This window comes from Oryza brachyantha, chromosome 7, assembly GCF_000231095.2.
Source record: "Oryza brachyantha chromosome 7, ObraRS2, whole genome shotgun sequence".
NCBI classification, from domain to species: domain Eukaryota; kingdom Viridiplantae; phylum Streptophyta; class Magnoliopsida; order Poales; family Poaceae; genus Oryza; species Oryza brachyantha.
Window position 1 is genome coordinate 10,486,521 of NC_023169.2, and position 144,179 is coordinate 10,630,699.

General features: G+C 38.1%; 10 protein-coding genes across 18 annotated transcripts; 8 read left to right on the forward strand and 2 right to left on the reverse strand.

The window, feature by feature from the left end:
• The first annotated feature begins 8,179 nt into the window (after nt 1-8,179).
• LOC102706113 (DNA-directed RNA polymerase III subunit RPC8) lies at nt 8,180-13,007 on the forward strand. Of its 3 annotated transcripts, XM_006657625.3 has the most exons (9): nt 8,180-8,480; nt 9,632-9,859; nt 9,965-10,060; nt 10,505-10,592; nt 11,268-11,331; nt 11,934-12,003; nt 12,085-12,174; nt 12,259-12,381; nt 12,604-13,007. In XM_006657625.3, the coding sequence occupies exons 2-8, from the start codon at nt 9,749-9,751 to the stop codon at nt 12,340-12,342; spliced, it is 603 nt and encodes a 200-aa protein (XP_006657688.1). In that variant the 5' UTR covers nt 8,180-8,480; nt 9,632-9,748; the 3' UTR covers nt 12,343-12,381; nt 12,604-13,007. The 3 variants fall into 3 exon arrangements, with proteins under 3 accessions (XP_006657688.1, XP_015694913.1, XP_015694914.1); XM_015839427.2 differs by lacking the exon at nt 12,604-13,007 and having other exon boundaries at nt 12,259-12,387; XM_015839428.2 differs by lacking the exon at nt 12,604-13,007 and having other exon boundaries at nt 9,739-9,859; nt 12,259-12,387.
• Nucleotides 13,008-14,590: 1,583 nt separating this feature from the next.
• Nucleotides 14,591-16,023, forward strand: LOC102706394 (thioredoxin-like protein CDSP32, chloroplastic). Its single transcript, XM_040526488.1, has one exon. The coding sequence runs from the start codon at nt 14,788-14,790 to the stop codon at nt 15,682-15,684; it is 897 nt and encodes a 298-aa protein (XP_040382422.1). The 5' UTR covers nt 14,591-14,787; the 3' UTR covers nt 15,685-16,023.
• Nucleotides 16,024-21,389: 5,366 nt separating this feature from the next.
• Nucleotides 21,390-26,961, forward strand: LOC102706669 (eukaryotic translation initiation factor 3 subunit A). Of its 2 annotated transcripts, none has more exons than XM_006657627.3 (12): nt 21,390-21,520; nt 22,725-24,093; nt 24,228-24,235; nt 24,591-24,766; nt 25,163-25,223; nt 25,297-25,395; nt 25,494-25,588; nt 25,749-25,862; nt 26,005-26,072; nt 26,253-26,363; nt 26,465-26,714; nt 26,809-26,961. In XM_006657627.3, the coding sequence occupies exons 2-12, from the start codon at nt 22,790-22,792 to the stop codon at nt 26,917-26,919; spliced, it is 2,397 nt and encodes a 798-aa protein (XP_006657690.1). In that variant the 5' UTR covers nt 21,390-21,520; nt 22,725-22,789; the 3' UTR covers nt 26,920-26,961. The 2 variants fall into 2 exon arrangements, with proteins under 2 accessions (XP_006657690.1, XP_006657691.1); XM_006657628.3 differs by having other exon boundaries at nt 26,474-26,714.
• A 44,921-nt stretch (nt 26,962-71,882) lies between these two features.
• LOC102707135 (NEP1-interacting protein 2-like) lies at nt 71,883-75,077 on the forward strand. The gene is made up of 5 exons (XM_006657629.3): nt 71,883-72,321; nt 72,923-73,101; nt 73,441-73,524; nt 74,419-74,583; nt 74,674-75,077. Exons 1-5 carry the CDS (start codon nt 72,153-72,155, stop codon nt 74,815-74,817), a joined length of 741 nt encoding a protein of 246 aa, XP_006657692.1. The 5' UTR covers nt 71,883-72,152; the 3' UTR covers nt 74,818-75,077.
• Nucleotides 75,078-79,150: 4,073 nt separating this feature from the next.
• Nucleotides 79,151-84,480, forward strand: LOC102707414 (mannose-P-dolichol utilization defect 1 protein homolog 2). The gene is made up of 8 exons (XM_006657630.3): nt 79,151-79,433; nt 82,268-82,421; nt 82,532-82,604; nt 82,755-82,821; nt 82,910-82,969; nt 83,229-83,289; nt 83,556-83,597; nt 83,952-84,480. Exons 1-8 carry the CDS (start codon nt 79,281-79,283, stop codon nt 84,053-84,055), a joined length of 714 nt encoding a protein of 237 aa, XP_006657693.1. The 5' UTR covers nt 79,151-79,280; the 3' UTR covers nt 84,056-84,480.
• Nucleotides 84,481-85,998: 1,518 nt separating this feature from the next.
• LOC102707694 (serine carboxypeptidase-like) lies at nt 85,999-89,833 on the reverse strand. Its single transcript, XM_006657631.3, has 9 exons — nt 89,428-89,833; nt 89,175-89,346; nt 88,920-89,039; nt 88,408-88,551; nt 88,165-88,315; nt 87,726-87,814; nt 87,387-87,645; nt 86,631-86,764; nt 85,999-86,373 (listed from the first exon to the last, which is right to left on the reverse strand). The coding sequence occupies exons 1-9, from the start codon at nt 89,799-89,801 to the stop codon at nt 86,245-86,247; spliced, it is 1,572 nt and encodes a 523-aa protein (XP_006657694.1). The 5' UTR covers nt 89,802-89,833; the 3' UTR covers nt 85,999-86,244.
• Nucleotides 89,834-91,851: 2,018 nt separating this feature from the next.
• On the reverse strand, nt 91,852-98,428 carry LOC102717359 (vacuolar protein sorting-associated protein 24 homolog 1-like). Its single transcript, XM_040526457.1, has 6 exons — nt 98,317-98,428; nt 98,013-98,089; nt 93,640-93,742; nt 92,855-92,976; nt 92,483-92,674; nt 91,852-92,205 (listed from the first exon to the last, which is right to left on the reverse strand). The coding sequence occupies exons 1-6, from the start codon at nt 98,426-98,428 to the stop codon at nt 92,125-92,127; spliced, it is 687 nt and encodes a 228-aa protein (XP_040382391.1). The 3' UTR covers nt 91,852-92,124.
• Nucleotides 98,429-100,202: 1,774 nt separating this feature from the next.
• LOC102707980 (probable potassium transporter 9) lies at nt 100,203-103,346 on the forward strand. 4 transcript variants are annotated; one of them, XR_005812183.1, is made up of 6 exons: nt 100,203-101,289; nt 101,379-101,453; nt 101,537-101,593; nt 101,684-101,801; nt 101,925-102,181; nt 102,821-103,346. XR_005812183.1 is itself a non-coding variant. In XM_006657632.3 (4 exons), the coding sequence occupies exons 1-3, from the start codon at nt 101,519-101,521 to the stop codon at nt 102,137-102,139; spliced, it is 408 nt and encodes a 135-aa protein (XP_006657695.1). In that variant the 5' UTR covers nt 100,203-101,518; the 3' UTR covers nt 102,140-102,181; nt 102,821-103,346. The 4 variants fall into 4 exon arrangements, 1 of the variants encoding a protein (XP_006657695.1); XR_001550667.2 differs by having other exon boundaries at nt 100,203-100,866; nt 101,172-101,289; nt 101,379-101,593; XR_005812182.1 differs by having other exon boundaries at nt 101,379-101,593.
• Nucleotides 103,347-106,867: 3,521 nt separating this feature from the next.
• LOC102708262 lies at nt 106,868-109,905 on the forward strand. Of its 3 annotated transcripts, none has more exons than XM_040525672.1 (6): nt 106,868-107,007; nt 108,200-108,315; nt 108,493-108,733; nt 108,833-108,920; nt 109,460-109,526; nt 109,601-109,905. In XM_040525672.1, exons 2-6 carry the CDS (start codon nt 108,250-108,252, stop codon nt 109,652-109,654), a joined length of 516 nt encoding a protein of 171 aa, XP_040381606.1. In that variant the 5' UTR covers nt 106,868-107,007; nt 108,200-108,249; the 3' UTR covers nt 109,655-109,905. The 3 variants fall into 3 exon arrangements, with proteins under 3 accessions (XP_040381606.1, XP_006657696.1, XP_015694492.1); XM_006657633.2 differs by having other exon boundaries at nt 106,868-107,004; XM_015839006.1 differs by lacking the exon at nt 106,868-107,007 and having other exon boundaries at nt 108,198-108,315; nt 108,498-108,733.
• Nucleotides 109,906-138,237: 28,332 nt separating this feature from the next.
• On the forward strand, nt 138,238-140,641 carry LOC102717634 (probable xyloglucan endotransglucosylase/hydrolase protein 32). The gene is made up of 4 exons (XM_006658493.3): nt 138,238-138,582; nt 139,096-139,196; nt 139,282-139,499; nt 139,667-140,641. The coding sequence occupies exons 1-4, from the start codon at nt 138,357-138,359 to the stop codon at nt 140,022-140,024; spliced, it is 903 nt and encodes a 300-aa protein (XP_006658556.2). The 5' UTR covers nt 138,238-138,356; the 3' UTR covers nt 140,025-140,641.
• The last annotated feature ends 3,538 nt before the right edge of the window (nt 140,642-144,179 follow it).

Here is a 144,179-nt window from a genome sequence, read left to right on the forward strand (position 1 = left end):
TCACCGCCGCTAGAGTCTTTTTAGTATGGTATAGATAAAAACCATAAGGTCAGCTTAACTAAGTTTGAAGATCAATCCAAATAAATCCAATCCTAATTAAAGAGAGGGCCTAAAGACCACAGTTCTCTTATATAAACCAACATAATTAATACGAGTTAATTCTAGATATAAAAGAGTGCACTTGAGTTGCTTTTTCCCTCCGAATGGCAATTTCTTTTATGTCATCACTTCTCTCATTGTAAGTCAGAACACAGCCTGTATAATCAAGGTAATCTTATGGAGAATAATCTAAGACCAAGTAATACATACTGACCTTGACCGCTAGATCGACCATTAATTAATTAATCAACTCAATTAACCATTATACTACTACTCGATCATACTGCTCAAAGATTGTGCTAGCTGTGGATCAGTACTGGATAAGATTATGGACATTATAGTATATAGTAACATATGATCTTGCAACGTAATATTAATTAAATAGTAGTGCTCAGTAATCACAACCCGGTCCCTAGCTAATATCATAATTTAGCCAACCAACATTGATGACCCGGAAAGAACAAGTACAGAAAGGAACAAATGAGAGGAGCATATGACAAAAGGACAATTAATTAACATGTACTACTATTAGTACTAACCAGAGTACTGTACTACTCCCTGCATCTGAGTTTATCTAGATTCATCTGTGTATGAATGTATATTTTTATATATGTGTCTAGATCTATTAGCACATGTATAAATCTAGACAAGACCAGAAAGTCTTATAACGTGGAACGGAGAGAATACATGTACTAATAGAGAATCTTGTAGGAGATCAAGCATTGCTAAAGCTGGGAGAGCAGTAGATAGTTACGGATTGATTAGTTAAGTAGGATTAATCAATCAAGAGGGCAGTAGTGATAGGTGGGTGAGGGGATAAGCTTGTTTAGAGGGCGTACTCACTAGTAGTATCGCAGATCACGGCGGTTTAGAAAACTAATTACTTTATTATTATTTGAAGCGTGCCGGCATGGAAGCAAGAATATGCCATGGGATGGTACCGGGTGGTCCGAGGGAGATAATGGAAATGTTAGTTCAGGGCATCAGGGGTCATCTCTTCATGGCATATTTGCATATACTAGAACGGCTATAGATAGATCATGGATATTTCGTCTTTATGTTTAACGCCGTTGATTATTTACATTTGATCGTCTGTTTTATATAACATATATAACTATTATCTAATTTATGGTGAGCTTGCTAGTACAATAACTTGATATATGGGTGCAATTTATTTTCTTAACATACTTGCATACTTTTGTGTAAGCATACTTATTTTTTTATCATTCTAGTAATTATAAATCAATTAAATTTTGTATGCAGAAAAAATTTTGAGTTTCAGTTGACATTTGAGAAGGTGAGGGAAAAAAGTCAAAACCAGCGGTAAAAATTGAATCGGCAATTGAATACAAGTATCCATATGATTGCTATTTAAACATATACTTAGAAGTCAACTATGTCAAAAATGAAAAAAAAAATGAAGGGAGTACTTTTTTAGATATTAGTTCGATCTTTCAAATACAAATTTATGTTGTAAACGTATCTATTGATATTATAAAATTATGAAAGTGGTTGGCATATTGACATAAATTTAAACCTTAGTTTTATCCTTGGAATCTAAATATTTAAGATGACATGTTGATGTTTAAAGGTTTTACAAGCTTGACTTGATGATTTGCAAAAGTATCTCTAGAAAGGCAATAGTTTGTGCATTCTGATGAACTAATCTACGGTTCACAAAATCGTCCATTTGAATAACATTATTTGTTAAGTTCGGTGAATATTAATTGGCTTATTGTATTTTTCCAATGCTTGCGTCGTCACTTTGACCTTAGTAATTATACTTATTTTCCTCGATCCGTACTAACCAGACATATTTGGTGGAAACAAAGTCAATTGATTCGATCCAAAATAACACTTTAATTCTTCTGGAATAGTATAGACATAAGAAAATTGAGTTGAGTAGATCCATAAGTTATTTACCCAAGAGAGGTAGGTCTATGTAAATGAAAGGAATATTACATCGATCGTCAACCCTTGATCCCTAAATCAATTTTGCGAGTGGTTTTGAGTGCGGCATCTGCCATGGCATCAACCATCTTATGTTTTGCCTCCGACCAGTTCTTTCCGAGAGGAAATAGTGGATAGAAAATAGGGGCGAATGACTTGTGTACAGCTCAGCTACTATCTAATACTCCATCCGTTTCATAATTTAAGATGTTTGACTTTGTTATTTGTAATATTTGATTATTTGTCTTATTTAAAAAATTATAGAAATATCATTTATTTATTTTGCTTGTGACTTACTAAGAACTTTAAGCACGACTTATTATTTTTTGTATTTGTACTAAATTTTTGAATAAGACGAATGGTCAAACGTTGCAACCTAAAAGTCAAACATCTTATATTATGAAACGGAGATAGTATTATCTTTCGACTTGGTTCACCGTTTGTCACTAGCACTGGTGAGGTGAAAAATTTGCAGCCCCATCTTCCTATGCTTATAACTCAAAATTTAATTTATTTTTTCAACCTTAAATTTGAAATAGATTTTAGGGTTTTTTCCATCGTATTATATTTTTCAGCCTTGCCATTCTGATCACCAAGAACACGTATATATGTAATTTTTTTATTGACAATTTTGTTAATAAAAAAATCAAGTCACGCCAATATAAACAATAATTATATACAAGCTGAATAATCAAACATATATTTCAAAACTATCATAATTTAAAATGGGAGAGAGTAATTCCGATGCTGCTCCTACCGAGTGAACGTCCGAGCAAAGCTCGTTTGGGCACAAGCCGAACAAAACCACAAGCACGCAGGCTTTTAGGCCCACAGAGCCCATCTTGGCCCAAATGAGCTGCCAGCCCACCAAACGAAACCCAGTCTCTTCCTCGCCGTTGCCACCCACCCGGGTAATACTCCATTCTACTGCCCATCTTATTATTGATTTGGAAATAAATTTGACCTTGCAGTGTGAAAAGCACGCATTATTATGATGTGGAAATTCGAGCTAATTTGGTTTCGTAGTAAGTTAGTGCACCCGTCCCAAAATATAATCTTTTTAGCTTGTTTAAGCATAATTAAAAGATGTCAAAAGGATGGAGCTTTTAGTCACTTCAGCTGTAAATTTTTGAATTTTGAATCGGTTATAATCCATTTCGAAGCATCTGATTGACTCTGTAATCATTGGAATGATTGAAATCATGGGAATAGATGTAGAAATGTTTATCCTGTGATATAAAATTTGAATCCTAAAAGTGCTTACATTTTGGGATAAAGAGAGTTCAAAATATTGTTACATTATAGTGTGGAATCATATGGTGTTTTCTGCTTTGTTTACTAGTTGTTCTAGGATAATGCGGAGTTATGCCGGTGAACGTCAAAAATTGAATGCATATCTTTGTGATTTGTAGGATGAGATGAAATTGAATCAAGCCATTTCTTTAGCAATGCACCTTGGACTTTATTTGAATTATACTTTTTGTACTTTTAGACTTCCAATTATATTTGTGTGCATGAAGTGTTTGATCTGCCTAAACCCTGTTGCACAACCGGGATAAAATTTAGGTCTGCCACTGGTGGACATGATAAAGGTATAGATTCAACCAATAGGGGAAATTTACTTAGCTTTTAGCATAGTTAGCAAAAAAAAGTTCAAAGAATCCAAGGTATGAGTCGTTGGTTTACAAAATAATAGAATATCTTGTTACTATTAATATTAATAAAATTATTTTGATGTCTCTATTTAATTTAATACTTTAATTCTAATGAATTAGATATTAAAATTAATATCATATATTTTTATTGTTATTTATTTTTTCGTTTCATATTATAAGTTAATATCAAATTAGTTTCATTAAATCCATGATAAAATATGTTTCGATGACTTCACCAACAGGACTGCCATTTTTCTTCATGGGCGGTGTCACCATTGAATCTTAGCAAGTAGTACGCTTTCTTGAAACCTAATAATATAAATGAAAAACACAAAAAAGAACGTCAACAGTAAGCCTCAAAGTTAAGGAGACCAACCAAGAACCGTGTATTAATCCAGACATGGGACACCTAGTTTTTTTAACAGGAAATCCTGCCATCTAGTTATTAAGCAATATACAGATAATAATACAACTATTATTCATAACCTCGAAAGCATCTTTGCACCGGCCGGTGCTTACCTTCAAAGACGCATTTTACGTTTACCATCTTCTAAAAGTGATCCATGATAACATTTACACCCATCTTTTCATTTTCATTTATGCTTACAAGCCAAAATTTAAATTTCAACCTTAAATTTAGGGTTTTTTTCACCATAGTATATTTTTAGCCTTAGCTTTATATAAGTTTTACTTAAAAATTATTTTTGTTTGCAAATATATCGTTGAGCTTTTTACATGACAAAGCCAAACAATCACCCCCATTGTTTGGGATTGTAGCTAGAAAAAGGCTATCACAACAAAGGAAATTAACAATGTGTGAAATTAAAATACATTTATGATCTCCCATATTTAAAGAATCCTTCCATCATATTCATACTACATGTCCAATTCATGAAATTAAAATATTAAGTGGTAAACTAAAATTACTGGATAGTGGATAGAAGATGATTTCAAAGTACTACTTTTTTGTTAGTGTCACGATATGCCCTCTGCTGGCTGCTGTTGGGGGCATGGGGCTAAGCAAAAGAACAAACGGCTGAGTACTGGTGTCAAAGCATAAAGCCCAGTCACCCATGGTAGAATAGAAGGAGGCCACATGACACCATTCCTATAACCGTAGATCCGTCCCTGCCCCTGTCACTCTGGTAGATTCTATATAGTGCCTCCTTTAAACTTATGTTATAAGTTTTAGTCATTTAAATTTCTACATGACTCATTCTTGAAGATTAAGATTTCTCATTGATATATTTAGAAACAACCAGCTAGCACAATGGTAGAAACAACTAGCTATCACAATGGCACAATATGTTATAAGTTTTAATCATATCTAAATACTTCAAACCTCCTGGAAATTGCCTTAGTCGCAGCAATTTCACCTTGACGTAGCCGCACGCGGGAACGACGCATCACCGTCACTGGAAGCAGTGGGTTCTCACGAGCGCTCGTATATTTTTAGAGTTAAAAGAAAATAGCACAATACAGAATTCACACCTAATAAGAGCACTTGCTTATCAACCTAAGTTATTCATGCGACGAGCGATGGTCTTATTTTGTAGACTCTTGTGGTATTGTTGCTAAATCAGAGACATGAAAGCCATGTCTATTGTCATAATTCTCTCTTCTTCTGACATCCTATTCAGTTGTAATTCATCTAGCTCCTTTTCAACCCTCGTCTGCTCAGTTCAAGCCCTAACAAGTTCACTTGTGACATTTTTTTTCCTCTAACTAAAACCTCGCCGCATCTAGTGCATAAGATTGTTTATATGACTCATCTTCTTCTTCTCCTCACAATGTCTTTGTGCATGCATCACCTCTATCAAGCTTCATTTGCTTTTTTGCCCTTCCCTACCTATTGGTATCTTGGGTACTTCATTTACAGTCATTTTGTTATTTATGACATCAACATTGGTAGGTTCATCCTTTGCAGGAGTAGCAGTATTTGGACATGCCTCAATGTTTGATTTCCGTTTTTTTGTTGGAACCTGCCTTATGGGATGCTATTTTGTTTATCTTATCATACCACTTGGATTGTGTCCATAACAGATTGCAACAATCTGTGAATTAGAAAGTCCTCTTCTCTTGGCTTTTAAACAAGCCATCGCCTACAGAAGCTGTAGAGGTGAGGCTAGATAAATGTAATAGCAAACTGTAGAAGATAAGTAAAAGATACTAAAGATATTGAATTATCATGTGCAAAAGAACGTTTATTTTATCGAGTCAAATCACAAGCCCTTCTGCCCTTGTCCCAAAAAAGTTGTCTAAGTTGATTGCATTTGCATAACCTTTTAGAGCATATCTAAGATGTGTATAAAATTAATCATTAAAACTAAATTTTAGGAATTAGAATAAAAACTTATCTCGAACAGGGTTACTAAGTCAACTCCTATTTATGCATGCCTAAAATCAGCAGTCTATATCCTAAATTCAGTATTAAAAAATGTATTCTCAATACAAGTTCAGCTTTGAGTTTTATTGGATGAGGGTGTAATTATTATACCCAATATTTTTTGAATAAACCCAATACAAGATTTTAGAAAGTAAATTATTAGTATTCTCTTGGAGATCATACAAGTCCCAAAGGGTGCTTTTACGGTACATTCCACTTGGCTTGCTAGTAGTGTAGTAGGATCAAATCTAACCATTGATTTGGATGACCATTTTAATCATTTAATTAACTCATATGGAAGGACAATTTAGTAATCATAATTCCATCGATGAAATGGGCTGTGCAGGCCCAATCATTTCACCGTGAGTTGAGTTCCTTCCTACCTTAATCTAGGTTCTGCAACCAATGTCACTGCCGGCTGCCTTATTCGCTGTACCGGCTAATCTTGGAGCATAGTACCCGAGGTCATTGAAATTTACTGTAAAATTATAACTACTGTAAAGTTCTAACTTTAATTTTATTTTAACTTATAATATAATGAATAATTCATTTAAAAAAATTATTTAAAAAAATTGAAAGTACCTGTTAAAAATCAATTGAATAATTATTCTTTTGTAAAATACATAATTCATGGCCATCACAGTAAAGCCTAGGTAGGGTCTTATGGTGTTGGTGGGCCCTCTACGTTATACGGCCCATGATATATATATACACGCTAAATGTGGATCCGCTAATCACACAACGTTGCCGCTGATAATCACGTTACTCTGCCGCTAATCGAATAACCTTTGTTAATTAATTATTTACAACAATAACATGTATTTTTTTCAATAATAACATTCTACTGCACTACTACTGCCCGATCTACCAGCCACAACATTAACTCACATAAACCATTGAATGAACTGTGTTGGACAGCTAACCTACACCTTAAGGTACACTGAAAAAATCTATGACGTTCAAGACTAAAATGTTCCTCGCATGCTTGGCTAAAACAACTTTCAATCTTTTCAGCATTTCCAAACCCAGATATTCTTTGAGCCCGATTTTGATCTTCTAGTCTTATAGCGGGTTTCCAATCTTATTGCTCGCGCCAATCTTTGCACCTGCGCTAATTTTCTTTTTCTTCACGTCCATTCCCACCAGCTCTACAGCCGCCGCCCCCTTCATCCATAGATGCTTACCCATCCACCGCCGTCGCCTCCTCCCTCGCGCCTCCTCCCGGTCGGCCGCTGCCTCCCTCGGTACCCTCCCAGCCACGGGCACCCTTGGCTCCCTCCTTGCTGGCCGCTGCCCTTGGCAACCTCCCGGCCGGTCGCCCTTTGTTCTCACTGAAGTTCTATCTGAGCCTGAATCGACCTAATTGTTGCGGCAAAAGATCTGTATAGGCGAGTTCGAAGCATTCCCCATCGAAATTTGTGAAGTCATCACTTTTTATGTAACCTGCCTATCTCCGATTTGAACATTCCTCTGGTTCATGAACCAATTTTAGGTTTTCTATTTTTTTTCTATATTGCCTGCTCCATCAAGTTTTTAATAAATATCTAATAACTATGTAATGATTTTCTCCACTATATTGAAATTTTACATATCATATGTTGTTTAGTGCTCAATTCTTAGATGTCATGTATTGACAAACTGATAGGCAACCCTAGTTCACACCCTTTCAGAAACCTAATGCCCACGTAATTGACAAGAGTATGAAATAAACTCTATGCACTGGTATCTGCACCTTACATCTGTTAGCCTATCAAATACCACCTGTGCTAACTTTTGTGGTTTGTCATATTTCTATGGAAAGCAAGGACATAGCCATAAGATTTCAGGTGGGCTTGGGCCTGTGATTAACCCGAAATCGGCCCAGGAAGAGAATCCCTGTAGCCTATTCTAGTAAAGTCACATTCGACGTTAACGGTGATAAGGTAAGTTAGCCGACGTAAAAAACGTAGTAATAAATTAGTATATAATTAATTAATTATAAATTATAAAAAATAAAATATATTAATATGATTTTTTAAAACAACTTTTTTTATAGAAATTTTTTATAAAAAATAGACCGACCTTTAGCTGGAAGAGATTGAGGCTAGGGCTTGCACCTTTGCTTGCTGTGCCTGTTGGCTTCCTCTGCTGCTCTCCGGCGGCGCACACACGAAGGAGGCCGCCGCTCGCACCCGCGCCCCTCCGGCCGTCGCCCGCGCCCCGCCACCCCCACCGCTCGCGCCCAGCGTCCAGCGGCCCCGACCGGCAGGCCAGCCGCCCGCGACTGCACCCAGCGACCAGCCGGCAGCCACCAGCCGCCTCGCATGTGCCCCGCTGGGCCGCCGGCCGACGCCCGTTGCCCCACCCAGGCGCCCAGCCTGCTCCGCACCTCTGCTGCTCGCCCAACACCGGTGAGTGACTGAATGATGTGTCATTGTCTCTCACTCTCTTTGAGTCTACCGCTCTCTCTTAATCTCTGTCTCATCTACTCATGTAGTAAAGATTTACTGTAAACGAATTTTATCCCCATCTGATTTCCTGTAATCTATATACTGACTACACTAATTAAATTTCGATCGGTTGCTACTTGCTAGATTATTTACTGATTTACTGTAAATTATTTACTTTTTATAAATTTACAAGTTATAACATCTCATTATTTACTTGTTATTATAGGATTGATATTGGGCTATTTTTATTTGGGTAAAACATGAATAGAAAAGGAGATATTGCACCGCTCTTCCAGAATCATGATTTAGTGTGTGATGATTTGTTGAATCATTGTTTAGTCACATATATTGAGCAAGACATTTTCTCTAAAATTAGTGAGGAAGAGATAATTAACTCTTCATGGCTAAGGGCAAGCGTAGACTAAAGTCTAAATAGTTGCACCGTAATTTCCTACTTGCGACGTTGGAGTTTGGACAGGACTACCCACCGAAAAATTCCTGGCTACGTCACTGTAATTAGGTGCCATGTATTGATAAATTGATAGGCCACCCTAGTTCACACCCTTTCAGAAATCTAATGTCCACGGAATTGACAAGAGTTTGAAATAAACTCTGTGCACTGGTATCTGGACCTTGCATCTGTTAGCCTATCAAGTACCACCTGTGCTAACTTTTGTGGTTTGTCATATTCCTGTGGAAAGTCACAATTTTTCTGTTAAAATTTGGCAGATTTCTTATCTGTTACTACAGTATTGGTATTGATATATAAGAACAGATGATGATGTAGTCACTCCAGTACTTTTACCAAACTTTCACCTCTATTTTTCTTTCCAATAAACTTACAAGGAGTAAATATTTAAATAGTATCATTAACTGTATGCTACGTGAAAAATCTAAGATGTGAATATATTCTTTCTAACTGTTTGTCAAATCTGAGATGGAAGTCTATTCATTCTTAGTTCTAAACAATGCTCCAAAATTTGCTGACCATATCTGGGGGAAAGCTTAATTGTATTTTTCTTCAATTATTTGTTAATTTGTTCATTGTACTCTAAAATTGCTGTCAATTTTTTGTATTTAATATGAAACAAATTTTTATTTCCAATACCCAGTTGCAAAATCCTCAGCCAGCGGCCTCTCCTCCTCCATCCTCCTAACCAGGGTCTAAGTACTACCAGTGACTCACCACTGGGCTGTGCTCCTCTGCTCTTGTGTCCAGGCGTAACAAGATGTTTGTCCTCAGCCAAATTGAGCACAACCTGCCAATGCCGCCACACGTGCTGAGCCGGCCCCTTGTTGATGCCATCAAGGCTGAGCTTGAGAGGCTCTTCCTGGACAAGGTAATGCCATGAGCTCAACCATGTTGATACCACAGCCGCCGGTTTTATATGTACAGTGTGAACAGAAACGATGTGTTTGCTGCCCTTTTCCCACCTGCCCTGTAGATCGTCGCGAACCTTGGGCTCTGCGTCTCCGTCTACGACATCCGCTCTGTTGAAGGTGGCTTCATCTTTCCAGGAGAGGGCTGCTCCACTTATAAAGTAATGTGTGTTGCCATTGTTTTTACCCATTCCTTTTTACGAAGCAATGTTATGCATGATACATTTCTGCTTATATACTTGTGTTATAAGATACTGTAGGAGTTGAATGCATGATAAATATAAAATATTGCAATAAGGTTGCAAGATTGTTAAGTTCTAGCTGGGTAATTCTGTTAGTCAACTGGTAGTGTATTTTGATCCTGACTACTAGTTGTGATTGACTTGATGACAGCAGAACATGTTGTAAATGACTTTTTTTTTAACACAAGAATGTCAATGACTCTTTATATCTATTAGTACCCCATTGATGCCCTTTTTTTTTTCTTCCAATAGTGCTATTATTATGGAACAGGCCATCTCAGCGAAATTGTGCATTTAGGTTTGAAAATTCATACAATTTGCAGGTCACTCTTAGATCTTTTTTTTTTTCCTCGTGTTGTATAGGTTTCCTTTAGGCTGCTGATGTTCAGGCCCTTCGTTGGGGAGGTTCTTGTTGGGAAGATCAGTGGATATGATGAAAAAGGTCTGCATGGTGAGTCAGTTATTTTCTCATTGACATTTAAAGAGCTGGTTGGTTGGCAATCTCTTATCTTCCCTGTCGGATTATTCAGTTATTTTTTAGCATTTGTCATTAAGTTCTGATAATATTTTGTAGTGCATGGAATTTTTTTGTTTATATATTCATGTCATACTACGTGTATTATAACTTTTTTCTGAGCATGAGACACAAAATTTGTATGCGATGTCTAATGTTGTACCCCTTGCACGAGGTTATGCTGTTTGAAACAGTGCACGAATTTACTTTGTCATGTAACATTTTATTTGAATGAAATATAAATGCTGATTAATATCCTGGGATGTTTCTTTGCCACTTTAGACCTGATTAATACACCCGGAATCCTCAATTTCTTAGGAGTGATTAGCATGATAAATCTTTGGAGTACATAAATAATGGCTAGCTAAATATCTGGAGGGTAGTGCTGAAGTATAGTTCTTTACTTTCAACCTAGTATTCTACTACTGAAAACATAAACTTTATCTCTGACGAGTCTGTACACTTAACTGATTCCTGTTCTTTAGTGTTGGATTATTGGTACTTCACATGTGTAAAAGTTACAAATGGTCCCTTCCAATACTGTTAGTTGTTAGAAAATCTGCATTAACAACCTATTAGTTTTAGCTGATATAGCTACATTTTCTTTGTCAGTTTCACTTGATTTCTTCAGTGATATATGCATTCCCGGACACTTGATGCAGTATGGCACAGCTAGGTAAAGTTTTATTTGTTTTTTGTTTTGTTGTTCCTGTACAGCAATCCCTAGAATAGTTTGAAAAAACTGGCGTGCTTACTTTTCCCTGGAGTTATATCATACGTTATGATTTTTATTCCTCTTAAAGTAACCGATGCCGAAACACAGTAACAAATTAATATATGGTTAACTAATTATTAGCTATAAAAAACGTAAAAAATGGATTGATATAATTTTTGAAATCAACTTTCCTGTATAAATTTTCTGCAAAAACTGCAGCTTTTAGTAATTTGGTAAGTGTGCGCACGAAAAACGAGGGAATATGGTTTAGTTATTTGGATGAATGAACATGGTCATACCTCTGTTTAATATACGTGCTTCAGCTAGCTTGGTTACTACTTGCCATGAGAACTCTTGAAATTTAGTTCAGTCAGCAATTAAAGCAAATGCAGTTGCAGAAATCTGCAATGGGATATATACATTCTAGATTACACTATCTTTGTTTGAAAACAGACTCTAAAACTGTCTAGGAAGCACTGTATGTCACCTTATTCTGCTTGCCTTGAGGAACTATTTTCTTCATAAGATTCTGTTGCTTTATTTTCTTTGCTCATTTCTCACAGGGCATCAGATGGTAGGTGGATGCTGAAGACTGAAGATGGTGATGAGCTCTATCTTGATACAGATGATGAGGTATGTACAGTCCTTTTTGTAAAAAAAATCAAAGCAATTACAACTCCCTTTATGCTCCTAATCAACTTGATTGCCACGCAGATACGATTCTTGGTATCTAGCATAAAATACCCACCTATCCCAGTTGAACAAAAGGAGACTGACAGTCCATTTGCTCCAATGCAAATAATTGTATACCTTGATACTTATGCTCTAATTTCGAAATCTGGCTTCATGTACTTTGCTGAGTAAATAGGCTGACTAATGATTTTGCAGGGAAGCATTAAAGGAGACGGCCTTGGTCTTCTTGCTTGGTGGACTGCAGACGAAGAGGAAGGAGAGGGTGAAGCGGAGGAATAGTTGCTAGCTACTTCTTTGTCCGGGTTGCTGTTTTGTGCAGTAAGAGAAATAGCGTATTAGCTAGAATATCAGTAATTTACATGTGGTATTTGCAACTTGGTTATCTTATGTTATGAGCTGTTCTGTTGCTATTACATAACTAATGCGGACAGCTGCTAATTTTATGCTATAACAATAGGAAAGAACAAAAAAAAAAAAAAGAAGGTTAGGGCAATGCACTAACTGAGCTGTTTCTGAACCCTTGTGTGTCAACCATGCAAGTCTGGTGAAGTGGTGATCTGGAGAGCTTTTGTGATGACTTCCCTGGAGCAGCAGTCAGCAGACCAACAACGGAAGGCAATTTTGTCTAGTGTGTGACCTGCAAGCAAGTGCAAAAGATCTGGAAGTGAAAGCAACTTGCTGTGAGGTGTGAACGGTGAACCTGTGGCCAAATTGCCATCTGCCATTGCTGTTTGATCTTTTGTTACGGCGTTGGCTACTTCCCTAGACTACTTCCCTGTTCTTTTGGTCTGAAAATGGAAGCCTGTAATATCTTGAGATTCAGCTTTTGGCGAACCTGGCTTCTTGGTAAACAGATCTTTTTGTTAGTTTGTGGCTTTCATTGCTCTTGTGCCATTTGTAACGATGAGAGATCTTTACTATTACCTCGACTTCAAGTTATAACTTTTTTGCATATTTGTAGATTTATATTGATACTAATAAATTTAGATACATATAAAACACATTCCTTAATCCATGAAAGAATCTAGATAGGATTAAAATGTCCTGTACTTCATGTCAAAAATACTTTATTTTTAGTCTACTTTACATATACTAATATAAAGCTACATAGATTAAAATATCCTTCATTTTTTCAAACTTCAATGCAATTGTTACTATCTTTTTAATTCATAACATATCTGTTCCCTACTTTATCAAACTCTAATGCAATAGTTACTTTAGAAAATGAAGTGACAAAGTCTTTGTGGAACAAACGATAGGTTAAAAAATGAAGGCGTTTAGGAAGTGATGGAGTGTATGTTTTGGAAGGTGGAAGCACAAATATTGAGGTTGTACAAAGAGGCAGTGGTGTGAACGAATTTGGGATCACAACGGTGCTGGCAGCTAACAGGCCAAACTAGAGAAACAAATTATCATAAATATGTGGCCTCTCTCGCTTGTATACTCGTAGGGTACATACTATAATATAAATATATAATTGAACCAAATTTCTAGAATATATGACTTGTCAACATTTAAAAGAGACATTGAGCATTGGGAACTGTATATATTTTAATTTACAAATAAATTTGCACTTTTTTTTGAAGTATTACTACTTGGCAACGCCTCACTATAGTTGTGTGATTGTGTACTTGTATCGGTGCGATGAAGCTTTGTTATGAATTAAGGAAAAATAAAATCCTAGCAACTACAGGTTATATATGGTAGTGATAATAGACATTTTCTGAACCGTCTGTACAAGCCGCTACCACACATATAATCTCAAATAAGATCTGGACTCCATTTGCTGTTCTTGATCACAAAAAACCAAAATATCCAAGTTTACATGTATGCATGAACTCAATAAAACCCCCTAATTCCAAAAACTGAAAACAAATTCTGACCATGGCTAACTGTGTACTGCTCCCTCCATTCCAAATTAAAGAGAGCCATAATTTTAGGAAAGATCAACACCTATAATCATTGACTAATATTCCAACCAATAATAATTAATATATGTGTTTAATTAAAAATACATGTGATGCCTTTAGATTCATATTTAAAAGGGATTTCATATGATATTGATTTTGTAGCCCACTGATCATATATTAGAAAATAATGAATGGTTAAAATTTCATATTGGAGGCTGTAAAAACATACATGCCCTATAATTTGGAACAGAGGGAGTATTTGTCGTGTTCTTTTTCAGCTGAAGATAAAAGATTATTTGATTCTTGTGATTATGTAAACAATATAAATAGCAACTAGAAAGTTAAAATGTACTTTAGTAAGGCAAAACGATGAACTTCTATAAGGAACCATTTTACAAAAAATACGTCGTTTAGTAGTTTAGGAAGAGCGTATGTAAGAACTGAAAAAAAATATGAGAATAATCATAGGAAAAATAAAACAGCAATTATCTACGAACAAGACAGGAATATTGACAAGCCAAGAAACCAACAAAAGTGCATGGGCAAAATAATCAGTGATCCCCCACATGAAAAATCTCAGCTGCATGAAACCTCAGCCACAAACCAATCCTGAATAGTGGTTGAGTGGATGAACTTTGATTGGATTCCAAGAGGAGGAGGAGTACTTGGCATTCATATCTATGAAATGTAGACTCTTCTTCTCTCTCTCTCTCTCTCTCTCTCTCTCTCTTTCTCCAGAATTGAAGGAGCAAAGCAGCATAGCATAGCATCGATCACTGGGCCGGCGCCACTAGCAAGTATACGTCATCCATCCATGGCCTCCACCGCCGCCTTCCTGTCCACCACGTATACCGGCCTGGGCGCCACGCCGACGCCGGCCAGCAAGAGCAAGAAGGCGAGGTTGTTCTTGGCTCCCGCGGGGCGGCGCGGCGCGGTGAGGGCGGCGGTGTCCGGGACCGAGCAGGCGGGGCCGGCGCCGGCGTCCGGGGAGAAGGCGAAGAAGAAGGGTAGCGACGAGCGCGTGGTGCAGGTGCACAGCGCGGAGGAGTTCGACGGCGCGCTGCGGGCGGCGAAGAACCGGCTGGTGGTGGTGGAGTTCGCGGCGAGCCACAGCGTGAACAGCAGCCGCATCTACCCGTGCATGGTGGAGCTGAGCCGCACCTGCGGCGACGTCGACTTCCTGCTGGTGATGGGCGACGAGTCGGAGGCCACCAGGGAGCTGTGCCGCCGGGAAGGGATCACCGCCGTCCCGCACTTCTCCTTCTACAAGGGCGCCGAGAAGGTGCACGAGGAGGAAGGCATCGGCCCCGACCAGCTCGCCGGCGACGTGCTCTACTACGGCGACCACCACTCCGCCGTGGTGCAGCTCCACTCCCGCGGCGACGTCGAGGCGCTCATCTCCGAGCACCGTGGCGAGGGCGGCAAGCTGGTGGTGCTCGACGTGGGCCTCAAGCGCTGCGGCCCCTGCGTGAAGGTGTACCCCACCGTCGTCAAGCTGTCCCGCACCATGGCCGACACCACCGTCTTCGCGCGCATGAACGGCGACGAGAACGACAGCTGCATGGAGTTCCTCCGCGACATGGACGTCGTCGAGGTGCCCACCTTCCTCTTCATCAAGGACGGCGACATCGTCGGCCGCTACGTCGGCTCCGGCAGAGGGGAGCTCGTCGGCGAGATCCTCAGATACAACGGCGTCAGGGTCACCTACTGATCGATCGATTCCCATAATTAATCACTTAAATTACTCTCTTGATTCTACGTAATTTGCACGGCGCCAAGGGTGCGTACGCATGATCGATCATCGCTGCCTGCCTGCCATGATGTACGACGACGACATCCATCGATGTTAGATCGATCGATGATCACATTTTGTTTTGTTTCCTGGGGACAAATTGATCATGCACACAGCTAGCTAGCCGGCCTGTACGTTTGGTTTGGTTCATTTTGTCCTGTGTAATACTAGAATTTTGGAGCGCCAATTGCAGGTTCAACACACTTGGCCTGTCTAAATTTTTATATATGAGAATATATATTCACAAATTTCAGCCGACCCAGCTGGTTCCAGGATAGTATCATCTTGAATTTCACTGGCACCTTCTTCTTCAAAGATTTGCATCCTTTTGTAGACTTTCTCTTTAGACCATATAAATGGATAGTATAAGGTACTATGATGCAACCGGTTCACATTTACCTTGTCACCTTCAGTATTCAAAACCATATAAATTGCTCTTACATGCCATGTCTCCACTAGACTTTGTGGGAGGAACTTGTTATAATATTTTAGACAAGGTGATATCCAATCCATGGGCATCTTTTCAGCATACCACCGAAAATGCATTCAATTGTGATGCCCATTTGCTTGCTTTGAGCAGCTAGAGACAATGGTGTTATTCCTTCAACTCTGGTGTGTTAGTAATTGAACAACAACCCCCAAAAATCAGCATATGCATGCTAGCCCCAAGAATAATGATTCAGTGTCACAAGAATTCAGGTTGCTTTTTTTTTTACTAACAAGTATTGTTAAAAGTGGCATTTCATCACCTGGATTCCCATGTCCTTGCATTTTTTGTTCAGTAATTTGCTCTAGCATGCTGTGAAGTTCACCCCTAGTACATAATACATGTTTCATTATTTTGATCAACCATTCCTGATGAGAAAAGGTCCATATTATACTGAATGTTGGTTGGAACATCCTTGGATGCACCTGTCCTGGTCTAGAATGCAGCCACGGGTTGGTCAGTGCCACGCCTGACACTAAGACCCAACATCAAACACTTGGTGTGCGTGACCTTGGGATGGCCAAAGGGGTGTCGATGCAGGAGGCTTCGATTGCATTCGCAGCAGCTACCAGCTCCATGCAGGTCGTGTTGGCTACAATGAGACAGGGCGAGGTGCTGGGACAGGAGCATTTCGTCGAACACTTCGTGGGTGTGACCTCTGGGAGATCCTTGGTGACGATGCAGGATGCATGATCCTTGTCCTCACCGGCGTCAGGCTCTAGGATGACCATCGGAGCAGCAGTCTCCTCATCGAAATAACTTGATCTTGCCATCACGTACGGGCCGCTACCATTCGGGCATTTGGTCGAACAAGTGGTGTGTGTCGCCTTGGACTGCATGCCTTGGACCTTCTTCACAACTCCGAGGCTCGATGATCTTACCACCATCCTAAGAGACAACAAATCAATCCTCCTCCTCTCATTTGACTCCGCTCAAACTCCTCCACTCGCCTCAAAAGTATATCCAACTTATCATCGGTTACTATGGCAGCTTACTTGGTGAGCTTAGTAGGAATACAAATGAGTACAATGTTCAAGCACATGAAGGTGGAAGAGGGTATCCTTTCACCACAGTAGAAGGGTTGGAGGTAGGAGACGGAAGTACTAGAAGATTCTAGAACAAGTAGAGGAAGGGGAGAGATAGGGGAGAAGATCGATAAGGAGCCAATACCAGTTTTGTCTAAATAATTTGTTTCATTCTTTCCAAATTGTTGATTGTACTTTTTTTTGAGGAATAAATTCATCTGGTTCTTTAGTTTTTGGTATTGCGGTTAAGCGACGAAAAATAAACTCGTCTTCAAGTTGAGAGACCTCAGATAAACTTATTTATTTTTTAGACGATAGACTGATTCAGCCCATGGTACATCCCAATAGAATCCTAACATAGTCTTTGCCATTCCCCTTTCCCTCTATTCTCTTCATACCTCTCCTAATCTAGATTTCGAAGACGACTGAAACTTCTTATAATTTTAATCGCATTCTATTTGGTTTTCTTACTTACCCTTGCTGCAAGAATGCAGCCATATGTTTCCTGCAAACTTCTCACAATTTTAGCCACATAAAAGAGTGCTAGGTCTCAAAGTGGTGGAGCCGGTGATCAATCACATCTCATCAGCACGCAACACATTTAACACCTCATCTTCTTTCTATTTTAACATGAAATAGTTTTAAGGCTTATTTACAAAAGCCCGTATTGAGTAAATTGTTACTTAACCCCATAAGTTGTACATAGCTCTATTACTGGTCTAACATCAGGATAACGTTTCCCATAGTTTACGTTGTTAATCCATGTTGTAACCAGCTTCATGTAAGGTTTTTTAAAACATGAATTTTTTTAATAACGGTAGATTCGACTATTCGGGCACCATAAGTTTTTAAAACTGCATATATAGACAAATTGGCCAAATTGGGCGTAGAGATTCAACAACTTAATCTCTCAAGTTTCATATCAATAAGCTCATTTAGTTGAATATTACATGGGAAATTTGCAATTGGGACGGATTATCTTCTCTCTTTTTTTTTCTTTCTGTTAAGTGTCTTGGAACACGACAACACAGTCTAAATATTTGCCAAGACATCAGTTACACAAAACCCATACTGATGATTTTGTAATTGTTGAAATCTTTCTACTATATTACTCCATTTGATAAAAAATATTTATTGTTTAGGACAAAATTTGATCAAACTTTTAAAATTTCGATCAACAATTTTTGCGAAAAAATAAATTTACAAAATATAATAAGTTTATGGTATTAAAATATTACTTTTCGAGGATTGTTTGTTTCGTGTTTAAACTAAACATTTAAGAAATTATCGATGATCGGAACGATAGAAGTTGGACTGAATGTTGTCCTAAGCGATAATTTTTTTGACCGGAGGAGTAATTAAAAAGCATATCATCGCTAAAGTAGACATTGTCTTTTTTGCTTCCTCGACCCTACGATGTCCATTCTCAGGGCCTAGGTCTGACCATATTAATAGAAAAAAAATATATAAGACATTTACTAGTATGGCCCCAATTATAAAAATATAAATTTATCAATAAGTTAATATAAACATACAAATAAAATATATAAAATTATGATTAAAATAAAGACTACTGAAAATACGAAATATGAACCCTTACATTATTGGACCGTAAAGTAGTGTAAAAGATAGTAGGTAGAGAATAAAATAGGATAAAAGTTAATAGGTAGGGAATAAAGTATTGTCTTGGTATCACATAACCCCTTGTCTTAGTAAAATTCCGTATATTATGAGATTAACCCCTTGTCTTAGTAAAATTCCGTATATTATGAGATTGAGGGAGTATATTAACACTGTTAATTTTGATACACATTTAACTATTTACTTTATTCAAAAAGTTATGCAACTATTTATTAGTTATGCAACTATCTACTTCGTCTGTCCAAAAAAAATAAGTTTATCTGAACTTATTTTGAAATGGATTGAGCAATTTTAGTGTCTTGGTTTACCATTAAATAAACTTTTAATATGACAGGTGAGGTTGTCGGTGGCTTGCGGCGGCCGCAGTGGCCGCGGGAGAAAAAATGGGGGCGGCGCGGCGTGCACTGGAAAGATACAACAGCAGCAGTGGCGCCGGCAAACCGGTGGCCGGCGGTGGCGGCGGCGGCTGGGCCGACTGGGCCAGAGGGAGGAAAAAACAAAGAGGGCCAAAATAGTAAGTCCTCAGCCCGAATGAATTGGGATTGTGTAATTTTCTAAGGCCCTTTGATTCAAAGAAAATTTATAGAAATTTTAGGGGATTTCATTCCCTATAAATCCCTTTGAATCAAAGGAACGAGCCCTATGAAATCCTATGAAATTCCTATGGAATGCCTCTTTCTATGCAAGTTTTTGAGAAAATTTACCAAGAGGTTGAGGGCACCCTTTAAATCACATGAATAAAAAAAACAGAGGAACAGGAAAAACATAGGATTCTGACAGGAACATAAGTGTAAAATAGAGGATTACAAAACATAGGAAAAACGTAGGAATGACCGTTTGATTGGACCACAGGAAAAACACAGGAATTTGAGGAGAGAAAGACTCAAAGGAATTTTTTCCTCCAAAACTTGCATAGAAAGATGCATTCCATAGGAATTTCATAGGGTTCATTCCTTTGATTCAAAGGGATTTGTAGGAAAAAATCCTATAGGAATGAAACCCCCTAAAATTCCTATAAATTTCCTTTGAATCAAATGAGGCCTGAACCTCTTGGGAAAAAAATCCTTTGAGTTTTTCTCTCTCCTTAAATTCCTGTGTTTTTCCTATGGTCCAATCAAACGGTCATTCCTACGTTTTTCCTATGTTTTGTAATCCTCTATTTTACACTTATGTTTCTGTCAGAATCCTATGTTTTTCTTGTTACTCTGTTTTTTCATTCCTGTGATTCAAAGGGGCCCTAAAGATTGATTGTTGTAATAAAAAAAGTTGAAGTGGGAAAGAACTAAAAGAATTTGAATAAGGGTGTTATTGGTGGACTTCACAAGAATTTAAATATTTTTGCAGACTTTTAAAAATGGGAAAACATTTATAAAATATACAAAAACTTAAAGTGCTATTAGATTAAATTTTTGAAGGGAAGGTAAAAACCAAATTTGAATTCGGAATAATAGTTCATAGAAAAATTCAAAGAAATTGGTAAGGATCAAAAGGGAGCATCCATAAAATTTTTCACAAAAAAATTGTTCGGAAATTTGGAATTTTTTGAGTTGTTATAGTATGTGAGTGACACAAGGGGTAATAAATGTGGTTTTCTAAAATTTAAAAATAGTTAAACTTTATGTTATTAATTTTCTTGCACTTTATGTTCTATATATTTATACTGTAAATTTTAAATTTTTTTAGTATCACAACTACATCTAAAATGGTTTATTTTGATTTCGAAGAAAGAAATAGTAGTTTAAACTTAAGATATAAGTAAAAAAATAATTAATCAAGAAGAAGAATAAGAGGAGAAGTCTATGTGTGGCTAGAAACTTATCGATGTAGGACTGCCGTTAGGTATCAATTACCCATTCCAATATCCATGCCCACCTTGTTTGGGTAAGGTATGGGTAAAGGATATTTACTCATGTGAATTTTGGATATCGAGAGAGCATTACTTATTTACCCACCTTATCCATACTCATTTACTTTATATAAACTATATAAACTCAGATCTAAAATTTTTAAATCTAAGTTCACGTTATATAAATTTATCAAAATTTGACTAAATTTAGCATATCCTTTTAGTTTAGGTATGTGTAATATTATTGATAAAAATATAGGTAAAAGAAAATTGCTATGCGTATAACTCAATCATATGATTTATATATAACCCAATTGATCAATGACTTAGTAGCAATTAAATTTGAAAATAAAGAACTGTGATGCCCTTTATTAAACAAGGAATGAACGATGATGCGAAAGTATGTTAGGATAAAATAAAATAAATTTTGAATGAAAAGTGATTAATAAGACAAACAGTACTCCGAATATTGTTAAAAATGCTTATATTTTAAACTAGATCAAATTCAAAGATAGAGTATTATAATCACACAAACAACTTTCCGGTTACCTGAAAAAGACCAAAATGCCCCTCAGGTAGCCTTTTGTATTGAACGTAACGAGAGATCAATCTCCAGTACTGCAGTATCATTCTTTTCTCGGTCGTCTCTCCCCCTCACGGCCGGCCGGCGAGCTCCCCTCCTCCTCGCTCTCCCCTGCGGCGGCCCAGGGCGGGGTCTCCTCCTCCGCACCGCTTGCGCCAGTCTCCCGCGACCAGGTGAGCGTCTGTTCTCTCATCTCTCTCTATCCACGCGCTCCCTTTGTTTTCCTCTTTCTCTTCTCTTCTGGCATCATGAACCCTAGATAGGCTCTCTTCTGGATCTTGCTTAATTTGCCTTGATAATAGCCTTAAGGGAGACTAATAAAAGGTTTCCCTTTTTGTTCCCAAAAGAGTTTTGGGGTTCAACGGAACCCCCATTTTCGCACAGTAGATCTGCCCCCTGCTCTCTCCACCCGTGCCTTTTGTCTCTAAAACCTAGCTTCTCTTCTGGATCTCGAAGATTTTCTCTCTGCCTTAACAAGTAGGAGTATTTACTAATGGCGGTTTGCTTCCAGAGGAAAGAATCGCGTTAGGTCAGCCCCCTTGAATTGTTTAGGGATACGTCGGCGACGGCTCATTTTTTTGATTTAGGTCATGCATGTTAGTTCGTTTAAACTAGGCGAAGCTGTATCATTCTCTTGATAAAATGAGGTAAAGAGATGATTTTTACTGTTATTCCACCCTGGCCATGAAAATTGAAATTGTTGATAATACACTCAGCTCCGTTTTTTTTATGATGAGTTCTCTTTCTGTAGAGTTGAACATTTACAAACCTGAAAACTTCCCCTCATTCGGATGTAGTGTGCTAGCTTAGTTCATAGTGGGGAGATTGGTGCAATGGACAGCTGAATTTTGCTTGGTGAACTAGCCAACTATAGAAACAGGGTACTGATGTTAGGTTTGATTCTTGTGCTAATGTCAATATATGGAATTCTTTGCATGGATTACTCCAACTGTGCCTCCAGCTCTTAAAACCTTTGCAAATACTGATGATAAATTCTGGAAAAATAATAGTAAGATAGAGCATATGGGACTCTTCCACTCCACATGATTTCATATCCAAACTTTATCCATATGTCAAGAAAGAAAGGAGATTCTTTTTCAGCAGAATACCTTTCTTTTTGTTTCTTGTTGTATGCGGGTTGAATTTAGATTAAGATTATGTGGAGTGTTATATGCCAACATGCTCTATGCATGACCTACAGGTGAGGTTCTATAGGGTTGGCAAGCACCCTATCAATGCCCATGAGCACCTCAAATGTCCTCTCTGTTGGTGAAATACCTTATACACCCATAGCTTACTCTAAATTAAACAATCTGGGTATGTGGAATAAAAGAAAGTGACTGATGTGTTCTGACCTAATCTTTTTCCTTCTGGCAGTGCATTGTGTTTGTATTTGTGTTCTTTGATTCACATTGGAGGGCTGTTTACATATATGAGCAAAAATGAGTGGTGTACCCAAGAGGTCGCATGAAGAGGCTAGTCACTCCACACCTGGAAAACGGCCTTTGGATGACAGCAGCTTGTATTCAAGCCCTTCTGGGAAACTTGTTCAACCAGGTGGCAGTGATTTCCATGGTTCGTTTGAACATGATGGAAGATTTCCCAAAGTTCCACGCATTGAGTCCCGGGATGATAAGAGGCCGTCTCTGGCTCATAGGATGCCTATTGGCTCCTCCAACTTTGTGGATCACTCAAGCTCATCTGATGGCAGATTAGAATCAAAACAAAATAAAGATCCACGGGACACTAAGGTAGATGTTCGGGAGGCAAAGGCTGACACTCGGGATGTCTATAGTGATTCCAGGGTTGAATTTCCAGGTAATAAAGTTGAGACTGATGTAAAGACGGACAATAGGACAGATGAGAATGAAATAAGAGCCGACAGACGGACACATGGTGACTACAAAGGTGATGCCAAATTGGACAAAGATGGTCATCCTACAGCAATTTCAAACATAGCCTGGAAAGATAACAAAGAACATAGGGGCAAAAGAAATATTGATCCTTCTGATAATTCAGAATGGCGCTTTCCCCGCCCTAGCTTGCAAGGAACAGATGAATCTGCCAAAGTTCCAGCTCATGCAGATGAGCGGTCCAAGGATGCTCATGAATCTACTGGTGAGAATAAAACTGAACCTAGAACTGAAGATAAGTTTAGAGACAAGGACAGGAAAAAGAAGGATGAAAAGCATAGGGAATTTGGCACAAGAGACAATGATAGAAATGATCGCCGAATTGGTATTCAGCTTGGAGGCAATAGTGTTGAACGAAAAGAAAACCAGAGGGAAGATAGGGATGCTGAAAAGTGGGACAGGGAAAGGAAAGATTCGCAGAAGGACAAGGAAGGGAATGATAGGGAGAAGGATCCTGCAAAGGAGTCATCAGTAGCAACTGAAAAGGATAATGCAATACTGGAAAAAACTGCATCTGATGGAGCTGTTAAAAGTGCTGAGCATGAGAATAAAACAATAGAACAGAAGACACTTAAAGATGACACATGGAAATCACATGATAGAGATCCTAAGGACAAGAAAAGAGAAAAGGATATGGATGCAGGCGAAAGGCATGACCAGAGGAGTAAATATAATGACAAGGAATCAGATGATACTTTCACTGAAGGAGATATAGAGAAGGATAAGGAAGCCCTTGGAAGTGTCCAACGCAGGAGGATGGTGCGACCAAGGGGTGGTAGTCAAGCATCCCAACGAGACCATCGATTTCGGTCTAGGGTGCGTGATGGCGAAGGGTAAGTTTAACACTGCTTCTTGCTATGGCTTTCCATCATTTATTCAAATAGTGGAATGGGTGCTTCCTGACCTTGATTTACCTGGTACGAGCATTATTTATTTGATATGTTTTTTACATTTTTTTTTCTTGCAGATCTCAAGGTCAGTCAAATATCTTGGAATAGGGATAGTGCCACTTCCTTCAAAATTGTCACTGAAAGTTTTCCAGCAGACTTATAAGTTTGCATTTCCTTCTCAGAATTTTTGAATGCTATAACCAATCCATTTGTATATTTGAAATCCTTCACATATTTTATACACTGCATGTGTTAGTTTGCTTTTTTTTATTTTATGGTATAATTCAGCCAGAGAGGATAAAATGGGTAACCAGGGGAAACTATTTATGAAGATTTAGTTGCAACTTGCAAATTGAGCATAATAATGATTTATCTAAGATAAAGGTACACAAAGGTGCTGTTTTTGTATTTTTGTTATCTTAGTACCATTTCCATTGCAGATAAGTCTGAGGTATCAGCAATTGTTTATAAAGCTGGTGAGTGCATGCAAGAGCTTCTGAAATCATGGAAAGAGTTTGAAGCAACCCCAGAAGCTAAAAATGCTGAAAGTGTGCAAAATGGTCCTACTCTTGAAATTCGTATACCTGCGGAATTTGTTACGTCCACTAACCGTCAAGTAAGCGCGATGACTTTATTATAGGTGGTCTATGTTGATTATTTCATCTATATTTGAGTTTCTCTTGCCAGAATGATAATAAATTAATACACCCTTTCTCTTTTGTCCAAGAAGCATGAGTAGAGCACTAAATCCTTTTGTAATTCACTTGCAAGTGTGCATTTGTCTGGTCTTCTTGCATTTGCAGATTTATACCCTTACAGGGATTCTTCTATTGTGATTTTTTTGAACCAGACTTGTGTCTCCTATTTATCTTACTCCTTACTCCTCTTGAAACCATATATGCCTATTGCTATATATTCAGTGCCCATGTAGTTGACGATTCCTTTATAAATAAATGAAGCAAATTTCTTTCTTTGTGTATTTTATTCTCTTCTTAAAATCACTCTTGTGCAGGTAAAAGGTGCTCAACTTTGGGGAACGGATGTTTACACGAACGATTCAGATCTTGTTGCTGGTACATTTCTGATTATTTTCAAAGATTGAAACATACCTCTGAAAGCTGATGTTCTAAATGATTTTTCTTTTAGTGCTAATGCATACTGGTTACTGCTCCCCTACATCATCACCTCCACCATCTGCAATCCAAGAGCTACGGGCAACTGTTCGAGTTCTACCCCCACAAGACAGTGAGCCTTCATTTTTCTTTTTAGTCCAGTTCTTAGACTTACAAAGATCAGAGCCATGGCTAAACTAATGCTTATATAAAACTTGGTCTACCTTCCAGGCTATACTTCAACTTTAAGGAACAATGTACGTTCACGTGCTTGGGGTGCTGGTATTGGTTGTAGCTTTCGCATAGAACGCTGCTGCATTGTTAAGGTACCAAGACTGTAACATAGCATACAAGATTACAAAGTTCACCTTTTGTTTTGTGGAAAATTTGGATGCTTTTTATTTGTTTTATCTGCTGATGTAAATACCTTTCTATTGACCACTTATCCATAGATTGTTTGCTTAGCTTGTTTTACATGATTTGCAGAAAGGTGGTGGTACTATTGATCTTGAGCCTCGCCTTAGCCATACATCAGCCGTAGAGCCTACACTTGCCCCGGTTGCAGTGGAGCGTACAATGACAACAAGAGCGGCAGCTTCTGTAGCTTTCTGCTATCCTCTTTCTGTTAACATTTTTTTCATTCAAAGAATTTTCACTTTCACATCGCAATATTTAGTTTTGCTGTCACAAGCGCTCTTTGTTTATATCCTGTACTAATGTTTTCTCAATATGCTGTATGCAGAATGCCTTACGTCAACAAAGATTTGTTCGGGAAGTCACTATACAGTACAATCTCTGCAATGAACCATGGTACTTTCTTGACCTACCTTCTGTTGGTACTCATTTGTAGTTCACGAAAGCTCCATCCAGCACCTCTACCGCAACCTTTTTCTGTTGCATGATTGCTTGTTTATTTGAGTCTTTGGTCTTTTTTTGAGATAAGGTTGCTCCTACTAATCTTGTTTGTACTTCTTGATTACTTCCCTTTAGGTTGAAATATAGCATAAGCATTGTGGCTGACAAGGGATTGAAGAAGTCTCTATATACTTCTGCAAGGCTAAAGAAGGGTGAAGTTATATACTTGGAAACACATTATAATAGGTAAGAGCCAAAGTTCTATTTGACCGTCACCCAAAATTCTACTTGTAACTTCTGTGAAGCTCACGGTTGGTTCATTTTTCTCCCGTCTTGTTAACTGCAAGTTTTCACAGGTATGAGCTGTGCTTCAGTGGAGAAAAGACTCGCTCTATTGGGTCAAGCTCGAACGCATCGGATGCAGAACCGGAGAAACACCAGAATAGTGGCCACCACCACCACCATTCACAAAATGGGGAAAGGGCCTCTATGGAACATGAACTCCGTGACTTGTTCCGGTGGTCTCGTTGTAAGAAGGCCATGCCTGAGACTGCCATGCGCTCCACTGGTATCCCGTTGCCACCCGATCAACTTGAGGTAACACCCTGCTTGCTACATCAGAATGTTGCATTATTCTCCATTCAAAAACTGCAATTCTCACACATGTTTCTGTTGCCTCGGCGTGACGCAGGTGCTGCAAGACAATTTGGAATGGGAGGATGTGCAGTGGTCACAGACCGGTGTCTGGGTTGCTGGGAAGGAGTATCCTCTTGCCCGGGTGCATTTCCTCTCGGCAAACTAAAGCCTTCCAGCCCCTGAAGTGGGTGGTAGCGGCAGGTCCATGAACTAATTTCTCTCAGGAATGAAGGCAGGAGCTTCTCTTTCGTCCATGTACCGGTTTTATTGTACAATGTACATTGCAACCGTGCCATGTCTGTGTATAAACAAAGAATGCTGAGCTGCTGTAGGCTGTGTTGTGTGTAGTACATTTTTTCTTCTTCATTATCTATTTGAGTCCTAGCTGGGCTGGGCTACATCTGCCCATGTCTCTGAGATGTAGTTGTTGCTTCACAGTTTAGCTAACCTGATTATTATTGAATGATTGCTGTGCTGTAACTTAATGCAGTGCTGTTTACCTGGTATGTGCTGTGATCTAGTATTCAGCCGTGGGATGCTATCCGGCGATTTGTGGAAATTTCATGTGAGACACGCAGATGAGGAATTCAAGGAATTTTTTTGTATCCCAAGCACAAGTTTGTTAGCACATTGGTGTTAGTTCTTCTGAAAAAAAAAATGTCTTGCACTTGCAGCTAGAGAATTGAAGTGTTTTTGACAAGATATAGATGATTAATCATTAATGGCATATATTATTATTACAACAGGGCACGCTCAACTGAAGAAGCAAGAGACGTGCAGGAACTCTGACGTCTTAGGGATTGTTTAGTTTGCAAAATATTTTTGCAAAAACATTACATCGGATATATGGACACATATTTGAAGTATTAAATGAGTCTAATTACAAAACAAATTACAGATTTCGTCAAGAAACCACGAGATGAATCTTTTTAAGCCTACTTAATCCATCATTAGCACATATGGGTTACTGTAGTACGTATAACTAATTACGTACTAATTAGGTTTAAAAGATTCGTCTCACGATTTCCTCCATGCTGTATAATTAGTTTTAATATTTATGTATATTTAATGCTCTATTTAGGTATCAAAAAATTCGATGTAATATTTTTGGCAAAACTTTTTTGGAAACTGAAAATGGCCTTAGCACTGTAATGAGAGTAGTACTATCGTGTAGGAATATATATAGGTGCAGTGCACATGCTTGGAGGAATTAGGCTCCGTCCGGTAGCCGGTTTGTCGTCTGGCGTGAAAAACACAATAACATAGCAGTATATAATTAATTAATTATTAAATATAAAAAATAAAAATAGATTAATTTGTATTTTAAATTATGTACCATGCAAGTAGTAGATCATAAATAGTTACCACACAACACACTGCGCAGTGGAAGAAGGTATTAAATAGCCGAAGTAGTGACGGCAATCTGATGCATGCAAGTGTAGAGGAAGTAGTTGATTTTCTCTTCCACACGCATGCACTCAAGACATGTTTGTCGATTAACACTGTGATCTGGTGATGCCTCTACTGGTATCTATATGTATAGGGAAGGAACACCGTGCTTGGATGTTCTAGCAATCTGCGAGCAACTAAGACTTTTGGGTCGGGAGGAGAACTGGAGAATGACTAGGGTTTTTCACACATCAACAACTAGCCTTCTCGCCCTTGTATATATAAGACCCGAAACGAGACCTCCAAGGCCCGTACGAGTTCTATTTAGATCCCTATCTGAACTAAGCCTGTATTGGATCAGTATCCAACTCCCATATTCTAGCCTGTTAAACATGCGACCCATAGGTTCGTAAATACTCGGATGTAATCGGACAACTCCTTTTCAGTTTACGTGCCAATAGCGACCCCTAGCAGAACATATTGACCTGTCGAGTATTCATAAAGATCATATTGGCTGAAACTATAATGTATCTCAAGCTCAATGCTAGATATGTATCATCCTTTCAATAGCTTAATCTTTCTCTTGATCCAGTAATAGATTATTAATGTATGATTGCCTTCTCAATCACTTTTGGCATGACTATGCACTTTCATAATCTATCACATCAAGAGCCCAGAGATATCGCTCCAATAGAGGGCCAAATTCTATATTGATTATTCACACCTCACAACATACTTCATGATAAGCCCGAAGACTATCTTTATAACTACCTAGTCACGATGTGCGTTTAGTAGTCCCTAAACAAACCATTAGACATGTTGAGAAGCATGATAATCTTAACTCAAAGGATTATACATCAATACTTCATGAGCACACTAATGACATATCATATATAGCTCTAGCGGTGTCTCAAGTTAGATCTATCCAACATCATGTTCTTCAACACGTGTCCACATGATTGATTTGATATCTCCATACCATGATCCATGAAACATGATAATCAATCAATACATATGATGATCTCTAATCACATTTGTTCCATATGTGATATATAATCAAGGAATGTTTAATAAAATAGTAACTTACAATATAAAGAGTCAAACGAATTAAACATTCATGCATTAATCAACAACGAGTCATCTTTCTCAAAAACAATGCATGATAAATATGTAAACATAGTATATGATACAACCATTTCTATGATTACGCATATCACTAAAAAAATTAGGGTGAAAGAGACTGACATTAGTAGCTACTATATCACCAACTACAACTATATTAAAAGTATATCCAAACAAGTAATATTCGTGGACATAAAAATCAGAACCATGGTAGTATGTTCCCAGCTATCTACCTTATCACCATCCGTGCTTCTCCTATTCGTAGGCTATTTGTGTGAATTTCTGAAATTCCAACGTGATTATTTAAACAAGTAGTTTAGGGACATTCTGTATTGAAACTGGAAATTTCTTACATTTTTGTTGATTGTTATGAAAATTAACTATCTCATGCGTTTGTTCCCCAGGGTTAGTAAGCCAAATTACCTATTTTTCCATAGGCACGCTTTCCAAACCGTTAAACGGTGTATTTTTTGCGAAAATTTCTTTTATAGGAAAGTTGTTTTAAAAAATCATATTAATATATTTTTTAAATTTTTGATACCTAAAAATTAATTAATCATATATCAATATATTACTACGTTTTTCGTGCCAGCTAACTATATAACTGCCGAACACATCCTTAACCTATTATCAAGTTTCGACTGTGAAAAAGAGTTCTGCACACACTGAATCTGTCACGAGTATCCAGCCAAATGACATTTATGAACAGAAAATGATTTGTAAATAAAATTTTTATAGACATATTTTTAATGATCTAGAAGCAAAGGCTAGAAAAGAAACTTAGGTGAAAAAAATCCAAAATTAACTCTAAATTTAAGGATAAAAATTTAAAATTTGGCTTATAAGCATAAGCAGAAGCGAAAAGTTAGAGTGTCGGCCAAGGGTTTAGCTGGTCAGAAAAAAACCCATGTTCCAGTGATATGCAACAACAAAACAAAATAAAATATATTATAGCAAAAATACTCACAGCCCTAAAGAGTCAAGCTTTATATTAAGGTCGTGTTGGTTTCTTCCCGTTTGTAACATAATCTCCTACGCATGCCACGTGTATGATTAGATATAAATAACTTGGAAAATATATTAATATAATTTAGTATGGTTTAATATAATCTTCAAACCAACTTTTCTATTATAATATTATTTAAAAATAAAAATGTTAAATGGTTTAAAGAAAGCGTGCGCGAAAAAAACAAGCCTTCCAAACACAGCCTGCCGAGGAAAGACGTGCTATACGTTCTGGGCCAATGCCGATATATATTGGGTATTCGCTAGTTATTTTGGCGGACTATCCGTACATGCTAATCCAGGATACGTAGGATATAATTGCCATGGCGCATATAAAGGTTGTCAGGAATTTTTCCTCAACTTTGCCGCGCTACACTAATTAGGTTAAACTCATCATTTTATCCGCATTCGGCATTAAGGAAACTTATCACTTTACTCCGATTAGCCCGATCTAGATTTATTCATCGGTCAATATATTATGTTTTGTATATGTGTATAAATTAATAAATATCTATACATATAAATTTGAGGTATACAAAAATATCTTACATTATAGTATGGAGGGAGTATTTCACACGTTCGGAAGACCTTTAATTATGTAGTCTTTACATTTTATATTATATAAGTCACGTCAAAAACATATTGAATTTTGATCAAATTTAAAATATATATACCAACATCCACATCATCGAATTAATTTCATTAAATCAAACATTAAATATATTTTTATAAATATATTTATTTTGTGTTGAATGCTATGGAATACTCGGATAATGGTATAACAGTGTACTGAACATATTTGTATAGAAAATGGGTTTCGAATAGTCAAATAAGTCATAAAAATAGATACCAGGTCGTATATTACTAAGCATATGATTCTATATGTGGGTTTCCATAATCAGTAGGGTACGAATTGGTTGACTTAGTTGTATCTGATTATGTTTTTATCTTTTGTAAACTTGTTCGTTGGTACTTAGTTTTATCTGATTATATCTGTGTCTCGTAAACTTGTTCCCTAGTATATAAGGGGAGGAGGAGAAATTCTCCGAGAAACACAGCACAGTGGATTGTGCAACATATTCATGGCGCACTTGTTTAGATCTTATTGACAACTAATCCACGTATAAGTATATGAGTAAGGTATTATCTCGTTTTGAGAATCTAAACCTAGGTAATTCTTGTTTTTAGCGCATCGATATTTGTTTCTCACTTGTCACCCTGTATACTACCGATTCAGAGCATCAACGAATATGTTGTTATATCTTTCTACAACTGTGCTTAAACTTGAAACTCGAAAGTGTCGGATTTAGGATCAATCTAAAATGATTTATAATATGAAATGGAGGGAGCAGATTGTTGCTGTTTTGATACGCTTATCTTGTTTAAATAATTAAGCGTGTATCGAATACTAATTAATTATTTTCTGCTACTAGTGCTTGCACACAAACTATCAACTAATTAATCCCGGCCCGGTTGTTTGTGCTGCCGTGTGGGCGCGGTAATTGGAATCAGTTAATGCAACACATTCATTAATCTAATTAATCAAGCAGGCAGGCAGGCAGCAATGGGGCATCGACTGACAAACAGACAGACGGACAGATACTTGTTTCCACATTATTCAATCCTTCCGATCATATTGTTTCCTAGAATTAATCAGCTGAATATATTAATTTCACACGCTAATTAGCGATGTAGGTAGAGGTAGTTTAGCTAGCAGGTGCCATCACTAACTTCAAACATGCAAGCACTTGGGATATTTCAGAGACTAACAAACACACATCATGCATGGTCCACCTGGTCCTAGCGGGAGTAGCTGCTTCCCTTTGTTCCACCTCTTCATTCGATTGTATAGCAATTTGGTATGGCTCTAGTTATTTTATACATGTATTCTTTTCACTTATGCTTATGTTTATAAACCAAAATTTAAATTTTCAAGCTTAAATTAGAAATTGATTTTGGGGTTTTTCGCTGAAGTTTATTTTCTAGCCTTGAATTTTAGATTGCTAAAAATACATGTATAAAATTTTTATTCACACGCTGAAGTTTATTTTCCAGCGCTAAGAATACATATATAAAATTTTTATTCACATATTAGTTTTCGTTTACAAATATAACATTTGTTTTTTCAAAGAAACACCAAAACAATAATATATGATTAGATGTACTAGTTTTCTATGTTTCGTTGAAGTAGCGAGTACTCCTTCCGTTCCACGTTTTCAGATTTTTCTAGACGTATCTAAAACACGGACCAATATAGATATTTTATATAAATATACCTAAATTACAAATGTTTGGCCTTGATTGGGAGAGCTTCGGACTCCAGCTCTTTTAACTCCAAACTCTCGTTCTACTGGAAGCTAACTCCTGTAGGAGCCAGAGAGCAGCACAAAACTATTTGGTTAGATGTGTTAGCTCTAGAACTCCTAAAAGAGAGGTTCGGTAGTAGGTTGATAATAATACCCTTGTAACTTATTGTATTCATAATGAAAGATATTCTTTTGGATGTAATCTAATACTGATTATATTTTGTTTATAATTAGAATCATATAATTGTATGGTTATTCTGTTGGTCATAGAGGAAGGATCATACAAAGAGGGGAAGAAAACATATATTAGAGGTAGATAGGTGGCAATTTCGTGTAATTAGATCTAAAAACTTGAGGGCAGTGAGTATTTTGACATGGAGTGAAGTTATCGAGCAGAAAAAACCCAGCCCCACTCCTATAGTTATTTTTTTAGGAGCAACTCTATAACTCTACTCTAAAAAATTAGAATCTATATTGTTTGGCACAACTCTGACTCTTGTTAAGTTGGAGTTGGGAATTAGAACTATGTTAAACGGAGCCTTTATATAAATTTAGATGAAAAAAGGGGAGTAACAAGCATGTTAATTCATGTGTTTTATCTCCACGAGAAACGCACGTTTCTCACTCCAACGGACGTCTCACTGGAATAAGTATAACGTTTATTCTCACGGTTCACACCGTATTCCTATATATATATATATATTGAAACGACGACGAACGAGAAGATCGACCACGTTTCTTTCTCTCCGACGTGCTTTCTCATCTAAACAAATTGGACATCTAAATTAAACAAGTTCCATCCATCGATTATACTTGTGAGTAGCAACAAGGCGGGAATGGGATCGATCGATGGAGATATCGCGGGCGGGCGCGTGCGGAGCGATCGATGCGTGATGGGGGACAGCAATATAATGTGTGAATCAATATTCAATCATCATGCATCCTGCTACCCTCCCTCCTGCTGCTGCTGCCGCTCGATCGTCGTCAGGCTTAATGCGGCGTCATATACAGTTGTTGCACGAAGATTAGGAGATATATCCATCCATCCAGCTCCCAAGAGATCGATCCATGGATCCGTCGCTGTCTCGTCTGTGCCTTGTTCGATCAATTCATTCGTTCACTCATTCATTCGCTCTCGGAGATGAGATTCAGATTGGTCATGATATTTATTATATACGCCGTCTTGTTCGATCGTACTAATTATTTTCTCTAGGTCAAAAGATAAGTACTTTTAGGATTTTAATTTTGTATCAAAATATAAGCAACTATCTGTTTAAAAAATAAGCATGTTAAAATATAAGTATTTCTATTATTTAGAAGTTGTATCAAGTATGAGCATTTGTATTGTACTACTTTTCAGATCAATTATTTTTTATTCCAAATCATTTCTATTTTATCACCACGTGCCTTTTCATCATCATTCATTTCTCATTTATGAACGTGCATCTTACTTTCTCTCTCACCCTTGATCCCTTCAAAATAACCTACATTCTGCAAAATAACCTGTAATATACTCCCTCCGTGACTAAATATTTAACACCATTGATTTTATATACACGTTTGACTATTCGTCTTATTCAAAAAATTACATAATTATTAATGATTTTTATATCATTTTATTTATTGTTAAATATACTTTTATGTATATATATATATATTTACATATTTGACAAAAAATTGAATAAGACAAATAGTCAAACGTATATAAAAAAGTCAACATACGGTGTCAAACATTTATGAATAGAGCTAGTATATTTTTCTCACTTATATTCTAATAGAGAGTTAGTAATTTCAATCATGGGAACATGTTTTTCTCCGTCCATGAAGGATATAATTTTAATTAGTTAAAGACAAACTAAACATATGGTAAAAAACATATATATTGTGCCACTCGATGTAGATTGAGAAAAGGAGAACGAGAAAGGACCAAGAAGGGGTATTAGCAGCGTCATGGAAAACGGAACGAGGGGCGTCGCGAAGATGGTGCCGTCAAATAATTAGAATAAGGGCAATCAATCAAAATTATGCGAAAATTTAATGTTTTTATTAATATATGTATACATTAATCTTACTATTTGTTTTGAAGATACTTAAATATCTAAGACTATATAAAATATATGTATTTCTACCATTATTAATTTGAGTAACCATGAAAAGAGTAATGGTGCATGAAGGGTACATCCGTCACAAGGTAAACCACCGTCTCTCAGGCCTCCCCGACGGGTTCTACCATAGATCAAGGCCAACGATAGACAATAATTCCCTGACGGGTTTTATCTTACTGTGCTCTCCAAAGAGCAGCTCTTCTCAAAATCTCAAAACAAAGGTGCTGAATTGGAATCCTATTCTAAGGATTCTTATGGTTCCGGAGAATCCAGCTTGGCGTCTGAAGGGTACAGGTCCATGCCAAATAATAATATGTTTAGCTTATTTTTTATTATAAATCATAGAAAAACATGTAATATAATATAAAATTGTAGTAAACATAGACACAAATACAAGTATAATTAGTTGCCAATGATAGAAATGACAAGCATAACAAAAATCAAATGAATCGAATCTAGATAAGTTAGCTATCATGGGGGTGGACTTTCCTTTTTATATGGATTTTGTGGATGATTAAATGAAAAATCAGATGATTAATGGTCAAATACGGAAATTTAATGTTCATAAATACAAAATGATGACCCGGCCGAGTCAGCATTTTCCCAGCACCGGGTATTAGTTATGTAGCTAAAAAGAGAGAAAAATAATTAGTATTGAAAATGTCCAGTAGATTTTAGTTTAAAAACACACTTTGGGATAAACTATTTGGCTAAAAGTACTTGCAGGATAGTATTAACCGTAGACAGATGAAAGGAGATGTCGTTGCAGGAGACAGAACGAAAAATCTGTGACGTTTGTGCAGCCCACATTTACCATTACTTATGGGCTTTGGCCCACAGCCCGTTGTTACTTGCTAGCCCATGATCACTTTCACGTGTCTCATGTGTAATGTGTTCGTATTCTTATGGTTTTATTATTGGGAAAATTGCCAACCCCTCATCCCCAAATGCTACTCGATCTTATTTTGAGACTCTACCCTATAATTGATTTATTAGAAACAGTTTTTCTAATGTTTACTTTGGTTTGAGATTACTCTCTACTGTAGTAGCTCACGTATTATTATTATTATTATTATTATTATTATTATTATTATTATTATTATTATTATTATCAATTCAACGGTTTAAGACAGTTTTTAATAGTAAACCAACTAAAATTGTAAAAACCATTGTAAGACAGGGTGGACCGTCGAGTTGAGCGGTTAAATTGTTTTGTCATTCTCGACAAAAATAAAGACTAGCAAACAAGAAAGGAATGGCCATGACTGTTATTGATGAGCTTGGGAAAAGCGAGTTAGACAACTTCTACGTACTCTACCGACTACCAATTGGCATGCATGCACGTCAATGATGATGATTTGTGAACTACGATGTCATAGCTAGCTGAGCAGTGAGTTCATGAATCAAGCGTACGTGCTCATGGATAACGCTGCTAGGGCCGCGTTCGGCCTCCCAGGTAGGTTAACTTACCTTTTTTTCTACGCGCACGCTTCCCGAACTGCTAAACGGTGTATTTTTTAGAAAATTTTTTTATAGGAAAGTTGTTTTAAAGAATCATATTAATCTATTTTATATTTTTAAAAAAATTAATAATTAATTAATCATGTGCTAATCTATTACTACGTTTTTCGTGCCGGATAAGTTAACTTATCCACACATATAACGAACGCGGCCTAGGTTAATTAGCTTTGGCATCTGAATATACTACCTCCGCCTCTAAATGTTTGACGTCGTTGACTTTTTGACATATGTTTGACCATTCATTTTATTCAATTTTTTTAAAACCTATGAAACTATATATATGTATAAAAATTATATTTAATAACAAATGAAATGATATAAAAATAATTAATAATTATGTAAATTTTTTGAATAAGATGAATAGTCAAAGTTATATAAAAGAGTCAACGGCGTCAAACGTTTAGGGACGGAGGGAGTATATAGCATTGTGAGAGCGAGTCCACGCATGCGGCTACCACATGCATCCAGCGCCTTGAACGGCATGACTGATAGTTGCTTGCTTAATTAATTAGATAAACTAATGTAGTGATGTACTACGTAGTAGACTTGGTAACCATGTCAACGTACGTACGTACTATGACATGCACTAATTAAGTGGAGAATATGTGAGCATCGTGATAGGCCACAATCGATCTCAAACCAAAGTCAGAAGGAGGATATATATTTGCAACAAATGAGTTTATAGGCGGAATCTCAAACTAAAATGTTTTGGGGGTGTCGCAATTTCCTCTTATTGTTATGTAACCAAAATAAACATCACGCTTCATTATTATGTACATTCTTATTGGCATATCAAAAACCAAAAGGTGGTAACAAGTACCATAATATTCAAAACTTTGGGAGAGCCGAGTATCATTATTGTATACGACAGACTCGTGACTATATGTTTTTATCTCCCCATGGTTTAAATATTAGTGTAAATAAACATTATTACCACGCTTCATCATATTATGAGATTTTTTGGTTTTATCTTAATTCACATGGATAATAGCTAATCTGGGCACATACATAAAACATATACATTTGTTTCTTTGTTTGTTTGTATATATGTACGTACGCACGTATGTACGATTAAAACATTTTATAGTATGAAAGGGAATTAAAGGAGTACAGCAAAAGAGGATGGGTTTTCAGTATGAACTCAATGAGATTAGAAAGCTGTTGTCTCCCTCACTTTATGCATGTAAGTATAATTATACAAGTCTTGTTCTTTTGTGTGGCTAGTTCGTTGATCTTGGAAGAATATTAACTTTTACCGTGGAGGAAGAAAACTGAAAAATATTTTCACAATAAATATATATATGATATGGTTTCTTGGAGAAAATAGTGTTCAGATTTGAATGAAATCATGTTTACAAGATAATTTAAATTTGAATGAAATTTTAGTTTTTTCAGTTTTTAGCCAATACCTTTACTTAAATTTTTTCACTTGTTTACTAATTTTATAATTTAACATACATAACCCATAGCGAAATTGCATTCTATTTTTAAAATATAGTATTCAATTCAAAAGTTCCAGAATATTTCAGTTGCACAATTTGGCACATTGAACCTAAATAGATTAAACCATTATAAAATAAAGTTTATTCCAAAAAAGTAAATTTGATATCAAGATATTATAAAACATTTACTGTGGTCAAACAATTCTTTATATAGGTCATATTGAAATAATATGGGTAGTAGATATGATGTAGAATAAGTTAGGGTTTATTTTAAATTGATATATATATATATATATATAATTGAAAAGATTTCTCATCCTTCAAATTAACACAATGTCATGCCATACAAAACCACTTTAACCCTGGTTAGATGGATGAAAATTAAATGTCATTAGTAGTTCAAAGTTGAATTATGCTTTAAAGTTTAATAACATATCTTAGATTTTTCATTAAAGTTTAGTATGTAATACAATTTTTTTGCTTGAGAAAATCGATGAACTTTGGAGCAATTGTTATTGGAAGTGAACTAATTTCTACAGCCATTTTGAAAATATAGGCTATAGCCATTTTGACGCTATTCGTTTCCTCGAAACTTGATGCGATACCAACGAAGATTACGTTTTGAAAGCTGTTCCTCGCTAGATTGCTTCCCACAGCTAGTGTGTGATGTTGGGTTGATCGTGCCCCATAATTTTATAAATACAAAAATAATTTTTTAAAAAGCTAAGATATAAAATCCATATACACATGTGGTTGACAAAAAGGTTTATTTTTTGCATCCGTATTTGTCAACAAAGTCAACACCATTTTGTTACTTACAAGTGGGCTCAGAAGAAGAGTTGTGAGCTGACACTACAGTGCATGCATGGATCGATGCATTTTTATAAAACGACAGGAAAAAATGATTAATTAAATAACAAGATATTTTCAGAACGAATAGAGGCATGTGTGTGCACAATGATGATGATCACTTTGATTAGTAATGAGCCACCAACTATTTTATGTTCCCTCGTGTGCTTTCAAGATTATAAGAAAAGATAATGCTCCCGTGTGCTTTCAAGAGTGTATATGAAAATAATGAAGCACCTAGACAATAGATTTAGAGTAAGATCACTTTTATATTCTATTCTTAACAGCGGAAAAAGTCAAAAGCTTGACAAAGACAAAATAACAGAAGACATGAAATTCAACACTAAATTTTAGTTTGAAATTTAAATACAGTTTGCGGCTTACTTATATAAGCCAATGGGTAGACAATTAATGACACCAGAAATGAATTTTTTTGGCCAAACGCGGCGATAGTGGTTAATGAAGTATGCAAACAGCATAAATGGGCCACGGAACAATTCACAATTAGCAGCGAGATCTGGTTGCAGAAAACAGGGAGTCGAAAGCTCAATGAAAAAAAATAGATTAATTGAGGAAGCGAATGTGGTACGGTGGTAATTAAAGTCATGACGTCCATTATTATTAGAGTTTAAATCATGGTTTTCACTAATACTACCGCCGCTTCATATTGCAAAACTTTTTAGCTTTGTCTAAATTTATCAATTAATAAATATATATAATTTATATATATGTCTAGATTCATTAGCATCCATATGAATCTAGACAAGACTAGAAAGTCTTATAACGTGAATCGAGGAAATACTATGCACAAACATGTGAGGTTTTTAGCACAAATCTAGTGAGATTAGGAATATGCCGTTGCTCTCGATCTCTTTATGTGTGTATTATAGACGCAGTCATGAGTGTGGATGGGTGCGGTGGTTTGTAATATAATAAAAGGGTAAATTCATAAAACCATAAGTATTACTCGCTCCATAATTGGTCGATGTTTGACCTTTTGTTTTATTAATTATTTTTTCATAATATGATTTATTATTATAAGAGCTTTAAGTATGCTTTATAATTTTTCATGTTTAGATATAAATTTTGAATAAGACGGACGATTAAACGTAGATTTAAAAGTCAACGACGTCGTATAAGAAATATGGAGAGAGTATCATTCAATTTGCACTGCAATACTTGAGTTCTGACATATATCTTTATAACTTATAATTATGCTAACAATAATCACCTACAATTATGTTTTTATGAAACTTTGTTGCGACTAGTTAAATACTCGTTCTTCGCTATGGATTTTACGATGTGTTATAAAATTTTCTTATATAAAATAGTCAGCTTAATTTAAATTTATATGTAGATATCAATCTATATTTAATTAGTTTTTAATATCAAGAAATTTAAGGGCTAAATCATAATTGTGAGGTAGTTAATAATACCTGTAGTTATGTGTTAGGTGTCAAAAACCTTATGGCTTCTGAAACGTGATCTCTAATACTCATGGTGCTGCGAACTTTACATTTTTTTAAGAAAGAAAGAGATTAAATACGTTTTTTTTCCCTAGAAGAAACGAGGAAATTAAGAAATTAGAATATACATATCTCGATCATTTTCAGCCTTTTCCTTCGGGTCTCATCACTTGTAATAAATGTAAACGAAACCTCTTATTAATAGAAGTACAAATATGTATATGTTTTCTTAGCAACCTAAAAAGAAAGATAAACAATAAAATATGAGAAAAATCTCCAAAATTTTCTATAAATTTAATTCTTAAATTTGACTTATGAGAATAAGTATAAATAAAAAGATTAAAAAATGGGAGAAGCAAAGGCACCTAGAAATGAGACTTGCGACCTTCGATTTGAGCATTATATTTTTCATGCATGCATGTCTGACTGTATCCATTTTCATGATAGGATGGAATGCAGACCTGAAGCAATCCAGTCCAGCAGCAAGAGAGGACTATATACACACGTGTACTCCCTCGGGTATTTTTACTTTTGATGCTACTGACTTTTAAATTGATTATTTCTCTTATTGAATACATTACATAAATTTTATTTGTATTATTGTGAGTTATTTTATTATCGATAGACTTTAAGAATGAATATAATTATGTATAATTGCAAAAAAATAAATGAGTCTAGGGGACGTACAAATATTTAAAATTAACCACGTCAAACATTTAAAATCGGATCGAGTATCTTTCACTACAATGTTCTTCTCCATCATTGTTCTCCTTCACTGTAGTCATCTCATTCTTCTATTTGGTAATGTAGGCATCTTAGTAATTAGAGAACGTGCTCAATAATAACTTAATTAGAGGTCGATGCACTATTGATACCCACCTTTGATACCTTTGAATTTTTTATATGTTTAACCATTTGTCTTATTAAAAAATTATACAAATATATAAAATTGTAAGTTATATTTACCTAAAGTGAATTATTTGGGATCGTGAAGTTCAATCAGAACAAAATAAATCATAATTATAAAAAAAAATTAATAGAACATACGGTCAAACATATAATAGAAAGTTAGTAACGTCATATATTAAAATACGATGTGAGTACACATTCACTTAAACTTTGATTAATCATCATTTTTGCATAAATTATATGCACACTCAAAATAATGCCGTGGCATCAAAGAGTAGTATTATCTCACTATTGATGCACTCTTTTAAACTCTATTGACACTAAAAAATGATTGTTGCATACATCCCTTATAGTAGTCCATATGGAGGGGAGAAATTTAACTATTTGTCATCGTTGAAAACAGCTACTCCTGATATGCCATCTTAGCTTACGTCCTAATTTTTTGCCACAAGGAAGAGAAGATTTGTTAATTTTTACCAATTGTGCACATGTGGCAGCTGAACACGAGATGCCATGCTGGATAGGAGAGGCAAAATGTCGCTTTTGTCCATCGTGTGAAAAAAAAGGTAGAACGATGCTAACCAGCCAGAACCTGCTCTATTGTGTTTCATAAAATACAAAACTCTAATTATTTGGATATTTTACAGCGATATTTACCTGACAAAATGAACATATATATGTGCGTACAGTAGCAACTCTTTAATCCATGAATAAATAAAACTCACCAATTTTCTCAATTCAAAAGTTTATCATACACATAAATATATATATGCATGTCAGTATCTCTCTCCTCCTTATTAATTTCTCTCCCTTCTCGTTTGCGCCACCGTGTCATGCCACGTCAGTGGATGGAGCGGGTCGGAGCCTGTTTGGACCTATATGACATCCCCGGATAAGTTCGGGCACCCAAAAATGTATTTTAAGAGTTCAGGGACCTAGATGACACATGCATATAAGTTTAGGGACCGCTGGTGCACTTCACTCTAATTAAAATAATACAGCGTACATGGTTAAATTTACTGCCTATGGAATGTCTTTCCACACGCGGGCCATGTCCATCCGTGTAAAATCCCTTTTACAAGCGGTCTGCCTAAATCGGCCGCACGAGAAGATCCATTATTTTGCGCAGACAGTTGGGTAACACCGGTTACAGCTATGCCTAAAATGATTATACACAGGCGGCCGGGCTAACCGTCTGTAGAAATTGACCATTTCCACAGGCTACTGAACTTGGCGGCCGACCACGTACAAATATCCCATTCTGGCCCCCCTAGTAAGAAACATTTTCCTCATTGCGATAAAATGATAGTACTACGTATCCTTTTTCATTAATTAATGGCGGTACAAATCTTCTTTAATTAGTTGGATCAATGGGCTTTTACTACCTCCGTCCTAAACATCTGTTTGGTTGTGTCGTTCAAATGATCAGAATCATGAAAATCAACGTATAAATAACTATATTGAGTTAAACAAAATTGAACCATAGGAATAATTATATTTTAAAATAGAGAGAATATTTAAACACATTAGATAACTAAAGTGCAGGAATATGCATTTGCTTCTTCATGATTAAGCATCTAATTTTAAAAAAAAGGATATATAATATATTAGTATAGATTACTTTGAACCACATTAATTTAAACTTACCTTTTTACTTAATTTGGGGCGGATAAATTATCATTATTATAGTATGGACCACCCCAAACAAACTCTTCTTGTCATATCTAACCTCTCTTTTAGTAAATATATAGATTGTATGTAGATGTTAGTTCGTCGGTGCAAGACTCTGTGTTTGAGGTCATAATGTACCTGAGGTTACTGATACCCAAATTTTTTTGGTGTGGATCACGATACTAGTGTCTGTTAGTAAGCAAAAGGATAGACCGAAGGATGATAAAAATTGAAACTTGAATAGCAAAATATTTCTTAAAAGATCTAAACTTGGATAAACTACAACGCTAAGACACAAAAATAAATAAAAAAAATAATAAGTGTTCAAATTTAAAATTTAACTTATAAACAACTGTAACTGCTAAAAGATGGGATCCTACTACTCCATAAATCAATTATGTCCTAATGCCAACTGCACGCCGGCGGCACCTATATATCAAAGGACAAAAACATGTCTTGTTCTAACTTTTGATAGCCCAACATCATCAAAGGCAACTCATAATCAACATATATAAATTGATCTACATAGATAGATAGGGCCTGGTTGGTGGGAAAGCATTTTAACCACTACGGGCACGTGTCCTCGCTTCTCTTCACATATTCTTCGAGTGGTTTAGGACAATAAAAATAATTTTATAGCTGTTAGTTCACATGAAAATTTCTTGCTTTACTAACTTTTTAAATACATGTTGCTGCAGGAATGAAAAATCAACCTAACCGAATTATACATATGCTCAATTTATTATCTTACATCAGTTAGCACTTATGGAAAAAATCCAACATCGACCTGGCGGTTAATTCTGGAATTAAGACTACTAAAATATACCCCCATCTATTTAAAAATGTAACAACTTCTCTTCCTATATTCTCTTTGAACTAATCATAACATTTTTCTATTGAATTTCTTCATCTACTTTCTTCCTCAACAACCAGAATATTTTGCATTCATTCCACCTATTTTTGTTACTACCCATGTTTAAACCTAAAGAATCTTATATTTTAAAAGAAATGTAACATCTAACTACCGAACGGATCCGGAGTTCAATTGTTTTGGTAAAAACTTCCTGCAAAGTTTGTGGGTTCAGGAGAACTTCCATGGATATTGCGAAATCGACCGCACGATGAGATAGATAATCAAAACTTATATGTCATCAAATTTGAATCACAAATGGTAGGCCGGGTTGGTGATTAGATGGAACCACACATTGCATTAGTTTGCCATCGTTTCACAGTTACAACGACTTATAAGCTAAAATTTAAATTTTAGAACTTAATTTTGGGTTTGATTTTGTGGTTTTTTCATCGTGTATTTTTATAACTTTCGCTTTTGAGTCGCTATGGACACGTATATAAAAGTTTTACCTACAAATTATTTTCCATTTACAAAAACGCGTTTTCTAAAAAGCAAAACGATGGGAGCATTAATATAAAACCTGCATTTTGCAAGGTAGCTAGCTATACACATATATAGTTATTGGATAGCATTACATTGGACCACCGAGCAGGGCTGCCTTAGCTTCATTGATGAACGGCAACAGGGGCGTTCTAAGTTCCTTTCCCCTGTTTGCATCCACTTGAATGCCATGCATGGTCCTAGATAAGGCCATCCAGTGCTTATAATGTACCCTGCATATATAATGTCTAGGAGTGGAGCACATACGTATATATTCTTGTGCTAATTATATACATTATCCTCCTAGCTTAGGGTGGTCACATGCATTGCTCATGAGTCACATATAGGTTATAATGATAGATATATCCGTTAGAGATGTGGTTTATGACTCATTATATATAGGTGAAGAGTTCTGTGATAGTGATTCAAGTAATAGGAGACCAGAAAGCTGAAAGCCACCAGGTTTTCTTGGAATTGAGTACATAGATTATACTAGCTTATTTAATTTGTACTCTATACAAATACATTTATCTTGCTTTTAATCAAAGCAACGATTTTACAAGTCGTAGTAATCTGTCATATAACCTAATAATTTGTATGTAGCTTCTTTGAAGAGAAGGCCGGATTTGATTCTATTATCTGGAAAAAGTGCATTTTATAGAAATTTCTATATAGCTCACAGTGTTTGGTATACTATGTACGTATTGTCTCTGTTTAATCATGGATGATGATGTTGACTTTTACAAATATGTTTGACCACTTATTATATATAAATTCTTGCACAAAAATATGATAATTATGTTTTTTAATAAAATAAATGATCAAACGTAAGTTCAAAAGTTAACGATGTTATCCACTATAAACCGGAGGTAGTACTCTAAAATTATATATATATATATATATATATATATATATATATATATCGCTACGTAATAAACAACACGTGATACAACATCAGTATCCCCGACACTACACACTATCCATCACCCCCACCTCCACACCCCAGTTAAATTTTAACTTTTTGAACAACACACCGCATATATTGATTTGAGTTAAAATTTTACTGAAACACACCAACCATCGAGCACACCAGTAACCTAAACCAACTTGAGTTAATTTTTAACTTATTGTTTTTCAACGCAGACATTCACAATAAGTGCGGTTAAAAATTTACTGAAGAACACACAAACAGTAAGCAGAAGCGCATCATCTAGCTATAACATACAATTAAATTTTAACTAACACACAAACATCATGTAAAATTTTTCGCTTGTGTCCAGTTAATTTTTAACTCTTAGCTGCATCCTGCAAGCGGAGTATGAGTTAAAGTTTAACTCAACAACAACGTGGGGTATTAAAATATAGCTGTTTTGATATGTCAATTACCGTGATTCATGGCAGCGAATCTTCTGGTGGTTGGCACATCAAAACCAGCACGGTTATCGCCGTGCATGCCTTTCCTGGCCAATTCAATTTTTATTTTTCCATTGTGTGAGAACAACTCCTGTATTTTTTTCTCGCAGCGTTTGTTCTTGAAGCTATCTCCGGCGACGGCGCAGCGCTTTCCCGGCGATCTTTTTCTCCTCGATCTCAGGCGGCCAGCAGGTAAGTCCAGGCATCATCATCTTCACAATACATTGCGGATATCATCATGTCCGTAATACACATGGTTTATCGTTAACTGCATCTTACATAGAACACAAGCCCGATCATGGAGGTTTATGAAAAAATATTGTCAAAGGTGAAGAAGATTGGTTCTCAAACTCCCAAAAACGGTGCGGTTATCGCCGTGGACGCCTTTCCCGCCCTGTTCATTTTCCATTTTTCTGTTGTGTGAAAATGACTCCCACATTTTGCTCAGTGTTTGTTCTTGAAGCAATATATGGCGACGGCGTAGCGCTTTCCCGATGATCTTTTTCTCCTCAATATCAGGCGACCAGCAGGTAAGTACAAGCATCATCGTCTTCACAATATATTACACATATCGTCCCATCCATAATATCTAGGGTTTATCGCTAACCGCATCTTACACAGCACACAAGCCCGATCATGGAGGTCTCTGAAAAAATGTCATCAAAGGTGAAGAAGATTAGGTTCTCAGACTCCCAAAACGAGCATGAGGTCGTGCTTTTCCAGACCTAGGCCAGCGATGGACAATCCTCATCAATGGTGAGGGACGGAGCAGCGCAGGGAAGACCCAAACGGAGACGACGTGCATCGTCCACCAGCGATGCTGCGGTTGTTGATGATCTAAGCAATATTTTTCTCCGGTTGATTTTTGTTTGCTATAACATGGGTTCTTGGTAACAGTGCTCAGTTAAATTTTAACTTATATATCTATATGTTCATTTTAACTATTGAGTATGTTCAGTTAAAATTTAAGTGCCTATATGTCTCTAAATATTTTTTTGAAGCAGCGAACAGTAGTTGTTAAACCTTTATTAGAGTCAAAATTTAACTTCATAGGTAGTTTTTACATATCTTTTGTGGTCAGAGAGTTTTGCGAATGTCGTGAACAATACTCGGGATTGACGAGTAAATATTTTTGCATGCAGAGTTGGTCAGAGAGTTTTGCTTTACCCCTTTTTGAGTGTTTGTTGTTTTGAGAGAAGGGTGGGGGGGTGGTTGTATGTGTTTATTTGATATGTTCGTTATATGTTTTTAACATTGTCTATACTTAATCGCCAGATGGGTTTTTGTTTGCAGCAACCTGAGGCAAAGCGACTCAATCTGATGCGTTGTAGCCCAATGTTGGCGGTAGAGGCATGTCGGGCGTTATCCGACAAGCACCATGAGGTTCTCGAGGAGATCAGACTCAACGTTGTGGCTTACATGACGCTTTACAGTTTCGAGAAGCCAGATCTAAAACAATGGCTATCAACCCCCATCTTGGCAGGTTGCAAGACGAGCAAAGGCATAGCCTTCTCGATGCCATTGATGGTGATAACGATGTCCTCTTCCATTGACGGTGCCAATGGGAATGGATTTGGCGATGTCCAGGGAGGAGGACCCGACACACGAAACTCTTCTGGTATCTCATAATCTGCTGTCAACTCTTTCGGCGACTCAACTTCCGGCACAACATCAGTGACCACAGCGGGTTTTTCACACATCTCACTAGGGTTCTTGGTGGTACAATTTGGGTTTTTTGGTCCATGAATCTGATTGTGTAGATGAAACCAACTATACTGTGTGTTTTCTGTGAAATGTCTAATGTGTCATAAATATCTGGAAGCAATATTTGGACCCAATAGCATACTGCGTGTGTTCACATTAACAATTAGGTTATGATTGGAAAGCGAACAAACACTCCCAAGTCATCATACAGTATATCACGCTTCTTGCAATAGGTACCAGAGTTTTCTCATTTTTATTTTTTTTAAAGAAGGTCTAAGAGGTTTCTGAATCCTTTACTATAGCATCATACAGTAGGAACCAATCATTTGCATATAAGTGTGTGACTCGATTTTGTCTACAACTGTGTGTAATTGCATTGTTATATACAAGAGTTTTCGAGCAATTGTATAACTGACTCTACTTTAGAGTTCAATTGTGGATTTAGCTCAGTTTTTTTCACTTTGTAGATTTAGCCTTGGTTTTCAAAATTGAAGCTCTCGTTTGACTCTACTCCTTTAAGTTAGGTTATCGGTGTTAAGTGAGAAAAAAGTGGACGTTTGTACCTTGTATATTTCGTCCTGTTTTTACACATGTGTTCGATCAAATATGCAACGGTACAGACGTCTACTTTTTTCTCACTTAACACCATTAACCTAACTTAAAGGAGTAGGGTCAAATGGGAGCTTCAATTTAAAAAACCGGGGCTAAATCTGCAAAGTGAAAAAGCAAGGCTAAATCCACAATTGGACTCTAAAGTAGGGCCAGTTATACAATTATCCCAAAACTCTTGTATATAACAATACAATTACACGCAGTTGTAGATAGAATCGAGTCACGCACTTATATGCAAATGGTTGGTTCCTACCGTATGGTGCCATAGTAAAGGATTCAGAAACCTCTTAGACCTTCTTAAAAAAATAAAAATGAGAAAACTCTTGGAAGAAGCGTGCTACTGCTCCGTCCAAAAAAAGCATTTCTGAGGTAGGTTGAGCGTTTGACCATTCATTTTATTTGAAAAATTTATGAAAAAAATGAAAAAAAAATATTTACACGTAAAGTACTACTTATGTTTTATCATATAATAACAATAAAAATATTAATCTTTAAAAATTCAAATAAGACGTATAGTCAAAAATTCTATCCAAAAACTCATAAATTCGTTTATTTTAGAATGGAGGTTCTATACTGTACGATGACATGGGTGTGTTTGTTCACTTTCCAAATCACATATTTATAAAAGAAAAATAATTTACGAATTATATATATGTATGTGTTCTCACTGATCGATAAACTTCGTTGACAAAACTATAAAATCAACTTTAAATTTAATGTTGAAAATTTAAATTTTGGCTTATGAGTATAAGCAGAAACAAAAAGATAGGTGATGTTACATGATTCAGAAATCTGTTCCACTTTCTTTAATAAAATAAAAACGAGAAAACTCTAGTACTTTTTTTTTGAGGAACAGAAGACTCTGCTACTTGCTGGAAACAGCGTGCTCTATGTACTAGTCCTTTGTGTTGGATGAGTCTGCTAAGTAGGGATGAAACGGTTCCGAAGTTTTTCAGAGTCCTAATCAGTTTTCGAAAACAAAAATTGTTGTTCGAATTTTTTTTTTGAAAATTATCGGAAACATAAATGGACTCAGATTATTTTTCCAAAAAACGGAAACGGATACGAAAAGACATTGTCCATCAGAAATCGAAACCAGTTAGTCCGTAGTTTTTCTCGAAAATTTTCTAAAATTTTTCTCAGAATTTATGTACGGCCATATACCATAAATCCACAGTATCAGTGTAAATAGCCCAGTTCACTTCAGCAAATTAATATTTAAGTCCTTAATTAGTCAAGATATATACATAAACACTTTACTTTGTAATGACTACCATGATGTGTACTTTACATTGTAATATAATATGTGAATTTTGTAATAATTTGTGAGATGTGCACTTTAAATTGGTAGTAAGACAATCACTCAGAATGTGATCTATTACCTTGAGTTTAGAGCATAATAAGTTAGTAAGTTAGAAGATGTAATTCCCTTATAGTAATGCTAGAAGAGAGGTGGAATATTTCAGATCTGTATGACTGATAGTAATAACTTGGAGCCAAAAATAGTTTGTCATTGTTACAAAACATGGCACATGTCCATTAATATAATTATTCCTGCATACTATTATATTAGCCAAAAATACCTCACACCTGCATTTAAGTTGATTGACATAAATGCATCAATCATGTGGAGTGCTCTTTTGACTGCTTGCCATCACAGTGATGTATGAAGAAACCTCTGGTGACTCTTTTGACAAATTATTAAGGATATCGAAATCTCTGGCGCCTGTTAGAAGAAATGTGTATATGGATCCCACAAGATCTAATCTTCTCTCGTTCCTTAGGTGAACTGATGATATATCCAATCAAGCTGCCGGCAGCAAATGGAGCAATGATATTCAGATGTGACAGCAAATCGATTATATATATACGCTCGAAGCATCTGATTTTCATTACTTAATGATCAATTTCTAAGCTAAATTCTAACCGACTGAACTGTATATATGCCTGTGATTAAATAAGATACTGTTTTTTACATTTGAAATGGTAAATGATAAAAATTTTGGTGGTAAAAGTTGTGGCATTGTATTTTTGCAAGTTATTGTTTAGAAACATGCAAAAGTTGTCTTTTTTTTGCAAAGTGAGGGGTGGTCTATGTTCCTTTGCACTTTTGAGCGAAATTTGTTACTCCAGACTACCAAATGCCAAATACAAAGTTGTAATTTTCTTACCCTAGTGTTTAGATCCATTTTGTCAAAAAGTGCTTCAAAATGGCAGAACTTTTGTCATTTTAATGGATCTAAACATGGTCTAAGTTAATTACGTTATTACTTTCTCAAGTTCTACAATTATTATCCTAAAATCAACTTTGACAACTATTTTATTCAATATATATAGATATGAAAACATATGATTTTATTAAAATATCTTAATCGGTCTCCATAAATATTTTAAAAATTGTCTACAGCCAAACATATAAAAGTTTAATCTTAAACTTGTATTATGGAATTTAAGCGAGTAGGTCTCGCTTTTAGCAATGTGGTGTCAAATCAAATAAAATTTTAACAAAGTTCGGTTACACATCAAATTGAGAAAAGGAAAGCCAGAGAATATTCTTGCACATTTCACTTGACGTAACTAAGCAACCTAATATATGTTGTTGGTACTTGATAGCTGCATATGTGGAAACACACTAGCTGTGCTTTATTATACTAATTAAATCATGCACAGAAGGGTGAGAGAAATGGCAGCACTTCCCCCCAAAAAAATAGGTACAGCAAATTAAATTAATTAATTCCATGTTGTTTTTCTTGATGGTTAACTGCAAGTTATCTATCACCAAAAATGGAAGTCAAGTAATCCAGTTGTATCATGGGAGTCTGGTACCTCAGTGGTTACTCTGGTCTGAACCTGCAGACCCCTTTTATTAGTAAGTAAATCAGCAGCTCTCTCCATTAGCTTCTAAATTTTTTTGGACAATGGAATAAATTAGCCTGTAACTAATGGCAATGGTTGCTGCCTTTCTGCTAATGTACAAGTACACTCCAAGTTAATTAATTACCCAGCTGTCTTGGTAGGCAATGTGTGTAGCTGTTTTCCGTGGTACTGTAGTAGCCTGGATGAACATTTCAGGGTTTTGGTAATGCAGAGGAAGACGCAAGACCGATTGATATGCAGCAAATTGATACAAAAATGAATCTGGTTTAGACCGACAAAAGAGGTAGCTTTTTAATCAACCCACATTAATCCTCAATTTTATACTCCGTAAACCCACTGGCAATTGCTTGTGCCTATTTAGTTTAATCAACTGCAAAAACAAAAAAAAAATACAGAGTTCATATTTGATCCTCGACCATGGACTTTTTTCTATTGGTTCGTTAACTCTTAAAACGAACAAAACAAAGAAACGTTGAAGAAAATACTGCAATTATATGTCAATCTCATATCCTTTTCCATTCTCATTCTGAGATTTTATATATTACTTTGTTGACTAGCTATGACGTGAGTTTATATTGTCATATCATCAGAAACCACATCGATTAAAAAGCATGGCTGACATATAGGCAGTTGTAAGAGTGGCGAAATTAATACTGACCGATTTATAGTTAATGGAAAATTAACCACGAGCATAGTTCAGAGAAAAATGTGCACTTATGTTGCTGGAAAACCATGACATCATGTATTCATGTGCACCTATAAGCCGTAACAGTTGTTAGTGAATAAAAATTAATTATAAATATTTTTTTATATATGAATTCTTAGTGATAGAAACGACAATACTATAAATTAAACAACAATGAAAGTTTAAAATAAAGTTAAACTTTAAAATTTTGGTTACGGTTAGCCAAGGAGCAAATGATAGAGGTGTAACACTTTTGCTACATGCCAGACTCCACTATCTGAAGCACCATTTTTTCGGCTACACTAAACATGTACAAAATCTTTTCAAAAAAAAAAGGAAACATGTACAAAATGCATACAACACCACACAAAATGTGTTGCATTTATCTATACTCCTATAAACAAGATAAACAAGAGTAGTTACAGTGATGTGTGGTGGTGAATCTGTCATCTATCCCATCACCAACTTCCTCCTATTTTTTTAAAAAAAACATAACTGAGCCTTATATATCAAACAACTTTTACTAACTCTACTTTATTACTATGCTAATAATATTTTTAATAAGATTTTGTTGTAACGTACGAGGGAATGGAGAGATGGTAGTTATAGAAAAAAACAGATTACGTGGTTGAAGGTGACTGTTCTACCAATTTTTGAACACTCAACCTCATCATTAACTACCAAATCATAATCCCTCTGTTTTACAATAGCAGACTTTGATTTCTAGCATTGGCTAGATTCATACGATGCTAATAAATTATATATATCGATCATTGGATTTTAGATAGGATTAGAAAGTCTTATGAGTATATGATCGATTAAGATTAGCACCCCATCTTTTTCTTATAATTATAATTATGTTTGTTAGCCAAAATTTAAATTTTCGATCTTAAATTAGAGATGATTTTGAGGTTTTAGTTTATTTTCTACCATTGGTTTTTATATCACTAGCAATAAATATATAAAAGTTTTATTTATAAATTATTTTTAATTTGCAGATACGTTGTTTGACATTTTACATGAAAAAGGCTAACAACCAACCCTTAATATACTCATGCAGGGGTACTGAACTGCTGATATCCTGATAACGGTCAACAAATATATACTGTCCGGTTTGTTTATTTGAGGCGTTACTTTTGGATCTATATGGAATTATTCATCTTATTAAAAATTGTGTAAATATAATAAATCATGGTTAGGAAACCTTTAATAATAAACGAAGCACAGTAAAGTAATTACTGCCTACATAATTTTTTTAATAAGATGAATTATTAAATATTGGTAAAAAATCAACAATGCCAAATAAAATAACCAAAAATAGTACCTTTTTTAAATCTCTGACTTTGTTGACACTGAACTCTGCTTTAGTTTCTTTAACATAATGCATGTCGATCGTGCATCTGTGCCACCCAGTACTATGGGGCCTGTGGCGCTTTCTCCCGCACACGTACCAACTAGTATTTTTGTAAGGCATCCGTCCACTAAGATGCAATCAGTAATTAATGTTGGCCCTGATCTCGCATGTATGGTTTTCTCAGCCGGATCCACGTCAGTTCTACTAGGATAAAAACAGCTCGGAAATAGACGCAAACCATATTTATCATTTTCGTTTTCATATTTTCTTTGGAATCAGAATCGAAATCAAAAAACTCGGATATAAAAACGAAATTGAGTATTATCGAATACGAAAATATGATGAATACCCGAAGCGAATACGATAACGGAAATGTATCATACTATAAAAACCCTCGAACTGAGCTTCAATTTTTTTTCTAAAATAGTATATCAAAAATTCCAAATATTAGTGACTAACCATACCATTTTTTATCCTTACAACCAACTTCATACATCACTTTGTTAATGAATCTCTCAATACCAAATGAAGACTATAGTTTATAAATTATTTTTTTGGAGTGTTACAGTTTATAAATTATAATAGTTTAAAGTACATATCTCACATACTATTAGAAAGTTTGGATATCATATTACAAAGTAAAGTGCACATCGTATAAGTTATTACAAAGTAAAGTGCTTGGGTATATGTTTTAACTAATTAAGGGCTTAAAGGTAACTTACTAAAGTGGATTGGGCTATTTTGGCAGATATTTTGGATGGTATATAGGTTTGCAGAAATTCCAAGAAAAAAATACGGAATGATTTCGAGAAAAAAATCAGAAAGTTTCCGACTAGTTCTGATTTTCGACACATAGTGCCCTTACCGTATTCGTTTCTGTTTCTATAAAAAAAAAATTCTAAACTTGTTTCCGTTTCCAATAAATTCCGAAAAAATTCCAAGCGACGAATTCCATTTTTGAAAATTGGTCCAGAATCCGGAAATAATCCGAACCATTTTCGTCCCTAACTTATACCCTCACATCTCTCCTCTTATGCCTATGCTTATAAATCAAAATTTGTTCTTTTTAATTTTAAATTTGAAGTTGGTTTTGAAGTTTTTTTCATAACTTATTTTTTAGTCTTTGACTTTTAGATGCTTATGAACATATATTAAAATTTTATTCATAAATTATTTTTAGTTTACAAGTATTGCGTTTGGCTTAATACGATGATCACCGTCGACGACACCGCAGCTCCGGCAACATTCTTCCAACACAGCAAACAGTCATCAACGAGCGTGAGGAGAGAAGAGGGGAGCACTCGGCGATGGCTAACTACTGATATTAATATGAATTAATCGCCGGTATTGTATTTTTTCCACCACGGCAACCGTTGGATGGATCGACAGCCGACGACGTACGCACGGACGCAGCTGATCAAGCTGAACGTAATGCCTCCTAACAAGGAAGGACGTTGTGACGTCAAGCAACCGCCTCCTTTGCTTCTGCCCACCATGTTTCATATATACTTACATACTGCATACTACTACATTTGTTTTATACCGTAAGTTTTTTTTAGTTTTATCTATGTTCACTCGCTCATTCATATATATATATATATATATATATATATATATATATATATATATATATATTTTGTATACATGTTTATATCTATCAGTACTTGTATAAATATAAGCAAAGATAACAACTCTTACTTTATAAACAGGGGCGAAGCTAGAGCGAAATAAAAGGGTGCCACGGGTATCTGAATTTGGATCGGATGAATGAATATATGATGAAAATTCATAAACATTAGTTAAAAATTTTTTTCGAAGGATGTTCCTGGGAACCCCCCTCGGACATGCAGCTTCGCCACTATTTATAAAACGGAAGAGTATACGGTACTCTGCGGCCTGCGCATTGCTACGAGGATCTATATGAAGATGACATAAGTAAATTACTTGCATATACATGTTTTTTATTTACCTATTCATATAAAATTAAATTAGACAAATGGGATGATATATAACTCTCATCCAAAATTAATAGTATTAGTGGCTAATTAACTATTTGATATACTACACTAAGTATATGCACATATGGAGATGCTTGCGATCCAAGCATAAGAGAGATCCAAAGAATATTATTCTAGATGAGGTGGCTCAATGTATGTTCAGATTTTGGTGGTAACTATATAAGATATTTAGATATCACATACAATCCATCCATGTTACAACCATGCATGCATATATATATATTTCGTGATGTGGATTGATCATATATGATCAGTGTATTAATGTTGACGAAATGGGAGCATGGTATTATTGGGTACATTATTGGACTTGGAACAGTTTGTACCTTCTTTCTAGATATTCAGATTTTGCTGGACATGTCTGGAACATAGTGCAATCTAACCGGCCCCATGTAACAGTTGCGGTGGTTTTATTTATGCTTTGACGTTTAATTTCAACCTGTTGTATGGTTGTCATGAATTATTATGCATCATCAACTTCCTCTTGGTGTTGTACCTATGCACCTCCATCTTTTCGCTTCGAAATATACTTATAAACTAAAAATTAATTTTTTTAGCCTTAAATTTGAAGTTGATTTTGCGGTTTTTTCACCGAAGCTTATTTTTCAAACATTGGCTTTTAGACGGTTTTATGAAATTTACTATGTTTTGTCTAATGGATTGTATTACACACCATTTCAACTAGTAGATAATTTGTTAATAAAATTTTTATATACATATTATTAGTGATATAAAAAGTCAGAACTGAAAAATAAACTACGATAAAAATAACCTGAAATCTCTAAGGTTGAAATTTTAAATTTTAGCTTATAAATACAAGCAGAAACAGAAAGATAGGAAGCATATGAAATTTCAATTAACACCAAGTAATGGCCAACCCAGTTTTAGGTACTCATAGTAGTAAGATATAGGTGTATGTATTCATAGGGATAAGCGTGTGTCCGTCTGTACTGTGTTCCGAGAAAAATCAATAACGCCAAGTTTAATCTTCGCTAGACTTTGGCACTGTTGTTCTTGGGAAAACAAACCAAACTAACCCTTGTTTGTTTTTTTATCTTTCAACAATCACCTAGCTACCCACAAGTATGAACTCTCCAAAACCAAATGTTTTTCACCCGTAAATTAATATCAAAACTAGCAAAGTATGTTTAGCTTAAATAGTTAGGCTCCTTCGGGTGGATCCAGCACGTCTAGATTCAAAGACGCAGGTACACGTATTTACGATTAATTATTTTTCACTGCTAAGTCAATAGCGAAGCATCGGTGGTACTTTGTCACCCTCAAAATATGGCCATCCAAGTCTTCGAAGATGCTTATAGAGGCGAGTATGAGCTGTTATGTGCAGCTGCGTTTGTACAGTTGCAAATCTGGGGGTGCTTCCAGTGGACCTAGGATAAAAAAAAAATCCTAATCTAAGGCACATGTATGTGAACAAGGAAAGTAACTTTTATAAATGAAAAAAATGGTTCGAGATACCTAGATAAGGGGTATACTTGTATGTATGTACCCAGTATTTATACGTATTCATATTAGAAAGAGGGTTTTAAATCGTAAAGAAAGTTGTAAAGATAGATATCAAGTTGTAACTAAATAGACATATTGTACATATTGTAAGGATTACTATTTATATCTGGCCGGGTTTCCATCAGTTGAGTACAAGTCAATTAGGTTTAGTTATATTCGATTAGGTCTATACCTCTTTTAACCATGTCCTCTGACATATAAGAAGATGCAAGCAAGATCACAGTTTAGCAGATTGTGCAATATATTCATTGCCAACATGTTACGGCCATCAATCCACACATAGTAGGAGTAAGGTATTATCGCGTATCGAGAACTTGAATCTGGGTATGCAATGGTAATTTTTGTTGAATAGTTTTAAACTTAATTGTATATATATTTGGTATAGTACATTTATGTATTTAAACAAATTTATGTACGCAAAATTGAAATCCTAGATACACTACTACGTTTGTATTGTGTTTTGGAAAATGTATATGAAAATTGGTTGAAATACCCGACATAGTACCCAAACATATTATTTACCGTATAAGTAAAACATCAGGTAATGTAGTAGGTCGTGAAAACTGGAACTAAAACACATGTTACTGCTCGCCAAAAATTTGATATTTTTCCCTTCGAAATGAAGCTGAGTTTGCAATTAAGGTTTGATGGAAAATATCATGAATTTAGGAAAGGGGTGATTGTCAAATCTCATATTTACAAACGAATAATAATTTGTGAATAAAATATTTATATACATGTTTTTAACAATCTAAAAGTAAAAACTGGAAAATAAACTACGATGAAAAAGAGTATAAAATCAACTCCAAATTTAAGATTAAAAAAATCAAAATTTGACTTGTAAGTATAAGCAAAAGCGAAAAAATAAGGTTAAAAAGCATAAGGTAGGGTTTGGTGGGTTTCACCGGATATTCCCTTGCTCTATGCACCCTAATTCCACATAGCTGTTTTATTTTTGTCAGAGTATAATGCCTCTGGGGTGTTATGTAGTTGGCAGTTGATGAAAAAACTATATTTAAGCGTAGGATTTGTATAAGCTAGAACATGTGAAATATTTGTTCGAAATATGTGTTGCAACGCGTGACACATGATGCTAGTCAGTAGTCACTCTAAAATCCATCAAATGTCAACAAGTGACAATGCCAATGTTTCCATGCCATTAGCATTATATTTTTGTTAGATTCGTGAACTCATTTTTTTATGCCTAGACTTAAAAACCTCATCATTATATCCTACCACATCCATCACAATGGATACACTAGTACAGAACGCTACAAATATGACGGGCCAACCATGACGGAGTCCAAGAACCCGTCACAGGAAAAGCCATCTATGACGGGCCGTAACAGCGATGTACAGGATGCAACTCAAGTTTACATAAAGTAGCTTTATATAGTTTACAATTTGTGCTAATATTATACAATGTCAATCGTTCTTTAACTAAAATTATTCTTACAATTTGTGAACTTGATCTTGAAATGATTATAAAAGTAGTGTATAAACTTAACGTTGTAATGTGTATGAAATTAACGTATGAGATTGGTCTTGCAAGCTCTGAAATTACCGTCCAAACTTTTGAAAACTTTCGCTTGTGATGTGTGCTTTATGGAAAATATTGGATAGAAGAGAAATTTAGGATCTATTTTATGATCTGTTCTATTCTATTGTATTTTACACTAGCCCTCACGGGTCTATTTATAGCATACATAGGAGATAGAAACTTAGAGTACAGGATCAATATTCTATCGTATCTCTCTAGGATTTTATATTTATCTCTAGAGTTTCTATTGGACTCCGTTATCTCTAACCGTATGTATCTATATCTCTAACATTCCCCCTCAGTCATAACATAACAAAGCGAACGATTGCAACTCGATTTGAAATCCTGTGTTTCACCATCTTTTCTTTTGTGTTTCTCCATCATCGATTGCATCTCTAATGGATAGTCCTCCACTTTGGTGACTGCGTCTCCTTCCGTGTCGTCTCAGTCCCCACCTTGGTGATTGCGTCCGCTTCTGTGTCGTCTCTTGTCTCTCTCCTCTATTCCCTCCCACAGTCATAACGGGAGTATCATGGACGATAGCGATGACACGGACGCTTTTGACTGGAGTTGTGAAGGATGATTTGTTGTAATGTATGTCAAGATAGTCGATCATGTGGTTGATGTAGCCGCATATAGCCGAAGCGAAAAAAAATTTGGAGACGGAACTGCGATCATAGATGAGGCACCTTGCAGATGTCAGAGGATGCCGTTGAATGCGTCTTTGCATATGTTAGAGGATGCCCTTGGGTCATCTTGCAGATGTCAGAGAACGCTGTTGACGTAAGGTCACCAGTTTTTGGTTGAACTCTGTACGCCGTGTAAGAGGTCACCACCATAGTGATGCCAGGTTGATGCAGTCTTTGCTCGTTATAGATGACGCGGTCGATGCCAGCGTCGATGAAGCGTCTTGCAGAGATTTCTATCAGAGGACGCGAGATGAATGTCCATCGTTGTGGACGAAGCGGCGTCTGTTGCTCTCATGTTGATGTAGACCATCGACGGTGTTACTTTAATACATGTTGATGACGGACGTGGAGAGTCGAGGAAGACGTCGGTTGCTTGATGTGGTGATTGCTTGTTGGTTGATCGATGTTGTCGGTTCTATGCTTCTGCCGCTACAATTTGGGTATTTTGTAGCCAAAAGAAACTAATCTAATCGAATCTATATATTATATATGGGTGACTAAAAAAACTGATCTAATATTTATTATTGAAAAAATAATCTAATCTATGAATAATCTTTGAGAGATTACATAGCTAATTGAAAGAACAATAATACATGCACCGTATCTGTGCTTGTGCTGAAATCAACGATGCACGTCTGCTAGCTGTACGTCCTCGTTGTTGAACCGCACGCCAGAACAGATTTGCCGCCAAGCACAGGCTTTGCCGATCCGGATGGGCTCGCCGGCGGCGGGTTGCCGGCGTTGACACAAAATCAACGACTTGTATTAGGATTTAGTCTCTGAAACCACGTGAAAAATATTACATAGGAGAGAAATTTAGGATCTATTATGATATGTTGTATTTTATTGTATTTTACACTAGCCCTAACGGGTCTATTTATAGCGTATATAAAAGATAAAAACTTAGAGTACAGGATAAATATTGTATCATATCTCTCTAGGATTTTATCATTATCTCTTTATCTCTAGAGTTTCTATAGGACTCCGTTATCTCTAACCGTATCTAACCGTATGTATCTATATATCTAACACTATTTTATCATAATATGTGTATGTAGTTAAAGTAATAAATATTTAATAGATAGATAACTTGAAACGTTTGAAATATTTGGTTTATACGGTTATATTTTGAAAGAGTCTAGGATATCACGTTGACGTTATTTACGTTAGTAAATATGCATGATTAATTGCTGCGTTAGCACTACAGAGTACAATATACTTTACCAAATCAAGTAAATAACTCACCGGTAATTAACCGCGCAAACCGCAGTAATTAAATCCTGCGCTTGTTTAAGTCCAGACAGATGCGGATAGCGCTAGGACGCACCACGTGGCTAGCTAGCGACGGCTGTGTGTGTGTCTATATATATATATATATATATATATATATATATATATATATATATATATATATATATATATATATATATATATATTCTGTCATGATTTTTTCGTCCGCCGTAGGCCCCACACTGGGTTGTGGCCCCACGCGGCAACCTCTGTATTCTACCTGCCCCGTGCAGAACCAGACCAAGTCGAGTGCTTGGTCCAATAGATAAGATGACCTCTTTTAAGGTCAGAGGTCTCTGATTCGATCTCGCCTGGCGCTCGTGTTATTTTCTTTTCTTTAGCCCGAGCCGTTCGATCCCGCCAGGCACTGCAGCCGTTTCGTCTTTGTACTTGTCGATACGTAGCACATTTATTTAATTTTTCTTTCAACACCCTGATTAGAGGTAGAGCCCAACTAATTAATTTTTTGTAACATTCTTTGTTATTTTTTTATCATCAAATATATCAACACAATATAGATTGAAAATTTTATAACAAAAAAATTGTCCACTAAAAGTTTCTCAAAATATATCATTATTTTTGTGATTTTAGAGTGGATTATTTTGATGGTTGAGCAAAGTTGATGAGCAAAATATTTTCACATACAAATATTTTATTTATGATAAAGTTTATGAATAGAATTTTTATTTGTGTTTAAAGTTTATTAATATCTATGCATAAAGTTTATGACTACAAGTAGTACTCACATATTTTCCAAATATAAAAACTGGTCAAGGAATTGGCATAGAAGCGAGGCAAGGCCAATAAGATTAAAGTACATTACTTCAGTTTAACTTGATTAAATATATTCGACTTCTCAATGTTTTCAGTCAATTACATATTCTCTCTTAGTATTTATAAGGTTAGTGTGAATGCAATTCAAGTATTGAGCTATGGAGCACACACAAGTTTGGTGGAAAGGGGCAACGTGCATACCAACAAATGTTTCAGATTTAGTCAAAATATGTTTAAATTTTAGATTTAACGTGCGTTTGGTATGTAGGATTTTCTTATCTCCATGAGGAGTTAGAAACAAGGATTATCCACGGGGAAGAAAAGGAAAAGAAGGAAGAGTAAAATAAATAAGAAATGAAAAAGAAGATAAGAAAGAAGAGAAGATAGAAGAAAAAAGGAAAGGAAAGATAAAATAAGAAGAAGCTAAAAGTTCAGAATTTAAATTTATCATATTTCATATGGTTCACATAATTAATTAATTAATTAATACCAAATTGTATATATATGTTTTAGCGGTTTTTTTAATATATAATAATTTTTTTATCCGTAGCGAAGCACGGACATGGTTACTATTGTGTGTGTACATATATATACACGATTCCGTTGCACTCGCTAGCTATACCTATACGTACGTATAATAGGTATCTGCATGCGTACGCCTGCACGTATATGCGACACGTACGTACGTATAGGCAGAGGAAGGCGCGTGCATTGCATGCAAACGTACAATTGGTTTAGGTGCGGACGTGCATGCAGTACGTAGGTGACGGGCGCGCACGCGGGCCGGTCGGGCGGTCACGTGGGTCGCGGGGCCCACGCGCGCGCGTTCTAGCTAAGCTAAGCTAAGCTGCCGCGCGCGGCCGGCGGCGAGCGATGCCGGGGAAGACCAGCGCGTGCAAACTAGCGGACAACCTTTCCAATCCAGTGATCGACTATCCGGTTACGGTTAACCGATCCAGCAAAATCTTAAATGACACCGGCCGCCGTGATTATGTCACAACGAGTTAAGCGTGAAGCTCTAAGCTTTTCTTTCTTCGAGTGGAGCTGGACGATAGTCGATGCAGAAGGGTACGTGGTCCTCACTCACGTATTTGGTTACTGACACATGGGACTACCAATGGTGAGGCCCATATATCAGCGATAATGTAAAATCATAAAGAAACTTTAGTGATGGTTTTTGGGAGGTAAGACCAATATGAAATGAAAACTAATTGGTGGCTCGATGAACCACACCCTACGTATGTATGGTTGGTACTATGTCACGATGATGTGTTGTAAGGGTAACTAATAAGAAATTACGAATCACCAATTGTCTCGTCAGCTTCTTGGATAGACATGTATTATGTGCGTCAAGCGATAACGCCCACTTATAAACGATCCATCTAGCAATCTCTGGTGCTCTCTTGTATGAAATCCTAGAACTGGAATCAACCGTATCATACTCTATAAGCATGAAAATGACTCCACAATTACATATAGAAGCATGGCAAACAAAATGCCATAATTACTTTAAAAACTACTACTACTAACATTTTTGTTCTCTTTGCTAACGACTAACGGCACATGCATCATGTTTCCATTAATTATGCCATATCATGCATTAACTTGTACACATATATACAGTCTCATCGATAATACGTACGTACTCCCTCCATTTCATAATGTAATATGTTTGACTTTTTTACTTGCAATGTTTGATCATTTATCTTATTTAAAAAATTATAGAAATACATTTATTTTGTTTGTGACTTATTTTATTATCAAAAGAACTTTAAACACGACTAGTCATTTTTTATATTTGTACTAAATTTTTGAATAAGACAAATGGTCAAATGTTACAACCAAAAAGGTCAAACATCTTATATTATGAAATAGAGGTAGTAGGTCGAATTGAATATATCAGTGTACGTATTGTACTATGCAGAGAGGAGAGGTGGTGTTTCCTCCAAGGGAAGGCAGAATGAAGAAAAATCAGAGAAATAAAAGAGCACTGCACTGCATGTGTTCGGCAGACTGAACATTTCTTGTTGGTGTGTCACCATCATCCTCTTCAGATTCTAACAGGTTAACTAACAAGCCGATCGAGATCGGAGGATGGATGGATCAATCGATGGACGGGCACCTCCGGGCAATTCGCAGCAATTTCTGGCTTCCAATTTATGGAGCTATATATTAGGTAGCTTAGGAAATAGAACTACAACCTAGGATCTATATATGTAGTCACTTCTCATATGCATGGAACACAAAACTCGTAAGTCGTAAATCGAACTTAAATCCTATTCCGTCTGTTTTATAGTTTTATAATGTAAGATGTTTAATTTTTTTTCCTGTAATGTTTGGTCATTTGTCTTATTCAAAAAATTATGAAAATATCATTTATTGTTCTTATGACTTACTTTATTATCGAAAGAACTTTAAGCATAATTTGTTATTTTTTATATTTTTGCTAAATTTTTAAATATGACGAATGGTCAAACATTACAACAAAAAAGTCAAACATCTTACATTATAAAACGGACTTATAAAACGTACGTATTACTATGTTTCTCTAGTCTATCTTGTGATATCACTTTAGCCCACTCCACTTTCTTTGTGAGTGGAATTGAATCGTTTGGTTAGACTCCAGCGTAACACGAAATCTAAAAAGCTAGAACCCCACAAAACATGTCCATATATGCTAGTTAACGGATATAGAAATTTCATACACAACGATGTCACAATATACAAATTATAGCGCTTAATTTCACTTCCATGCATCCTCTGTCAAAGGGCTGCTACCATGTCTCTAGTTTATATTTTTCAGGTCACTTCCGCCTGTTCCAATTTCACTTCAGATAAAACTGAATGGATGGTTTGGTCAGGCTTCAGCTAAAAAAATCTGAAAGCTAGAACCCTGCTAGACTGTCCATATATGCTAGTAAGCCGGTCTAGAAATTTGATATAACGCACGTTGTCACAACTATATTAATAATTAATCGTGCTTAAGCCGAAATTTTATACTACCTCTGTCCCTAAACGTTTAACACCGTTGACTTTTTGCCACAAATTTAATCATTCGTTTTATTCAAATTCTTTTTGTAAAATATGTAAAGTTATATATATGCATAAAAGTATATTTAACAATAAATGAAATGATATAAAAATAATTAATAATTATGTAAATTTTTTAAATAAGACGAATAGTCAAACACGTATAAAAAAGTCAACAACGTCAAACATTTAGGGATGGGGGAGTATTTTAAATGTCCAAACAATTTTATTGCAGGCATATTTTGTGCCGTGCAACCATGATGTATATATACCCACCGCATTTTAATTGAATTGGGCGTCATATATATATATATATATATATATATATATATATATATATATATATATATATATATATATATATATATATATATATATATATATATATATATATATATATATATATATATATTCTCCATTCTACTACCAGGTGTAGCTACTTCCTTCATATCTAAGGTGCAGAAACATCTCCATACATATTTCTACTATTTTCCAACAGAAAGTACAAACTCTAAACTCTATACATATAGTTGTATCACTCATATGAGATTTAATATTGTTTATACTTTCTATTGAGTGTGAGCAGAAATAGTTATGAAAGTGTTTTTTATCATGAACGTGAAGGGAATAGCTGTGCCACCCTGGTAGTAATAGGAGTAGGAGAGAGGCATGATCTGATGGGGACGCTCCAACGGTGCCTGGCAGGCATAATAGGCAATATGACCGGATATTTGGGACAAGTTATTAGTGATGCCGTATCGATAGATCGGCAGGCGTCGCATATACCAGTTGGGTACACCACACGTACTCAAGTACTCCACTTTAGGTTGTCTTTCAACCAGCATATCTACATACATGTATGAAATGGCGTATCCACGATTTTTATTTGGGTCCAACTTATGTAAAAATTTAGATTGTCATAAATATACATATATAATATATAATAAAAATATAAAATTAATTAAAAGTGTATTTTACATATATTAATAAATAATAATTTTCTTTTAAATTTACTATATACACACACTTAAGTTAAGATTTTTTTAGGTGGTCCTGGGACAACCCAGATCTCTTCCGCTGCATATATGTGTTGGGTCATTACTACATGGTGTGTAAGTTGCATCGAACGAGATAGCTAGAGATATATAGGGGCTAATTATGGGCTCGGCACTAGATTTCCCTTATAATAAGACGTACGTGTAATAACACGGTTAACAAAAATCATATGAATTTTATTTTTAAAATAGTTAAATTCACAATAAGACATGGTAACCATGGTCTTCGACGACTTAAAAAATTTCATAGAAAAAATAAATAACAACCTCAAGTATGACAACATTATAAATAACATGGTATAACTTTCATAACTATAAAGATTGTAGTGACCATAATGTAATATCTAAGAGCATCAAATATTCATTTGAAGCAATGCCAGCTTGTTCTTATGCCAAAATATAGATTTTGCTTAGCATTTTCCATAAAATGTTATATCACCATATATCATTACAAACCGTGTGCTACTTCTAGGAGTTTTGGGGAATTTTTCTGAATTTGAACAGTTTTTTTCAAACATTACCATTTGTAACCTTTATCGTACGTACCCATTGTTACTGTTGTAACCGTAAAGTTATTGGTTGTTTGAGAAACATGTGTGGCATTAAGTATATTGTGGCCATATTTAGGAGAGCTTTTAGCAACTGCAATTTATCCTAGAATCTTTGGTTCCAACATTAATATAGTTCAGATTCTCTTCCCTATTCTAAGAAGCTAGAAAATAAACTAAAAAACAAAAACAGGGAAACCTAATATTTCTTGATTCTTACCGGCTACTTCTAACAGTTTTGAGCTGCCCACAAACAAGACTCGTTTATGGGTTAGGAACAAAAATTTTAGGGTGAACACGAGATTCTGACATATAGCTGATGAGAAGCTAGTGTGTGAGAATATGAAAAAACTAGGTTTACAGCTTTTGGCTTCTACCTTTTTTTCTAATTTTTACTACTAGGAATATAAGTAAAAATCTGGACTAGTAACGGAGCTAGCAATTTTGGAATAAGCTGTAGGTGTTAGAAACGTAGCCCCAAACAGTAACTTCGTATGTTTCATACAAGGTTTTACATACCAGTGAGGAGGGGTTACCACACCTTAGTGATAAATCCAGTAATCGTTAATGTGGTAATAATTAACAACCTAGATAAAAATACAAAAGTTATTTTCGGAAAAGAAAATTCTTTTGAACCTTATATGAAAACTACAAAGTTATTTTTTGTGAAAATAAAATTATTTTCAATGTAATGGGGTTATAATGGCCTTCATATCTACTTTACTTAGTGTTAAGCTCGGCTACCATGATAACTGACGGTAAAAGAAATCATGATACTATGTGCATGTAGGGTTGGCAAACCCCGCCGCGACGGGGACCAGGGCAGGGATGATTTTGGCCCCGCGGGGAATAGGGGACGGGGGAGGCAAAAATTACCCGCGGGATCCTCACAAGGTCCAACAATTTAAAAAAAATAAAAAATAATATTAGGCCATTGCTGGGCTTTTGGCACATCAAAAGGCAAACCATAGTTAGAGAAAAAACCCTAGCTTCTCTGGTTCTCATCCTCTCCCCTCTGTTCGGCTATCCTTGGGTTCGCTAAGTTTGGTCGTCGGTCCTCCACCGGCCTGACGCTCGATGCCACCTGTCCTCTGTCGTTCGCCCGACGGCGCCCTCCATCAAGTCACGCCCCCATCTGCCTCTCTCGAGTACCCTCAGTTTGGTCGTTGGCTCCTCCTCCGACCACTGCCAAACCACCGCCCTCTACTTGCTGTAGCGAGCCATACGCCGCCCGACACCAACGCCCCTGTGTCCCCTTAGTCTAGCAGTTGGCTCATCTACCTACCGTTGCTAGACTCTCGCCTCCATCTTCCTGACACTGACACCGTTGTCGATCACACCGTCCCTATCTGTCCGATGCCGATGGCCTACGCTAGTGTGCCCTGCGCCCGACGGTCTACGCGGCTACGCTGGTGCGTCCTCCTCTACGGCTCTTCCCCAATGTCTCGGCCTCGGCCTAAAGCCGTCAGCCTCCACCCGATGCCACCAGCCTCCGCCCAATGCCAATTTGTGAGTTTGATCTTTGTTGCTCCTTTGCGCATTGGGAAATTCGGAGAATTCAAGGGGCCATTCAGGGCCAGGGACCGATGGAGACGGGGGCGGCGGGAACCAAATTTCCCTTGGGTTTCAATTTGGGTCCAGGGGGTTCCAACCCTCCCAGCTCCACCGCACCCCATTGCGAACCCTATGTACATTTTACTGCTCTCCATTTCACAAAGGAAATGCACTCAAGGTGTGCATGGTAAGTTTACTCCAAAAGTTTTCGAGGTATAACATGACAGCGTCGTGCACTTTGTAAATTCTCTACAAATTTTCAAACAACAGCTGTACGTAAATTCTGTGATATCATAGCATGTACGACGTCCAACATCATGTAAGAACGTACATTTTGTTGAAATATCTCTTTTGTTCTTTTTGACTGGTCAATTTAGGACGATGCTGCAGCGTGCCATCTCCGTACTCCTCATATGCTAGCGTACTAGTACTTAATTTCTCCGATTAATAAACGAACTCCTTACAAGTTCCGTAATTAATTAAAGTGTGTTGCTTGAAAACATGTACTACAGAAAAAAAAAAGGGTATTTACTGTAATTGCTTCTCCTTTTTTTTCCTTTGAATTAAAGAGAATATCGTCCTTGGACTCTTTTGATCGACGACGTCGTTCAATTCAAACAATCACTGCTGAATGCTTGAATGGGCTGGGGGTGACTCACCACCATCTTTGATTTGATTCTCGGTCATTATTTGACTTTAAGCTGTCATATTCTTGAAAAGAATAAGTCAATTATGTACACATATATCAAGAAAAAAGTCAATTATGTACAGGATGAAATATATATATCTGTGATGTTTGACCCAATAGGTTGCGGGGATGGGCAACAGCCATGGGCTCGACTGTGGTTTGCAACCATGGATAGTTGGCTCGCTAATAAAAGTAGATCAACGGTGTATGTGATTATTTTAATTATAAATTTAATAAAACAGTCAATTAAACAGTTTGTATGATTATTCTAATTATAAATTTAATAAAACAGTCAATTAAAAATGGTTGGAGATGTTTTTCCATCCACGATTGGTGACGGTTACCGTTGCAAACTGCGTGGTTTGATGGTTGTTTACAGCGGTAAGGGTGTGGAGATTAACTTTTCCAGTGGTAATACATATTAGAAAATGATTTATGGAGTGGTAAAGGAATGTTAGTAATTTACTAGAATATTATGCAATCATTGTTAGTAAAAGATTAATATAAATATGATTTACCTAGGTACGTAGTTTTTGGGTAGAATGTTGAACATAATTGGTATGTTTAGTTAGTTAATGTTATTATAGGATTGTATCATGGACACTGTAAAACATTTCCTATTTGATATTGTATTATGGAATATGTATGAATTTTTCTAATATGTCACAAAATATATCATATGATTTATTTCCTATTTGACATACTTTTTTTATATTTTATATTTTTATTCTCCTCCGGATTAATTAACTCGTCACGGACAGTTGCTCGACCGTTGGAGGATCACGAGGTTTTGACTCTAAAACCGTGGAGAAGCCGCCGAGACAGTAGAGTTTAAATTCAAAATTTTTAAACGTGATTTTATCGTGTCTTTTATGGATTTCATGGTTACTGCACAGCTTACGTGCTACCATGAATAAGCGGTTTCGGTAGGGCTGGCAACAAAGTAACACACTTCGAGTAAGGCCCTGTTTAGTTCTCAAATTTTTTTTCTAAAAACATCACATTAAATTTTTGGACACCTAAATAAAGAATTAAACATAGATGAATCAAAAAACTAATTGCACAGTTATGGAAGAAATCTTGAGACGAATTTTTTGAGCCTTATTAGCTCATGATTAGCCATAAGTGCTACAGTAACCAACATGTGTTAATGACGGATTAATTAGGCTCAAAAGATTCGTCTCGCGGTTTCTAGGCTAGCCGTGAAATTCATTTTTTTATTTGTGTCCAAAAACCCCTTCCTATATCCGGTCAAATATTTGATATGATATTTTTCCCAAAAATTTTCTCAATCTAAACACCACCTAAATTGAATTTTCACAGAACGAAATAACAACTGCACACCATCGGCATGACATATTGATGGCGTCACAATCTCCTTCTGAGATCATGAGCCTACAGCCTTACGTTTTTTAATATTTTGTGAACCTTTTTTATTTTTTTAGTTTAATACTAAACTCTCCATGAATTTATTTTCATATCTAAATCTTTGAAACAAAAATTGTGCCACATCAACCTAACTGGCATGGCAAACAACATTGTCATGCCATTTTCTTGTGACATGATAATGTGTAATTTGTGTGGAGTGATGTGGTTAAAATATTTAGATATGATAAAACAGTTGGTGAAGTAGTTTAAAATTTGAAAAAACTATTTCCTCTATCCCGAAATAAGTGACTGCTTTAGACAATCTCAGACGAATTAGTATTCAAGTAAAATAACCTTTAGTCCCATTGCTATTTACCTTTTTTGTGATCTAATTATGTACAACAATTGTGTGATCCTCTATTTAATCTGGTTTTTTGCCTTCTTAGTCATAAAGTGGTCGCTTATTTTGGGATAACTTTTTTAGCCAAAATGATCACTTATTTTAGGATTGAGGGAGTACTAAAAGGGTTATGAAAATAAAAAAAAATTACCACTTAAACCTAATGAATGGGTCTTCTATGTTGGAGAAGAAGGCCGTCTTCCTTAAAAACATGCAAAATCCCTAAAAAAAATGAAACTAAAAGGTCTTTTTACTAATGTACTATTCCTTCTGATTTTAGGAACAATTCTTTACAGTTTTTCTCAATTATTTTCTATATTTAAGTCATTTCAAAGCTATATTACCTTTTTAATTTTTTATTGCTTGTTTCCACTTCCCAAATAAACAAATAATTTATTTATCAATTTATTATATATTAAGAATAAAAATTTATTTTTATCAATATGCTAGTTTTTATAATTAATCTAGACAGAGCTAGCTGCCAACTATATTTCAGTAAGCTGGAGCAAGCCCAAATGGGTCACTGGGGAAAAACACCTTGATAAGGAAAGTCTCACCAAGATCATCAGCAATGAGCACCAACATGGCTTGCTGTAAAGATCCATGGCATGCACAATAACCTAACAACACCAACCTCTCACGATAGACCAATGATGAAGCCTAACAGATGCCATTGTTACCGAGTTTGCGTAAAAGGCCTCAAAATATCTCTATCTTAACACAGCTAGCAACAAGACACCTACAGAGAGACTACAGTACCTCACTTCATTGGTAGTGTTTCAGCATATTTATGTGTTCTCATTCCGGTTCGGTCTATTAGGTGAGATTAGTCCCATATGACGAGTTTAGATAGGTTTAAACCAGCTTATATACTCCACCAAGAAAATTCAAACATGAGTGTTGGCCGCTTGGTGCAAAGCAAAAGGTGGATCCAAGAAGGTGACAACTTTGTCAAATATGTCTGGACGGTAAAGCTTAAGTGTGGAAGCGATCAGCATAACACAGGTTCTGCCAAAGTCCATATCTGCACGAGAGGTTCTTCAAAAAGGTGTTCCCATGAGGGACATGATGTAAAACACATTTGCTATTTATCCCCAAAAAAAGGGAGATTTTATCTAGAGATCTATGATGATATACAACCAACTTGTACACCTGACCCTCACCTAAAAATTGCATTGTCACCATCGCGTCGACCCTCCATGGACCAAACCCCAAGCCCCCTATAGGCACAACCCGTAGATGGAGGAGGCCAAGCAAAGAGGAGGAGCAAGAGGGGTTCAAAATGCCATGGTTGGCTTGGTGACAACAAAGCAAGTTGTTGCCCCCACCTAAAAGCATGCATCAAAACTTAGCCCACGTAAACGATCTTGCCATGGGGCAATTCCAATTATCCTCTCGTCATTGCATAGCTAGAAAAGGTTGTCACCATTGCACATTGAGCCACCACATGGTCAGGAGGAGATGCTAGGAGGAAGCAACTACTCCACCTAATAACGCCTAGATTGTTTTGGCACGGTCACCGCCACATCTACCAAGGCCGCCTAGATTGAGGCTGATACATGCCTTCCACACAAAGCCACGATGACCACGGGCATGCAGCTGTCGTGCCATCACACATGCTACTAGATCCGAGTACTGTCCCTTCCTTCTGTGCGGCCTCGCCTTACTCAACCAGGCAACTTGTGTCACGCCGCCTTGCACCACCCTACATGGGAGAATAGCAACGTTGTCCAGCCTTGCGAGAGAGAGGAGCCACGCTGTCCTTACAGATATCGCCCTCCTTGTCGTCACTTTCTAGCGCTGCTAGATAACTAGATTTAGCCCCATTCCCCATCTCCTCTCCGCGTGGTCCCTTGGAGTTCATGCTAGCAGTGACGAGGTAGAGGAGGAAGGGAGGGTGGGATGGTGGCTAGGATTTGAGCGCTCGCAGGCCGCCCATGTGGGGATGACATGAGAGAGAACCCAACTACTACCAACTCTGTATGTTAATTCTTCTATATTAGTTTTTTAAAAAGTTATATTTAAATTTAAAATCCATAAGTTCTTTCCTGTGGTAGCTCGCTGATATTGAGATGTTCATGGTAGCTTTATCGATCTAAAGATACAACCATCATACTTGAGCACGTAGGATACATGTTTATATATGTGAGTTTGTGCACATATATACAATATGTTCGTCTCTATGTTTCCACGTCAGAAAGAGAAGAATCAGCATGACAACATCGGTAAATTCCTCGTTCAATTGGCACCGTAAATGGGGGCATTTAACTATTTGTCACTATTAAGATTAGATGATAATATATTTATCATTTGATGTCTATGACATGTGAATCCTCATGTGTCCATGACACATGGGATAAGTGATAAATCCGTTATCACCACTCGTAAGATTGGCAAAAAATTAACTATTTCTTATAAACTCAGGCCCTGATTAGCTCCGAAAAAGTTTTCCCAAAAACATCAGATCAAATTTTTAGATATCTAAATGGACATTAAATATATATGAACAATAGAACTAATTACACATTTATGCAGTACGTGATTAGCTATAAGTGCTACAGTAACCTACGCGTGCTATTGATGGATTAATTGGGCTCAAAAGATTTGTCTCATAGTTTCTTGGCGGAGTCTATAATTTATTTTATAAATACTACGTTTAATATTTTAAAAAAAATACAAACTAAGAAAGACCTCAGTAATAATAATAACAATCGATGAAGGTGAAAACCGGGTGCCGGCTCATGTTCAGGAGGGAGGGAGAGTCTACTACGCTAACGGAAAAACGACGGACTCCCTCTGCTGCATTAATTGCCTCTCCTCTTCTTCCTCTTCCCCTATCCCTTCTCCTCCTCCTTCCTAGCTCCGCTCCTTCCTTGCCCCCGCCCCCTCTCCCGCTTCGCCGCCACGATTCCCTCACCTCTGCTTCTCCCTCCCTCTCTCGACCCCTCGGCCACCACCGGCTCGGCTATATATACCACGCGATCCCAGTAGCCTCCCCCGTCCGTCCGTCTTGCCGCGCCGACCGCCGGTTCTTGGATGGTTTGTGCTACTAGGGTGGCCGCTGCCGCGCGCTGACCTTCCTTGCCCATCCCCCTCCCTCGATGGATTACCCCGCCTGGCCTTCCTCCTCCTCGCCTGCCGCCGCGCCGCGCGGGTCCTGCTGGCGCTGCCTCCACGCGCTGTGGACGGCGTGCGGGAGGTGCGGCGCCGTCGCCGCCGAGGCGGCGGGGTGGACGGTCTGCGCGCTGCTCACCTGCGTCTTCGCCGTCGGTGCGTGCTCCTCCTCCTGCCCATTGCTCCGGCTTCGGAAGGGAAGTTGCAATATTGGGCCATTGGGTGGCGGTGGTGGTTTGATTTTGGGTCCCCTTGTCGGTTTGCCTCGATTCTTGCTTTCTTCAGGTGGGGGGTTCTAATTCTTGGATTGATTCCTAGTAGGTATTGGAACGAATCGAATCACGGTGATTCGATTTTTTCTCTCTCTATAAGTTCTTGCCGCTCTCCTGGCTTTACGACTTGACGTTGTGGTGTGGTAGGCTGCTGCTTGCTCAAATTGGGAACAATTCAGTCGTGCAAGTAAAACTTTTGGAGGTTCTTTGCCACTTTCGTCCTAGGATTTATGTACTTAAAAGCTTCTTCTTTTCATCTTTTTTTTTCTGTAGGTCTTATGGGCTTAATTTAATGGTTAATCAGTATAAGGGTTTTGGTTGTCATCATTGTTTTTGTGCTCTGTGCAAGTTTTTTTTACTCTGTTTTTTTTTTCGTTATCCAGTGAAGAAGAGTAGCTTATCTTGTGTGTGTATTTGTCAGCAATTTTATTTAAAAGCTCTCCTCATTGCTTGCTCCACCTTTTCTGTTGAATTGTTGAATGCAGTGGGCTCATTAGTTGGAATCTTCATCGGCGCGTTCATGGGGATGTCCACCGAGAGCGGCATGCTACGAGGCGCCGGTGTCGGAGCGGTCTCCGGCGCAGTCTTCTCCATCGAGGCTGTTGAATCGTGCATCGAAATTTGGAGGTCCAGTGAATCAGGGAAATACAGCATTATCTTCGTGGTGAGTGTGCAAGAATCTATGCTCACCTTCCCTTTTACTTTTGTGTGTCCAGAAAGGTGAAAGATCATTTTCATACAACTACTCTAACGTGCACACATCACTTAGATGTAATCTTGACATTTGCATGTGAGAAAGCGGGTGTTTTACACTTTTAATTTGGTTGAGTGACTTATCCAATTGCCAAGAAATGAAGAAAACACAGAAACGATGCTAATGTCCTCGTAGAGAAAATGTTTTGGACTTCATTAGTTATCACTATTTCTTTCGTGCACAAATACAATAGCAGCAGGTATAGAGTTAGGTTTTATTTGTTCTGATGTACTCTGTTGGTTGTTTCAGCTGGACATCATCTCTAGCCTCTTCAGTGGAAGGATTGTGTGGGAGAAGGTCAGTCCAGCACTGCAACGTGCAGTGCAGAGTCAGGTATGCAGCTCTTCTTGCGAGCTTTCGTAAATGTTTGTTCATGTAAGACCATTACTCTCTTATGGCTCAAATAATAGCGAACACCACTAGCTATGGTCTTCTTTATGTGGTGAAATAGTTTTGATGTATGGAAAAAATATTTATAAACACTACAATTAATAATGTCGATGATCTTCTCAGTATTCAAATCAATTTATGGAATAATGGCCCAGTGAAAAAAAAATACGTGAGAATGATGCCCCACACATCAACAGGAAAACTTTCTAGTATCAGGAATTTCAAGAACACATTTTTTTTCCAGGGAAGAACGCCATTTTAATACTGAAGACAATCAAGACATCAACCCCTAGAAACATCAAATGTTTTCCCATGGACATGTGACAAAGCATTACAGCCAACCATGCCATTTGGTACTCCGTGCATATATTAGTATGTATGGTCAAGTGGTACTCGTGTACACTGTGAGTACTAGTATCAGGGTGTTGTAGTGTGCCCTGGAAGGCAACTGATAATAAAAGGTAGTATTAGCATGAGTTTAAACGCTACAAGTATGGTTTAAAAAAATTGAAAACCAAAAAAACTCGATACGTATATTTATGAATGAATACAACAACCCAACATTCAAGGCCTCTATACATAAGATTTTTCGTGTTGGACCAGGTGCTGTTACCTCCGGTCCACATACTCTAGTCAGCTTTTATAGGGCAAGATATTTGCTCCTTGCTATGCAAATAGTCTTGTCTGAATTAGTTATTGCCGTAAGCAACATATTTTAGGCATGATAAGCATAATTGCATTTCGTGTTGATTTATTTTTGCTAGGTTCTATGCAATTGCAACGAGAGTTCCTTGTATGTATAGTGCTAAGTCTGATTCATTATCCTGCCTAATGCAGATGAGTCTACTGAGTACACCGTTCATCGACAATAATGATCTTTTCGAAACCGGAAGTACAGGGGGCATGTCAAGAGATCTAATCAACAAAATCCCAAGGACCACGTTCAGTGCTGCAACCAACTCTGATCAGGAAACTGACAACTGTTGTGCAGTTTGCCTTCAGGTTAGTGTGATATTTGAACACTTCATTCTAACCATAGATGCTAAACGTATTAGTTTCTTGTACTGACACGATCAAAACCACCGACACCAGGATTTTGGAGCATCGCAATTCGTTCGAGTCTTGCCTCATTGCCAGCACACATTCCACGAACGATGCATCGACAACTGGCTTTTCAGGCACGCGTCATGCCCGCTATGCAGGGCTGGTGTTCATATAGATCATATACATATGTAAAAGAGAAATCGCAGAGCACCTGGTGTATTTTCATAGTCGAATACCCGTGCCCGCGTTTCATATATAAGTATAATAGTCTTTTGTACACATAGGAGGCCCTTTTTTTCCAGTCTTTGTGCTATGCTTCAGCTGCACGTTTTTTTGCCACAACAATAACATGTTATGTACATTCTCTAAAATGGACTAACTAACAATCTCTCCGAATCATGGCTTTGTACTGAAGTCTGAAGAACTCTGGTGTGTGTGTGCTTGCTTCAATGATGTGTTTTTCTTTGCTGTTAGCTGCTGACAATGACCACCTTAGGTAATTGTTTGCTACTCTGCAACTGCTGCAAGGACTACCAGAAGAGTCATAACGGCAACAGAAAGGTTGGTGTTCATGGCTGAAACTCTAGCGATTGTCTGTTTCCTCATAGAGCAAGCGTCAGCTACTACTACTGCATCAAAATTAATCTTGGATGGCGAAACCCTGTCTGCGATTTAGATGGTCAAAAGCTTCACCATGAAGAAGCTAAGAAGAAGGAAAAAATCTGAGGCTGACAGTGCAGTTCCTGTCAATCACGTTGGATGACACATGAAAGAAACGGGGCACCTTTGCTGGGACCAAAAAAAAAAAAACTCAAGCTCTGTGCCACCCTTTCTCTGTCACGTTGTTTATAGAGAAAATGACGTGCCTGCTTACAGAAAGGAAATCGAAAGATGCAACTTGACAGGAAACTGATTGACACAAGATACTAGCTACACCCAATAATTAAGGTTTTAATAAGCATGTCTGTGGCAGCATTTTTCTTTCTGATGGAGATGTTTATGGCTACAAACCGTGTGTATAATCAGCAGCTAACCACTTGTGCGGTTCAAAGAAATTTGTATAGCGGTACTGGGCCTAATCCATCATCTCCCTTGCTTGTTTGGTTTTGTACAGTCTAGGTAGAATTAGGGGCGGTAATGGTCTAACCATTTGCTGACAAAATTCAATGGTTAGATTTAAAACGGATTAAAAATAAAATTATATAGAGTTTTGAACTAAAATATTTTTAAGAATTAAACAGGGTTGTGAAAGATTTTTAAGAATTAAACAGGATTGTGAAAGAACCCACGGGCTTGACTCATTCCCACCCCTAGGTAGAATCGAAGGTGACGGTGGCCTCAGCCCGGCCCTATTTGGAAGAGCAAAAGATTAAAAAAAGCGCTTATAAGGAGCTGGTTGGTAAGAATACGGAATAACTGGTTTCATAGCTTCTGGTTTCTAGTTTATTTTCTGGATTCTCGACTATAGATTCTCAAAATTTCGATAAGAATCTGCGATGTTTAGGGAAAGAATCTGCAGCTGTCAAAAGTTCCTAAACATAGAAAAAAAAACATGTGTATAAATTGATGGATGTTTCTATATGTCATAGGAAAAAAAAATATAAGAAATTATGTAACATACTTATTAGTGGGCAAGATACTATGGTATACAAGAGTGCAGGGGTCATTTGGTACCAAAATATACGCAAAGATGTAAATATGAGCAAGACATGTGAATTTTTATAAACTTTTGGACCCTCTGACTAGGGAATTGTACTATTAGTTTTTATATGTATTGGCAGGACGTGTCACACCGAGTACAAGATGTGTAAAAAACCGTTTAATCTAGCCTGCCAAACTAGACTCAAATTCAATAGAATTTGTGGGCACAATGTAATCAGAGATTAACCATGGACACTCCCCACTGGTGTATACTTGATGTGGTGTGGCTTGTAACTGAATGTCCTCTAGCTTATCTTAGGATGCCTTATATTCATGGTCGTTCCAATAAAACTTAGGATCCTTAGACGAGATATGAAGGCTTATTATCCGCAACTCATACCATGGAGATAAGGTTCCTCCCTTGCTTGAGTAACTTTCCACATCCTAGGGTAACATTTCATAAAACCTTAGGTATGCAATATCCCAATGTCGTATGCTTACGTATTTAGGGTAAACCATATATCTACTACATTATTCCCTTCGTTTCAAGTTATAAGACTTTTTGTTTTTAACTAGATTTATCCATGTCTTAATGTATATGTTTTGTATATGTGTCTAGATTCATTAGCACACATATAAATCTAGGCGAGCTCGAAAGTCTTATAATTTGAAACGGAGGGAATAATAAAGGTGTATTTAGGTTCTCAAAAATGAAAAAAAATATCAAGAAAGACAGGGTTATGCTTTATGCCATGACTCTAAAATGTGCAACATATGTTCCTATATTGTGAGTGTGGGTGCACACTTTTGTGTCTTAGGTGTAATAAAAAGTTCTTAATCAACCCTACAAACTACATGAGTCGATATCACCCTTTGAATTAGACTTTATGTATGTTCCTTTTTATAAAAAAAAAATCATTCAATCTAGCATGTAACCGATGTTATGGGATTAAAGATCATCGCTAACGTGCACAGAAGTGTAGCCCAGCTGGTTAGTCTTCTTGTTGTAGAACTTGTTTACCGGAGTTCAAATCCTACATGAGATGGATGCTTGTATTTAGGGCTAATTACTCTTTCAGTTGATGATGGTGTATTTGTTGTTGATAGTGAGCAAGATGCCTGTCCATTGTGAGTTTGGCAATCTAAAGATGTCTTCTTAGGTGCTAATAAAAATAGGATGTACTCCATCTGTTTTATAATATAATATTTTTTAGTTTGATCCAGATTTATAAACTTAAATTTTGGCTTATGTATAAGTAGAAGCGAAAAATTAAATTCAAATTTTGGCTTAGGTAATTGATTATTATTTTTTGGATGTAATTTTATACTCATTATTTTTTCTTTAGAATTAGAACAACATAATAATTGTATGAATGTTTTGTTGGTTGTTGAGGAATGATTGTATAAGAGAGGAACATAATAGAATAGGTATAGATGGGTAACAATTTCACATAGTTACATCTAAAAACTTGAAGGTTTTTGGCGTTGAGTGGAACAGTATAAACCCAGTTCTACCCATGTAGTTTGTTTTTTACAAGTGACCCCACTAATTCCACTCTAAAAGGATTTGAATCTATACCATTTGGTACAGCTGTAGCTCCAGATAAGTAGGAGTTGGGAGCTAGAGCTATACCAAATCGAGTCACGTATGTGTTTTCTCTAAGGTGAGTGTGCACTCATTCAAATGTGCTCATCCACATGTGTGTATTCCTCAATATGAGTGTACATAAGCAAGGTGGTTGTTTGGTAAACACGATAAATTTCTAAACAAAAAATACTTTATAAATAAAACTTTTATATAAGTATTCTTAGCGATCTAAAAGTAAAGGCTTAAAAATAAATTTCAGTGAAAAACCTCAAAATTAACTCTAAATTTAAGATTAAAAATTCAATTTCTAACTCGTAATCACAAGTAGAAGTAAAAAGATGGGGTGAATGTGTTGCCAAAGTAAAATGAGTCAAACATGAGAAATATATTTTATTTTCTTTCTAGTGGAATATGTAGAATGCTTTGATTTGTGACTGAGTTAGAATAACTAATGCGCATTTTATCCATTTTTAATATGTCAGGTCGGGATCAACTTGCGGTTGGAATATCTATACGAAGAAACAAACTTAGCGGCCTGTTCGGCGGATTGGAAGCAGGTTTAACCCGTGTTTTAAGATGCATAGAAGATAAAGAAACATATGAGAGAGAGGGGTAAAGTATACTGGGGTGCTAGATTAGAATTTTTAACCACTCTGTCTTATTTGAGCAACTGGTGCTTAGATTAAAAAATATTTTAGCTAAAACATTTAATGTTGCGGTATAGAGAAAGTTGGGAAAAAATAATTTTTATCACAGTGGGATCCACCTAAGTGTTATGCGACATTGAAACATCTTTGACCAAACTAGCCCTCTATAATATGTTAGTCTTGCTCCTTTTTAACGAAATAAACATTAGAAATGCTCTCGGAGTAGCGATGGGTAGGTCAGTCACGGGTCTCCAGGAGAATATTAATTCTTTAATCCTAAATTGATGTATTAGGTCCATAAAAAACTATTGTCCATATTGACCATAAAAATTACGCCCTATAAACCTAAATCTGGAATACGAGGGAGCTACTAATTTTAGATATACATATTGAAAACCTGCTGAAGATATATGTCTTCTATGCTAATTTTTAAAATTCAGTTTTATGGATCAATCTTAAATTTTTCCGCAAGATTTGGGCCTAATGTAATCTTAATTTTTTCAGCAAAGAGTTCCGAAATCGGAACACCTGGGGCCCAAGGCCCACGTGACATTGCGAGGCCCACGCGAACAGGCGGCCCAATTCATCGCGCGCACCTGAGTTTCTTCCTCCTTCCTCCCCCTCCCTCTCTCTCTCTCTTCTCTCTCTCTCCTCCACCTGCACGCCATCGCCGCGCCGCGACCGACCGAGGGAGGGGAGGAGGAGCAGCCGCGCGGCGACGCGGGAGCGGTAGCACAGCCGGAGCTGACTGAGACGGTCGGGAAGGGCAGGCGTGGGGGATGGAGCTGGAGATCCTGGGGATGAACTTCGGGTGCGTCCTCGCGGCGCTCGCGGACGCCAAGATCCCGGAGAAGGGCTGCCTGCTGCCGCTCGCCTCCAAGCTGCTCGGCTACTGCATCGTCGCCGCCTCCACCACCGTCAAGCTCCCGCAGGTTATCCCCCCCCCCCCCCCCACCCCATCTCGACCGCGTTCGCCGTATGCGCGGCCTCAATTGTGATGCGTGCCTCGCGTGAGCCTACTACCGATCCTGCGTGCGTGCTCGCGTCTGCTGCTGGGTTCTGTGCTGCGTGCCAAGAGGAGAGTGAGCGTGGCCTGCGAGATTGTGCACGGAAAAAAGGCTGCTGCTTTTTGGTGGCTACGGCTGTGATCTTGGCGCAGCGTGGCACAAGGAACGGAGGAATCGACCGGTCACCAGTGGTGTTCTTTGTGGTTTTCTGGGATAGCTGTGGGGTGGGGGTGATCCTCGTGGGTGCTTGTGTGCAGTGGGCCATGAATTCTGCTGATGCTTTCTTCTCTAGCCGTGAGAAATATTAGCCCTCATTGCTCAAGAAAGACCTGCAATTCTCACTTCTCAACCCTTCCTCTGAGAACTCTGAATATAGACTAGACTCTGATCAGTGAGCATGGTTTTCGGGCAACCCGTCCTCTGCTCCAGCACTGGCGTTACCGCATCACAATCTCGGCCAATCTGTGGAATAGCATGCTGTACAAGCCCCACATCTGCAGTGGTAAAACTCTCAAGGAGACCATTGTCCTTGATAGTTTGTTTCTCGCGAACGCCTGAAGCAATAACCCAGTCACCGCCGATTCGACAATGTTTGGGGGCCTTGGGGATGAGCACTAGAAAGAGGCTAGCCACTGGGACATATGTGGGAATCCTGTGCAGGGGCATAGGGATCATGCTTTCAGTGCCTTCGGATTCCAAAATTCCATCTAAGGAATTCTTACTTCCTTTGATGTCCAAGGTCCTTGGCTATCAGATCATTGCTGCATCCACTATCGGCAAGCTCCCTCAGGTGCCTATGACCGGTGACCCTGTGTCTAGTGTCATCATTTGCATCCTTTCTTTTCCCATCGAACTGACCCATTTTTCAGAAAATGATATTTTTTTGAAATAGCAACTTCAGGTCTTCCATACCATTTATTTATCCAGTATGTAGCCAACGTTGTTTCGCTGTCTCAATACTATTTCCTTCTGGAAGTATCCAGTGACATATCCCATCTAGCTCTGGGAATCAAATCACTAGTTTGATGTATGTGCAGGGGTTTGCATCTTCCCTTCTCACGGTAGCAGAATTATGCATGTAAGATTAGGTTCGGTAGCTTATAAGTTGTCTTAGGTGTATTTTTGTGCCAATATTTATATGTGATTTCTGTTTGTTAAATTGCTACGGTTTGTGTTATTCTTGCTGTGCTTTTGTCTAGTACATGGACCGTTGACATGTCAGAGATCAGTCATGCAACCATGCCTAGGGGAAATAGGTTGCTAGTTTGACACCAATTGTAACTGGAACATCATGCGTAATTTACTCATTGGTTTGGATTGTTATAATGTGAATGAGAGGAACTGGGGAAGGGGTAGCACATGATCTGACTGCTTGAGAATGTGTATTGTGCATTTGCTGGTAGACTGATAATAGCCTAACAACGATTTATAATATGTATTAATCAATCAATGAAGCTAGAAAATGGGGCACTATAGGAATATGCTACAATCATTCTTTAAAGGCAAAATTTGCTACAGAGCATCCAAAAAATGCATAATTAGCCGGTGGGCACGATAAAATCGTGAATTTGTTGCAGGGCACCACAAAAAAGTGGTAAATTAGCTGATAGACACTCCGGTCATTATTTTATCATTTTCGGAGTAAACCATGTGAGAAAATTGTCAAAATGCCGAGAATGCCCTCGGTGGCTATCATGTTATCCTGATTCGCCGTCGCCTCCTCAGTCGCAGGCTAGGGTTAGGATGGATGTGCGGCAACGAGACTGACTGGGTCTGATTTGACAGGACCTAGTCGGGATAACGTGGTGGCCATCGAGGGCATTCTCGGCATTTTGACAATTTTCTCGTGTGTTTTACTCTGAAAATAAAAAAAATAATGGTCAGAATGTCTACCAGCTAATTACCACTTTTTTGCGGTGCCCTGCAACAAATTTATGATCTTACGGTGCCCACTAGCTAATTACGCGTTTTTTGATACCCTGTAGCAAATTTTGCCTTCTTTAAATAGCATGTCATGGTATGTATGGTCGGTCTACTGGGAAAGTGTTCCTCTTACAGGGAATTAGAATGGACATATCTCAGCATCTCAGATGCAACAGGCCCACCCAAGCATTCCAAAATATGAACTCACTTGATCAATGTATATTAAAAATAGGCTTCCAATGTAAAGAAGTCTTATGACACCATTTTTTACATAGAAAAATGTTGAAACTATATATAAAAAGAAATCCATTCAATCTTTGGCCTCCCATGAAGATGTTGGATAGAACCTCACCATTTCTTCCTTTTTTTTCCCACCAAGAATCTGAACTTGAAGCTTATTTGTGTTCCCTCCTGTTTCCTTTTATCAGTATTATTAGTTCACATTTCTCAATGCTTGGAGGAACAATTCAAAATAATAGATTTATGGTGTATGCTATGGGTGATAAACAATTCAAAACAATAGATTTATTGAGCATGCTATGCAGCCACGGCACATTCCATCTGTAGCACCACACTTATATAAAGACTCCATAGAAGAAAAGAATCAGTCCATATAACGAAAACTAAAATGTTCTTTACAACAGAATTTGTGTATGATTGCATTCATTGCTTCATATTATTAATTTGCAGGAGTGTTTGAAAATATTGTCAATAAGCACAGTACAAAAAATAATTAATTTATGATTTTTGCCCTATTAATCAAAATCTTTCTTGTACTATAGGATAACCCTGTATATTCAATATCATTAACATAACTACAAAATTTCTTGTTGCAGATATTAAAGATTTTGAAGCACGGAAGTGTAAGAGGACTTAGTGTAGCATCCTCTGAGCTTGAGGTTGTTGGCTACACAATTGCTCTAGCATATTGTATTCATAAAGGACTGCCGTTCTCTGCTTATGGGGAACTAGCTTTTCTGTTAATCCAAGGTTCGTTTTTTACCTAATGGGAACCAAGACTGATTTGTTTATCAGTTGATATCTGAATTTTTACATTGCTAAAGCTGATTTTTATTTTAATGTCTATGTCTAATATGCAGCAATTATTTTGGTTGGAATCATTTATTATTACTCCCCACCAATGGGAACCAAAACATGGATGAAAGCATTACTGTATCCTTCAGTTTATTTGTTTATTTTAATTATTCTTTGGGTGCTGACAATAACGATGTGCTACTACTTATGGAAACATCCAAAAGATCCACAGAATGTTATGAGAACCTTTCTCCTTTTGACCTGCTTTCCTAAACAGTGCTTGTCTAGATATTGTGGACTAGCTCCAACAGTGTTGGGTGGGAAAATTGATCCTGCTCTTTTTGAAGTTCTTTATGTAAGTAATAAATGGAAAATTATTTTGTGTAGCACTTGATAATAGTTATATATGCTTGTCTTTTGATGGTGTGCAATATCTTTTGCAGGCTTCACAGCATGCTATCTTCTTCTTTGCTAGGCTTCCACAGATATGGAAGAATTTTACGGTTCGTTGTTAGATTCCTGTACATCTAGCTACATTAGGTTTAGCTCTTCATGGAAAGTTTGATGTAAAGCAGTAAAATTATATTTTAATGAACCGCATGATCTGGACCTTAGAATAAATAATTTGAGATTGACTAGTATGGCAATAAACTTCACATCTACCAGTCAGCATTTTGTACAGATTTTATAAGTGGAAGCTTCTAATGAGTCTTCTAACATTTTGCATGTGCATACTTACTAACCTGTTGGTACAATATGCAGAATAAGGGCACTGGCGAGCTGAGTTTTCTTACCTGTTTCATGAACTTCGCTGGTTCCATAGGTAAGCTTTTAGTATATGCCAGATTAGCTACCAAGACATTAAATTGACTTGTTGAACCATTTTATTCTCAGTCCTTTCTTTGGAAGTAAGTAGTACTAGCACAACTGAGTTTACATGTTCTGAATACTGAATAGTGAGGGCTTCAAGTAATTACATCTTTTTTGGCTAAGTGGGTCTTTCTTTGCAGGCAGTATACCTGTCCTGTGTAATTCTTTTTATATGATGCGTTAACAGCTAGCTAAACTTTACCTCATCTTCTGTTGCAGTAAGAGTGTTCACCAGCATCCAGGAGAAGACTCCCTTAAGTGGTATCCTTTTGGTTCGGATTACAAGTTCATTGCATACAGTCTTGAGGAGCTTATCTTTCTATTTTCTTCTAACCGTGCCTATCATGTAGGCCAATATTGTCAACAAAATTCTTTCTTTACCCTAATGCATGATAGTTGCAGAGTTCATTTTTTTAGTGAAATAGTGTCATAGTTCAGTTAAAGTGCAAAAAACTGCTGAAGTAGAACATGCTTCTGAAAGAATAAAGTACCGTTAGTGTAACATGGATCCTCGTTGATTTGCTGCCTTGCTGATGCTGAACATCAACGAAAGAGTTTTCCCTAAATATTTTCCTACTTCCCTATTTTTTTTTTGTGCCCTTAACTCCTTGAAAGTGATACTGGGCTCTGCAATCGGCATTGTGATGAATGGTACACTCTTGGGTCAGATTGTGATGTACCAAAAGCCTGCTCCAAAGAAAGAGAAGAAGAGAGATTGAGATTGAGCACAACACAAGAAACAACAGAACGTTCTTTCTGGTGTCCATCTTCAGCCAAGCCAAAAGCACCAGTGTATGAATTTCTTGAAGACTCATGTGATGATGAAAACGATGGGCATCATATACACCTTGGATATGGGCATCTTGCATTCTTAGTATTAGCATTTAGCAGTGTCATGACTTATGACTGATGTTTGATCATCATTAGGTTGCTGCACGGTGAAGGTATTGAACTATTGATGATGGAAAAACTGGTCACTTAACTCTCATGTTGGTCAATGTTGGAAACTCGCTTTTTTTTTATCATCTGTTTAGTTATTTATGAATGCAAAATCCAGAAAGTTATGAATCGCTACATCGAATTCTCTTTTTTTGTGTCAAAGATGTGTCCTCAGTTTGTGACTGGCTCTCTCTACCTCCATCCCAAATATAAGTATTTCTACCTTCACCCTAAAATATAAAATGTAAGTATTTATATATTGTTTAGCAGGGATTAAGATTGAGAAGGAAAAAAATTATGGTGCTCCTTAATAAATGAGGAAGGAATGAAAATGCGATGGTAGGTGGAGATAAAATGGGAAGAGTTTTGAATAAAAAGTGATTGATATAACAACTACTATGAACAGTGCCAGAATAGTTTGTATTTGGCTTAAAATTCAAATTCTATAAATGCTTATATTTTAAAATTGAGATTGTATCATGTATTTTCCACTCGTTTTTTTTCTTGGTTTAAAGAGAAGTACATACTTTGGAAACCGACACAGTTTGATCATCTTACTAGGGATGAACGGTACGATAAATCCCAACTATTTTCAATGTTATTTCCTTTTACTCCTAACCGTTCATCTGGTATCAGAAATTTCGGTAATATAAGCAGTAATGGAAACACATTTTGCCGACCATTTGTGGTATTGTATATTTTTCTCTTACCTCCAATGGAGAAGTTTAGTAGCATGTGTTTTAGAGGAAATGTCCAAAAGGCCAAAATTATCATGGCGCATGAGTCTTGTTGTGACTAACCCTAATCCCCTAACCCATCCAGCCACATTCTCCATGGTGCACCCTAGCTGACGGCCAACACCAATCCACTCTCTTGTCCCCATCTATCAAAACGTCTACTCAAATTGACCGTGCCTTCCTTCTCCACTTATTATTTATGGTATATCTTTGATTATATTTGTTGTTGAACATATTATTAATTTATCATGTTGTCTAAGATTTTGTGAACTATCAAACTTATTATTCGTGGTATTTACTTACGTGCTTAATTGAGTATGAATGATTTAATTTTTATTATGCATGGCATGATGTATTGATGTGAGTATGATTACATGGAGTGATATAGTCATACACTGATGCATAAGCATAGCCGAATATAGGTTATTACAGATCGTTTGTTTTCAACATGAATTTTGGCTTCCAACTGATATCGATACAATCTTTTTCCGAAGGTTCCATCTCCAAAATTTATTATTTTTGACTCCACCATTCCGTTTCCGATAAAAAATGGAAATGAAAACGGAGGGACAATTTTCCAACTATTCTCATCCCTAGATCTTCCAACTCTTGATTTTTAACAGCCTTGTCGTTTAGCTTAAATTTCAAACCTTAATTTTGGAGTTGAATATTTTATTTTTCTAGTGTGCTTTTAAATTATGAAGGACACTATGAATGAAAGTTTCTCGCAATATTTTTTATTGCTAATAAGTTGTTGCAGCTTATAATCAATGTAAGCGAAACAATCAACATATTAATGACCAAGAAAGTTGCATGACCTTTGTAGTCAGCTAAAACTTTATGTATAAACCTTTAACCCAAGCTCCAATTCCTGCAATATTTTAACTATACAGTAGTTTGGAACACAAAATATGATATCCATAGCACAAGGAACAAGCCAGACCGACATAGTATCAGAACTTGCAAGATATGGACACAAACAGCCCTCATAATAAAGAGAGATTGGCTTGTCCATAACGCTTCTAAGCTTTATTACAATGCTCATCGTGTAGCATCACCGATAAAATTCGGCAACTCGAGCACCGTACAAGGGTAATAACATTTGTACGGTAGCAGTGAGCTTGTCATTACCTAAAGATCATTCTGACGTGCGTACAAAGCACTTCATACTAGTTTGTGCCTTTGTGGGGAAACCACGCTCCACCGATTGTGTTATAGGATATAAGCGTGTATCACATGGTGAAATCGAGCTTCTGAAAGCTCGAGGATGTGTCAGAAAGGTTTCCCGAGGTCCACCTCTTCAGCATCTCCAGAGCAGCCTTCGGTTGATCCATTGGTACCATGTGACCAGCATCGTGGACCTGTTCACATTTCACAAAATATCTCTGTTCAGTTTGATAGTAAGTGCTAATTTATTTTAAAAAGGTAACGAGTGCAAATCGCTACAAGTCTTTGAATTATTGCCATTGCTGCCTATACATTGCATTTCTATAATCAATGTGTTATGTATGCCTGCATGTTGTGTGTGTTCTGTATATGGAAGCATTGTATACAAATCACTGGCACAAGGGAAATTAATTAATCTAGAGGGGCTTTCTGTATGGATTGTAAAACTGACCTTCAAGAAACTCAAAGGCCCATAGCTTTTCAGAACACCGGCTTCTTTTCCATCAACTGTGAAGGATTTCTCAGATGAGGAAGCAAAAGCTTCCTTTCCAGACCATTCCATAGAGTTCACCCATCTTGAGTTCCCTAACCAAATCAACAAACAGATTACACATAACACATCCAGCAGAGAAAGCTAGAATCAGGAAAACCAGATACAGATGATATTAGAAAAGTAGTCTTCCTTATTGATGTTGTTAATACATCTTGCCATTCTGAATAACAGAAGACACAAATTGTATCATTCTTTGTGAGAGATCCTTGTTTAAGCAAGGTACAACATTTTTCCAAATTTTACTTTAACCAGAAAAAAAGTTATAACTGCAGTACAAATTAAGACCATGAAATTTTTTTTATGAACCTCTTGCACAGAAAACATTCAGAGAGGAGGCACAGTACAAGTCACATTGTGGTGGGATTATATGTCAACTGCGACAAAACAGACAAACTACAGTGAAGGGTCCCCGTGTTTGCCTACATCTCTAAATACAGGTAGTCATAGGATCTATGCAGTCAACCTTTTGAAACATCAGAAAAATAATATATATAAAAGTATATGTAATAATGTAATGACTGTCATTGGATCGATCTTGCAAAATACTTATATATAAAACAACTAATACACAAAGAATTTTGCCAAAAACTACAAGTCAATAAGGAATAATGTTCTAGTCTCTAGATATATGAAGTAAGTAAAAGGGACACTGACCTAGCCAGTTGCATATAAGATCGTACTCTCCAGCATAAATCAACACTTTGATGTCATTCTCAAGGAGTTCAGGGATCCCCACTTCAAGGTCCTTCATCCAATCTAACAGCATGGCCTCATATACAGTTGGACTGCATGATACAAACTGTATGTCTCCAACACCTAGGCTCTCTCTGACTGTTTTCAATTGGAGAAACTTCTCCATGTTAGAGAAGTCATAGCATAGGCTCCCTACACATGGCTTCCTGATATCATAATACTGCCAAGAAGAGATGAGCACTGGTTACAAGATTTCAAAAATCAAAACATGGAAAGAAAGAGTTATGTGTTCCACACTACATTTTTATTCCCAATTATCGTCCTGATGGAACTGAATATTAGATTGCAGACAACATATGCGCCAAGACAAGATATAGTGCCAGAGGTACCTACATCATAAGGTAGAAAGTGAGAATGATATACACCTCCTCTGTCTCCCCCCCACAAAAAAAAAAAAATCCTGGCTATGAATCTGAATATGTCATGATTCCTAAGCAGGCTTGATTCTTTTTGAGGTAAGAGGGAGTATGCATTATAGGGAATCAGAACTGAGTTTCACATTTTTTGAATATAAAGGGGAAAACATTGGCATAACAAAACATACATGCAAAATGCTGACAAACACAATTCTTTGTAATACCTGAGGTACTCTTGCTACGCAACTTGACCATGCAAGGCTAAGAGGCTAACTTTACTAATAAGGGGGGACACTCAAGGAACAAAGAAAACCAGGACATACCACAGAGCTTGATAGCAAATTCACAGGTTGGAACAATTTTGTTGATCCTCTTATATTGTGATTTTGTAATTAACTCCATGTCCAACGAATAATCAGTGTATGCTTTGTATTGTATTGCTGGATCTGTTAGCCCATTACCAATAGCAAAACCCTGGAAAAAATAACAGAAAATGGGTTTTTTACCACAACAGTGATCACATATAATGCAAAATGTAGACACTTGCAGAAAGAGAGGGAAAAAACCTTCAAGTTGATGTGAATGCCCTCATTGTTCTTGTTTCCGTTGTACACTCGACTTGCAAAGGCGGGAATATAGTGCCCAGCATATGATTCCCCAGTTATATAGAAATCATTTTTTGCAAAATCCGGATGCTCAGTGAAGAAGGCCTATCGATATCGCGCAGAAAGCATAAGGAGGTTAATTTATGAAAGATTAAAAAAAATTGCAACTAGTTTTAAGGGTTGTTATATCTAGTTTGCCTTGGCTCATTGCCTATTTATATCCTAGCAGCACAAATGCACATTAACCCTTATGGCTCAAACAGGTGTCTACTGTTGATGTCCTAAAAAGTTACAACTTTGCTAATATATAACTAAACAAATTTAGCAATTCAATGCATGAATATGGCATAGGCATATGATGCATCTGCACAGTGAACATTCATCTCAGACCAGCTCGCATACACTCAAATGGCCTAAATTCCAACTAAACATCACATGGTATGCATAATTTCCCAATAAGAAACAATCCCTACCTGAAGAAAGGCATATAGGTCGTTGCTAATACTAGCTTCGTCGTGACGGGTGTCGCGTGAATCGGAGCTGTAGCTGAACCCAGTCCCGGTGGGCTGATCAACATATATAAGATTGGACTCCTGCGATTTGAGTATTTGTTTACACACGGATCTCAATCAAAGAAAAAATGGAATGGAACAGTACCAACACACTACAACGAGAAGTAACACTATCTTGACTAAAACTAGCAGTAGCAGGGTAGAGGAGGCTGCTACCTGATCCCAGCCAAAGTCGTTCCAGACGAGCGACATGTTGTCCGCTATGTGGAAGGGCCCGTTCTCGTAGAAGAGCGCGAGCTCGCTGCTGCAGCCGGGTCCCCCCGTCAGCCAGATCACCACGGGGTCGTCCTTCTTGCTCCCCCTCGACTCGAAGAAGAAGTAGAACATCCTGCGAGGCAAAGCCGCTGCCGCCGTTGAAGAGGAGAGACGCGCCTCGCGTGGGGGGAAGGACGGGACGGGATGAGCTCACCTGGCGTCGTGGGTGTTGGGGAGGCGGTAGTACCCGGCGTGGTGCCCGAGATCCTTAACCGACGAACCGCCGCCGCTTCCTCCCCCGGTGGCCATGGCCGCGAGGTGGATGGGCCTCTCGACGAGGGTTCCGGCCGGGGCGGCGTCATCGTCGGCGCTGCGGCGCGAGGGCGAGGCGTCGGCGTCGCGTGGGTGGAGGTTGAGGGCGTGGATGAGGCCGACGGCGGCCGAGCGGGGGAGCTGGGTGGTGGGCACGGGGCGGCCCGAGGTGGGGAGGCGGAGGAAGGTCTCCGGCGAGGCGGCCGCCGCGGCGTCGCCGACGAGGAGGAGGTGGAGGGCGAGCAGGAGGAACTGAGACTGACGGGTGGGCCCCATGGCCGCGAATCCGAAGCGAGCCGAAGAGCGAGAGGTAGAGCGAGCTGAGAAGTTTTTGGAAGAGACACGGATATTTATTGCGTGAGGAAAAGAAGGTGGCGGTGGGACCGTCCTGTCAGTAACGCCGTGCCACGTGTTAAGTGACGTACTACTCTCGTGCGAGAGTTGACACAGGCACTTAATTTTTTTTTGGTCATGTCGGATATTTGAAAGAATATTTAAATATTAAAAAGGTTTTCCAACATAAATAAAAAATAAATTTTACAGCTCACCTGAAAACGCGAGATGAATCTTTTGAGCATATTAATTTATCATTAGCACATGTAAACTATAGCAATTATGACTAATTATGAACTAATTAGACTTAAAAGATTCGTGTCACGATTTTCGTCAGACTGTGTAATTAGTTTTTTATTTTTTTATTTATGTTTAATGTTTTATTTAGGTGTCTAAAGACGTGATATTTTTGAAGAAAAGTTTTTGAAAACTAAACGGACCCTTAAATTCAAATTTAAACTGCTTGGCATGAGATCGTGGTAATAGATGGAGTTGGAGTACATACTTGGGTTTTATTTAAGAGCTAGCTTCCTCTCGTTTTAAAATATAACTGGATGTGATCCTCTACTTTAAAATATAAAATATAGTACATAGTGTACAGTACCATCAGGTATTAGGTTTCTGTATTTTGAAACGGAAGAAGTCCTTTATAAAAATACTTCCTGATCTCTAAAACAGTTGTTAATGCCCTTTTTTCTCTGTTTTCGGATCTGTATGATACTATAGGCTCAATAACGGTAGAATGTAGGTCCCGCGAAAAAGAATAACGGTAGAATGTGCAATAGCTACTTCTTACATTTAATCGATACTCCTTTGTTCAAAGATGTTGCTCCGTTTGTTTCTAGATGTTACCTCGTATCCTTATCCTTATCTGTTCTATTTATACTATAAAGCAAAATTTAATTTTAACTTTAATTTAAAGATGACTTTGGTGTTTTTTCACCAAAGTCTAATTTTCAGTATTGGCTTTTAAATCACTGGTAATACGTATATAAAAATTTTATTTACCAATTTTTTTCTAAGATGTGTTATCTCATCAGGCTACGAATATAGATTGAATCCTAGGAGTGTCCAGCATTTCGTGATTCAAACTTTGCTTCCCAGAGTGAACGGAACTGTAGGGTTGACTCCGGCCCACAAAACAAAGCACATGATTAATTAAGCACATGTTTGACTCTCTGTCTTTTTAAAATTTTTTGTGATTAATATTTTCGTTGTTATTAAATGATAAAACATAAATAGTATTTTGAGTGACTAATTATTTTGAATTTTTTATAATTTTTTCAAATAAGACGGATAATCAAACGTCATACATAGAGAGAAAAATAAAGTCTTTTAGATACGGATGTAGTTCTTAACAACAACTTAAAACATTAAAAAATATTATTAATAAAAGTATAATTTAACCATTCAGCCGTGAAAAAAAAGTAGAAGTTGCGGGGAAAACGACCGATTTGATCAACAAGCAATTGCCACAAGACCTCAACAAACCCAGATTAACAGCCCCTTTAAAAGAGAGTGAGGATTGTACCATCTCCAGACGCTACAGCCACTACCTGCACTAGACCAAGCGCAAGGTGGAAGTACTCCCAAACTCAGTTTGCAGGGTGCAAGTCAAAAGTTTCACATGTTTGACCATTTGTCTTATTTAAAAAATTATGAAAATATTATTTATTTTGCTTATGACTTACTTTATTATCAAAAGAATTTTAAGATGACTTGTTATTTTTTATATTTGTACTATAAGACGAATGATCATATGTTGCAATTAAAAAAATCAAAATCAAAACGGAGGTAGTAGGAGGTTGGGGCCTTTCAGTAAGATAACAGTTTGGAATACCTTGACAGTTACTCTTGTACATGTCTGCCAAAACACTAGTCTGGAACCGGTGCTGGTTAGCCCAAAACTCAAGAAAACACTTCGGTACAGAACAAAAACCACGCATACCAAAACACAAGGCGGGAAGAGGAGGCCTTGGTGCATACACAAGAGTTTCTGAACATTTGATCTGGCATAGTACTAACTAGAAGAGTTGATACACATTATTCAAATTTATGTGTCTACCATTACACTCCAGATGAAATCAAAGACAGGCCATGATACCGGCATATCACCTCACCACGCTGTTTACTATACAAGTATACAATAGTAAATTGCTAGTTCAAACTTGGTCAACTGAGGGAAAAAGCTAAACTATCATCAACCCAATCTATCATAGATTGGTCTGGATGTTATCTAGTGAACTCCCAAAGTTAGAATAGAATGTTATGACCTCACTTTAGCAAGCCGTGCTCTGATCTCTTCCAAATCTTCCTCATCATCAGCACCCTCGGCAACAGCTTGTTGCTACAATATGGGGAAAATGTTGCTCTTAATAATTGAGATAATAAATAAATGGTCCTATAGCTAAATGACATTTCTGTCAGACAGAATTGTTTAGGTTCACCACTGGAGTATTACGTCCACTTATGGTATTATTAGGAAACTAGAATTAGGGTGGTGTTCTCTTATCTATTTAGGACAGCTTAACTTCTCAAAAGCAACTTCTAGCAAATTAACTTATGGAAGACTACTCTTTTGCACAGCTCAATGTATGCAAACAAACAAGGTGTGGAGCACCTACCTCTTCTTGGACCCTGCTCGTTGAAGCTTGGTTTATCCTCTGTTTCCTCACAGCATCTGGTAGTTGTGAGGCAGTCTCCCCAGCTACTGAAGCAAGAACCTTGTCAACCTCCTCTTCAATTTCCTCCTCCATGTCCTCAGAGTCCAAAGCTGAATCAACTGCATCATTGATCATCTCTTCCATCACACCAGCCTATAGTTCAACAGCAAAAGGTCAGTGTATTAAAGCACACAACCCAATGATCAACTTAGCAATAATTTTGTGAACACAAAAATCAATATCACTAGCGACTTTAAACAATGCATAAGAAATGGATGTGCTGGATTGATATGGTATATATCTAACTACTAACAAACAGAAATAGTAGATTACCTTTGTCATTTCTTTACTAAATTCTTGCATGGTGGTAGCCAATTCTGGAGCCTTCATTAGATTGTTAACGATTTTCATTACTTCAGTACTTTTTGACAGATGACCCACTGTTCTTGCCGTTGCTGAAATTGCATGAGCAGAATTATTAGTTCGCAATAAGAAAATACAACAAATAAATGAAGCACTACTCCTTAGTCCTGGTTAGATCTCACGCCAAAACAAATGTGAAATGAATCCATGTACAACTGTGGTTCTCCTAAATACAGGATGAATGCCAGTGTTGTCATTATGGGGTCTACTGTCCTGGCTGCAATCGAGAAGTTCACTCACATGCTAACAAGAAAAACTTAATAAAAGAAACTGCATTAAAGATTAAATGACATGAGCATGTAAATTGGTTTTCACAGGTGCTACAGGGTTACTAACAAAACAGTTCAAAATCAACAATATCATGATGATTATGTTCCACTTCTGTGGGAAAAATTATCATCCAATGCTTACGCGATGGATGAAAACCTATATATCAGCGTGACACCAAATTTTAATTACAAATGAATAAAAAATTTCAATGGCATATGCAAATTGCAAATTGCAATTTAAGCTGTAACTGAATGATCTCAGTGCTTTCCGGTATCAGAGCAAGCAGATAAGCAGAAAATAAATTTCAGATAGCTCTAACAGATTTTGAAGTGATTGTCTGCAAGGAACTTGAGGATGCAACATAAGCTGAATAGCTAATAAATCCTCTCTTCTATCAGCTCATATAGAAAGAAAACGGAACATACCAACAATTTCTCCAAGATGCATTGACACTGAATTAAGTTGAGCCTTGTTTTCATAAAGACGATTAACAGCACGCCTTGATCTCACAAGTTCCTTAGCAAGAGCCTGACATGAGAAAGAAATATTGACATCAACAGTACAAAGGTGTTGCCATGTGGGGTTTACAATACTGTCGTAGCAAGCAAGGGAGTAACACGCTAGCATGAGGAGAGGACGGCATCGGAAGAAACAGATGTCGGTTAAGTCATTTGATAGGTTAGGATTGGCTTGTTATTTAGATAAGCTAGTTCAGTTAGTAGTTGAGATTTGTGTGCTCAGTCTCTAGCAGCATATATTGGGATTAATTTCAATCATCCTATTAGATTGTATGTCGGGTTCGTTCTCCTGCCATGCCGGAGCATCACCGATCACGGCTCCGCCGCATCGACAGGTCCAGGGCCACGGCTAACCACTTCGTTTAAAAACAATTTGCATCATTTTCCTTCGTCAAACACCACAGCTTGTGACAGGTGTTGAGCTTACTCTAGCAGTTAAAAGACAGATGTAAAAACTTGTAACGGATAATGTTTGTTGAGACTTTAAACTCATGAGTGGAGGACTGAAACATATATTGATGTATACGAATTGGTGCATGCAAATGGATGACTGAATAGTTCATGGACAGAGCTGCGCACACAAAGTGAATTGAGTGTTCAAGAAATGAAAAAAAAAAGTTTTTATTTGCATGAATATACACTTAATAAATGGAATTGCAAAAGTGTACATGTGGTGCGGGAGAGCAGCTTGGTACAGTTGAGGTGGCACAAAACAGGCATGCAGTACCAAGGTGGCACGCATTCACAAAAGCAGCACTAATGTGGTACCGTGCCCTGGACCGTCACCTCAGCCGACGTCCTCAAATCGGACCCATCACCTCCTCAATATTAGAGATGTCAATCTTCAAATCAGAGACGCCTTAGGTTCACAGTTGTCGTTCATCTATCAGCCTCAAAGTTAGTAAAAATGTTGGGCATGATGACACGGCTTGGCTGCATGGCACCTACCTCCTCACTTGCCCATAGTAGGATTGAAAACCTTTCATTTAACATTATTCCAGGGTGTATGTTACTTTCTAACCTAAAACTTTAAGTCATCACATCTATTTCCTCCATTCCATTGTAAGACTTTCTAGCTCTTGCAACAATTGCATGACTATTTATTAACTTGTTGGCAATAGCACTATCACTCACCGAAAGATAAATTTGGATGCATGTCAAGCCACGTACATTCGATCAGCAAAATACAATCTGGATGTATGTGGCATAGTAGGGTATTCAATCATCGAAAGATAGTTCGGATGCATATGGTAGAAAATGCATCCAAATTATCTTTCAGTGATAGGTCTACCACATGCATCCAAATTATCTTTCAGCGACAGGCCTACCACATGCATCCAAATAATCTTTCGGCAAAAAACAATGAGATGCCAACAACTTAATAAATAATCGTGCAATCATTCCAAGAGAATCCAATGCAGCAAACCTGCAACCCACCATTTTATAAATAGTTGCTCCACTCACAAACCAAAAAGTCATCATTTCTTCAGCTCTATCATTTCTCCTACAGCAGATACATGAGTACTACGATTCATTGTAGTATGCAAATTCACATGATTAGTCCTAAGGTAGGAACTGTGGTGATGTTATAGTTACATAGTTCTACCGCTGGATCAGATTTGTGCATTTGCATATCTTGAGAAAACAGTTTACCCTCTTCTCTATCATCCATGAAAAGAGTAAGAAATATTTCAGTGAATACTCTATTGCACATCCACAAGTCTGATCTTGTGGTAAGCATTGTGTTGTATTGTCATAGCTACAAAGTTCTACCCAAGATCAAATGTACGAATATGCATATATTCACATCATCAACCGCTCAATCACTCATTACCACTATGGATTTTATTTCACGATCATCATAACTTAGGTGCAGACTAATAATGAGTTATATTTATTTATGCTAGACCATTATAAATGTCATAGTTAAGTGAGAACGGTTAATGGACTTCTCCTCTACCTACTAGTATGTGATACTCTTTCCATCCCATATTGTAAAACTTACTAGCTGTCTAGCTCTAACCAAAAAAACATATGGATGCTCATGAATCTAGACATATATATATAATATATATTTTTTGCTTCATGGATAATCTAGGCGGAGCCAGAAAGTTCTACAATATGGAATTTAGTAGTTGTGATGGCTTCAAAGTTTTAGGTTGGAAAATACCATACACACTAAAATAATATAAGATTATGTTAGACAACATGCTTTAATTTCTACTATGGGCAAGTAAGGAGGCCAGTGCTGCACAGCCCAATCGAAATGCATCATCGTGCCTGACATTTTTTCTAACTTTGCAGCTGATCATGAGTAATCCAGGGCGCCTTTGATTTTGAGATTGACAGGTCTAATTTTGAGGAGGCAACGAGTGCAATGAGTTTGATTTGAAGACGGCAGCTGAGGTTACTAGCCAGCAGTGGCGCACGGTACTGCATCAGTGTTGCTTTTGTGAACGCATGCCACTACAGTACAGTGGTCCTATTCTGTGACGCCGCTTTATGTGTGCGTGCCACCGCAGTAGCGCGCTCCTATTATGTACCACCACAGCTGTGATATGTCGCTCTCCCACATCAAATGTATATTTTTGCAATTCGACTTATTAGCTCTATATTCATGCAAAAGGAATGGAAAAAATATATTTTAATTTTTTTTCTTCATAAAACAAAGGACAAATCAAGAGAACTACATCTATGTATAACATCTAGAGTAGTAATCAAAAGAGCAAAGGAGAAATGGACATAAACTACAAAGATAGCATAATGAGAAATTGAAAACACAAGAATAATCTTTTTTAAAAAATACCCTTTACGACTATTAAGTTTCTATCGAATATGTAGGATAAATTTGTTAATATGTTGTACTATGAAGTCCATGAAATATGGATATAAAAACAGTAGAGAAATGGAACCAAACATTTAGTTAGGATTTAGTACATTTTCAATTAGGGTTTTGGATGTATATATAAACATGTTCTATATTATCCATAGAATAGGGACAAACATAGGTCAATCCATGGGTACTCATTGAACCACTCTAGTTCAACTAATGTAACAAGTGACATTTAGTGCATTTAGTTGAACTAGTGTGAATCAATGGACACCGACATATTGACCCATGCCCATCCCTACTATAAGTATGTATACACCACGAAAATTCAAAGAATAGTGTCATGATACAGCATGCTAAATGGGCTGTTCCTTCACAACCATGGTGCCAAGGGTATCAGCAGGTTCCAGCCATTATCCATTTAGTTGGTCTTTTAGTCCAATGGGCAGCTATCGGATTAAGTGAGATTGGAATTGCTACGGTTGGCACACCTCTTTATAACTGGGACTGAAGAATTTAATTTAATCAAACAAGCAATTAGCCAATCTCGTCCTTCCTATGTTTATGTTCCTTTCCATGGAGTCATGGACCATGTGCATGCTTTTCTTCTGAACCCAGCTACCAATTCACCATGGCACCAGCTGATAGCTGTAGACCAGAGCATCTAGCCAACCACACCAACAGTTTGTGCTCTGATACAGGGCACACAGGGCATGTTTTACTGGCAATAAGAATGCTTATTCAGCATGCCATGCCCTACTCATTCTATACTCAATTTACTGACACATGGACTTGTGGGTTTTTATTCTATCAATTTACACTCAGGTTTGCTAGTCAAGCTTCACATGGATTTATGTCAATGCTGCATCCTGTGGGTAACATCAAAATGCCATGGAAGGCAGTATCGGACCCAACGAGGAAATAAAGTAACAAAAAATTCTACAAATGTGAGAGGAGTCAGGATATTGTGCACATTACTAACTGTCCTAACTTACTATGATGGCATACAAAACCAAAAAGGCTGTTGATAGTTGGATCACAAGTTCACAACTAAACATAAAAGAAAATTTAGTACGTATATAAGTATATTGCATGAGTCAATGGGACCAAAGTGACACGATTCTGAGAAACCCAGCATACTAGGTTCAAAAATGTTAACAAACAATTACAATCTAAGCGGTGTATATGAAATCGTCTTGAGGCGTGCAGAAGTGAAGCTTTTCCTTTTTGTGTGTACATTTCATTTCACTACCAGGTTTGATACTTTAATTTTCACAAAGGCCGATATGCGGCATTTAGCTCAAAGAACTGAAAATAAAGCAACTATACACTTGCATTAACTGAGAAATGGCATCCAACTAGCCATACGGAACGGGAAAAAAAATGTTCGTGTGTACTGCACTACAAACCAGAGTGCTTATGCAAAGCAACAGAATTGAAGTGCACACACCTTCGCTGATCCCATGTCGTTGCGCTTAGCGGCCTCCCTGATAGCTTTCTCCACGTTCTTCTCCTCCCTCTGCACATCTGCAAACACAGGAATGAGAGGGTTAGGAGGATCGCAATAACCGGCCTACTAATCAAGCCGAGGTTCGCTTGCGTAGGCAAGCAAATGTTACGCCGCTGGCGCTAATCGAAGGCAGCGATGAACATTCCCCTCAACTCCATGCCCCGATTATGGAGAGCGCCTGGGCCGCGGGGACGAGACGAGAGGGCGAGGTGGGGGGGGGGGGCGGTGGGGGACGGGGAGGAACCTCGGATCTGGCGGTCGAGGACGCGGCACTCGTTGCGGAGGCGGCGCTGCCACTCCCGCAGCTGCTGCTGCGGCGTCGGCCGCGGCTTCAGCAACCCCTTCACCTTCTCCATCGGCGGTCCCGTCGACCGGTTGCCCACGACTCCGGTAGCCTATCCCCCCTCTCCTCCGCCTCCGCCGCCGGTGTCGAATCACGCGGCGGCTACGCAGTTACGCACGCGGAGGAGAGGAGACACGGCGAGCGAAGGGGGGAAAGTATAGGAAACCTCCTGGGTGGAAGACGCCTGCAGCGTAAAGGGATTTTTGCTATTTTATGGCGCTTTGGATTTGGGTTTCACTAAAATACCACTATCAAACAACCCCTCTTGTTTCTTTGTTTCTTAGCCCCCGTTTAGTTTCCAAAAATTTTCGCTCAAAAACATCACATCAAATTTTTTGCACATCTAAATAGATTATTAAATATAGATAAAACGAAAAACTAATTGCACAGTCATGTGATAAATCGTAAGACGAATCTTTTAAGCCTAATTAATACATGATTAGTCATAAGTGCTACAGTAACCTATATGTGCTAATGATAGATTAATTAGGCTCAAAAGATTCGTCTCGCGGTTTCCATGCCAGCCATGAAATTTGATTTTTCATTCTTGCCCGAAAACCCCTTCCGATATCCAATCAAACGTCTGATATTGCACGCAAAAATTTTCATTTCACCAACAACACCCCCTTATTTCCGGTGTCATTTCTCCATCTGCTACAAATTTGGGTTGGATTTATTTTTCTTAATTCCACCTCGGATGTTTTTGCTCTTGTCACCGCCCCCTCCCCTGCTCGTCGTCACTCAAAATTCTTCTAAAAATACCAAATACAACTAATGCATAAAAGTTTGTTTTGTGCTTTTATGTTTACGAGCTAAAGTTCTAGCGCATGAAAGTCAAAGTATATACTTTAGTCGATACAGAGTCTTTTTTAGATCTGATGTGATAATGAAAAAGATGTCTATATATTCAACCAAACTGATTAAGAATATTTTAATTTGATAAATCGGTCTAAATTGGTTTACTAATAGAATGACTCGAATCGGTATAAAATTGGGCTTTTGCTAGACTGCTAGCCAAGGGAAAAAATGGTCACAAATAAAATTAAAAAGGAGAAAATTATTTCAGATTTAGAGCAAAGGAGGAAATGGCAAAAAAGAAAAAGAAAGTGTCATCGTTAATGATATTTTAGAGAAACCTAAATCCGAAGTTGGATAAGAGGCGAAACTCACCTTTGAGAGTAGCGAAATGGCAAATTCTCCGGCGTAACAGGTGGCAAGCGTGTAAACAGCTGACGTGTGGTCCCATCTCCTGACTCATGTCCTAGTGACCACGTCTTTTCAATGTCCAAAAGAAAAGAGAAAACATATGCTATTGATAAATAATTAATTATAAGATATGTCATCCATACATACGAGTTCTATAAAATATCATCCTGCGTACGAATTTGTCTAACAAATGTCATCGTTTCCATCAGTATTTTTCTGCTCTAGTATGAATAGTGTATTAATGGTAAAACTGGATAAAAGTATTTTTCTATCAAGTGCTCTAGTATGAATAGTGTATTAATGGTAAAACTGGATAAAATTGTAATGACGATGATATTTTTTAAACAAAATCGTTTGTACGATGTTATTTTATAGAACTTGCATTCATCAATGGTATTTGACATAGAGCAATTCCAAGAGATCTCTATCCCAACTTTCTATCTCTATATTTTTGGCAAATTAAAAAAACTTATCTCCAATAGTTTGCCATTCAACTTCCAAAAATTTAGTAATTTCACACGTCCTTGTTTACGTATATATTTGGGAGTCAGAAGTTTTCCTGGACATCCAGGAAGTATGACTCAGTCTTTCTCTCACACCACTTTCATCGCGTCGTCATCATTTACCCTACGCCCTCCGCCCTCCTGCCGACGGTCCCGACCGGCGCCGGGCGACGCCTCGACACCGCACCCGCACGCCGCCCCCGCGAGTGGCGCCTGTACCTCCCAGCGTCGCACCCGCGCGCCTCGTCGCCGTCGCCCCGTCGGCACCCCGCGCCGCCCCACGCACTCCTTCTCGTCGCCCCGTTAGACAAATCTATCATCTGCATCAGATCGGACAGTCCACATCGATCGCTACTCTTTCCTTTTTCTTTGCCCTGTTATATTTCTCCTTTCGCGCTCGCGCAATTGACGCCGTCCACCCCTCCACCGCCTCATTGCGCCATCACCTACGCGGTCCACGGCGCCGTCGCCTCGCCATCATCCCCGCCGCCGCCGGCCTCTTCATCCCCGCCGTCGCCGAGCCGTCCTCTCCATTCCCGTCGTCGCCTCGTCGTCCTCTCCATCCCCGTCGCCTCGCGGTCCCCGGCGCCGTCGCCTCGCCATCACCCCCGCCGCCGCCGGCCTCTCCATCCCCGTCGTCGCCTCGCTGTCCTCTCCATTCCCGCAGTCACCTCGCTGTCGGCCTCGCCGTGCCATCACCCCAGCGCCTCGCCATCCCCGCCGCCGCCGTCGCCACTTGCAGGTTAAGACCATAAGAGGTTCTGATTGTTGTTCTAGGTTTCAAGCATATCAGCATATCCTCCTCAATTGCTCACATATGGAACGTATATTAGGAGTTAGGACAATATTTAAACGATGCCAACAATATAATTAGGTCCTTGGGTTCTTGTTTTGAACAACATGAAGGACGTGCTGTTGTCTGAGTTTACGTTATTGTTTGAATTAATTAATTTACTTATGTTTATCCAGGTTTTTGTTGTTGTTTGTTTTGATTTTTTCTGTATCTTTGTGGAATTTAGTATATTAATTCATGTTTGTATTTGGTAGCCCCGATGGATAAAGAGAAGTTTCAGTATATGAGGTCTAAACAGAATTGAGGCACTATCCAGTTTTGCTTCCAGCTGCTATACTGGTATCTGAAGCCTAAATATAATGGTGCCACTGGGTATTAAACCACTCTCTCAAATTTTAAAATACCTTTTGGCCTTTTATTCATCTACAGTCCACTATTCACCATTTCACCCCTTCAAACAGAGATGTTATTACACCTGAAAAATTCAGTTTTGGTCTGGATGGATGTCTCTGGGCGGATTTTACTTTGTATGACAGGTAAAATGTAGTTACACCTCTGCTGAGATAATGGTCATCCCTTTTCTTTGAACAATTCTGAGCAAATGGGCTATTGGATGAAGTTAGCAACTCTTGAAATGTTTAGCACTGCAGGCCACTTCTCCTACACTGCAATCCAAGTAATTTCACCAGTCTTTCATTTCAGTCCCTTTGTTCCTCATTCATTCCAATTTTCCAGTAAATCACAACTCTGAACCTTTCTTTTGCAGCTTGCTTTCACTACATTAGTATACCCTGCACTGATTTTGGGATACATGGGCCAAGCTGCGTCGCAACACCAAGCTCTGGACTCAACATACCAAATTGGGTACTATATCTCAGTCCTAGGTACTTCATGTTTCTGAATCTTACATTATAGCAGCTGATGCTTCTGAAATTTAACTGCTTAGTGTTTGAGGTATCAGTGGGCACTGAAGTAACACCATTTCATTTGGCTTGTGCAAAATGCAGAAAGTGTAAGGTGGACTATGCTTGTGCTGGCAATTTTGGCATCGGTTGTTGGAAGCCAAGCAATCATCAGTGGAACATTCTCCATCATCAACCAGAGCCAGTCCCTCAGTTGCTTCCCAAGAGTGAAAGTCGTGCACACATCTGAGAAAATCCATGGCCAGATTTACATCCCTGAGATCAACTGGCTGCTCATGGTCCTCTGCATTGAGGTGTGACTGTCGGATTTCGCGATACCAAGTATATGGGAAATGCATCTGGTGAGTATGCTCATTGACAATATTTAGCAGTGAGTAAAGTCCTATTTTTGCTGAGCTACAAAAATATACCCCTAAATTCAGATTTTGAGCTTAAATGCAGGACTTGAGTTTATATAACAAAACTTCAGCTTCACAGGTCTATATAGGCAATGTACTTATTAAGTTTCAGATGTTGTTTTTTATTTCAGGACTACAGGATTTTAGTACTAAATTTAGAGCTTAGGTTTCATGACAGATAGATTAATTGAGGACTTGTTCATTGACTAAATTAGCTTTTTGTCCAATAACAAATTGCAAAATTTATGTTCTATTATCTACTAAGACTATCAAATCATGAGAGAAGAGGTACATTGGGAGTAACCTGACACCTATTAAAGTGTTTTTAAAGAGAAAGTAATGATTTGATGCTACAATTTGTATTTAGAGATGATCAAAACTTTATCATTGCACCTCCGATTTTGCTCGAGGAAATTATTGACACATACCTGGCACACTTGCACGTAAGTAAAATTGGAATTGAAGCTGAGTTAGTTACAATTTTGTAATATTCCATCATTGTTGTGTATGAATATCAGAATTACAAAGATTTAATTTACAGTTAGAGGAGAAACCTGACCGTTGTTTCATTTTTGCTAACAGGTTTCTGTTGTGAATCCTGCAATGGAGACAACATTAGGAATGATACAGAAGTTTGCATCTGATGTCCGTGATGGAAAAGTACCACAAAATAGATCTCGTAACCTAATGCTCTTCTTTCGTATGGATTTATCTAGGCTTGTGCAGCAGAGGTTACAATTGAGCCTTCAAGAATCAATAGCATTCTTATGGCAAAGGGTGATACGAGGGCGAAGCCAGGGGCCGTGAAGCTATCGACTCTTGATGAAAGCAGTTGGCTACAGGTAAAGGGGTACATGAGTTAGGAGCTTAGGATTGGGATCTTATACTTTTATTTTATGTTTAGATCATTTCTGATAAAATATTGTTCCATCAAGAACAAATTCCAATGGATCAGGAGCCCTTTTATCAATTTTGACATGGAAGTATGCAACTGACATTATTTTGACGGACTGACTTTTTCGTCCGTAACTATGTTTAAAGCATTTATGATTTCATTTATAATTGTATTCACATCTAAGTTTATTCACGTGGCATAATCATTGGCTGTTTGCTTCCAACCAGTATGAATGGGAAGTAGGAGATCCAACTCGCCGGCGTCCCAAGGGTCTAGATCCACATGACTTCGTAGTTGAGATTCTATTCTGTTTTTTTCTCTCTTTTCCCATATTCATTTTGTATCAAAGGTCTTACGATGAATGTTTGTTTCTCTCACAAAAATTGTGCAATATCTAAAACATAAACTTTTTAATTGTTTAATTTTTATTATCAAATGTCACCATATGATAGCACATGTATGTTTAATATATGACTTGAACCGAATTAAAGTGCAATTAAACATATTTTAGAAAAAAACTAATATAAAATTAAATGATATATGAATATAAATATTATAATACCGTAGCGTTAGCACGGGTATATAACTAGTAGTCTTTAATATACCCTCTTGTAAAGTATAAGTATGTGTTAAAACCAATATAAAGTGTGATGTGAAAAACAAGTATCACATCAATTTTAAAATATAACTATTTCTAGGATTTGAATCTTTTCCTGGAAAATAAGCATTTTTGACACTATTTATAGTACTACTGGTATCATTGATCGTTTTCTATTTTATCCATACCTATCCTTTAGAGTTTTTTTTTGGAATACAGTGTTCTCAAAACATTAGATTAGGAAAAATACAAGATTAGAGCCTATCAGTCCAAATGGATTGATAAACACGGGAAAACTATAGGACTGACCATTTAGATCGAGTACACGAAAAACGTAGGAAGTTAGAAGAGACAGATAAACAAAAAGGAAAATTTCCAAGTGGTTGGACCTATGTTGAAAATCCTCTAAATTCCTATGTTTTGAGATATTCCGAAGAAATTTTGAAAGAATTCGGAAGATGCATTCCATTGTTCGGCCATATACGAATTTTTTTCCATAGGAATCTATCATTCAAAATTCCTTTGTCCAAAGGAGCTCAAATTTTGAAAGAATTCGGAAGATGCATTCCTTTGTTCGGCCATATACGAATTTTTTTTTCCATAGGAATCTATCATTCAAAATTCCTTTGTCCAAAGGAGCTCTTACTCCGATCCATTTATACATCATAGTATTCTCTTCACAACCTTAATTTCTGTTAAAGAAATTAAAAATAAATATAATTTAGGATGGATGTAGTAAATCATAAGAGGAGAGTAGTGTCATGAGTTTTAGCGATTGCCTACTGGAGATTGTGTTGGCTACCTGGTGACTATTCTGTTTGATTAGATTTTACGGTATTGGCTGTGTGAGATGTATGTCATTGAGAGCCGAGGTAGGGAGTAGGGATTGGGACGAGACATAAGAGCATCCACGGTATATTATATTATAAAAGTGGTCATTATATAATAAATACCATCATATTAATTGTCTTTATATATGTTGTGAGAGTGAATGGGTGATTATTATATTATTAATGGCTAAAGCAGTCCATATCCATATGAGTTGTCCATAAGAATAAATGCTCTCACATTCTTTTTTCATTGGAATCTACTTTTTTACCATATCCATAAATATTACGAAATTTACCATAACTAATGTCACATGTGGTGGATGCACCCATATAGACTACATGATCTTTGTACATTAATCATACCCTAAGTGAAATGATCGGTCAAGCTAGTGTGTTCTTTAGCAATGATTGGGAAAAGATTCCCCTAGCACACAAACGGTACGGTGAATTAGTGTATTATTAATTAAGTATTGGCTAAAGAAAACTTGAATATAGATTTAATATGATTTTAAAGCAACTTTCCTATATATATATATATATATATATTAAAATATACCATTGAAGGATTCGTTTGGTTTGGAGTAACTATAGTCCATAGCAATAGAAAGACGATGAGTAGGATGCATGCACACACCACTCCATATATTTTTTTTTCAGATGTTAAAGTGGATGCAAATTTTCTTTTGTTTTCTCTCTATCTTGTATAAAAGGAAAAAAATCAATGGTTTCCTACACTTTAGTTATACCAACCGAATTACTATTATTAAAATTATTCCTTAGAAATCAAAATACTTTATTTTGTTCTCAAAATGAATAAGCACTAATATTTCCTCTGTTTCGTAATGTAAGATGTTTAACTTTTTTGTTTGTAATGTTTGATCATTTGTTTTATTCAAAAAATTATGTGAATATCATTTATTTTGCTTGTGACTTAGGTCCAGTTTAGTTTGCAAAAAGTTTTTGCAAAAACATTAATTATGGTTTTTGACACCCATTTGAAGTATTAAACGTACACTAATTACAAAACAAAGTTTAGGTTCCGCCTGAAAACCACGAGACAAATCTTTTGAGTCTAATTAATCCGTCATTAATATATGTTGGTTGCTGTAGCACTTATGGCTAATCACGTCCTAATTAGGCTTAAAAATCTGTCTCACGATTTCCCGCATAACCGTGTAATTAGTTTTAATGTTCATGTATATTTAATGCTTCATTTAGGTGTCCATAAATTCGACGTGATGTTTTTGCAAAAAGTTTTTGCGAACTAAACAGGAGCTTACTTTATTATCAAAACAACTTTAAGCATGATTATATTTGCACTAAATTTTCGAATAAGACGAATAGTCAAACGTTGTAACAAAAAAAGTCAAACATCTTATATTAGCAGGTATAATAGCAGACTATAAGCTAGCTATAAGCATATTTTTAAAGAGATAAGAGGAGAGAGAAGAGATGTGAGCTACTAATTTGTAGCCAGCTGTATATGGGCTACAAGACAAAATATTTGTATGACATGTGAGACTATATATTGATGTTTTCTAGGTAACTATTGTATGAATTAACTATTAGATTGACTATAGATAAATTGGAGCCAATAGTTGCATATACTATTGAACTTTGCTGTTATAAGACGGAGGTAGGCCACGTTTGTCGGTGACATGATAAGATAACTTATCCGATGCGAAAAACATAGTAATAGATTAGTACATGATTAATTAATTATTAATTATAAAAAATATGAAATAGACTAATATGATTTTTTAAAACAACTTTTTTATAGAAAAACTTTATAAAAAATACACCATTTAGTAATTTGGAAAACGTGCGCGCGAAAAATAAGAGAGATAAAAGAAAACTTATGCAGCTCTCGAACGACGGCCGTAGTAGTTTGGGAAACTTCAAAAGTCAAAACAAACGGAAGAGGTGGGGGAAGGGCGAGACGAACATAGGCCCTGGGTCCGTCTCCGAAAAGTCATGCAGTGTTGTGAAAGAGGTCGGAACGACGTTCGTTCGCGGTTGCGGCAGGTCGGCAAAACGAACTCCACCACCACCCAACCCAAATCTTCCTTTCCATTCTCGTGCCACTTTTCCTTCCTCCTCCTCCTCTTCCCAAGTGGGCCCACACCGTGCGCCCGGTCCACGCGACCTCCACCCGCCGCACGCATCTCGAGGCATCCCCATCCCCTCCCCTCCCCTCCCCTCCCTCCGTGGACCGGGTCCAGGGAAGGAAGGCAGCGACGGTCGCAGCCGACCTAACACATTCTTCCTCCTCTCTCTCTCTCTCTCTCTCTCTCTTCTCATCCTCTTCTCTCTCCTCCTCTACCTGAATTCCTCTCTCTCCTCCAGGAAGCGGGCGAGGCGACGAGCGAGCGAGCGCGCGGCCGGAGGGAGGATTTCGCGGTGGCCTGCCCCCGCCCCGGCTCGGGGTCGCCGCTGCCGCGAGGTGGTGCGGTTGCGCCCCCTCCCCCCTCTCCCCCCCTAGCCCTGTTCTCTTCTTCTCCGTGCATGCATTTCGATCTGGTTTTCTCGTGCGATTGGTTCTCAATCGAGGTCGCCTTCTGTGGCGAGGCGTTTTAATTGTTCGCTCGCGTGCGAGAGATGGCGGTATGGTGGGTGCATGGAGCTGGTTCGTGGAGCTCGCGGATTCGGGCTAGCGGCTGTGAATTTCGTTCGACGTGCCCGCGGAGAACCGGGGAGGGAGGGGAGGGTGTTGCTGGTGCCATGGTTGGCATCACGCCTTTCTCATTTCCGCGGTGAAAATGCAGCTTCCCGGTTTGAACATTATTGGGGGGAACGTTGTCTAATTTAGTGAGCATATTGTCAGAGAAGTAGTAATATTCCTGTTGTTTTGGTTTGTTAGCAGTTTTTTTTTTGTTTAACTGTGTTCGTGGGATCGTGAATGTCTAATTACACTTATCATGACATGATTCACTCCCCCTAGAGAGCTAACCTGATTTCTTAGTTCTTGTTAGCACTATAGGTTTATCGAGAACCCCGTTAAAATCGGTTGTGTTTGATAATGGGACTGACTGGAACATTATCGAACTGGATAACATTCTTTCTCAGCAACTGGATTATTCTAATTCTATAGGCGCTTCTATTTTTCCTATGATGATGCGACCACTTGCTGAATGGTTGCACTAGATTAGCCTTTTGTCTGTGGTAATGCACATGCATTTGACTAGTCAAAACAGGTGCCCAGTAAGTGATGTCAAGTGATTGAACTGGACATGACATGAAAAGCTTGGAGTGTATGAGTCAATGATAAGTGGACTCCCTCCTTTTGGTTTGTTAAAAGTTTCAACACTGTTTATTTGGATAAATAACTCTTTGATTGCCTTATTATAGAATACTTCTGTGTTGAAATATGAACGCCGTTAAGCGAATGGCATGTCTAGTTGATGCTTATATCAGGAAACAATTGTTAACGTCAGGCTGAGAGACTTTGTTTCTAACATAGCCTTGAGTGTATTGTCTTCTCAGATCATATGTAACTTGACCGAACAAGGTTATCTTACTGCACAATGCCAGTCTGATTTGTTATGGCATCTCCCTGCAATGATTGTTGGATGTTCATTCCTTAGCTTTATTAACTTTGTTGAAGTGAAAGTTTTGTAATATTCCCTCTTTTATTTCAGAAACAAATGAATCGTGACGAATGAAAAGTTAAACCATGTGCCACAGTTGAATGGTTCCATTGCCACCCTGTTTGGCAGATTTTGTTCATACGAGCTCATCTTCAAGCTTATATGGGGTAGGTTCTCTTCGTGTTTACCTGGAATAAACATTAGGATCATATTCATAGCTCCGTACATTTTCAATTCAAATTCGGTCATATTATATCCTTTACTTTAGTTAATGAGGGACTGTTTTCAAGACTGTCACTGGGGCAATTCATACGTCAAGCATTTCTGATGTTTACTTCATGCAGTACAGTTGCTGCATAGGTAATTTGAGCAAGTCCCAGCCACTGACAGATTCTAAAGCAAAAACATCTGTGAGAAAGAAGCCTTACCATTCATCTGCTGGAAAAAGAAGGCAATGCTCATCAGGCCAAGAAGCAATGGAGAACAATGTTAGTGTATCAGTATCCCTTGAGGGAAATATATCATCACTTCCCAACTCTATCATCAATGATTCTAACGGGAAAGACACCTCATTCATCAATCATGGTATGCATGATTTTAGATTCTTGTTTCGTGGGTTGTTCAGTCCAATAGCTTCTATCTGTAGTCATGTGTATGTTTTCTATACAAATATTCTTTCTGCAGCGGCTATAGCATGGGCTGATATGAGAAGGCAATGGACCGGAGACCAGGAGAAAGTTCCCAAAGAGGCATCACGAGAGCCGATAATAAGGTCCATTTTTCTCTCATCTTTCATTTGCCTTTAACGTTTCTGTACAGCTTTGATCTGGAGTTCAGAAAACTATAAATGACTTGCATTAATGGATCTGGAATGTTTTTGGTAAACTAGCTTGTCTGGAGACTGTTGTTTTCATTCCAGCTATGAGTTCTTGTTATCTAGGAATAGTTTGTAACTACCTCTGCAAATAAGCGTGAAATTTCATCACTATATTATTTGTCAAGGCTGTAATAAATATCATGTCTGGTGCCTGACCAAATAGCATGGTACATTTAACCATCTCGATATATTTGGCTAGCACTAAGCCTAAGGGTTATTGATGGTAAATGACGTGGAGATGGTTTTCAGCACCTGATCTAGCAACTCTGGCAATGATTTCCACTTCTACCCACACTGCCTGCCTAGAGGATATTAAAAGAGAACTGTGGCATTGCCTTTTGCTGGTCAATGTTTGTTGTTCCATGCCACCTACTTTTTTATTCACACCAAACATCAGGTACAATCATTAACGCCTTTATATATGTTTATCACAGCTGGTGCACAACATATGATGATCTGTTGTCGACAAGTGAGCGGTTTCCTCGGCCAATCCCACTATCTGTAAGATCCATAATAAAACCTTTATTCCATTGATTATTTATGCAGTGCTCTTCTGATTTATAAAATTCTTGCAGGAGATGGTTGATTTTTTGGTTGACATATGGCATGAAGAAGGGCTCTATGATTAGTTGAGTTTGACTGTTTATGATAGTTTTCTGGAGAAAAAAAAGAAAGAAAAGAAACTACAAAGTATTCACAAATTGGGAATTGGGAAAGGAAAAAAAACTGTTGTAAAAGCTACTACAATGTGTTGATATGATTTCTTTCCAGTTGGACATTATGCTGTCAGATGTTGCAGACATGCAGTTTGCTGAACGATCACATATTGACATGTCATAGGTATAAACTGAAAGGAAAAAGTCTACCATATGTCCCTTAACTTTAAGACGAGTCTGTTCTTTTGTCCCTTAACCATAATACCGGAAATGTGTATCCCTAAACTCGAATAATCCGTTTAGAAAAAGTCTCTTTTGTTCCTTAACCGTAATACCGGAAATGTGTATCCCTAAACTCGAATAATCCGTTTAGAAAAAGTCTCTCAGTAGTTTTGACTCATTTTTTACTGGTTTTGCTAATGTGGCGTCCGATGGGTCTTACATGTCGGTTATTTTTTTTTTCTTTCTCCTCTCCACTCTCCCTTCCTCTCTTCTCTCTTCTCCGGAGCACAGCAGGGGCGGCCCGGGGACGGCCGGGCTGGCGACACGGCGTGTAGCGGCGGCGCGGGCTTCAGCAGTGGCGTGCGGCGATCGACGCGGGCGGCGGCGGCCGACGTGGGTGCGTAGTAGAGCCACGCGGGCGGTAGCGTGCGTCCGCGCCCACAAAGGAGGCTTCCCCGTCACGTGCCTCGAGCTCAACGACGACGACTCGATCCTTGTCTCCGACGGCTACGAAGGCGAGGTGGCCATGTTCGTCCTCCTCTCCATCCTCGACGCCGACACCGACGACACCAGCGGCTCAACCGACGGCGAGTGAACTTTCTTCAGCTAGACCGGCGGAGGCAAGCATGTGCCTCGTGCCGTCTTCGTCGATCTCGAACCCATTGTGATCGATGAGGTGCGCACTAGTGTCTACCGCCCTGAGCAGCTCATCAGCGACAACGAGGACGCCGCTGTCAGCTTTCCAACAGCCGCCGCCAACTTCGCCCGCGGCCACTACACAAGTTAAGTAATTGATCACTTGATCATAATTTTGTAGAGGTTTTGATCAAGTGATAAATTACTGATGGATGGACAATCTTTTTCTTGTTCTTGCAGTTGGCAAGGAGATTGTTGATCTCGTCCTTGATCGCGTTCGCAAGCTCGCCGACGATTGCACCGGCCTGGCTTCTTGGTCTTCAACACCGTCGGTGGCGGCACTGTCTCCGGCCTCGGCTCGCTCCTCCTCGACCGCCTGGCAGTTGACTATGGCAAGAAGTCCATGCTGGGGTTCACTGTCTATCGTCTCCACAGACCCTTACAACAACGTGCTCTCCACTCACTCTCTCTTGGAGCACACTGATGCCCACCTCCGCACCCTCACACTCCCATGCACCACGTTCTCCCTTACCCTGGACCTCCCCGCCGCCCGCCTCTTCGCCGGCCGCTCCGACAGTCGCGCCCACCGCCACGTCGTGCCCCTGGGCTCTGCCGCCAACACAACCACCGCGACAACGCGCTTGTGGCATGCAAGCGGCAACACCAACGCGTGCAAGAACCTGGTCACGTGCTCGGAGGACGGCAATGTGAGCATCTGGGATCTAGCGAGTGGGTTGCTGGCCGCCGCGTTCCGGATCGGCGGCGGCGCAGTCATCGACGCGACAGTGCTCAAGAAATCCGCCGCTGTAGTGGCCAGGGCTCGAAACGACGGCACGGGGTTCACTTTCTGCGACGGTGAGGATTGGCGGAGAAGGGTAGGGAGAAGTGGTCGGGTTTCATCGCCCACCCGTGTCGGTTGCCGCGCCGGCCGCCGCACGCCGTCGCCGCCAGCGCCCCGCCCCGCCGGCTGAGCAAGGAGAGGGAGAAAGAATTTTTTTTAAAAAAATACCTAAAATGTGGGAGTCACCGAACGCCACATCAGCAAAACTAGTGAAAAAATAAGTCAAAAATACTAAGGCACCTTTTATGAACGGATTATACGAGTTTAAGGGTATATATCTCTCGTATTCCGATCAAAGGGCGAAAAACAAACTCGTCTATAAGTTGAGGGGCCTTTGGTGGACTTTTTCCAAACTGAAAGGTAGTAGTACCTCACGGCGAACGGCCCATTGGTCCATTTTCTTGATGAGCGTTGGAAAATTTCTCAAATGCCAAAGGAAAATGTGTTGTCTGCTCGATGTTGGCTTCTGGAGTTCTGGCATGTGAAAACATCAGCAAGAAGGTGAAAAAGTCATTACCTGCACCTGATGTATGTCAATTGACACATCTTCATCCAAAGCAGTTGTCTGTAGCACTGGTATGACAGCCTGTGATGTTTACAACGAGCTGATACAGGATGAAAGCGCTGGGAAATTCAGCAGTAGCACAACAAAATTGATGCTTTTACTATATCCATTTTTTTTTTAAAAAAAGCAACTGTCAAGTACCTGAACGAGAAATTTAGGCTCAAGAACGAAATCTGTGCATTATCTGAACGAGAAATTCAGGCTTTGCAAAAGTTTTTTCATGTTTAGAATGTGTTAGGAAAAAAAGGTGTAAATTGCATATTGCACCAGGTAGATATCATCGTGTTTCGCTTTTGCACCGGTGAAGAGTATATAAGTGCATCGGTTAATGTGTTATTTTCATCTTTTCTGTGCAGCGTATTGGTTGATCTAGTGTACCTAACTTGCAAGCCATGTTTGTCCGGTTATAACTTCATCTATTTTTGGTATGTTAACCAATGTCGCTGCTGTGGTCTTTTGTGAAGATAAAAATGAAAGATTAAGATTTTCTGATTTTTATGGTAGCTATTTAATGATGTAACCAATAAAATTGACTACTACTTAAAAATATATTTAGAAAAGATAAGATGATTAACTTGTGTATATATATATATTATATATATATATATCAAAACTAATATGTGCACCACTATATAATAAGCTATTTTATGCCCCCCTCCCTTCACAGGACCCAAACTCACCTCCCACCCCTTCCAAGGGCCCAAAAGCTCTCTTCTAGCCTGGTCAAACCTCTTTCCCGCTAGTCAAACATATCCTTTAACCTTCCTCCCCACCCCCACCTTTGTCCAGTCCCGTCTATCTGAAAAGCGCAGTAACACGAAGGCAAAAATATAATAACATGCCCTATAAAATACAGTAACAATACCTTGACGGATCTAGTTTTTTAAATCATAATTTTTTAACCCCCGTAGTGAAAACGGTTTTAAAAAGTAATATAAGACACATGAGATATTGCTCTCTAAAGATTGAGAATATAACATTTTAGCTATCCCACATGTATTAGTTGTATTATAGCAATAGTATTCAGTCACATCTCGTGTTACTGTACTTCGATCATAATGTTACTATATTTGTATCATGATATTACTGTAATTGTGCAGTAACAACGCACATGTTACTGCACTTATATCCCAATTATGTAGTAACAATACACATATTTTATAGTAACATGACGTTATAGCGTTACTGTAGCTATTGTCATAGCATTAGTGTATACTAATACAAATCCTATATATATTTCTTAAGATTACAAACTTTAAACAACTTTATCTCTCACCTCATAAAAGTGCTTTAAAAAAATTAGATCCCTCATGGATATGTTTCGACGTTGTTACTGCGAATTATTTGTCATGTTACTGCATTTGTGCCTTCGTGTTACTGCAAAATTCCTGTGAGATAAATGGTGGCCTTAGATAAACATGAGGGGAAGCCCATAAGAGGGTTGATCCATAGGGGGAACTCTTTGACCAACCTTTAATTGAGGTGTGGATGATTTTTGGCCTAGGAAAAGAGGGGTGGGAGATAGGATGAGCCTTAGGAGGCATTGAAAGGAAGGGGTGTAGAATAACTTATATTAAGTGGTACCGTATTAGTCTTGCTATATATAGAACAAATCTGAGAACATTATATAAGAATGATGCAACCGTCATGTAAACAATGATGCTATGTTATGGAACAAAACAATCAGTACAACTAATACCCGTCGGTACTTATAACTTGTAGCTGTTGGTATCAACGATTTTCATCGGTACGAGACATACGAGATTATACCTATTTGAATAAAAGCAAATTCCTTACTTTTTTTTGACTTTTGCCTCCATATTGTACCGTGAATCTTGAAATATAGGAAAAACGTGATTGGTACTAGGCAACCGATACATGTTCATACTGCCATCATATACTCACCACTGGATGTATGGGGAGGATAAGGGGTAAGGTACTACGATGATGCAACGTCACATTCTCCATGGGAAATATATCGAGTTGCCTGTGCTCATACCAATGCAGGAAAAATTGCAAGAAAGCGAGAACACGACCAACAAGATACAATTCCTATCCAAGGACACATCCTTGGCAACAAGCTGCCATGGAGAGCTGGCTGGCTTAAGATTGCGAAAATCAACTTGTCACGTGGTGTCTCCTAATATGGATCATCTCGGTGGCAGTGGCGATGATGATTGCCAAACTGGTAATGATGATGAGGTAGGGCCCATTAGGCATGATGTGGCACAATTGTCTGAAGAGTTAAGGTAGATCTATCTTGTCTGAGAAGATGTGTTAAGCCCATCAAAGGTGGTACCACCAAAAAATAGAACACTCCTAATAGGTGTGTTGATGGTGAGGCATGAATCAAACATTTTTCTGATTTATGTTCTACATCTGTTCGTAGAAGGAAGATGAGGGAAAACCACATGAGAAGTCACTTCCAATAGAACCAACTATGAAAGGGTGGAGTTGCTGGTGGTGGCAAAATAGTGAGTTTGAACAATCAACAAGGTTAGTGCATATTATTCCTTGGGTTTTACTTGCATATTTTTTTAACTGCTAAATGGTGTGTTTTTTCTAAAAAAAATCTCACTTTTCTAAAGTGAATTTTTAACTTTATAATAGTTTATTTCATCATTTACACCATTAAATATCTAACAAAAAAATCAAAAAATCTTTTATCTTTCATCCATAAAAAACACATCTAAAGTGATGGACGTACCAAGAAGATTAGCAGTGGAAAGTCTCATGACAGAGAGGGAAAGAGAGGGATGGAATGTTCGGTTGCAACTTTCCTCGATTCAGATCCTAACCAATCTGAAAATTATGGGCATTCCATTGAGTTACTTCCCGAGATATGTTGAAATGGGCCTTCTTGATTTCAACTCACACGAGCATCCAAACACCAAACAAGATCTTGAATATGTTGACGTTAGGCTCCAAAAACATTTCAGGTTTGAGCTATGGCAGTTGGTTGGGCTCTGGCAGCATTTTAGGATGAGTTGTGTTGATTGGCGAAAAGTCTAACCAGCGAATGCCCGCACGCTTGTTAACCCACACGAGCAATTTATACGTACAAACTTTATGTATATAAAAACTATTTATATATAGATCTTCTATATATAAACTATATATATATATATATATATAAAATTTTCATGTATAATCTTTGTACATACAACTTTCTAACATGATTTTAAAGTAGATGTTTTTTCTACAAGATAGTTTGTATGTTAAATTTGTTTCTACGTGTAAATTTTCTATATATAAACTCTATGTATAATGATGAATATACATATGTATATATATATATATATATATATATATATATATATATATATATATATATATATATATATATGTATATGTTAAAGTTGTATGTACTTTAAAAATCATTTATTAACTCTATTTTTTCGTGAGTTTTTGCATGATACAATTCATTTTAATTATGATCTAATTGTTGTTTACACTCTGAGTTAATTTTTAACTAAAAACGAATGCATTGTCAATACATAGGTAATTACTTTTTTAATTTGTTGAGTTATTTTTTGACTTAACACGCAACATTATGCTAAAATATGAAGCCAATTATTTTTTAACTCATATCAATATGACATAGTGCGTTTGGGTATCGGATGTGTTTGTTGTGTGAGTTATTTTTTAACTCTATCACTCAACGCATAACACTATGCTAAATATGAAGCCATCTATTTTTTAACTCCACAACAAACACTCATAGAATCTGAACAATGATTAAATTTTAAATCCACAACGCTATCATCGCAACCCACACCCATCTATATGTAAGTTATATTTTAACTCCACGAGCGATTGGGTTGGTTCGGTAGTGGGGGAGGGGAGTTGGTCGCTGTGTGTCACGCCATGTTGTTTAGTAGCGTGTATTGTCTCTATGGCGCTTCACATAGTACCACCGTATACCCACACAAACATACAAACACAAAGTATGAAAAGTTTGCGTGTATGAACTTTTTAAGCATACAAAGTACTTGAGTGGGTTAATGGGTGCGTGGGTGTTAGCCTATTAGACCAATCCATTGACTAGCCATACTTTAACGAAGTTTGTCTATCATGGGTACATTGTTAGGTTTGGGTTGTGGTGGCTGATCGGTCTTTAACTGTGTAATGATATGTGTTGTAGCAACTAATTAGGCTTTGATTGCACATTAGATAGAATTGGGTTGTGATGGTTACTCGGGCTTTGGTCGAAAATGGTTTTGGCATTTGTGGTAGATTGGGTTTTAGTGGGTGATCAAGATTAAAGTGGTGTAAACTGATCAATTCTTGGTAGCACATCAGGATATAGGGTAGCAATGAATGTCAGGTTTTAGCATACATGGTTGGTTAACTTGAAATAAGACGAATGGTCGAATGTTACTAAAATAATCAATGACATAAGTTATTAAAATATAGAGGGGTACAAGATACAAACAATAGGTAAGTATATAATTAATATCAAAATCTTAATTAGTAATTAAAACAAGCTTCTAAACAAATTAAACATAAGTCCAAACAAATTGACCAACGTATAATTCAACACACAAATCAGTGTTCAACATAAGTATATAACAAACACAACCACCGGTACAACCCACTGGCATTAAGATTTGGTGGGTAAACAAGTAATCTTAATGAAGTTTTTATCCATGTGTAAATGGGCAGTCAGGCAAGATTACCATTCCAATGCTAGACCATCTAAAAGGAAAGCAATCTTTCTGCCTCCACAAGCAATCAAGCACATCGAGGTCAAGGGTCAAAATTATAAGCATTTTCTCCTTTTGTAGGTAAACCTTCTGTTAGCTACTTCCATCTTAAGGCATTCAAGGTGCAACACCCTTATTCAGCGGCCCTAGAGGAGAGATAATATGCCACCTAGGCTGATACCAATCCCTCTCTCCACAATGCAAATTGGCTTAAGTGGTGTCTTCAATTCATATCATTCATATCAGCCCCTATTATTTTTTATTTTACTCCTTACATTTTTTCTAGTTTACCAATAGAACCTAAATTTTACATTGTATACCCTAAAAGTCAAGATTTTTGTAAAAGGTCGTCTAGATCTAGGCACGAACTTGGTGATGGTTGCAACTACTCTAGATTCGGCCACCACTGTTACTCTCCCTCCCTCTCCGGGTTTGGTAGAGCTCCTCGTTTGTCCAATGCATGTCTTGGTCGTGTCTTCATGGCTTCTCTACCAAATCCGTCTGTGAGTTGCAGAAGACGTGAGTAGGAAGGGCACTCGTCCTCTCTCTCTCCTCCATGGCGATCAGTCGTGGACATGGAATGGAGAGACCACTCACCACTTCCCCGCACTATGAATTCCATTAGGCCCTAGTTGGTCTAATGCACAAGGGGCAATCATGCATGCTTTCTCGGACAACACCGATGTGCACACACGCAATAGAGCTAAGCTAGCCAATAGAGTCCACATGCCAATATATGTTGCTGGGAATCACCTAGTCACATCAACTTGTGCACTTGGATAACTAGGTTGCATGGTGTGCTGTACCCTAGCATGCACTAACTTCTACTAGGGCAGCCAGAGGGAGGGGAGAGAGGGTGCCTCCTCGGCCACATAGGTTGAGGACAACATCCTCCCTCTTTTGCTCCTCCTTTTCATCCTTTCTATATATGTCATTTCTTCCAATACAATACGTTTAAGACAACAACATCCAAATATCTTTCGATTTGTGAAGTCGATCAATTATCCTCCTCATTGGAAAGTTTTTGTCACTTTGGGCTGCCTTTGGATGGCCTCCCTTTCAATTTGGATCACTTGGTGCGGCCTATTTCTTGCTTCTCCCACATAGTTTAACTCGGCATCGTCACACCCTAGATTCTTCCTGAATGTATTCCTTGTTCTCCTTATTGCTAACTAAGGTCCACATTGTGGATGGGTGCTTGCTTGTCAAGTGGTCTGTGCATGCCCACCCGAGTTCGAACCAAGGTACGTGCCACATCCTCCTTGTTTAGTGAAATATCTAGAGCTCCTGGTACTATCCTAGAAATAACTAAAGTTCACATACATGCACAAGAATTTACCCAACAAACAAATTTTTATAAAGAAATTCTGATGGATAATTAGAGCTACAATATATAGTAAAAAACTTTAAACCTAAGATATAACAAGTTAAATTGGCCAACATACACTTATCCACCTCACCATGCACAATCCTACATATGACAAGAAGAAAGCATGCTTCACAACTTCAAAATTAAAATGCAAACATATACAGTATCAATTTAATTATAATCACATGTGATTGAACAAACAATCATGATCTCAAAAGAAAGCTAACTAGCTCGTGCTAACTTATATCACGTCTAGTGCCATGGTTGGAAAAGTTATAAAACATATATTAATTGTAGTGATGTTGTTGTTAAAGAAATAGCGGAATTTTTTAATAAGACATACAATGCGCACATCTATACAAATGCGTGGGCTTTATTAAATGGACTCTTGCAGGATGCAATTTTAGGTAAACTTAAGTGGCTTCATGATTTTTGAATCTACAAGAACTTATTAAGGGAGGATTAATCATCATGTCATTTACCATTCTCACTGGTGATATAGTATAGATACAACTGTCAGTTATCCCTCTTTTCTTTTGAATGGCATGAAATTATCTAATCATAATAGACAAGGTGTTGTTCATGTCTATAAATTAATGGGAAAATTGATGTTTTGCCAAAGATAAAATACAAGAGATATTGTTATAAGGTGTCCATTAATTGTCATTAATTATTATTTCCTTGGTATAAACACATGTTCCCCTGTATATATTGGTCACCATTCTACTTTTATAGCCACCTATCCCCTCTTTCTGTAAAGAGACTAAACATTGGGCAACCGGTTGGTGAGTGCTGAGCTAGATCTTTCAAGCTTATGCTGATTTTTATCGATGCATGTATTGATTTTTTTTCAGTGCTTGCGAATGATGTATATCAAAAGGGTGATCTTGTATCCTCTTGATTTGACTGCATACATGTTCTTTTTATATAAGATTTATTTGTATTTCTTGGCTTACTTTGGTTGTGTACGTTTATTACATAAAGTAATCTGCATATATAATACCTCTATATATTATCCATCTTTTGCACATTTTTCTACTATAAACAACATGTTGTTATAGTATAGCTTCTGTACAAGGGAGTAACAGCAAGTGCTGTTAGGCAAGATTTTACGTATATACCAACGAAGCGTTAATCTCAATTGCACTCATGTGTTTTCTCCATACATTTGTATGTGCCATATATTACTTCGCTTCCAGTTCATCCCAAACACGATTTATTAATTTATATACTAGAGAAAATGTTGTATAATCTATCCTTCATAGATCTTGACTGATTTACCACTGAATTTATTCTCCCTTGCTTTTCTGATCCAGGCAAACAAAACGAAACTAACAATCTTCAACATGGGAATGCACGAGCCTAAGACACCAATTCCCACGATGGAAGATCCCATAGTACTGTCACATGATCCAGAGATGATGCCTGGAAATAAGATTATGGATCAACCATTAGGGCTACTGGAGATGCTGGCCAATGCCAACTTAAGCAAGGAGACCCCTACGAGGTTTGGCAATGGAGGTTGTCACATCGACCTCAATGGCCTGCCTCCTGAAGAAGATCAGAAGCGAGCTGATGATGACGACGACGGCGCCGCGAAGATATCGGGAGAGGCGAACATCATGGCATGGAGGAACCGCCCACGCCGGTTAGCCCTCCTACGAGCTTTGGCAATGGGGGTTGTGGAGTCGACCTCAATCAGATGCCAGACGAGGAGAACGACGATGCATGAACCCTAAATATATATATATGTTTGTTTCCTTTGGGTACCATTAATACCTTTTGGGATTGTTGCAGTCATGAGCATGTGCAATTTCGATCGTCTCTTAGGTTTTAGTTAATGCCGTTTGGCAAACTGGGTTCTTTGCTTTCGCTGTCGAATTTTTGTAGCCTTTTGACACCCTTTGAGGCTGGAATTTCATAAGAACTGAAGCGGAATAAACTATATATTTATGTTCCTTTTTCATATGTGTCGTTACATATTTATGTTATAGACTGCTGTGCGGTGCTAGCTACCACCATTTCAGAGGGCAGGAATTTTGGGATGAGTATTCTTATCTAGAAAAAAAGCGACATGATCATAATCACAATCATTAGGACACCAGCAGTTGCCACTAAAAGAAAAATGAAAAACAATTAATTAACTCTTACTCTTCATATTTACCCAGCTCCATCTCCACAAATAAGCACATTGTCTTTCCAATTTGTACTAGATATAGTTCAATAAATTAGGTTGCTAACATTTAGATACGAATCAAAAACTGAAAAAGGATTGAAGAACCACAGGAAATTGGGAATTTACTTAATCTCTACGTACATAAGCACCTAACATAACCCCTTCATTTACTGTTGGTTCATCTAGAACAGGCAAAAACAGATTATCACCACCAATTAATAGAAAATAATGTATCAGCGCTGCTGTTTAATCACAAACCAATTAAGAAAAGGCGGGAGTGTGTTGACTCCATATCTTCACTGCACTGCATAATCTTACCAAATTTGGCCATTAAGATAGTGATACTTGATGTGATGCCCCCTCATTTGTCTCTCCTCCTCAACACAGCCACGCCTCTCCATCACCACCACCAATGGCTGCATGCACCGGGTGTTGGCAACAATGGTTATGGGAATTAGCAAATGAGACGATTGCGGGTAATGACTATGGTGAATGGTACAACCACTGTGACATGCAAGAAAGCTGAGGTGCAAAAGGACTAGATTTGACCACATTGAGCTCGGGTATAATGTATTTGTCCACTCTAAATAAGAGGTCGTCCACGACGATAGAATGGTAAGGGACGACGAAGGGTGGCAATTGGAACAGTTGGTGTACCTTGAGGTGTCACTGCGTGCACTAAGAGCATCCCCAACAGCTCATCTAAATTTGATCATCTATATCTTCATTTGGATGATCATCTAAAACACTTTTATCCTTCATATCACTTTTTACTCCAGCAGATCATCTATATATAGCATCCTCTATATCTATTTAGAGGATTGGAGAGAGAATATCTAAATATTGAGTTTCTCTCTCCTAATATGGATGACATCCAAAAATAGATGGTGAGATAGATGTTCTGCTGGAGCTCAACTTTTACCCTTCATCCTCTATTTCTAGGATGGAGAATAGAATGGATGAGCTGTTGGGGATGCTCTAAGCAACTAACTATGCCTAATAACACATGAGCAACCCTTCAATATGCAGACCTAGATCATTCATCGTATAGTTGCCACCATATTCTTTATGTCCTGTCTACGGCGCAAGACAGTGCCTATGAAGACCAAAACACTGGTAGGAGGAAAGGAACCGCGAGCAGGAGGAAAATGAGCTCGGATTGGTGAGTGCATGCTTGGATTTCCTTGATCCTCATGACCCTCTTTTCGATCCAATTTTTGAAATTATGCTGAAAAGTTCTCCATTATGTGTGTAATGACACAGCAGAGTATAGTAGGGGATTAAAGATTGTTCTTTTTCGGCTGAGGATGAAAGATGAAATATTATTTTTATAGCTATCTAATGGTTTAAAGTATAGATTAGTTCCTACAGAGTTAAAAAAATCTATTAAAAATGTAAGATGATTGAACTTTCATACGAAAACTTTTTACAAAAGATACTTTATGTAGTAGTTTGAAAAGCGTGCATATAAAAGACGAGCAAAAATATGAGAATAATTAGGAAAAAGAACACAACTAAGATGGTTTAAATGTATATCGACTTGCACCCACTCCCCTTTGCATTTTTAGGAGTAAATTGAACACATGCAACAACTGAATTACAAACTTGGAACACGTAATAAACCATTCAGGGGTGATTGTTTGGGTGTTTTATAAAAAAAATCAAACATCATATTTGCAAATAAAAAATAATTTATGAATAAAATTTTTGTATACATATTCTAAAAGCTAAGGCTAAAAAATAAACTTCGGTGAAAAAACCCCAAAATCAACTATAAATTTAAGCAAAAAGATAGGGTGACAACAATTCTATTCCAAGAGTTTAAAATTAAGAAACAAGCATGTACCTTGTGACAACCCAAGCACATATGGCATCATGCGGGTCGGCCAACTTACACCCCTACCTGTATCCTTCATGTTGAGTTTACTCATTGCACATGCTGTTAATTGCATGATACCCACATGTGCGTGGTTACCAGTAGTCATGTTCGTTTCCTAATTTTAAGCTCCTGAAATAGAATTGTTGTATGGTTTATTCTGTATTCCAAGTTCAAGCAAAGAGGACGAAAAGTTCTGATGGGGTTTGAATTCAATCCCAAGAAATCTTATAATATAAAACTGGTGTAACACTATTTAGGAAGCCTAATCACCTCCTTCTAGGCTACTTCATGGGGCTTTCAATGCTAACATATTTCATAAAATTATTTATAACATTGCATGTTATAATATGTTTTCTTTTATCCATATATTAGATCGGTGGTATTTTTCTAGTATAATTTAAAAAAGTTCATCATCTAAACTTCCTGCAAATTCACTAAACAATGAATGATTAAGAGTAAGAAATATAATGGCCGTACTAACCTCTCCGTTAATTTTTCTTTATATTTCCCCTACCAACCTTGCGAGACAGGTCGCTAGAGGCGTTGTCGAGCGAGGTTGGGCTGGGCCAGCCCATACGAGCCTGAAAGCCCACGAAACACTTTCTGATCTGCTCGGTCCATAGAGGACAAACCATTGGGCCCAAACCAGACTCCGCAATTGCTCTCCTATCTAACCGCGGGCCCACGGTGTCAGGGATTATCTGCTGCCTTGATCGATCGTTGGCAGCAGTTGTAATGAGTTTTGGTTAATTTTATCAGTTAGACACCCATAGACAGAGATAGAGTCAGAAAGGGATAAACTTTCACTATATTCTACCGCATTTATCTCTGAAAGAAATAATAGTGAATAATAAAAGTTAAAGAGGACTTTGTATTTTTTATCAATAAAATCAAACTTACCTAATTAAATATGAGACATATGTCTAATCCCTATCAGCACTATAAAAGGAGAGGAACGGAGGAATAGAGGATGTTTGATCTCTCTACGCCAACCCAAAACCCTAATCACCCAATCGATGAAGCACTGGAAAGAGATCATATGGTCATCTCATATCAGTGCAGATGGAAACACAAAGGCCATTGACACCCAAAATGAAACTAACATCTAGCTTCTGCCTCTACTTTCTCTACGACAGATAGTAGAGGAAAAAAAGAAAAAGAAAGAATTGCAACCAAAGGGTAATTCGACTCTAATGGCTTATCAAGTAGATTTAACTAATTTCCGCATAACAAGATAGTGATCTATGTTAGGCTAAGAGTAAATTTAATTGGATCGAATTCCCAATAATGATCCTAGCCCCTAAGTCCTGTCAAGATGGATGATAAAGCAAGAGGTAAGATAACCGTGAAATAGGGTAGCCAAAGGAAGAAGCAAAAAAGAAAGAAGAGATGCATGACACTCCTCTAATCTTTTGCAACAAAAGTAAGGCCAATCCTAGAGCCTGTCGAGATGCATGACAATGCAATAGGTAACTCCAAATAGGCTAGCCATCAGAAGAAGCAAGATAGAAGGAAGAAGACAGTTTGACGTCCTTTCGTAACCTAAGTTAGGATGCATATTGTTTCGTTGCCTGTTCCAAGCTAACCGTGGGTGTCCATAGCAAAACCACTTGATAATCTCTAAGCACTACTCGGTAAGCTCACAACTCTGATTAGCCTAATCTTTCGGTGAGTTGATGATAACTACGATTTGGGAGAAATGTTTACGATCCGACTATAACCACACAAAATGTTGTTAGTGTTACGTTTTAATACAACTCTTCATAGGTTGTTGATGTTGTCGATGTAGATTAAACTTATTCTTCTGAGCAAATCGAATAAACAAGTAAGAATAAGATTGAAGCAATCTAATATTACAAGTAAGAATTAAATACAAATGATAAGTTGTGTTCTGTAACGAGAAAACATTGATATAACTGATCATGACTTTATCCGAAAAATGTAGCGATGGCTAAACCAAATGAAACAAAACCGTGGGTGTCCATATGATGGAAGCAATATAGAAGGAAGAAGATAGACATGCTTGTTTTGTTTGAGTGTTTTGCTACTGGCTCACCAACTGTGGGGCACCATGATCATTTAGGGTACATATGCTTTGCCAGACATCCAACCATGGATCTACACAATCCAAAAATACTATCCCGATGGGTCATGACCAATCTGACATTTTAAGTTATGCTCACTCACCGTCAACTTTCGAGTTGAGCCTAAACTTAACAAGCTTAATTTGAGATATGAATATCCTGGATTAATTTTAGAATTCTTTTTAGTTTTTCTTTGCTTTAGACATTGGGGTTTGACTTTTAGGTATTAATGATAAAGATTATTAAAAAGAACCTACCCTGAAGTTATTTTTAGGACAAGATTAAAGATCGGTGCCTGATCGAATCCCCCGCAATCGAGGGTGTGATTGTTTGGGTTTCCAAAAAAAACTAAATGACATATTTATAAATAAAAAATAATTTGTGAATAAAATTTTTATATATGGATTCTTAGCGATCTAAAAGCCTAAGCTGTAAAATAAACTTCGGTGGAAAAAACACAAAAATCATCTCTAAATTTAAGTTTATAAATTTAATTTTTTTTGCTTATAAGCATAAGTATAAGTGAAAAGATGGACACGTGAATGGCTCGTTGCCTTTGTGTTTTGTTCCACGCTCTTTGAGATGAATGCATGCTTTGCTGGTGCACATAACGCAACATTAATTTGACCGTATGTGATAAAAATGGCCTGCAATGGACGTTGGAGACCCGTAGCCAGTTTTACTGATGAAATAACGGGGCATGACCGAGCGTGCATGCTAGCTCACTACCCATACGTGTATAGCTTACGTGGCTACGTGCAAGCAGCGTTAAGTTTGGAACTGCCGGCCGGCACACGCAGATGCAGGGCATGTGAGGTGTATGAAGAGTATATATGCTCTTCGTGGCTTCTGAATGGATTAGTCCGTGTTCTCCTCTAGATTATTATTGCCAGTTTTTTTCCCCTCAGAGCTTGTATGAGTATGTCTTTTACGTGGTTAAATGGCATGTTCTTTTATAAATTTTTTCTATATTATATAGATGTTTAACTTTATAGTCATCGTTTATACAATTAAATAGCTACAAAAATCAAACGATATTTTATCTTTTATAGTCCATCTATAAAATAATAAAGCCTTAATGCGTTAAGTTAATTATTGAATATAATTAAGGTCGCCGCGGCTATGGCTTTTCCCACTAGTGCGAAGAACACGGGTCAACGAGATCTTCATGGATCAACAACTACCGCCACGTACATGCCACGCCCGTAGCGCGTGACGTGCCAACGACCTCCGTCCCACCACCTTCATCATTTCGTACACCGCCTGCCCGCGTAAAAACCGGGGTGCAGAATTACTTTTGCTAATATCCTCGGTCTGCATGCATATATTGGTACTGAATAGTGCTAATTTAGATCAGAAAGTTGTGAGTATTTCGATTGATTCAACTTTTGATTATGAATGGATCGCATTCTTTTGGATAGAAAAACGAATAAAGGGGAGGTTATAGCTTAGTGGTGCAGTTTTGATGAGACATTATTGGCAGTGCAGCAAGAATAAATGATTAGTCTTGCCATAAGGATGAGACAATTTTACGTCTTTTTCTATGAGCGTCGACTTATTCAAGAAGGGATTTGGTTTCTATGCAGTGTCTACTATAACGGCAACTTAAGCGGTCACACTAGAACCATCCAAATAGCATCCAAGGGTGGAGATTCATTAAGACATTGTTTACTAAAGATAAAACATTGGACATGTAATATAGCAACGACACCGTAGCATTTAATCTATATTATTCATTGGGAAAATGAATGGATGAGATTGCATTCAGCTATTAACTTGTAGTCCTAGTTATAACTGCATGTGATCCAAATCCGTCCAAGAAGTGTAGTTTATTCAAGTGGCTATAGGATTGTCCCTACCTTGTGTATCTTATATATTTGGTAATTGGTTACGGGAATCATAAAAGATTTAAAGTTACTTATCCTGTTAAGGGCGGCGGCTGGTTGTTGGTTGAAATATATGGCTTTCGAGGAATGAGGTGCTTAACAAAAAAACATCTCTTCTACTTTACAATTTTTCCTTTTTTAACTGTCCATTGGCTCCATACCAATGTTGTCCTTAAGAAGCCCAGTAACATAAAGTTAGAGTGCAGTGGTGTGTCAAAGATCAGAATAAGTGGCCAGTGAGTGTTTTATCCAAGAACATGGATAACGGTCTAATATGAGGATTGATGCTCCTTAGTCTTACTTCGTTCTTTCGCTCGTAATATTTTTTAGTGGGTATCACTATAAAAAAACACCTAATAGGTAATGGTTGACAACCAAACATAAGTGTTGGATTGGCAACCAACACTAGGAAGGCAACACTAATGTGCCTGCCTACACTGATGAGAGGTGAAGAACCACCACCTACGAGTTTCTCTGAGCTAAAAACAAAGACCAAGCTCAGAATAAATTGAGCAGATATTGTGTGTCAGAGGAGACAATAGAAGGGGGCAGAGGTACATAGTTAGGTGATTCAACTAGGGACGACTGAATCTGTCACACACATCTGCTACCCCTTTGGTTCTATATATGCCTCTAGTGTAACATCCTGCCTCCAAAATTTGCATTAGTCCGCTCTACACATTGAGCGGATTTTGTTCGCATGTATTCCGCTTACATTTTTGTCCCCGTTTTGTGTAAAGGGTTAACCCAAAAATACTATGTTAGAGCACCAAAACTTATAAGCAGACCCTCATGTACCTAAATTTTCAAGGTGATACTAAATCACCACTACACATCCACTTCCGGTCCACATAGGCCAAACCCACACTACTACTATGCTTCAAACGAGCTAGGGTGTTACATCGAAGTTGGAGTTGATGTCGCCTATCGAGTTGAGGATGTCGCCCTCTCTACCAAGGGTCAATTGGCCAAGTGGGTGGGAGTCACCGTCTGTGCCTTGGAGCTTCACCATGCCCCCTCTTGGAAGTAATATATTATAGTTTTTTGTTCTTTTAAAGAACTACAAATACTATTGGTGATGGTTTTTAAGTAGAAATGACACCTAAAGTTGCTTAATGATACTTTTTTTAGTTTGTTATCCTCTGGGGATTATTCCACGCCAATTTTAAAGCAATTGGTAGTTATGAGTTGCCACCTACTTTATAATTGTATATGTTTGTGTTTAGTTATATATATCTATGCTAGAAATGGTTCGTTCATTTGAAGTAATTGTCTGAATTTAATAATTTAATAAAACCTTAATTCGTATATCTAAAAAGATAACTTGGTCCTATGGAGTAGGGACACGGATGGTAGTAAGATTTGGGAAACATGTGAGGATCCTTAAAAATGTTGGTTCAATATCTATACTCATATAAAGAGGACTATTGTGGTGGTTGGTGGTGATGAATCTGCCACCTACCCCACCACCAACTCTCTCCTATTTTTTAAATAAAAAATAACTGACACACATATATATATATATCAAAATCATTCTATTAGTACTATTTGAACATGGTAATGATATTTTGTTTAATAAAATTTCATTGCAACGCTTGACCAATATTCTGGTTATTCTGCAAACATATATTCGGAGTTCCCGACAATTTTTGGGATCTGATGGATCCGCGAAAACTCTCACCAGCACATTGAATATGATGAGACCAAAATGGACACCGAGCAAATTCGTACCCCGATTCTGACACTAATTTATCAGTATTCAGTGGTACAGAGTTAACAGCGCGTACGTGCATACCTGCGGCATATCCGCCTCTCGCTGGCCTGGCCTGGCTTGTCCACCGACACGCATGTCCATCGAACGGCGGTAATGCGTTTGTGTGTGTGTGTGTGGGGAGGTAGCACAAGCAACCGCAGAAGAAGCGAAAAGTGCATTGGGTTGGGACAGGGCATGTTACGGCAACATGATGGATCCATCGATGACATATCCACCAACCGCGCGCACCATCGACGGGGGAAAAAAAAGGGGGCTAGCTAGCCATACTCCCCGATACAGTACACCGCAAGCTCCCCTCCACGTACGCATCCCACGAGGTAGCCCCGCTCCGTCGGTCGGCGGCCAAATTGTTGCGTTCCAATTGAGCAGCAGCAACGTGGACGTGGATCGCATCGCAGCGCCGAATATAGTTTTAAGGTTAACCGACTCCGCGTCCCCCGCCCGTACGTCGGTGTGGGCATGTGCGTGCGACGTGCGCCGAGGCGGCGAGGGGGAAGGGAATGTCTGTCGCCGCCGCCGGGTGGGTCGGTGCTAGGTTGGTACGGGTACCGTGTGGTGTGGGTTGATTGATCCGCGCCCACGCATGCCGCGCGTCATCCCCAATTTGCTCAGCCAGCCATCCTTGACTGGATGGATGGGAGGGGCAAGGCAGGCCGCAGCCGCGCCACTAACTATATCATGTAGGCTACAGTTACACTGGAATTTATTTGTTTGTTTTACAATTTAGCACTTCCATAAATAAAAAAAAAATATTCAAATTGTTAGTGAACGTTATAATATGACTTGAACTAAATTTAGGCCTAACTCTCGACGTCAACTCCAACGGTGCTCCCACCTCGTTACATATCTACCTCATCGGATGATAATATCTTATGAACATTAAGAAAAACCTGCACCGATTCAAACCATGTTTCTATGACGTAGGTGACACGACCTACTTTTTGACTAAACCATTGTAATGTCCATGATCAGGTTTTACAATCTTTTATTTTATTTCCCCTTTTAGTGATGGGTAGTATTGAAAATAATTATGAAAAAACACTAGTAATATTAGAGATTATGAAAAGGCAAAACAGTAAATGACACAAATTATGTTAGAGACAAAAGAAAACCGCAAAACTGTTAACACTAGTTATATAGAGGTTAAAAAAAAGGTCAAAATGTTAGCATATACTTGCACGAGGAACAGACTGTACACTGATGCTGCTCCTGCTATATATGTGGATATGCATGGCCTTGCACCGATCGATCGATCGCTGGCCTGCAAATATGCACGCCTACCTCGGACGGTGCCTTGCTGAACGCTTTGAAGGGGCGTGCTCCTCCGATATGGGGGTATGCGAAAAGGGAGGAACGCCGGCGCGCGCGGCGTCGGCTGCTCGCTCACGATGCCGGTATCTGCCTGCCTCAATCTGTGGGTGGCGGTGATCATGGTGATGATCGATGGTGGCGTGAGTGCATGTTTCGGAGCATAGACCTACCGGATAGAGGAACATGCATGCACGACTATTTGTGCGTAGATTCGAGATGGCAAGGGGCAGATTCTCCTGTAATCTCGTATCTCTTTGGATAAGCGAGTGGCCTCGATATCATCATTGTCGTGGTATGCGCGCATGTAACAGGGTCAACGACGTTCATCTAGTGGCTGGCCACCACCATAATGTGGACTTTTTCCTTATATATACCTCCGTCCATAGATGTTTAACGCTACTGACTTTTATATTTACGTTTAACCATTCATTTTATTTTAAAAAGTTATATAATTTTTTTATATTATTTTATTTATTGTGACGTATATATAGCTTTACATATTTTTTTTAAAAATTGAATAGGACGAATGGTTAAAAGTATATAAAAAAGTCAATGGCGTCAAACATTTAGAGACGGAGGGAGTAACAACTAGGGCAGGAGGAAAAACTTGTGAGGGGTAGCTTCTTAGAGCAAGTTCAATATATAGTATAGCCAACTACTAGCTCTAATTCATCTATAGTTAATCTAAGAGCCAATTCATACAACAGTTTCCTACAAAACATATACTACTACCATGTCTCACCTGTCATATACACATTGTATCTTAGAGTCTGTGCAGCAGCTGACTACAGATCTATATATATAGCTCACTGTTATTCTCTCTTCTCTTATCTCTTTAAAATATATTTATAGTTGGCTTATAATTTGCTATTGTACCTGCTCTTAGAGCATTTCGAGCCGCTCATTTAATTTTATCATCCATATTATTATTTAAATGATCATATAAAATAGATTATCTTTTTATATTAGTTATCACTCTAACATAACATCCATATTACATACTCTATATATATTTATTAATATTTTACAACCACCTCCTCTCATGTTGTTATTGCTCTCTCCTCTTTACATTGGATGTTGAGATATAAAGATAGGAACATCCAAATATAGAGTATCTCTTTCTAATAGGGATGGTGCTCTATTTCTTAAGGATGGGATGGAGTATCTACTGGCAACATTTTTCCCATACATATTCTATTTTTAAGATGAATGATGAAATAAAGTATCTACTAGGAATGCTCAAGGCTTGTGATCGGCTTGTCTTAGTTGTAATTAATTGGTAACGAACATAGCCATGAATTTAGCTTGTTAGGCATAATGAGCCTAAAAGTATATCTTGGTTTCTTAGTGGGCTGATGAATGACGACATATTTAAGGGACTAACATTTATATAGAGAAAAAATGTGGATTTTAGTCCTCTTGCTTAATGGTGATATGAAAAAGCACCCCCTCCCTTCATACAAATCCTCTGTCATCATGTTGTTGACGTTAAAAATGACAATCAACAGTCACACGCGTAGGTCTGGGAATCAATAGTAGACCATTCTAGTGCAGGACCTAATTCTTAGAAATGCTGGGCGTGCTAGTTAGTTTGATCCTATAACTGACAAGATATAACATGGAAAACGGTTAACCCTGGAACTGCTATCGGTCGGATAGCCGATACCGTCCCAGAACCCTAGCTGATGAACTAGACGATCGGCTTCACAGCAATTTCATAATAGTGAGTGCAAATATGCTCAATCGGCCAAACCAGAAGAAGGATAAACGCTAAACAGGCTACCAACCAATTAACCTTAAAATATCGGACCCAACCAAGACAGTCTTAAGATTAATCAGCCGATCGGACTGATTCAGAGCTTATCGCGAGTAAAATCGATAGCCGATAGGAGACTAGGTGCGGAATTAAATATAAACCGAGATGCTATTCTAATTACTGGCATAAAACAATAATAATCAACAACATACATGCTCACACCAGATCTAGAAGATCAAACCTAATCAAGATAGTACAGATCTAAACATAACCATGTATAAGATGAGCTAATCATTGTAGCATGCGAGTAACAAAATAGCAAGCCGACGTAATCTACCAACTAATCCATTAAACACAGCCAATCAGACAAATCTCTATAAGCAGATCACAACAAATATACATAGATCAGACCTAACCGAGACAGTATGCGATCTAGTACGATATAGTTATAGAAACATAGAGATCGATGGGCTTAATGAACCAATCAACAGATTACTCAGGATAATGTTGGCTAAAACTCCAGCGATAAACCCTCACGAGCACTCGATCTAATTTGTTAACACAAACCCAACCAACCAGATTGATCGAACCGAACCGAGACAGAATCAAGTTAACTAAAGTCATGCTAGCAGATCAAATAGAAGAACTCGCAAGGATTTGATCGAGAACTACTACTTCAAGCTAAAACATATTAAGCAATAATAGAACTCAACCCGCCGATCAACTAGGCAGGAGATCAAACTTAACCGAGACAGTCTTGTTCCAGTTGATCGACGGGTTGTGACAAACAAGAATTTACATCGCGAGGCTGACAAACCCCGCGCCGAAAGCTCAAGCAAGTCAAAGGTTTTAGAGGCGATGAGCCAAGTTTGATTGATCTGAAGATGATTTACAAGGACCACAGGCACACATATTTACATCCTGGGTGTTAACTAACCTATCCGGATAAGAATCCATTACCAACTAACTTATAATGTTCGGACTTTAATTAAATATAAAAATCCTAAACAAACTCTAAGCTAAATCCTAATTAATCTACACGGACTCACAACTAACACCGAATATATCTCTAAATCTTGGGCTCAATCGGACTCCAATTCCTGTCCGATTCGAACTCCATCAGCTGCTTTTATGCCGCTTCCAGTTTTCTGCCTTCAGCTGATTCACCTCTCCTTGTCCGATTCAGTCTTTAGTTGTGTTTCAATTTATAATGACAATTTGCCAAAATCTGGCGTTAACACATGTTACTGTCATTACACTCACTGGCATATGGGTTTCACTCTCCTATGAACCCACATGTTAGTGGTTGTAATGTCACTGTCATTATGGCAGAGGATGTGAATCCCCCCTTAAAAGAAAGGAAAAATTCCAAGAATGCCATTATAATTTTGTAAAATTAGAGATATGCCATCCTAGTCCACATGTCATTGACTTATACGGGTTCTACATGTCATTGAGGTACCAATGACATATCTCTAACTTTGCAAAATTATATTGGCACGTTTGGAAATTTCCCTAAAAGAAAAGGGGATGGGTAGTTTCTTATTTTTGTTTGTCAAGTCATAGGTTATTCGTATTATTAAGAAAATGTTGTTTAAGTGTCTATGTGCTTAATTCAATATCCTTGATCTCTAACGAGAGTTACAAAAGCACCACATACATTTTGGTTTTGTTTTGGTGTGAGAAGGTGTGTTGCATGTGTTGGTGAAGTTCTTGGATTATTCCTGATAGTTGGCTTTGTCAAACATAGAAAAAAGTCTGCAATATCTAGTTTAATGGACCAGAGTCTATAGTTGGTTTTCTCTGCCTCAATATAGAAAAGGAGTAACCGATCTAAGGGACCGAACGATTCACTGTCTGGCGCATAGCACATTGACTAGAGTCCTCGGTGATTCTTACTAGATTATTCTGAACGATCTTCACAGAAAGACAAAGTGTCACCAGATACATTGGTATCTATGACTGAAGACTTTGATGTTTGAATCTATGGATAACGGTTAGTTTTGAGTGAGCGAGAGAGAGAATATTTAACTTAACCTTCAAGCTTATTACTGTAGGAGGTTCTGCTCCTAGCTGGCTAAGTTTCATCCACGAGGGTTCAATCGTGTGAAACACCCCCGAAAAGTTTGTGAAGGTTTTTGTTACCTCTGCAAGGAAAGAAGTAATCTTGTGGATACTAAGGTTAATCTAGGAGGTTGACTACTAGAGCAAGTCTCATTACAGGTGGGAGCAAATTGTTCTAGTTTGGATCTCGGTGGTCACTTGAAAATGGGTTTGTCTTGGTGTTGGCTTGAAGATCAGGACTCCCTTTTGGCTATTATATTAGAGGGGAAGATCGGGTGGAATCTGATTTCTTGGAGTCCCTGAACAAAGAGTAGGATCGTTTGATCCAAACTGCTATAAAAAACCATGTGTCTCTCTGTTCTCTTCATTGTACTAATGTGTTGTAGTTGTTCAGAATCCTTGTATCCACTCTTAGGAAAGGATTGTCCCTGGCATACATCACTATAAACATATTGCCAAGGGGCTAGAATATCTAAAATAAGTAATACATATATATATTAAATTATTTTTATTAACTCTACTTTAACAATATGCTAATATTTTTTTAATAAAATTTTGTTGCAACGGAAGAGCGATATGCTATTATATATGAACTGCCAGGACGCAGGGTATATAGCAAGCAAAGCTTGAAAGTAGTTGGCAATGGGGGTATAGTCATGGACCTTTCCCTCCGATCCGTAGCTTAATTTGAGCTTGTCGGTGAAGTGAATTTGTTAGTACTATATCAAACTCCTGATGAGCCGTGACATGTCTTGTGTGCGGTTGACCAGCAAACAGTGGTGTGTGGTTTCGACCATTTGAGGATCGTGAGGTGCCGCTTTTTCTACAGAACGCATCCAAGGGCCCATCTGACGGATACAATGCATGTTTCCTGAGAATTTTACTGTTCTAGTTACGTGCCCTGAAAAAGGGACCGATCAATCGAGCAGCAGAGTTCGTTTCAGAGTTTCAGCTTACCAAATTAATCCAAGCGTGAACGAAGCTAGTTAGGATTAGCACATTATTAATTCACAACCAAACTACAGGTGCTTAGCTGGAGGGTATGCCATGTATACCCTGAGAGACTACACTTCATACTTAGTATATATAAGTATTTCCAGAAGAACTCACCTGCATACAAATACATTTTACTTAATTAACATATGCATATCGAATCATATTGTCAACTTTACAATTATTATCGATTTGCTAAAATGAATTTATCAAATTATATACCGTAATTTTTAGATAGACATAGCCAACTATGTATTTGGAACCACCGAATCGATCGATTGTTGCCGACGACGCCCCTCTACGAGAGCACGCATAAGTGCATTCATACGGCCATGATGGGGCCCACACCAATCAGTGCCGAAAAATGCACCACGTTGTACATCGACGCCGGAACATGCAAGTATACCTGCCAATATTAATCAAAATATACTACATATGCAATGCAATACAATGACAATGATCGACGTCGACGTATGCACGTTACAGTAGTTCGGATAACATGGCCTGTCAATTGTCAAATATTATTAAGCTGAATCTCTTTATTCTATTACTTATATCCAAAACCATCATTGCGTTCGTGAACAAACTAATCAATTAATTAATCAATTAAACCAAACGAAAGCGACTGTCACGCACGCAGCGGCTGCCAAATTAACTGACTTGCACACAAACAAATGGAGCAAATTCACTCCCATCTTTTCTTTTTTTTTTATTCTTCTAAACCAAAATTTTAAATTTTAAATTTAGAGATGAGTTTGAGGTTTTCTTACGAAGTTTATTTTTTAAAGTTGGCATTTAGATCACTAAAAATACGTATATAAAAGTTTTGTTTATAAATTATTTTTTGTTTGCATGTATGCCGTTTCATTTATTCCATAAAAACCTAAATAATCACCAGGGAAAACACCTCACATGCAGTGCAGGTGCGCAACTGCTTGATTGCTTACAAACGAACACGCCGATTAATTACCTCAAATTAGGGCGCGATTCTTGCCTCGCCATCGCCATGCATGCCAAGCAACTGCTCCGACGAAGACGAAGACGACCATTTTCCACGAGCTTTCTGAAACGAAAACAAAGGTCTTGATGAAAGAGAGCACACAACTTGGTTAGTTTAAGGAGCTTTCAAAGCCTAACACTTTCCACGGCATGTGCTGACAACGAGCTGATGCATGATGCCCCTTAATTAGTTTCCATGATGAAGACTTAGACTCATCCATCAGCTAGCCTCTATCTTTTAGCTGAAATGTTGGACCTGGCCTGAGCTAGTCCATACACACACAGTTCAGTACACACACATATTATTTGCATGTCATGTTACTACTCCTAGATGAGATAGCTAGTCTAATGGCAGCAGCAGCAGTACTGTGCATGATTAGTTGTTTTTTTTTGTTTGGGTTTAATTAACCAAAGTGGAGCCCTTAATTTTGTGGGGGGGGGGGGGGTGCATGTTTGGATGCATCTATCTCCTGGAGTAGCCAGTCGTCTCTAGCTATTTGGATCCACTTTCTACTTGGAATAACACCACCACCACCATCACCACCTTGTGTAATTTGGCTGCTCTCTATCTCGTTGAGAGGCCACTAGGCATGTGGGATGTCCATGTGTTGCGTTGCGTGTCGTCAAAGTGCACATACAGAATATATATCTATTGGGTATTCATTGCAAGGAACGGGGAGTGCGGGCCCTATGTATGTATGGGTGCTGCTCCTGCCGTACAGTCCCCAAACTTTGGCTGTCTTTGCAACTTATATTTAATGGATACCTACATATATGTCCACTACGAGCTAACTATATTATATTATAACATTCGAGTATCTACGATTCTAAGTTTGAGTGATCAAACTCAAATAAATTTATTTAAACACCATAAATAGACTGTACCAAATATACAATACAAGTTTAAAATTAATCGAAAATTCACTCACGTGCTATTACAGGAGTATTCGCATTTTTCTCTTTATAGGAGTCATTTTTCTTTTCTCATGTACATATATACATTATATTAGATTTTTTCTAAATCTACCCCTTATTATAATGTACAAAATTCGAATGGTTCTCACTGTTGCCGGAGTCCGTTGTGCCCCACCGCCACCTTCCTCGAGGGTCATCTTCGATGCACCCCTCTAGCGGTGGCGAGGATTGCCGTCCGCCTAATTAGGCCTTTGAATCGCCTGGTGTCAGCGGTGGCGGAGGAGCTAACCTAGCAAACTAACACACATCCAAAATACTAAAAGTTGGTCAATAAGATAGCTTGTTTGAACTGGATAAATTATAATCAAATTGTTCGTAAATTGGTGCTGGTTTCAGTCCAGTTTCTCCGACGACCCAAATCGAGTAGCCCCACTATTGTAAACAGATGCTGCATGCATGCTATCTGCTCTTCTGAATTTTGGAGGAAGAGGAGGAGGAATATAATTAGAGGCTAAACTAATCATGGTACTAACATGGCCGGCACATGTGCTTTTGTGGCCACACTAGCAGAAAAGTTATTCCCACTTTCAGTTGACACCGACAATGCTAGTTTCCTCATTCCTCCCCTTTCATGCAGGCCCCAAATGATGAGCACCAAATTACTGCCAGTGATTGAGTACAAACACTCCTCTCAATTATTGCAATACATGCATAATACTGCCTCCCTCTCCTGGACAATCATACAGCACGAACAGTAGTCTAAACTGCAAGAGCTGTAGTGTTTGGAATTCTATTGGAAGTTTTAGTACACAGAACTGATAAGAAGTGTAACTGCAAACATGTTCTGGTCACTGCTGCAGAGTGCAGCTGGTAGTAATCCCAAATACACTCGCTAATCAACTACTAGTAGACCAAAGTACAGTCTGGTAAGTAACTGCTGCTACAGCTACCACTTTTGGCAAAGATCTCATCACAAGACTCAGAAGCAACCTCTGCAGTTACACCTCCTAGCTAAGGCTATGGCTGGTTGGTTGGCAAAGCTGTTCACATACCCACACACCCTCAACTACTACCACAGCAGTACAATCCTACCAAAAGCAAGATTGGCTCTAGCTTCTAGCTAGTGTAGCCTATCTCTACTCTACTGTACATGCACTTGCCGCATCACTAAGGCCTGTTTAGTTCGCGAAAAGAAAATTCTAGGTTATTACATCGGACGTTTGATCGGACGTCGGAACGGGTCTTAGACACGGATGAAAAAATAAATTTCATAGCTCGCCTGAAAACCGCGAGACGAATCTTTTAAGCCTAATTAGTCCATCATTAGAACATGTGGTTATTATAGCACTTATGGATAATCATACACTAAAATTAGGCTCAAAAGATTCGTCTCACGATTTTTCCCTACCTGTGCAATTTTTTTATCTATGCTTAATGCTTCGTCTAGGTGTCCAAAGATTTGATATGATGTTTTTAGAAAAAATTTTGGGGAACTAAACGAGACCTGAATAGTATTAGAGGGGGACTGAATAAGCTAGATAAAGGTTTCCCTCATTTTATTAATTTTTACCAAAAATTTTAGAAAAGTCTTCATAGAGCTCTTATGGTCCTAACTGGAGTAGCGTGGCTCGAGCCCTCACCGTCCCAGCGCCCCTGCATGGAAGCGGCTCGAGGTAAGAGCGAGTAGGATACGGTGAGTTACAGGAATGGATGTGTCAGGTGTGTGATTAGCTAGAAAATAGGGAAGAAAGCAGAGTAAATTTTATAATTAGCTACAACACATACTTTAACAAGTTAGGTAAGAAAGAGAGGGTCAAGATATTAATCATATAGTATATGTATGTACAACTATTATATGGTGACTTATTAAATTAGTTGTAGATGATATATTAATTTTTATAGATATAGCAATTTTACCACTCTTGAGAAAACACCGAAAGATCAAATTTCATAGCTCCAGTTACTAGATGCCTCAAGTTTCCAAAATTCTAAGCATACATTTTAATACTGAAATATACTTTTTTTCTCAAGAATAGAAAAGTGAAAAGAGCAGTAGTGCAAACAAGAGGTGCATGCATGGTGGTGGGTAGGGGATGCAGCTGCACCGGCAGCTTGGAAGCCTTGGTCGCGCTCTCTCTCTCTCTCTCTCATCAATCTCTCATGATCCATCTTATTAACTCCTACCATCAACTGATCCACCCCCCATTTACGCCTGCATTGCGCTACCCAACCCTCTCACCTCACACGCCTTCTGTGACTGCGAGTGGGCCCCGGCATTTGCCACCATCTTCTCTCTCTACCCTCCCTCCTCTTTCTTGTGCGTGTGTCTCTCTCTTCTTTCCTATATAAACATGCTCACTTGGGTACAGCACACTCCATCTCCCAACGAAGCAGCAGCAGCAGCAGCAGCAGCAGCAGAGCGAGCTTAACTAGCTCTCTGCTCTTCCTCTTCTCAGCTTCGGGAAGAGGCTGAGCTCGACCTTCTTCGGCTATCTAGCAATGGCCGCCGCCGGCGCTCTTGCTGCTCCGGCCATGGCGCTGCTGCTGGTGGCGGCAATGGCGGCAGTGTCGCCGTCCGGCGCGCAGCCTTCGCCTGGGTACTACCCGAGCTCGGTGCACAGGGCGATGGCGTTCTCCCGCGACTACACCAACAAGTGGGGCCCGCAGCACCAGACGCTCTCCGCCGACCAGTCCTCCCTCACCATCTGGCTCGACAAGACCTGCGGTACCAATCCTTCCTCTTTTTTTTCCCTTCGTTTGCAAATTAATTAACTGGGTTTAGTCTTAATTAAGTGCATGCTTTTTTCGTCAGTAAAAATGTAATTAATTAGAGGGAGTGTTCTTTTTCGTTTAATATAACCTGTTCTGTCACAACCACAACAGTCGCCGGCCAATCCATGTGGATCATTTTGACGTTTTTCTCGGAGTCTCAGAGACCTCTGTGTGTGTGTTTTTTGTGAGAGTGACAGCACTGTGTTAATGTGTGTTTTTTGTTTCTGCCGAAAACGGAGGTGAGCACACATGGTTCCATTTCTTTTATTTTTCTTCTGTCCTTTGTACTGTTTTTCCAGTCTTGTGTGTGGTCCACGTGGGGGGCTGTTTATACCCTATAAAACTGGCTCGAATTATTAATGACATCTCGTGTTTGTATGCGGCTAATCTTTGTCTAAGTGCGGTCGTTAATAAATGAACTAATTAATCTTGACGCTAATTGCGAGGGTGACGTGCCTGAATGCAGGGAGTGGATTCAAGTCAAAGAATTCGTACAGGAACGGGTACTTCGCAGCTCGCGTTAAGCTCCCCGCCGGCTACACCGCAGGCACCAACACCGCCTTCTACGTAAGCATTGCATTGATTTTACAAAAAGAGAACAAATTAAACGGGGTTAATTCTAATTTGAAACGCTTTTGGTAATTAATTGCAGCTGTCGAACAACGAGGCGCACCCGGGGTTCCACGACGAGATCGACATGGAGTTCCTGGGCACCATCCCCGGCGAGCCCTACACGCTCCAGACCAACGTCTACGTCCGCGGCAGCGGCGACGGCCGCATCGTCGGCCGCGAGATGCGCTTCCACCTCTGGTTCGACCCCACCGCCGACTTCCACCACTACGCCATCCTCTGGAACCCCGACGCCATCACGTACGCAACTCACTCCCCCTCCCCCTCCCCTCCCTTCCTCCCGTTTCAGATCCTCCGCAGTACTGCTCATCAACACGTGACGTGGATCTTACCGAACAGTACTGCAAAGGATCTCATTTAACACGGGTCTCTTACTGTTGGTACAATGGTACAATGGGATGGTGTAGGTTTTTCGTGGACGACGTGCCGATAAGGAGGTACGAGAGGAAGAGCGAGCTGACGTTCCCGGACCGGCCGATGTGGGTGTACGGCTCCATCTGGGACGCATCGGACTGGGCCACCGACGACGGCCGCCACCGCGCCGACTACCGCTACCAGCCGTTCGTCGCGCGCTTCGACCGCTTCACCGTCGCCGGGTGCAGCCCCGCGGCGCCCGCCACCTGCCGCCCCGTCCCGGCCTCCCCCGCCGGCGCCGGCCTCACGCCGCGCCAGTACGCCGCCATGCGGTGGGCGCAGCAGGGCCACATGGTGTACTACTACTGCCAGGACTTCCGCCGCGACCACTCCCTCACGCCGGAGTGCTAGCTTCTCGTCGTCGGTCGTCTTCTTCTCCGTCTCCGGCCATGCCTATGCATGCATCCAATCCAGCCGCGGCGCTAGCTACCTACCTACCAGCTGCGTTGCCGTGCTGATTCGTGCGGTTTTTTCTTTCTTTTTTTTCGTTTAATGCCGCGCTGCCCTACCGCTGCTGCCGCCTCTGCCTGTGACGAGGCCGGCCCGGTGGTTGAGGCGTTGGTTGGTCGTTTCGTCGGTTCATTGGCATATTGCCAAAAAGGCACTCGTCGTTTGCTATTTTTTTCCTCTGCCGTTTTTTTTTTAACTTTTGGCTGGCTTGTATTTTGCTTGTTATATGGTCCTTTCCTCTTTTATTTTTTTGATTTTCATTTCACATGCATTGGTGCGCGCGTGCGTGCCCCAAAGGGGTAGAGTAAGAGGTGATGGTGCATGATCCGTGATGCCATCGTGCACCCTCGCCGTACACACAGGATATATATTTGTAATATTGACATGTATCGTGTTGTCGGTAATGATATTTGTGATATGAACCACTGGAATTTATGTGGTTCGTTTGTGTTATATGTGTTCTTTTCTCAGAAAGATTGATATATCAATTTTTTTCATATCTATAAATTCAGTTTAATATAGAGGACAATTAATTAGTCATTCTTTCCGTACATGTGAATCATTTCCTAGATGCCTCGTTGGACTCGGGCTACATTTAGGGACGCGGTTCCTATGACTTAAATCAGAGAGACATGGGTCGCTGACATGTGGGCCCCACCGCCCACAGGCCCACATGTCAGCCCCTCTAACTTAAGTCAAAGGATCCTATTCCTATACTTGGAGAGCTATTGTTAATTACGTTTCTTATGGTATCTTGATAAGTCAAAATCTCTGCTAAACAATATAACTTCTCACAACATCTTTAGTTGTTAGAATAAAAAATAAAGTGAAAGTCAGAAGTTGTTTTTAGATTCTAAGAAACTGACTTCTCACTTGTTGTTTCTCAGAATTTTAAGCTCTTCAACCAAAACCTATCAATCTCATACTAACTTAATTACTCTCTTTGTCCTGTGAAGACTTTACTTTTACCATTTCTAAGCCAAACTAGTACGAATTACCGACAAATGACCGAGACACTCACTACTGACTAATATTGTATATCAATTGTGTTTGTTAGACTCTAACTATGCATATCTTAGTCTGTTTGTCTATAATTGCTAAAACTTAAGTGTTTATATATATAGGACAATTTGAAATGCCAGATATCAATTTTTTTAGGATGAAGAAAGTACATCCTTTTGATATATCGATTGACTATTTTTTCCCATAATATCATTTGATTGATCCAAGCCTTTTGCTTATCAATCCAACAGCCAGTCATCTTTCTTGATCCTCTGTTTTCTCAATTTGCTCAATCTGCTTCTCTCCCCTGACTTCATACTGACCAATGCCATATCCCTGCGAGTCGCCAACACTTGTGGTGCAATCACCAGGGGTATTAGGGCATCACGGTGGAGGAGAAAGAATGAGGGTTTATTTGCAGCCAAAGTGTAGGTACAGGCCTTGGTTGGCAGTAAATAAGCAGCAGTCAGAGGTGAGATGGATCTTCTCTCAACTATGGTGCCGTTCCTTTTTCAATTTTCATCATGGATAAAATACTACCTCCATTTCCAGTTCAAGATGTTTAACTTTTTTTTTTTGCAACGTGACCATTCGTTTTATTAAAAAAATATACAAATAAAAAATAACAAGTTGTGTTTAAAGTTCTTTTGATAATAAAATAAGTCACAAGCTAAATGATATTTCCATAATTTTTTGAATAAGACAAATGGTCAAACATTGCAATCAAAAAAGTCAAACATATTACATTAGAAAACGATAGGAGTACAAGACACGTACTCTCAAACTTCTAATCTATGTATACCAAATAAAAAATTTCTACGTAAAAGTTCCTCCTCTAACATTTCTAGAGGCTACGAGTGCAGCAGATGAGATGCAGAAAAAAAAAACTACTGATCAGCCACATCGAAGTAACATTATTAGTGTTTACTACATTAACTAGTTTGTGCACTAATTCCATGTTCCAGGAAATAAATTAACCCTAATTGCAAAACTGCATTGCATTGATGCCGAGGGGGACCAGAGGGGTTCACGCGCGCACGGAACACATCTTGACCATTTTGCATTGGCTCAGTGGCGGTGCCACTTGCTTGCCACAGGGCGCCCCCCTCATGCATATGAGGTGAGGTGAGGGTCCCGGGCACGATGCATCCGTGATACGCTCCAAGATAATGCTGCATATGTAGGCCCGTGACAACACTAGCTCAGCTATTACTCACTCTGATTCTTTTTATTAAACCTAGTTTATTTTCAATTTATCTTTTGCCGTTCATTTTATTTAATTCTTAATGTTAATACGTAAGATTTAAAATTTAATATAAATATGTAAATTTGTAGGGCGGGTTTAAAGTGTGTTTTAAAATAAACTAAATCATAACAAAATAGTTATGTAATATTTTTAATATGATTATGGTTAAACGTCGATATAAAATTTAACGGCTTCAAATAAAAAAATAAAAGCATTATCGCTTCTTCTCTCCCCTTTTCGTGATCAAAGCAACAGCGGCAGCAGCAATGGATTATTGGTTGGTTAATGCTGTTCCCATGTCACGTACTCACGCGTGCATGTTCTTCAATTTGGGCGTGCACATGGCCATGGGTCTATGCTTGTTTCCCGGCACTGTTCTTGTCACGTAGGAGTGCACTACTGACACACGTGTAGTCGTTGTATGCACTGTAGCGACTACCAAATTAAACACTGTTTCGCGGGTGATGTTTTCTTCTATGTAGCGAGCAAGCAACTTGGCCGTAGATCGGACGGTAAAGAGGATCCTAATCAGACATAATAACCGTAGATCGCCGATATTATAGAGCAGAGCTAATATATAGATAGGATCCTAATTTGACATAATAATCGTTAAAGGTAAAGAAGATTAGGTTTTCAGACTAATGCACCGTCATAAAGACAGGTAAAGTTTTTAGGTTTTGGGTGCACAATGCAAGCCTAGCGGGATGACAAAATTCAATAAAATTTGTTGAGTTTGGTTCAAATTTTGACAAAATCATGAGCAATTTGGAAGATCACCGGAGTTTGGCCCCGTTTAGTTCCCAAAAATTTTTGGGAGAGAGGTCACGTTGGCATGTACGATAAGTATTTAATGTAATCTAATTATAAAACAAATTTTAGATTCTGCCTGAAAACTGCGTGACGAATATTTTGAGTATAATTAATCCGTCATTAGCGCATATTGGTTACTGTAGCACTTATGGCTAATTATGCACTAACTAGGCTTAAAAGATTCGTCTCACAATTTTCCCCATAACTACATAATTAGTTTTAATTTTTATCATTATTTAATGCTCCATTTAGATGTCCAAAGATTCGATTTGATGTTTTGGGAAATGATTTTGGGAATTGAGCCTTAGTTGACGAAAAAAAATCAGACATTGTCTCAAAGCAAGTTCAATAGTATAGCCAACTACTAACTCTAATTCATTTATAGTCAATCTAATAGTTAATTCATACAATAGTTACCTACAAAACATAAATACATGGTCCCACATGTCATACATACATTTTGTCTTAGAGCTCGTGTACAGCTGGCTATAAATTCATAGCCCATATCTCTTGTCTCTCCCCTCTTTGTCTCTTTAAAATATGTTTATAGCAGGCTTATAACCTGCTATTATACCTGCTCTCACTGGCACTGTTTTTCCTCCGCCCAAGCCAACAATCTTGTCTGCATGACATCTATCCGATTTACAGAATGCCGTGCCAGTGGTTCTGTTAACCTTCGCTCCTCCCTCCAGGTCGGAGGATCTAGCGGGACCAGCCGCTCGCTGTGTTGGCGAGGTCAATCCATTGCCGGACTCGGGCTTCCACCCTCCTTTCCTTTAGCGGTACAGGGCCTTGTTCTCGGACAGTGCCGTACTAGGCCTTCAGTAAAGCAGGCAGCGGCCCATGAACAGTTTGACACATTGTTCATCCTTAGCGTAGGGATTGGGATTGTTCGGTTGGTTACACCAACTTGTATAAACCTTGTCTAAACCTTGAATAGCCGAATTTGACTAAATTATATGTATAGTCTGCATGTCAATAACACAACAAAGTATGAC

Coding starts and splice junctions, on each gene's coding strand:
- LOC102707694 (XM_006657631.3), bottom strand. CDS start 89,801: ATGGGGCCCACCCGTCAGTCTCAGTTCCTCCTGCTCGCCCTCCACCTC. Junction 89,347..89,427: donor CCCAACACCCACGACGCCAG/GTGAGCTCATCC, acceptor TTTGCCTCGCAG/GATGTTCTACTTCTTCTTCG. Junction 88,552..88,919: donor ACCTATATGCCTTTCTTCAG/GTAGGGATTGTT, acceptor CGATATCGATAG/GCCTTCTTCACTGAGCATCC.
- LOC102707980 (XM_006657632.3), top strand. CDS start 101,519: ATGGGCTATTGGATGAAGTTAGCAACTCTTGAAATGTTTAGCACTGCA. Junction 101,594..101,683: donor TCTCCTACACTGCAATCCAA/GTAATTTCACCA, acceptor TTTCTTTTGCAG/CTTGCTTTCACTACATTAGT. Junction 101,802..101,924: donor GTACTATATCTCAGTCCTAG/GTACTTCATGTT, acceptor TGCAAAATGCAG/AAAGTGTAAGGTGGACTATG.
- LOC102706669 (XM_006657627.3), top strand. CDS start 22,790: ATGAGTGGTGTACCCAAGAGGTCGCATGAAGAGGCTAGTCACTCCACA. Junction 25,224..25,296: donor CGATTCAGATCTTGTTGCTG/GTACATTTCTGA, acceptor TTTTTCTTTTAG/TGCTAATGCATACTGGTTAC. Junction 26,715..26,808: donor TGCCACCCGATCAACTTGAG/GTAACACCCTGC, acceptor GGCGTGACGCAG/GTGCTGCAAGACAATTTGGA.
- LOC102706113 (XM_006657625.3), top strand. CDS start 9,749: ATGTTTGTCCTCAGCCAAATTGAGCACAACCTGCCAATGCCGCCACAC. Junction 11,332..11,933: donor ATGCAGTATGGCACAGCTAG/GTAAAGTTTTAT, acceptor CATTTCTCACAG/GGCATCAGATGGTAGGTGGA. Junction 12,004..12,084: donor ATCTTGATACAGATGATGAG/GTATGTACAGTC, acceptor ATTGCCACGCAG/ATACGATTCTTGGTATCTAG.
- LOC102717359 (XM_040526457.1), bottom strand. CDS start 98,428: ATGGAGAAGGTGAAGGGGTTGCTGAAGCCGCGGCCGACGCCGCAGCAG. Junction 93,743..98,012: donor ACGACATGGGATCAGCGAAG/GTGTGTGCACTT, acceptor TTCTCATGTCAG/GCTCTTGCTAAGGAACTTGT. Junction 92,675..92,854: donor TTAGTAAAGAAATGACAAAG/GTAATCTACTAT, acceptor GTTGAACTATAG/GCTGGTGTGATGGAAGAGAT.
- LOC102707414 (XM_006657630.3), top strand. CDS start 79,281: ATGGAGCTGGAGATCCTGGGGATGAACTTCGGGTGCGTCCTCGCGGCG. Junction 79,434..82,267: donor CCACCGTCAAGCTCCCGCAG/GTTATCCCCCCC, acceptor TTCTTGTTGCAG/ATATTAAAGATTTTGAAGCA. Junction 82,970..83,228: donor AGATATGGAAGAATTTTACG/GTTCGTTGTTAG, acceptor TACAATATGCAG/AATAAGGGCACTGGCGAGCT.
- LOC102717634 (XM_006658493.3), top strand. CDS start 138,357: ATGGCCGCCGCCGGCGCTCTTGCTGCTCCGGCCATGGCGCTGCTGCTG. Junction 138,583..139,095: donor CTGGCTCGACAAGACCTGCG/GTACCAATCCTT, acceptor GCCTGAATGCAG/GGAGTGGATTCAAGTCAAAG. Junction 139,500..139,666: donor TGGAACCCCGACGCCATCAC/GTACGCAACTCA, acceptor GGGATGGTGTAG/GTTTTTCGTGGACGACGTGC.
- LOC102708262 (XM_040525672.1), top strand. CDS start 108,250: ATGGTTCCATTGCCACCCTGTTTGGCAGATTTTGTTCATACGAGCTCA. Junction 108,734..108,832: donor CACCTCATTCATCAATCATG/GTATGCATGATT, acceptor TTCTTTCTGCAG/CGGCTATAGCATGGGCTGAT. Junction 108,921..109,459: donor TCACGAGAGCCGATAATAAG/GTCCATTTTTCT, acceptor TGTTTATCACAG/CTGGTGCACAACATATGATG.
- LOC102707135 (XM_006657629.3), top strand. CDS start 72,153: ATGGATTACCCCGCCTGGCCTTCCTCCTCCTCGCCTGCCGCCGCGCCG. Junction 72,322..72,922: donor CACCTGCGTCTTCGCCGTCG/GTGCGTGCTCCT, acceptor TGTTGAATGCAG/TGGGCTCATTAGTTGGAATC. Junction 73,102..73,440: donor AATACAGCATTATCTTCGTG/GTGAGTGTGCAA, acceptor TGGTTGTTTCAG/CTGGACATCATCTCTAGCCT.
- LOC102706394 (XM_040526488.1), top strand. CDS start 14,788: ATGGCCTCCACCGCCGCCTTCCTGTCCACCACGTATACCGGCCTGGGC.